At 38.5% G+C, this 144,179-nt stretch overlaps 5 protein-coding genes across 12 annotated transcripts; 4 read left to right on the forward strand and 1 right to left on the reverse strand.

The window, feature by feature from the left end:
* The first annotated feature begins 41,797 nt into the window (after positions 1-41,797).
* Positions 41,798-66,889, forward strand: mms22l (MMS22-like, DNA repair protein). Its single transcript, XM_051720146.1, has 25 exons — positions 41,798-41,864; positions 42,721-42,930; positions 43,043-43,168; positions 43,261-43,313; positions 44,402-44,489; positions 44,626-44,803; positions 45,448-45,541; positions 45,631-45,761; positions 45,857-45,970; positions 46,064-46,240; positions 46,383-46,445; positions 47,471-47,590; positions 50,286-50,521; positions 55,397-55,906; positions 58,953-59,140; positions 59,827-59,977; positions 60,066-60,196; positions 60,998-61,137; positions 61,230-61,386; positions 61,771-61,940; positions 63,689-63,900; positions 64,027-64,193; positions 64,644-64,740; positions 64,837-65,004; positions 66,691-66,889. Exons 2-25 carry the CDS (start codon positions 42,755-42,757, stop codon positions 66,764-66,766), a joined length of 3,723 nt encoding a protein of 1,240 aa, XP_051576106.1. The 5' UTR covers positions 41,798-41,864; positions 42,721-42,754; the 3' UTR covers positions 66,767-66,889.
* A 267-nt stretch (positions 66,890-67,156) lies between these two features.
* klhl32 (kelch-like family member 32) lies at positions 67,157-96,404 on the reverse strand. 8 transcript variants are annotated; one of them, XM_051720154.1, is made up of 12 exons: positions 96,080-96,404; positions 95,124-95,356; positions 94,319-94,434; positions 92,108-92,288; positions 80,001-80,108; positions 79,450-79,548; positions 77,641-77,856; positions 72,187-72,913; positions 71,962-72,020; positions 70,995-71,187; positions 70,395-70,489; positions 67,157-70,299 (listed from the first exon to the last, which is right to left on the reverse strand). In XM_051720154.1, the coding sequence occupies exons 3-12, from the start codon at positions 94,339-94,341 to the stop codon at positions 70,138-70,140; spliced, it is 1,863 nt and encodes a 620-aa protein (XP_051576114.1). In that variant the 5' UTR covers positions 94,342-94,434; positions 95,124-95,356; positions 96,080-96,404; the 3' UTR covers positions 67,157-70,137. The 8 variants fall into 8 exon arrangements, with proteins under 8 accessions (XP_051576114.1, XP_051576115.1, XP_051576113.1 ...); XM_051720155.1 differs by having other exon boundaries at positions 96,066-96,404; XM_051720153.1 differs by having other exon boundaries at positions 96,038-96,404.
* Positions 96,405-114,181: 17,777 nt separating this feature from the next.
* calhm6 (calcium homeostasis modulator family member 6) lies at positions 114,182-118,786 on the forward strand. The gene is made up of 2 exons (XM_051720162.1): positions 114,182-114,805; positions 117,933-118,786. The coding sequence occupies exons 1-2, from the start codon at positions 114,266-114,268 to the stop codon at positions 118,359-118,361; spliced, it is 969 nt and encodes a 322-aa protein (XP_051576122.1). The 5' UTR covers positions 114,182-114,265; the 3' UTR covers positions 118,362-118,786.
* Positions 118,787-119,621: 835 nt separating this feature from the next.
* LOC127453628 (calcium homeostasis modulator protein 5-like) lies at positions 119,622-124,181 on the forward strand. The gene is made up of 2 exons (XM_051720163.1): positions 119,622-120,310; positions 120,437-124,181. The coding sequence occupies exons 1-2, from the start codon at positions 119,753-119,755 to the stop codon at positions 120,824-120,826; spliced, it is 948 nt and encodes a 315-aa protein (XP_051576123.1). The 5' UTR covers positions 119,622-119,752; the 3' UTR covers positions 120,827-124,181.
* Positions 124,182-124,866: 685 nt separating this feature from the next.
* Positions 124,867-127,876, forward strand: rwdd1 (RWD domain containing 1). The gene is made up of 7 exons (XM_051720165.1): positions 124,867-125,033; positions 125,458-125,523; positions 126,501-126,631; positions 126,720-126,863; positions 127,048-127,180; positions 127,285-127,347; positions 127,582-127,876. Exons 1-7 carry the CDS (start codon positions 124,961-124,963, stop codon positions 127,692-127,694), a joined length of 723 nt encoding a protein of 240 aa, XP_051576125.1. The 5' UTR covers positions 124,867-124,960; the 3' UTR covers positions 127,695-127,876.
* Positions 127,877-144,179: the final 16,303 nt, after the last annotated feature.

Raw genomic sequence — 144,179 nt, forward strand, 5'->3', positions numbered from 1 at the left:
TCGTTCCTCATTGAAACCCTGCAGCTGTGATCCTTATTCTGATGAGAGATCCCTCTGTTGAGAGAGTGGGGTTTGTTTGTTTGTTTGTATATACAATTCATTTAATTGTGTTTTTGTATACAGTCAGTCAATATTGTAATAGGGTTAGGGAGCACTTTTTCTTGGCTGTCGCTGTGCAGGGGGGCAAACACAATTAGTCTGTTACCTGGCGATCAGCCAAAGCCCTGCACTGTGAGTGCTAGACTTTCTCAGAATGTGCCAATATTTCTGCACAGGTGATGGTGGTCAGTATGAGATGCGTTTATCTTTTAGTGATAGTATATGAAACTGAATACAGCATGCAATAAATGTTTAAAAAGTAATATGCATTGTTTGGACGTTACTCAACAAAGTAATCCATTACGATTTTTTTGTCTCTGCTAGTACGTAGCTTCAGATTGTGAGGGGGCGTGTGCCCTTTTTGCTGTAGTTGAAACGCAAACAGACACACATATGAACATGTTTAAATGCATTCCATGTTAAGAATATTTATTCTATTAGAAATATGCATAAACAAAGTAACAAAATTTGCATTTACGTTTACATTTAAGGCATTTAGCTCACAATATTATGCAGATGGACCATAGTGATCAACAGCTGGCACACATGTAACTTATCAGTTATAAATTAAGTTTTTAATTGTAATCTGTTTCAGGGATTTAAGTGATTTTTATTACTGAGATACTTTGTAAAGCGTGGCTCCCAATGATAATAGTATGCTGTATTTTGTCACATGATCATTTATCAGAAAGAAATATGTTATTTTGCATTTTCTTATTCTGCAAAAATCGCAGTTGATATTACTTTTATTCATATGGTATCCCATATATCAGGGATAATACTACACATTAGAGTAAATCTAATAGGCCGTGGGGGTATTCTATGCAAAAAATTTACAGTACTTACTGTGCACAGTATAAATACATGCATGCCACTTTCTTTCAAAAATAATAGGTAGTATACCATTCAGAATATAGACTACCTTTTAACTACAGATTACAGTTCTACTGTTAAAAATGTAACCATTTACATTCAAGTTGCCAGCTATACCAAAAAAATAAATATAGTCTTAGAGAGGTGTAAGGGTCAATGATCTTTAAAAATACTATGCAGTGCGCACATCATATCCATTATATCCAAACTAAATATATATATATATATATATATATATATATATATATATATATATATATATATATATATATATATATATATTTCCAAATTATATATGGCATATATTGCCCTATGTCTGCTAATGAGTTTTCGATAGCACATAGACATAGTTGTAAACCTGCTGTCTGTAAGGCTGTCAAATACAAATTTGAAATTCGAATATTTGTCAAATTTAAATTGAAAATTCGCATTCGAATACTAAAATGAGCATTTGAATTTTGGATGTGTGCCAAGCACTGATGATGACTTACATTCTTGGGCTAAAACTGATGCAGTGCAAGGAATAAAACAGAACGTGGGTGTCTCGAGATGCATTTTAAAGGTTACATTTCCTTTTTAAATTGAAACAGCTTCTTAAAAAAAAATGCATCATTACTGCACTAGATGCTGGGAAAAAAAGCGAGATACAGTGCAACTGTTAAAGACGACTGTCTAGTGCATGCTTGCATAGAAAAAGACAGGGGCGTTCGGAGTGAACGGCCCCCATAGGTGGAGGTCTTTTGCGGCTGTGTCTTGACTATGCCTTGGCTTGCTCTTATGAGTTTTTTACTGCATAAGCATTAGGTACGTATATACAACTGTATTTAATGAAAAACACTAGACATTTTTTGACTTGGTTATGGTTAGGGGTAGGTGTAGTTTGGCCTTCAGGCTTAGGGACCAATGACTCCCTACTATGGTTAGGTACTTTTGGAAGCATAGAGGGACTGTAGCAGGTTCTGCTGCCTGCGACAGGTCAAAAACCTATGATGCACAAAGCACTGACAAACACAAGGAATTGACAGCCACCATATGTAAACAAACTTGTAGCTGCTACCCTGCTACTCAGAGGATTGCGCTAATCCCTTAACAGAAATAACATAAAACCAACAGAGCATCCAAAGAGAATCACCCGTTACACACGTGTGTGTGTGTGTGTGTGTGTGTGTGTGTGTGTGTGTGTGTGAGTGTGTGTGTGCGGGCAGGTTTAAGTGGTTTATGAGGACTTTTTTTAGGTTACAAACTGGTAATTACAAGGGTATTATGCTATAAATGTGGTTTAAGGAGGACATTTCTAGTGTCCCCATAATTAAAATCGCTTAAAAAAAAACAAACATACTAAACAATGTTTTATTGAAAATGTAAAAATGCAGAAAGTTTTTTGAGGGTTAGGTTTAGGGTTAGGGGATAGAATCTACAGTTTGTACAGTATAACAATCATTATGTCTATGGAGAGTCCTCATAAGGATAGCTGCACCAATGTGTGTGTGTGTGTGAGTGTGTGCTGCCTTTGCAGGCTGTACAATGAGATAGGATGAAATAAGGTGCTTTTAAACTGTTCAGAGACCAGTTTCCTTAAGAGTTCCATTCATCCAAAAACACTGCCGGTTAAATCATTAACTGATTAGGCAGCTGCCTACGTTTTCAGTTCAGCAAAAGCTTGTGTAAAACAAACCTAACAAAATTGTTGCTCCGATCCTGTTGTCCTCTGTCAGTGTTGTTGATTTCTTTGTTGTTGCTTTTAAATTGCGAGTGCCAGAAAAATCTGAGAAAAAATTCTTTTATTTTATTTTGTAATTTTTGGGGGGATTTTCTCCCCTTTTTCTCCCCAATTTGGAATGCCCAATTCCCAATGCGCTTTAAGTCCTCGTGGTGACATTGTGACTCGCCTCAATCCAGGTGGCAGAGGACGAATCTCAGTTGCCTCCATGTCTGAGACCGTCAATCCGTGCATCTTATCACATGGCTTGTTGAGCGCGTTACCGCGGAGACCTAGCGTGTGTGGAGACTTCATGCTATTCTCCGCAGCATTCATGCACAACTCACCACATGCCCCACCGAAAGCGAGAACTACACATTATAGCGACCATGAAGAGGTTAACCCAACGTGACCTTACCCACCCTAGCAACCGTGCCAATTGGTTGCATAGGAAGCCTGACTGGAGTCACTCAGCACGCCCTGGATTCGAACTTGCGACTCCAGGTGTGGTAGTCAGCATCTTTACTTGCTGAGCTACCCAGGCCCCCACCAGAGAAAAAATTATTGATACCAGATGACGACACTACGGGGGTTACTTTTGTAAGGGTAAATGAAAAAGAGGAAAAATCTCCTCGGGTGTGCTGTTCCTCATAAGAGTTCTCATCAAGAAAGCTACTAAGGAAAAAGTACCGGGACTGTAGGTGGGAAAGGGGCTATAGGAACTTAAAAATACATGAAATGGCATTCACAACCTATTTTCTTCCGTAATATGATATATTTCTTAGTGAAATGGCATATTCAGCGAGAGAGAAAATTTTTTTTTGGGCAGAACTTTAATCCATTGTGAATTGATTGGATTGTGAAAAGTCGCCTGAATGTGGAGGACTACTCCTCTCCTGAAACACTGCCGGCATTCACTTTTGAGGAGGCTTTTTGCCAAGGACAAGCAGACTGAAGGTAAAATTCACCCTCAAGAGCATCTCGACATACACTAGCAGCCAAAAGTTTGGAAAAATGTACAGATTTTGCTGTTTCGGAAGGAAATTGGTCCTTTAATTCACCAAAGTAGCATTCAACTGATCACAAAGTATAGTCAGGACATTACTGATGTAAAAAAACCAGCACCATCACTATTTAATAAAAGACATTTTTGATCAAATCAAGACAGGCCCTATTTCCAGCAGCCATCACTCCAACACCTTATCCTTGAGTAATCATGCTAAATTGCTAATTTGGTATTAGAAAATCACTTGCCATTATATCAAACACAGTTGAAAGCTATTTAGTTCGTTAAATGAAGCTTAACATTGTGTTTGTTTTTGAGTTGCCACAGTATGCATTAGACTGGCATGTCTTAAGGTCAATATTAGGTCAAAAATGGCAAAAAAGAAACAGCTTTCTCTAGAAACTCATCAGTCAATCATTGTTTTGATGAATCAAGGCTATACAATGCTTGAAACTGCCAAAAAACTGAAGATTTCATACAAAGGTGTACACTACAGTCTTCAAAGACAAAGGACAACTGGCTCTAACAAGGACAGAAAGAGATGTGGAAGGCCCAAATACAACTAAACAAGAGGATAAGTACATCAGAGTCACTAGTTTGAGAAATAGACGCCTCACATGTCCTCAGCTGACAGCTTCATTTAATTCTACCAGCTCAACACCAGTTTCATGTACAACAGTAAAGAGAAGACTCAGGGTTACAGGCCTTATGGGAAGAATTTCAAAGAAAAAGCCACATCAGAAATGGAAAAACAAAAAGAAAAGGTTAGATTGGGCAAAGAAACAGACATTTGACAACAGATAATTGGAAAAGAGTGTTATGGATCTTAACCCCAATGAGCTTTTGTGGGATCAGCTAGACTGTAAGGTGCATGAGAAGTGCCCAACAAGACAGGGGAGGTGGGGTGAAATGTCACCTGAGTATCTGGACAAACTGACAGCTGGAATGCCAAGGATCTGCAAAGCTGTCATTGCTGCACATGGAGGATTTTTTTATGAAAACTCTTTGAAGTAGTTTAATTTTTTTTTTCAAATTGTAATAGTCATTTTTCATGTTATTAATGTCTTGACTATACATTGTGATCAGTTTGCCACTTTCGTGAATAAAAGTACCAATTTCTTCTGATACTTTGTACCAAGAACTTTGTTTTGAAGTTGGAGCAAGTTATTAATGATGATTACAGATTAATCGTGCAAAATATTTTCCAATATTGACAATTTTGACTTCATGTTGACTTTAAGACTTCATAGTGCATTTCATAAACATAAAAAAAGGAATGTCCATAAACACGTCTAACAAAGTAATACAAGTCAGTGTACACATTACTGTTAGTTCTTAAGGGAAGATACCAACTGAATGGATTATAGTGATTCAAAGGTACCCATTCCTTCCATTTTAGGATGTAATGGAATCCTAAAAACACACATTGAGTGCTTAGAGGATTCAGCAAATGAGTGCAATTAATCAGAGGTGATTTTTCTAAGATACAGTGGGGTTGTTGCTCTGGGGTAGTGTGTTGTACGTTTTAGAGGTCTGAATTTAGGTACGCGAACAGGAGGCATCATGCCCTCACCGGACCTCACCGTGGGTGACAGTTTCCTTGGAAACCCTTCCCAGTGCAGCAATGTGGTGGGGCAGGGAGGGGGGCTTCAGTGCCATGGAGCGTGCACGTGTGCACACAAACACACACAAAGACAGGATGAAGGAAAAACTGTCACACACACTGAACACATGTCAGTCTGTGCTTCCTCCTTTTCCATCAGCTCTACACTGGTCTGGTTTAGAATGACTCCCAAAAAAACTCTCATTTGCATAAACATGACATCTAAAATTAAAAATCACACCTCTGTGTAAATTTGTTTCAATGTGTCAAGATTTGATTTATTGGATCATTCCAAATCATTCATCCATTTGTGTGCTTTTTGTTTCTACCTTTTTAATTTGTCTTTTACCCTCCCTTCATAAATAACCAAGCACAGCTGTCCCTAGCCATTAGAAAAGAATCCTCTTCATTGTTTATTTTTTTAATCTGACATTGACGGATACGTATAAACATATAAGTAGGTTAACTTTTCATATATTCTTAGATACCAAGTAGATTCCATTTCCTATGAAACTGACCTCTCTCTCTCTCTCTCTTTCTAGATTAAACACACTTGTTCATTCTCTCTCACACACAGTAAAGATGAGAGGAGGCAGATCTCTATGCTCAGGAGAGAGACACAGGAAGAACGAGAGAGCTGGGAAAGAGGAAGCGCTATGTCAGCAGTCTGAGGTAGCTGGGCGCCGTGAGACAGCTCATCAATAGGGCCTGCTCTGCATACTAAAACAGCCTCCTGGCATAAAGAGCTCACTGTCCAACAGAGAGAATATTCAGTGCCCTTGCCAGATAATCAAGTGAACGGACTGTGGACAATTATATATACACATCTAACCCTGTAATGGCATATGTAAATAAATAAAACAAAATCTTCTTCATAACTACATGTTTGGGCCACTACAAAACTCTCTCCTATGAAAATAAAAAACATTATTTTGGTATTTGGAATTTAGAATTGAATCTATTTGGTATGTCCTCCTTTTACATGAATTACAGCAGGCACTCGAGCTGGAATGGACTCCGCAAGTTTGTGTAAAACGTGGAAAACTCCACAAGTTTGTGCAAAACTTGATGATCCATAATATCCCAGTATGATTGGAGAACATTTCAAAAAGAGCATCTTGTGTGTTTCAGTGGAGCAAGAAAATCTGCCCATTTGTACAAAAGAGTTAACATGGCCAATGTCACAAATTGGAAAATTTGAGTAGTGACCTCATAAAACCCTCTGTTTATCACCAGGTTTACATTTGATTTTAAATACCAGATTTTCAATGTGGTTTTAGACTTTTGGACCCCAATTTATACTACATACATACTAGGGCTGTGGACAATTTTTTTTTTTTAATTAATCACAATTAATCATGGTACATGGTGCATTAAAACTAACATTGAAATATAATTGTAACGGGTTCACACGTTGAGCGAGGAGGAGGCAGGAACCAGCTGAGCAGTCAACGTAAGCTTTTAATGACACAAATGAACAAAATACAACATAAAACTGATGCGCACACGCAAACATACAACTTTGTGCGTCTCTCTTTCTCGAATTGGCATCCCTGGCTCCTCTTTATTCCTCTCCTGGCTGATTGGGCTGATTCAGTGCCGGGCGTCCATCGTATGGCCTGGCCACACCCTCCTCCTCGTCACAATAATCATAAATATATTAACTTTATACTTTGTCTCAAATAAATTATTTATTTGAATTATTTAAATATGTACGTTAAAATGTTCCGTTTTTTTGCGGATAGAGTTAATCAGACACATTTTTATAGATTTTTGATACAAGTATATGTATACATGCCATAAAATCAGTGGACATGCTGTAATTAAAAGTTGGGCAAAATATTCTGCCGTTTTCCAGTGGACTTTATAAATAATAGGATTAAATGGGCAGATTCAATTTATACCAAGCTTTACTGGCAAGATAAACATAAGTGTACATTGCCAATGCATTGTTAGACACTAAACATACAGATTTAAAACAAATTTAATTTGTTGAAGTTTAAAATCTCAAAACAGTTGTTTTCTCTGGCTGCCGATCAGTCTCTATCATGCACACGCAGGGTCTCTCTCGCGCAGTTCCGCTTTGACACTGGTTCAGATGACAGTGAGTGAACGTTTTCGGACGATGCAAAGAGATACAGCAGCTTGCCTGTATCTCTCCTACACTTGGCTCACCACCTGTGGATGAAGTCTCCATTTTCCATACAGTAAATCTGCTCCCGTATTTATTATGCCCGGGGCATGCGCTGCGTGCAATGTTGGGTGTAGTCCAATTACAAAGTAATTAGTTCCTGTTCTTTAATTACTTTTTAGTAAAATAAATAAATAGAGTAATTCATTACATTTTAAATTCTTATAATCAGATTACAGTTACTGATGTGCACTGCTCCCCACAATCAATTTCTGTGCAAGGATGTGCAGTTGAGCGTCTACCTCCTGGAAATGTATATATGCCAATTTTAGCAAAAGGAAGTGGAAAAAACCATTAGTGAAGTTTCAGGAAGTTAAAAAAAACGGACACTGCAATAATTGTGTAAAAACATTTTTACACATTAATAGTCAGCTATTAATAGCAGTTAAATCTTCCAGCCCTAATTAATTTTTTTTTACTGTACATTCAAATTATACATTTAATGACACACTGATTCATATTTACATATACTGCATATTCATATCTGAATACAGTATATATCAACTACTATACAATATTTGTTAATGACTCAGTGTAGCTGAAATGTTGGGGGCGATTATGTCAGTTTGTCAGTCGAAATGTCTCAAATGTCTTCAGAGGGAAATGGTTCTCCAGGTTCCCAGTCTGGTGGAACACAGAGCATATGGAGTTATAATAAAAGGAAATATGGATGTCAATGCAACTAACACCAGCTCTCCAGGTGTAGCGTGATGAATGCAGAATAAACACATTTTACTCTCTTCTTCACTCCCTACTCCCGCAGCTTGCTGTTCTCTCTTCACATTGCTTTTGGGTCTGAACTGCAGTATGATTGAGCCATCAAGGTAAGTGCAACTGACAGATGTTAACTACTGTTGTTAACTACTTATGTTTTCGTTCTTTTGGTTTACTTCCAAAATTTCCCACGCACAAAACGGCACTTGCATTTGCCTGCCATGGATGCATTGCATGAGATGTGAAAAATACCAGCTCTCCAAAGACAGAGAGAAAAGCAGCACTTAGAAATGCATTATACTTTAGTAAGCGTGACCATGAGCATGTAAAGATGCAAATTATACGTCATCAATAGCAGCTCACTTCTGCAATTTAGAAAGGACTGTTTTGGTACCAACTGCAAAATGTACCAAAGTTCCCCAGGGTTACCTTACCAAGCAGACTTGCTGATGCTCACTCGAGTTCAGAAAACCACTTTCAAATGAACCAAACTTATGTGAAACAGACTTAGGCCTGCAATAAAAAGTCTAGTGTGAAAGCACCCTTAAATCTATGACAGCTTGCATGGTGTCAATTTTTGTCAGTCCTGGATGATTCAATTAGAGGGTAAAGGCTAGGATGTACTTAGTTTTTCAGTGTTTTTCCTGCCATTACGTTTAGTGCACTGTCGAGCACTCTAGCCTTTCAAAGTAAACTGTTTTGACCGTGAACCTGTATGGACACATTCAGTGTATCACACTATGACAGTTTTGTGATGCTCTTTCTTTAGTACAGTCAAAACCAGGCGCATGTGCAAACGCTGCACACAGATATGAACTGTCCATGCTGATGATGAAATCTGCTAATTTAATGGTATGAAGAAAACTGAAGAAAACTTTGCCCTTTAAGGTCATAGGAATATGTATGTATAGTGCCATGCAAACAGAGGGCAAATACCCACAGCAGACTAACACTCACGCATCCACACACACATACAGTCTAGCCATATCAATCTTCAGGGTGGAGCTAAATCAAATCTTGTGGCTTTCCTTTGACCCTTTCAAAGGTTTTTCATTTTCATTGCCATAGAGACAGCATCATATCGACCAACTGGGAGAGTTCAAGCTAACTAAGTGAAATCTGTGTGTATGTGGTATAAGCGTGTGTGTGCATGCCTCTTGTTTGTGTGTCAGTGTCTCACTGATTTTATCTTCCTTCAGTTTCATTCTCTCCCTATTCTCTGTCCCGAAGGTATATCAGCGAGAAGACTGCAGAGTAAATTGTCCCAAATTGAGTTCCCTCTCCTCGCCAGAGACAGGCCACATCTCGGTCGTTTATATGCGCGAAAAAAAGGGAAAAACAATCTCGGCACACTCAGGCTCTTAACAATTTTCTCTAATTTCTTTTCCCTCTCTGCCCCCCACCACAACCGTAGCGTTGCTTTCTAACTGATTCTTTGTTGCTTGCTCCTCTATATCTGTTTTCCTCCTTCCAGCTCCCTTTGTCTACCAAGCTATCTATTTTCCCCCTCCCCCTTGCGTGCGTTCTCTCTCTCTCTCTCTCTCTCTCTCTCCTTCAGCTTGTGTTTTCTCTCTTGCTCTCCTCCCTGACACACTACCCATCACAGTGGACCCCCAGGCGGTAGAGTCCCGCTCTGACAATAATCACACAGTAAGTTTATAATGCTGCTAGGGCCGAGCCTAGCACAGCGTGCACTGCTCCCTCTCCCACACCCCATTACACACAGTGGGAGCCGAGCTCAAGCTTCTGGAGACCTGCGCTGATGGATAGAGGCAGGGAGAGGTCTAGCATACTCCCCCGTGCCGAGAATGGGGTCCACGACTGGTCACATGTGGCTGCAATGCTAATACTAGTGGACCGAACCAAGGCTGTCTCCATTCAACCCGTACTAATGCTGTTTAGCTGCTGCTGTCTATCTGAAGAAAAAAAATAAATTGTTTATGTATTATTTTACTTTGTAAAACAAGATAGGAAGGCCAAACAGAGAAAGACTTCAATGTTACATTGAAGATGGCAGAAGTGTGAGCTCTCATCCAATATAAACCCCACTGTGAGAGTTAATCTAATAGCATAGGCTTCCTTTCACAGTGTTTTTGCTCAAATGTCAACTTCAATGACATGCCTGTCATCCTCAGAGTATATTATACTATTTCAGCATGACTGACTCCAGTATCTTCTAGATATGACTGACAAAAGTACCTAACAAATATCTGTAAAAATACCTCCCAGAGATGACAGTACCTCACAGTAATGACCGACTAAAATACCTCTCTGTCTACATTTTTGATTAGGGATGCGTTGATATAAAATGTGTGTGGCAATACGACATCCGATTATTTAGAACAACATCTGACGATACCAATACAATTAGTTTGGTGATTGTGCTTTTTTCAAAACACTGATAATTGCACAACATTGGCAGAAATTTTGATAATAACTTTATTGTCTGTCTGTCTGTCTTTCATGATTTAGAGTAACTGCTCACGTTATTAACTTGCATTAACTGAATTCTGAATAGCCTCTTGTTGAGATCATATTAAATTGGTAAAATTTCATCTTAACTTGTATTAATTGAATTCTTGATGATGATGCTTATCCCTTTTTGGCGGAAACAGCCTCCGTTTTAGCTTTAACAAACTAGTCATATTTCTTGCAGTGTCGAGCTATTAGGCGAGTAATAAATGTACTTGTGTTAAATTTTTTTTCTGTAGTTCCACCTCGTGAAACTCTAGCAGGGCAAAGCTTACAAACTGCAACTCGGCTGTCATTGTCACCCAATTCAAAGTAATTCCACATACAGTAAGAGACATTTTCTTTCACACACAGCATGAGTTTGGCATGTTTTTCTGCCCCCTTTTGACAGGAAATAATCTGCCCTGATTATTGGCTGTTTTTAAACAATTGGCCGATGTCCAAAAGTGATAATAATTGCTTTTATCAGCCGATAACAAAGAGCTCGTTTGCATGGTTTCCCTCGCACGTCAAACTCTGGGATCCGGAATTCCCCCAGTGTACTTATCCGTATATCCACAGTTTTCCTAACTACTGGGCAGTTCCATAATGATTCTAATTATTATTTTTTTGGTTCTGTCCCCATTAGAAACTACCAATACGAGCATTCCAGACAGAGAACAACAACCATGTTACTGCCATGAGTCCACGCTCAACTTGTGCAGTTGTTGGCTGTCATAACTCAAAGTAGTTTAAATTTAATAGACTAAACATCACATTATCCACTAAAAACTAACACAGATGCAACAGTAGTAGATATTTAAAATTAGTGTGTATAAATTGGTATAGTTTATAGTGTGTGTGATTTTTCTCTCTGTACTCCCAGAAATGTTGAATTCTTTCCGCTGTGTTGACTTGTTGATATGATGTAGGGATTGATACTATGACATTAGTTCTGTTCCATATTTAAAATCATTTTATTCATATACTACTGTATATATAACTCACAAAGAGAAATGTCCAGGCCATTAAAAATTTAAGAGCGGAGCATAACTTGAAAATTTATTTTGACTACAGAATTTTCCATGATTTTTTTTCTTCCAATGGCAGACAGGGAGAGTGTTCTGAAAAACCTGCTTGAAAACAATCATTATTTTTGCAGTTTCATTCACCTGATTTCCTTCTATTCAGTTGACTGGAATTGTCATTTCTAGAAACCTGCTGTTAGAAAACAGCAGACATGTGGCACTAACTTGTATGCAGGTTGAGATGCTGTTGTTAGGAATGTAAGAAAAGCAACAGTACCAAAAAATATTCCATTATATCACATATGAAATAAGTCATTTATCAGGAGGTGACAGTCACAAATACTGTATGAAACCAGTGTGAGATGTCTTGCCACAGATCGCTCAGCACTAATGAAAGCAGTTTGAGGAAGTAATCTGATTCATGGTCAGCAATTAAATGCAGGAGAGGACTGTCACTATCAATTCCACATGGCTTCACTCTCCACATCTCGACCAGGATCAGCCCACACACTGCCATCAAAACACTGATTATCTCCATCAGCTCCTGCACGACACACACTAATCATATCTGGGTTTAATAAGATAATCGTATTTCAGCCTGAACATTCTCATAAATGAGCATATCAATGTAACACAATGCAAATACACCCACAACATTAATTACAGATGTGTTTAGCTAGTTGTTAATGTAGCCATTAATATTACTCTATCCACATGCATACTGCCTGGTATCCTTGTCTTTCGATCAATCAAATATTAGAGAATATGCACACACTGAGCACTCTATTAGGAAGACATTTACACCTACTTATTTATGTGAATATCTAATCAGCCTAAACTCATTCAGATCCGTGTCAGGAGCTTCCTTTAATGTTCACATCAACCATCAGAATGGGGGAAAAATGTGATCTCAGTGATTTAGACCTTGGCATGGTTGTTGGTGCCAGACGGGCTGGTTTGAGTATTTCTGTAACTGCTGACCTCCTGGGATTTTCATGCACAACAGTCTCTATAGTTTACTCAGTATGGTGCCAAAAACAAAAAAACATCAATTGAGTGGCAGTTCTGCGGACAGAAATGCCTTGTAGATGAGAGAGGTCAATGGAGATTGGCCAGACTGGTTCAAGCTGGCTACGGTAACTCAGATAACCACTCTGTACAATTGTATTGAGCAGAATATCATCTCAAAATGCACAAAATGTCGAACCTTGAGGCGGATGGGCTACAACAGCAGAAGACCACGTCAGGCACTTTATTAGGACCATGTTTCTAATAAAGTGCTCAGTGAGTGTATATTATGATAGTCAGAAGAACCAAACAATAAGCAAAAAGTTGAGTATCTGAGATCTGGATCCAAAATCAATACTCACCAAGCATCAATGCCAATGAAAACTAGCATTGGCGAGTAATTGTAAGTTACTTGACAGTGGCTGATATTTGTATAAGGAACTGAATTTTAATTTCGGTAACACTTTACTATAAGGGTATATGAATAATCATGAATTACTACCTGAATTAATACTTGATGAGTGAAGGCATGGACTAATCAAGAACTAATGAAGAGCTGGAGTCATATGGATTCATGTATGAATAACGGCAACCTTAATTACATGTTAGTACATGTTTGATAGTTAATGCATTAATTAACATTTGATAGTAAACTCCCAAAATTTTGCATCAAATGTTTGTTACATAACATGTTAAATCAAACAGGCTTTATCAGAAAGAATATGCAGTACTTCAACCCTGAATTAAACATGCATTATTTCATATTTCATAATTTTACAAACTTTTGCTTTCTGCAGTTTCGCCACAAACATAAGATGACACAGGATCATTATTTAATTGATCCAATATTTACATAGATCATCCTTATCAAACATATATATATATATATATATATATATATATAAAATTGCCGATAATTTGATCTCAACCCGTTTTGCGTGATTGTCCCTTTTCCTTCATATTTACCTGATTACATATTTACCACTTAGTTCACTCGTCATCCAGACCATATATGAAAGAGTGCCTTACAGGTAAGTTTCAGGTTTCTTTTGAGTCTGTATATGTTTAAAAAGAGATTTAATAAAATATAGTTTACTTGCATTTCATATTTTAAAAAGAGATTTGATTTAATTCATGTAGTTTACACACAATATTTATTTTTTGCATTTTTTATGTTTAATGTAACATTACAATTTACTAATAAGACATTGGTGATTAAAAAGGAAATGTACTTTTATTAAATTTTTTTGCGATGAGGAAAATATGTATAGGCCTATTTATTTTCTTTAACCTATATTCTGTCTGCATAATTTAAATATTTTTTTAATCATAGAAATGCATGGCTGATGCACATAGGCTCATTCATCAAAAATGCCTTTACAGAATTGTTCCTGGGAAATATAGAGGAATAGATCTCAATTCCTGGTGTCTGTCATTCATTCATCATTAAAGTCCCATCAAAAACAACAAGAGTTTAAAACTGCAACACTTCCTGGCCCCATTCTTGCATGGAAACAATGACAAGTACATTCTTCAGTAAATTTCTCCTTTTGTGTTCCACAGAAGCAAGAAACTATGAATACATGTTTGGAATGATATGACAAATAGATCAACTTGTGTAGCATTTCAAAACACATCTAGATGAAAGATGAATTCTTGTCTTTCAGTACTGTTTTGTCTCATTAAAGGTGTTTTTCCCCCCTTTGAATTTTGTATTTTTTAACTGTTTTGTAATCATTTTTAACACTTTCTTAATGCATGTGTATTAAATTATTTGTTAATGTAAAATAATGCCATGACTTTACTTAGAGGGGAACATCATTATTAACTACTCATATACTTATAATGAACATATGACTGGTTAATGCAGCATCATGTCATGACTTTACTTGAAGGGCCACATAATTAATAACTACACATGTACAACACTTAGTATTCATGTCAGTTAAATCACATCTTTTATCATCTTTTGGTGGTTTGTCATGAAGAGAAAGAGTGAGATGTGGTCATGGCATGCATGTGTATGGTGAGTAAAATGAGTTGTAGGACCAACAGTGGTAGGGTGAGTATAAAGGGAAAGGGATGGAGAATCATGCAAAATGGGTTAAGATAAAATTATTTGTGGCAATTACTAATATATTTCTTTAATAAGTTTGATAAGGATGATCCATGTAAATAATGGCAGAATAATCCTGTCATCTAATGATGTTTGTGGTGAAACTGCAGACAGCAAAAATTAGTGTGAAATTATGAAACCTTAAATAATGCATTCTTAATTCAAGGTTGAAGTACTGCATATTCTTTCTGATAAAGCCTGTTTGATTTAACATGTAATATAACAAACATTTGATGCAACATTTTGGAAGTTTACTATCAAATGTTAATTAATGCATTAACTATCAAGCATGTACTAACATGTAATTAAGGTGGCCGTTATTCATGCATGAATCCATATGACTCCATCTCTTCATTAGTTTTTGATTAGTTCATGCCTTAACTCATCATTAATTCATGCTTAAGTATTAATTCAGGTATTAATTCATGATTATTCATGCACCCTTATTGGAAAGTGTTACCTTAATTTCATGGTTTAGATTGAATTAAAATAACCATATTTTGACCATTGCTATTTAAGTGACGTGAGTGATTCAAAAAAACATATGGGCCAAAACATGTTGCTACCTGTGCACCTTCGAACAACTTTTATATGGGATGCCTACTTTTTCTCCAAAACTCCATGTGGTGATATTTGAAATATTTCTTGCATTAAAAGGAATGTTCCGGGTTCAATACAAGTTAAGCTAAATCGGCAGCATTTGTGGCATAATGTTGATTACCACAACAAACAAAAAAAATCTTTAAAAAAAAAAAAAAAAAGCAAAAATCGAGGTTACAGTGAGGCACTTACAATGGAAGTGAATGGGGACAATTTTTGGAGATTTTAACAGAAATGTGAAGCATATGATTTTCTAAAAGCACTTGCATTAATTATTCTGTTAAAATTCATGTATTATTTGAGCTGTAAAGTTGTTAATTGTAATTTTTACAGTCGTTTTAGGGTTTGGTGACATTACATCGTCATGGTAACGAAGTTGTAAAATTGGCTATAACTTTACACAGAAAAGGTTTGCAAGTGATTTTATCACACTAAAATCATGTTAACACACATATCATTATGTCTTGTGGTTATACTTTTGAAAAAGTGAGTATTTTAACATTAAAAATTGGCCCCCATTCACTTCCATTGTAAGTGCCTCACTGGAACCTAGATTTTTGCTTTTTTTAAAGAAAAGGAGGAACGAGTTTAAATTAATTTTTTGTGGTAATCAACATTATGCCACAAATGCTTTCGATTGAGCTTAACTTGTATTGAGCCCGGAACATTCCTTTAAACTACCAAAACGAAAATCTAAGGAGCAAAATGATGATGTGTCTTCATGTTTTATGACAGGTGCAGTTTCCCAGAGAGAGAGACAGCTAAATTCAGAATCACATACTAGCATACTACTCTATTTCTGGCGTAAATAGTGGCAGGTGTGAACGCTTTACACTGTGAATTGAGACCCCAAAGTGTCAAATAGTGCTGAGGCTCAAAACATTTCTTCTTGCCATCTGCAGATCAAATTGTGTGTATGTGAAAAGTACACAAAACTGCCTGGGTTAGAGCCATGAAGCAGTGGACAATGCATGTGTTAGCAATTCTGCTCATTAGGGATGCAGGTTCGAATGCTTGTGTCATGTCCCGATCCCATTCTTACTCTCTTTCGCCTTTCTCTCTTTGCCAAGTGCAGTGGTGGCTCAGCGGTGAAGGCTCTGGGTTACTGACCAGAAGGTCGGGGGTTCAGGCCCCAGCACTGCCAAGATGCCACTATTGGGCCCTTGAGCAAGCCCTTGACCCTATCTGCTCCAGGGGCACCACATCATGACCCTGTGCTCTGACCCCAGTTTAGCTAGGATATGTGAAAATAATAAATTCACTGTATATGTTCAAAATTTATAATGTGTGACAAAAAAATAAATAAAGGCTGCTGCTTCTTTCTCTACAGAATGAAAAAAAACATTTGAAAAGGAATTGGACAAATTTTTTTATTTATTAATCAGATACAGAATCACATTTTTAGAAGCTGCTCTTCTGCTTTCTGAAATTCTGGGAAAGAAGAAATGGTTTTAAAATTTTGCATAAGATGCACTGAACACCATGTAAAGTCTACTGGGGACAAAAAATCTATATCTAGCTTACGTTTGATAATATGTTTTCCAACCAAAAATTATATTTTGATTCTACACTTAAGCCAATAACAGTTCTTAAATGCAGTATACTGAAATGGCGCCTGTTAATTGAATACTACCGTATATAAAGAAAGTCGTACCGTTAATGCTTGAAGTATCCTATGGTTCACAGACCAACAGGGATCAGGTTGTGATCAATAATTCTAGCCCGGCATAGCTGAACTGTGTGTTCGTGTGTGTGGGTGTGTGAGCTCCTCATACTGCACATATACAGCTGAAGTCAGAAGTTTACATACACTTAGGTTGAAGTCATTAAAACTCATCTTTTAACCACTCCACAGATTTCATATAAGCAATCTATAGTTTTGGAAAGTTGTTTAAGATATCAGCTTTGTGCATGACACAAGTAATTTTTCCAATTACTCGGGCCAGAAGTTTACATACACTAAGTTAACTGTGCATTTAAGCAGCTTGGAAAATTCCGGAAAATTCCAGAAAATGATGTCAAGCCCAATTTAGCTTCTGATAGGCTAATTGGAGTCAATTGGAGGTGTACCTGTGGATGTATTTTAAGGCCTACCTTCAAATTCAGTGCCTCTTTGCTTGACATCAAGGGAAAAAAGGGAAAATCAAAACAACATCAGCCAAGACCTCAGAAAAAAACTTGTGGACCTCCACAAGTCTGGTTCAACCTTGGGAGCAATTTCCAAATGCCTGAAGGTACCACGTTCATCTGTACAAACAATAGTACACAAGTATAAACACCATGGGACCACGCAGCAATCATACCACTCAGCAAGAAGACACATTCTGTCTCCTAGAGATGAATGTAGTTTGGTGCGAAAAGTGCAAATCAATCCCAGAACAACAGCAAAGGACCTTGTAAAGATGCTGGAGGAAACAGGTAGACAAATATCTATATCCACAGTAAAACAAGTCCTATATCGACATAACCCGAAAGGCTGCTCAGCAAGGAAGAAGCCACTGCTCCAAAACCGCCATAAAAAAGCCAGACTACAGTTTGCAAGTGCACATGGGGACAAAGATCTTACTTTTTGGAGAAATGTCCTCTGGTCTGATTATTTTTTATTTTTTTAACTGTTTGGCCATAATGACCATTGTTATGTTTGAAGGAAAAAGGGTGAGGCTTGCAAGCTGAAGAACACCATCCCAACTGTGAAGCATGGGGGTGGCAGCATCATGTTGTGGGTGTGCTTTGCTGTAGGAGGGACTGGTGCACTTCACAAAATATATTGCATCATGAGGAAGGAAAATGATGGGGATATATTGAAGCAACATCTCAAGACATCAGCCAGGGAGTTAAAGCTTGGTCGCAAATGGGTCTTCCAAATGGGCAATGACCACAAGCATACCTCCAAAGTTGTGGCAAAATGGCTTAAGGTCAACAAAGTCGAGGTATTGGAGTGGCCATTACAAAGTCCTGACCTCAATCCGATAGATTTGTGGGCAGAACTGAAAAAGCATGTGCGAGCAAGGAGGCCTACAAACCTGACTTAGTTACACCAGTTCTGTCTGAAGGAATGGCCCAAAATTCCAGCAACTTATTGTGAGAAGCTTGTGGAAGGCTACCCAAAACGTTAGACCCAATTTAAACAATTTAAAGGCAATTCTACCAAATACTAACAAAGTGTATGTAAACTTCTGACCCATTAGGAATGTGATGAAAGAAATAAAATCTGAAATAAATCATACTCTCTACTATTATTCTGACATTTCACATTCTTAAAATAAAGTAGTGATCCTAACTGACCTAAGACAGGGAATGTTTTCTACAATTAAATGTCAGGAATGGTGAAAAACTGAGTTTAAATGTATTTGGCTAAGGTGTATGTAAACTTCTGATTTCAACTGGCTGAACTGTGTGTTCGTGTGTGTGGGTGTGTGAGCTCCTCATACCGCACATGTATTTTACACTCCTGACATGTCTATCAAGCTGCTGCCAAGAGCTGCTCCCGCTGTCAGATCTAAAAAAATGACAGGAGGGAAGGAATGCACAAGAAAAATAAATAAATAAATAAACAAAGACATCAGACCTTGCGAAGAGGAGAGGCAGAACGGTATTGTGCAGGCCCTGCCTCTTGTGTTTTGTGCTTGTGTGTGTGTCTGTATGAGCATAGCTGTTGGTGTATCACTCCATGTTAGTTTGCCGCATCTTCTTCCCCCACAGAAACCATAATCATAAACTATGTGGAGCACATGTCCCCTCGGGGATGTACAGATACACACTGCTATGCCACGGCCTGCACATCAGACTCAAGTCCACACAGTAACAAATACACATACATCCTGTACACACAGAGCAGAACTAATGCCACTCTTGCTGCTGCTGAAGTCCTGTGGACCTGCAATCTGGAGGTGATGATGCTGTTTTTATTACAAACAGGAAAAAGGCAGGAGAGAGAGAGTGAGAAAGTATTGAAATACTACCCCACTGAATTGATGGTCAATACTCCTTAACTGATGTTTCCAAAAAATGTAAAAGCATTGACACTTTAATAAACACCTATTGACCATCAATTCAGTGGGGTAGCTACAGTAAGAGTTTATAACCCTTTCAGTGAGAAGCACAATACACGATGAAAAGGAAAACCCATCACACGATTACAATCCATATTCTTCACAAAGCATGCACACACAACGGAAATGGGAAGCACTTTATACAATCATACCGGAATACGTTACAACTATGTCAAAATAAAAGTCTTCCAAAATAATTAAATGCAGGAATAAAATACTTGAACAATCAATACAACTTTACAAATTCTATTTAACAAATTAGAGAGTCATCTACAAGTATGAGAGAGAGAGAGAGAGACACCAGAGGTTAGCAAAAAAAAGGCTGTTGCTCTTTAGAGGAGTGCAAAGGTGAAAGATTAGGAGGGCAGAGGAACAGTGTGGAGTGTAGGAGTAGGTAAGAATGTATTTAAAAGGATAGTTTACCCAAAAATGAAAATTCATTTTCATAATTTATTCATGATTTACTCATCCTCATGGTGTTCCAACTCAAATAAAGCATTTTCTCCTGTGGAACTCAAAAGGAGATATTATGCAGAATGATCCTTATCCATACTATGAAAGTGAATGGTGACTGAGGATGTCAGTCCCTGTCATTCTACATAAGTCATACAGGCTGGGACCAGTGTTGGGTAAGTTACTCTAAAATAGTAATCCACTACAAATTACTTATTACTTCTCTAAAATTTTAATTGAATTACGTTACCAATTAATTCATGGGGAAAGTAATCACATTACAAATTACTTCGCTTTTACATTACTTTCTAAAACAATTTTTACAGAATAGTTTGTTTTTCCACTCATTTTCCACTGATTACAAAATAATGTCTATATTTCCTCCTTTATTACTGTTGTTGTCCCTTCAGCTGTCCCAAGTGAAGTACTTAAAAGTAACTAACTTTGAAAGTCAGTAACTGGAATCTGATTACAATAATTTAAAATGTAATGCATTGCACTACTTTTTGACTACAAAAGTAATTAGATTACAGTAGGTTAACTAATTACTTTGTAATAAGATTACTCTCAACACTGGTTTGGACCAACATGCGGGTGTATTTGACAAAGATAATGATAAATTTATTTTGTCTGAACATTCATGTGCATCTTCAGAAGGAGGTGAACTGAAAGGAGAACTTTTCTATAGGGCTTTAAGCCAGGCCAGTCAAATTCCTGCCCGCTACATGGACCTCTCACATTAGCCAATGAAAAACCAGCACTGCAATACAGATGACTGCATAATGAAATCAACCTGAAATAAAAATGTATCTTATTTACTTTACACTTAAATGCATGGGAATTTCACAAACAGTATTACATATTTAGGTATTTAGAGTCCCGGCGCTTATATCCAGTGTTGGGTAAGTTTCTCTAAAAAAGTAATTAATTACTAACTACTAATTACATCTTCTACAGTGTAATTAGATTACTAATTACGCTGTCTGAAAAGTAATTGCATAACTTATTACTAATTACTTTCTTAAACCCTTATAAACCTCGACCAGATGAAAAATACAGGGATTGATATGAAACTGTTATTTTAATTCTTTCAAATAAATCATATCAAATTAATTATTCATGAACTGGCCAAATAATTGAAGGGGCAGCGTTAAATTAGAAAACATATTTTAACATTAGACGTTAAATTTCTATTTTAAATTCACTATTGTCTTATATAGAATTGTTCTATAGTCTATACAGTATTTAATGCAATTACAGCAGAAGTAACTGTAATTAAATGACTGAAAAATTAAGACTGATCCCTTACTATACTTTTTTAAATGAAAAAGTAATTTACAGTAATTAATTACTTAATAATGCATTACACTCAACACTGCTTATATCTATCACAAATGGATCTCCAATATGCCCAAAATATTTTCAAGACAATTAGAAAATAATAAATATATTTTGATATATTTTGATGTGGAAGTTTTGAAGTCATACTGTTCATGTCTTGCACTTGCTATAGGTTACTTCCACATTGCTTCTTCATCAAATAGAAATGTCAAGTGCAAATCAATGTATAATATGTATATGTACACGCATGTGGAAAACTGATAAATCACCATTGTTGATAATTCATTGTTGCACAGAAAATCAATGTGATATACTGTAGTATTTATTTGTATAAATCAAGTACTTATTTCTTTTGTAATAAACAAAGAAATAAAGTAGATATACTATGATAGTAAACTTATACCGATATGAAATAATCAAACAGATTAAATAAAATAGAATTTAAGTGCAAAAACAAAACAAAAAAATGACACTCTTACATACCTAGGGTCTTTTAATGACCCTACACAGTTTTGGTACTTAAACCACACTTAAACTAAAAAAAACTTTTTTGTTTTGTTTTTTGTTACACGATTTATAAGAGAGAGATTGAGGAATACTAAAGAGGAATGGGCACAACTCAAAAAAATTGATGAGGTACAGGGAAAGGAATGAGGTACCTGGTCACTTAAGACGCAAGGTATGCGTTTAAGTGTTAATGCACATTTCTAGTCTTGCTTCGCCTCTGAAATTAACTTTCTTTTTGCCTGATGTAATGCATCCTTTTTAAAATCTTGCCAATAGTTAACGCAGTGGAATTCCAGTTAATGTTAATGTAACAAAGGTAACAACAATATATTTGAAAAAGAACTGTTACCATCGTGATGTGTCAAATCTTCAAGGGTGAACTTGACCTTCAGCCTCTTTGATAAGTGGGTGCCACTGGTGTTTCAAGGGGGAGTAGTCCTCCACACCTGACTGCAAACTTGCATTCAGGTGGATGTCTGGCTCTTTTCTATGCAATGCCCACTTTTACGATCCAATCAATTCCCAATGGATAAAATCAAGTCCTGTCCAACATTTTTTTCCTCATGGAATATCCACGTCACATTACGGAAGTAAAATGCTCAGTGATTGTTATCTAATCTTGACTTTAATGACCACATATTTTTACATTTTCAAATCATACCTTATAAACACCAGTCTATTTTTCACTTCAGTTAAATTCTGTAAGGTCTTTTCTTTGGGTGCCCAGGTGTATTGAATTAAATGCAAAACAAATTACTCTAAATTTATGTAGATTAACATGCATTACCTGAATCCAGTATGTTTATCGGGGCTACACACTTTCACTTTCATTCTGCACATATGTGTGTGGAGTTTTATTAAAGACGTGACTTGGGGTGGTGAGGCGCTCTCTGTAATTTTCCTACAAAGTGCTTTAATCCATCACACGGCCAACATGTGGCCTTTCCAGTCATACATCATCTCTCCCTGCAGAGAGCATGCAGCATCATCTCTCGCTCTCTCTCTCTCTCACACACACACACACACACACACACACACATTTTTTCATTATCTCTCCCCGTTTCTCTATAAATCTCTCTATATCTCATAGGCTGTGTCCGAAACCTAAGGAAGCTTGCCTAAACTTGCTGCATCACTGTCCAGTGAGTCACTGACTTAGCAAGCAGTATTTTTGAATGAAAAAATCCTAAGTAAACTAATTTAAGACAAGCTTCCAAGGCACCATGACATCATATCTAATGATTTAAAATAAACTGAAGTGAGCTTACCTTTAGACAAAATCAGAAGCCATTTTTATTTTTAAATAAATAGCATTTATTTAAATTAATTACACAGCGAATTATAAATCGAAACTGCCTCTAATTAGGCATACTAGTAGACAGGATGTGACACAAACATTTGATTCAGACCTACCTCCATATACAGTCTGCAAAAGCAGCATTTTTCAGCTTTCGGACACAGCCGTAGTCTCTGTAACCTCAGTCAGAGCTTTGCCCTTTTTCATCTCAATCCACCTCTCGAAGAACTCAACAGGAAAAAACAGAAAGAACATCTAGGAGAGAAAGAGAACAGTGGAAATTGAGAAAATAACAGACAGAGGAAAAAGGAAGAGAGGCTACATGTCTCCATCTCCACTGTACAGTACATGGCACAGCCATATCTATCACCCAGCTCTCTGTAATAGAACACAAGCTCCCTCACTGGAGCATTGCTGTGTGTCCATATGATTACACTGACATGTATATGCGCACACATACTCTGATTTCCTCCCCATCTTTTTTTTCAATGCCACACTGGCAAATGTATACTTACAGCATCTGACCTCCACCAGAGTATTCAACAACATTTGCCCTATTTCTTTTATTTTGGGGGTGGGGGTATTTTGAAAATCTTAACAGGTTGATGGCAGAATGTTCACATATGACTGCTCTATGTACAACTGTTTGAAATGCTTTTAGAAAAACGAAATAAAGAAAAAATGCAGACATTAACACATAATAACAGAAAAAGAGGGCACATTTAAGATTAATGGGTTAATGGGTGTATTCAAATTGTGAAAACAGATGTGAAAAAAAAAAAAAAAAACACAGATTGGCAGATCATATCTTAACCAAAACAAAACTGTTCTCCATAAACTATAAAAAAAGAGCAAGGAAGCCAGCAAGCCAGTGCTTACTGTCGTTTTATTATTTATTAATCATCTAATTCAAGTACAATAAGTGTAATTTGTTTCACTGATTTAAGACAAAGCCTAAGAAGAGGGCAGACATTTAAGATCTCATAAAATGTTTTGAAGATTGAATGGAGTTTTCTTTCCTATGTTGATATTACTTCCAATCGAAACAGGAAGGTGGGATATATCGAAGGGCTTTTTTAAATAAAATTTAACAGCAAGTTAAATTAGCCTTTAAAGGGATAGTTCACCCAAAAATGCACAAAATCGAAGATTTTTAGAAGAATATCTTAGCTCTGTAGGTCCATACAATGCAAGTGAATGGAGTCTTAAATTTTTAAGCTCCAAAAAGTGCATAAAGGCAGCATAAAATTTAACCATAAGACTCCAGTGGTTTATTCCATCTCTTCAGAAGCGATACAATTGGTTTTGGGTGAGAACAGACCAAACTGCATCTCCTTTTTCACTTTATATCTTGTCATTGCAGTCTATAGGCACGATCAAGACTTCAAGCTCAATTACAATTCCTAGTGTTTGACGCATGTGCAGAGTGCTAGATTGCGCTATAGGAAGTGTAATCGAGCTTGAAATCATGATTGCCAAATAGACAGTGAAAAAGGAGTTATATTTTGGTCTGTTCTCACCCAAAACCATTTGGATTGCTTCAGAAGACATGGATTAAACCACTGGAGTCTTATGGATTACTTTTATTCTACCTTTATGTCCTTTTGGAGCTTTAAAGTTTTGGTACGCATTCACTTGCATTGTATGGACCTACAGAGCTGAAATATTATTCTAAAAATCTTTGTTTGTGATCAGCAGATGAAAGTCGTACACATCTGGGATGGCATGAGGGTGAGTAAATGATGAGAGAATTTTCATTTTTGGGAGAACTATCCCTTTAATTTATGTCAAAGCCCAGCAAAAAAACAAAACCACTACCTTTGCATTCAGATCATTATTGGGAAAAGAAATAAAGTAAATAGAAAAAAAGTATGTGCATTAGCAGAACCAAAGATCGATCCATGATTTGCTATATGCATGCAAGTTGGAGGCAGGTTGTATACATTAATTAGGGAAGAGGGAATATTCTGATTCTAGAGAGCATTTACATAACCCTCTTTTGTCAAAAATTCTGTATACCCCTGTGTGTACAATTTATTATGTCTGTATAAGTTAAGGGGTGGTTTGGAAAGGAAAGACTGTTGTGTTTGGGGAAATGTGTCTAAATATCGTCATTAGGGCCCAAGCACTGAAAGTGCAAGGGGGGTTCTGTAGCGGCCCCTTTAAAATGGGTAAGACAGCCTCTGTAGCACCCCCATTTTCACCTACAGTCACCAAAATTGGTACATATATAATTCTCATCAAACCGGAGAACATTCTTAATTATAGTCATTAGGTCAGGCCAAAAGGAATCTGCCATTTTGGATTTTTTGAATATTTTCTGAACTTTTAAATACTCCTAGGTGATTCATGAGACTCTCACATTTGGACAACATTATGCCTAGACACTGAAGATTCTAAATTGCGAACAGATTTTGATATATCGAACGGTGATGCCATGGAGAGGCATTAAATTAATGGCGAAAAATGGGAAACAGGAAGTGTCTTATATCTTCTGTGTGCAATGTGTAATTTAGATCAAAATTGAGATGTATGTTTAGTCTTGGGGGCTAATCACATGGATTTTACTATTTTGGGTCACGGTAATAGCGCCACCATCTGGCAGCAGGAAGTGTGATTCTTACAACAGACTTTAAAATAGTCCTCTTATATTTACTCAAATTGCTTCAGAATTGTTTAGAATCATTTCAAATGCCAAATGCATGTGTCCACCTTGCATTGTTAGTAATTAAAATTTTTATTGATTCATGTGCATTTGACAGTGAAAAAACCTCAACACATATATAATGAATCAACATTTTACATTAAAACCCTACTAATACAATCCCACCCTGACCCCAACGAACACCCCTGTGGTCCCACATAACATACAATCCAAAAAAATAAAATAAATATATATATATATATATATATACACACACACACACACACACACACACACACATATATACACACATATATATACATACACAGATACACATACCTACACTTACATAAAATAATATATTTTATATATATATATATATATATATATATATACACACTATAAATATATATATATATATATATATATATATATATATATATATATACTATATATATATATATATACTATATATATATATATATATACACACACACACACACACACACACACACACACACACACACACACACACACACACACACACAAATAAATAAAATAATAAGCATACATGATTAAACTACACTCTCCACATCCCCTCCCCGAGATTCCCCCAAAAAAACTAAATATTTGCCCCATTTTTAGTAAATAAGTCCCTCAACTCCAGCCTTCTACTTACCGCCTCTTCAAATGCCGCTACCCTCCCCATTTCCACACACCACTCCGAAAAAGAGGGTGCTCCATTTGACTTAACCCCTTAAAATTACTTGCCTGCCGATCATGAGACTGGTCATAACCCAGTTTTTTATATGATTGTCCCCTAAATGCATGACCGCCCCATCACCCAAAATACAGAGTCTGGGACAAACCAAAACCTGAGTGTTCAAAACATCGCACAAATACCTCTGAACTCTCAACCAAAACTCCTGGATCTTAACACACCCCCAAAAGACATGGGTAGTGTCTCCAACTTCTGATTGGCATCGCCAGCAAGTGGGTGTGTCTTTAAGACCAAGCCTATATAATCTAGAGGGGGTCCAATAAAATCTATGTAAAATCTTAAATTGCATAAGGCAAACCCTTGCATCTCTAGATACAGACTTGACATTTTTAAGAATCTTAGTCCACACTCCATCCTCCAATACCAAATTCAAATCTTTTTCCCATACTCTCGAGAGAAGTCAAGGCTCCATCCCCCAGACTCTGAATTAGTAGGGAGTAATACACTGATGCTTCATGGCCTTTTCCAAAAGCAGCAATCACCTCTCTCAAAGCACCTGCCGCTTTAAGGGGGTGCGTGCCACTCCCAAAAATAGTGCAGAGTAGGTGGCGAAGCTGTAAATACTTATAAAACTGAGATCTGGGAATGCCAAAATGTTGAACCAAATTTTCAAAAGATCTCAATACTCCACCCTCATATAGGTCACCAAGTGCATTAACCCCCCTCATAATCCAATCTGACCAACAAAAAGGGGACTTATTAATACAAAATTTAGGGTTCTGCCATATGCTCGAGGCAACATTTAAATAAATATCAGAATTAAACACTCTGGACACTTTTGTCCATATCGAGTGCAAATGCAAAATAACGGGATGCAACTTAACCTCTCCGGCTAGTTTAATCGAAAGGCTATGCAGTAGCGAGATAGGGGCAAGAACTTCCTTTTCAATACAAAACCAGGGAGGGGCTCTCTCAGGTGGAAGCGACCAATGAGCCAAATGTCTAAGACCGAACGCATAATAATAAAACAAAATCTTGGGTAGGCCTAGCCCTCCTTTGTCAATTGGCCTATGTAACTTACTGAAATTTAACCTGGGGCGCTTACCATTCCAAATAAAGGACTTCGCAATGCTATCAAATTGCTTGAAATAAGAGAGGGGGACATCTACAGGGAGAGACTGAAGCAGGTAGTTGAATTTTGGAATACAATTCATTTTAATAACATTAACCTTCCCAATCATCGATAAATGTAATGAAGCCTACCTGCCGACATCGCTCGAAAACCTTTTTATTAAAGGGTCAAAATTAACTCTAACTAAATCAGACGAATTTGCTGGGAATAAAATTCCCAAATACTTAATGCCCTGTCTGGGCCACTAGAAGGCGCCCGGCTGGAAAGCCGTTTCTGGGCAGTACGCTGTCAGCGCCAAAGCTTCGGATTTAGACCAACTGACTTTGTATCCTGAGAACTTGGAAAAGGAATTAATAATTCTGTGGAGGCAAGGCATAGATCTAGTAGGTTCAGAGACAAATAATAAAATATCATCTGCGTAAAGCAGAAGCTTATGCGCCGCACCTCCCGCTGTCACCCCTGGAAAATCATCCTCCTTTCTTATCGCAGCTGCTAATGGTTCCAGGGCAAGACAGAACAATAACGGGGAAGGTGGGCAACCCTGTCGAGTGCCCCTCTCCAGAGTAAAATAATCTGAAATTAATCCATTTGTTTGTACCGCTGCTACAGGGTGTCTATAAAGTAACTTAATCCAACCAATAAATGTACTCCCGAACCCATACATTTCCAAAATCTTAAAAATCCATCTTGCATTGTTTTCCAAAAGCCACCGGGTGGAAATGGACCAGTTGTGCTTGGGCCCGTCATCGCTGCTTGCAGCTATATTTATATTTGCTTTACCATTTGGTAAAATAGTGGCACAGAAATTACACATCTTTGAGGATCAAAAACCAAGTTAGACACAGGGAACCTCTTGATGAGGCGATACCTTGTCCATGCACACCAACACAAAGTGTGCTTAGGTAATGGTATGGTAATAATATGCTAACCCAGAAACACTGTTACATATCAGGGGTGTGACAGGATTTTCATTGATGTCCTTCACCAGTGGGATGGAAAGGAAAGACCTCTATTTCATAGTGTCCACACGCCGGTACACACACACACACACAAACCCCTCAATACTCAAAAGACATGTCTGACAGTTTTAAAATAATTTCAAAGAAAATACTACAGACTGTTAATTAGCCTGCTGTTATTTACTCCTTAACTTTCTTTCTCATAAACAAACACAAACTGATTGTGCTTTGTCAAAAAATAAACAGTAAACGTCTGACCCTTGAATAATGTGTATACATGCTGGACGAAGCCGAGCTACATGTATCTAGGTGTGTTGGTCCAACTTCGCCAAACTAGTCCGAACTTTTAAAGTGCATCTAAACATACTGACTGTGAGGGCTTGTAGAAAGCCAAGCTGATTAGCAGATACTTCGTGTTCTACATTGTGTCATGAGTGTGAATGGTGTGTATCTCAAGAACGGCCTGCTCTCACACATCAGCGACACAGTTTACACAAGCATGCATGTGTACGCCTGTGCAGCAAAGGTGTCAGATATTTCTCTGGCACTTCATATGAAACCTCAAACCCATAATAGCCGCCATTATCTGGCTGACGTGTGTCTGCGTGCTTGTGCCCACACTCCTCACACAACACACAGATCCTATTTCAACCCAACAATGCACAAACAACGTCTAGAACACTCCCTGACATGTGCCTGGACATTCATTACCTCACCATAGGACTATTACAGACTCATATTATGCACAAAGAGCAACAAACTGGCCCCCCTCCACACCAAAGAACAGATTGTATTATAGCAACAATTACTATGCGCTTTATGACACAAGTCTCAGACTACAGAGAAAACCTTCATAAAAACAAGCTCTCCTCTTTCTTTACCTCTTAATTTAAACCTTGCGTCAGCAGGTTTCAATAGGGCTTTCTTTTATTCTGCAAGCATGTAAGCTGCTATGTTTTAAGGGGACATTTTGCACAAAAATGACAATTCTGTCATCATTTCCTCATGTTGTAACAAAAGCAAAATTCTTTCTTCCATGGAACACAAAAGGAGATGTTAGGCAAAATATTAGAGACTGACAGCTTTTTTTCCATACAATAAATAAAGTTAATGGGGACTAATGCTGTCATTCTGACATCCTAACATAATTTTTGTTCCGCAAAAGAAGGTCATACGGGTTTGGAACAACAAAAGGACTTGTAAATAGCAAGCAGAATTTTCATTTTTGGAAGAACTATCCAATTAATATCACCAATCCAGACAAGGAAATTCATCAATGACCATTTATGATGGGACTGAAGAGGCTGGAAATAGTGACATATTGTCACCAGGAAGAACTTTTATAAATAATAAAGTGCTTAAAAATAAAAGCAGGTGCACTTTTTCTGCAGTTTTACCCTGTAACTGTTCTGAGTGAGAACACAATATTATAATGACCTTCAAACTGTAATGACATTGTTGAAAGGTGTGAGGGAGATGCTATGTGCAAAAAGCTAAGGCCGACTACATGGTGAATGGATGTAAGCAAAAGATGGGGTGAAGATTTGCTTCACAGAGGGGTGGCAGTTCTGAGGCAGTACAGCCTAAATATGCTATGGACGCTTTCAGCTAAATCCCTCTATTAAGACAGGAAATGATTTTTCTACCTGTGACACACTGGTCAATTCCATGACAATGTGAGAAGAAATTTATGGCAAATGTAATAGAGCATATGTCAAAGAAAGTAAAAATTCTTCCATTCTACATGGAGGTCAGTGCCACATTTAAAACCTATTCCAACTCTGAATAAGTGTGTACCCCTTCAACTTTATGTTTGAAAACTAAACTTCACCAGCCAAACATTTTGGGAATATATGGATAGGTAATTCTGGATAACAGAAAAATAAATGAGGTATGCATTTCTTTGAAAAGGAGATAAATGGTGCTTGATGAAGAGAAGTGGTCAACCAATTTAACATTTTTTAAAGACCAGTGATGATACTGATATATAGAAAGCCATTATTCCACCCTGATAATGGTGATATAAACGAGATGTACACAAAATTGCTGAAATGAAATAAACACCCACCTACTCAAAATTGTATGAAGACAATATTAAGGGAAATTGTTTATCATCAATTGACAAGACTGTTGTTAGAGTTTGGAACTGATACAAGGGGAATGTAACACTTCTGCCAATTGGCCAATCAATAATTTACCAAAAATCTCAGAATCGCTAAATATATGCCAATTAATATAGGAGTGGTGGTGGCGTAGTGGACTAAAGCACTGAAAGCACTGAACTGGTAAGTGGAAGGTTGATGGTTCAATCCCCACAGCCACCACCATTGTGTCCTTGAGCAAGGCACTTAACTCCAGGTTGCTCCAGGGGGATTGTCCCTGTAGTCAGGGCACTGTAAGTCGCTTTGGATAAAAGCATCTGCCAAATGCATAAATGTAAATGTAAATATACCTAGCCAATATACACCGATCAGCCAAAACATTAAAACCACCTGCCTAATATTGTATAGGTCCCCCTCATGCCGCCAACTATTCTAATCAATTTTACAGAGCAGTTATCTGAGTTAACATAGACTTTGTCAGTTCGAACCAGTCTGGCCATTCTCTGTTGACCTCTCTCATCAACAAGGCATTTCCATCTGCAGAACTGCCCCTCACTGGATGTTTTTTGTTTCTGGCACCATTCTGAGTAAATTCTAGAGAATGTTGTGCATGAAAATTCCAAGAGATCAGCAGTTATAGAAATACTCAAACCAGCCCATCTGGCACCAACAATCATCCATGCGATTATCAAATCAGCCAATCATGTGGCAGCAGTGCAGTGCATAAACTCAGGTGGATACGGGTCAGGAGCTTCAGTTAATGTTCAGATCAACCATCAGAATGGGGAAAACTGTGATCTCAGTGATTTGGACCGTGGCATGATTGTTGGTGCCAGATGGCCTGGTTTGAGTATTTCTGTAATTGATAATCTCCTGGGCTTTTCACGCACCACAGTCTCTAGAATTTACTCTGAATGGTGCCAAAAACAAAAAACATCCAGTGAGTGGTCGTTTCTGTGGAAGGAAGTGCCTTGTTGATGAGAGAGGTCAACAGAGAATGACAAAGTCTACGGTAACTCAGATAACTGCTCTGTACAACTGTGGTGAGAAGAATAGCAACTCAGAATACTATTCTGAGATGCAGGTTGGCGCTGTTTTGGTGGCATGATGGGAACCTAGACAATATTAGAAAGGTGGTTTTAATGTTGTGGTTGATCGGTGTATCAGTCTATCACTAACATTGAGGAAAAAGGCACTGGGCATCCTTGTGGGATAGAAGTGTTAATTGGCCAAGCAATAATCGCTCTATAACCTCAAAGTCTTTAAATATTCTCTGATTAATTGAATTGGCCGATATGTCAGTCTATCACTAATCGTGATGGGAAAAAACCTTGAGGATTCATATTCATGTGGAATAGAAGTGTTAATCGGCAAAGCAATAATCGATCGATAATTTCAAAATTGCTAAATATCGGTCAATTAATCGACCTGATTGATAGCAAAAAAGAACTTAAACATTGATCTGTTTCTCACCCACATCTATCATATAATTTCAGAAGACATGGATTAAACCAATAGTGTCTTATTGGTTACTTTTATGCTGCCTTTATGTGCTTTTGGAACTTCAAAGTTTTGGTCCCCAATCTCCATTCATTTGCATTGTATGGACCAACAGAGAAATTCTTCTAAAAATCTTTGTGTTCAGCAGAAGAAAGAAAGTCATACACATCTGGGGTGGCATGAAGCTGAGTAAATGATGAGAGAATTTTCATTTTTTGGGTGAACTATCCCTTTAAGAAGACACACTAGTACTGCAAAACTCGAAGGATGAGAGAAACATTGCATTCGTTTGGCCATTTGAGAGGAAAAACCTGAGGGAAATGGAATGAGCAGATCTTGACATATTTGGCCAGTTGAGGACAAAAATCACCTGTGACACAATTAAAATGGACTTAAAGGGAATTTAATGTCAATGACATTTAGCACCAGCCTAAGGCAACGGGTAAAACAGTCCAGTCAGCCATTTGTGTGTGAAGACGCTCATGGGACCGTCGGGAGTCTGGGTTAGAGCATTAACTGAAAACGAACGTAGTTCTACAAACGTGCAACAATTTTAGAGCAATCACTCAATGTCATTGCGCACACTGGCAGCACACATGACGTACGTTTACATACAACATGTTTCACAATGCAGCAGTGTTGCAGATATTGTGGACATACAGCAGGAGGTAGATCCCATGATACCGAACTCATGGTGTGTTTGGGTTATGTTTAATGTAGTTGGACGTAACAAACCTGACCTTCAAACCAAGTCAAAACAGAAAACCGAGACACTGTGAGGAACTTTGATGGTCAAGACAATTTTTTTCCTCACACCTCACTTGGCGACAGGGAGGAAAGGCGAGGCAATGAAAGGGGACATTACTGAGAGGGAAACAGAGCTCAAGCTGGGCCAGGCAGCAGGCAGGCCAGCAGGATGCCTTCACCCTCCAATAAACTTCAGCTAAAGGTCAAACAGATGAATTATTCAAGGTACAGCCAAGGCCAATATTGGCCTCTGTCCTAGGCTGGCCATTTTAAAGTGTTTGAGATAGGGGGTTAAAAGGGGAGAGACTGGCAGCGCTGCTCCACTCGGTTCGATAGCAAAAAGAGCACATGAATTTGATTAGTTTACATGCAAGCCACAAATTTAATATCACAACAGTCCTACACTTTTTTCTTTTCCATCAAATAATACTTCATACATCTTAGAAATAATAAAAGTAAAAACGGTGCTAAAGTTTCTTAATAAATAGCTGAATTAAAGTTGGCTTTGTGGGTCAATCTGTGCATAATGATTGGAGTTTTAAAAATTTATTGTGCCCCGTGTGTGTATGTGTGTGTGTATGCAAGTGTGTAGCTTGCAAAGGGCTTTTGATCAAATATAAAATATTCAAAACCCCAACTGTAATTTGATGAAAGTCAGATATCCTCAAAATGGGAATAGCAGTCAGCACTTTTAACATTTCTGCTTATAAAAGACCCTCAGTAAACGGATTTAAAAATGGGAAGAAAAATACGGGGGTCTGGGTTAAGGTAATAAAAGCTGTTTAAAATATGCGCTGACCCATGAGATGAACTGTAGACCGTGTTGCACGGCCAGCGATCTCCCCGCGCGGCCGCCTCCCTCCATTTCCACTGCGATTCGGTCCCGCGCTGCCCTCCTGCGGTCAAACCGCGTAACTGCAGCAGTGTGTAGCAGCACAACGGGTCTCTCCAATCCATGCCCCTGCCATTCACAATGGTAACAATCAAGAGTTGTGAACACTGTTTCTTAAATACATATATTTAGTGAAACCTTTTCAACAACTGAAAAGGACAGATGACTGGTTGAATTGCATTGATTGGTTGGAGGGGTATCACTGCGGTGTCAGAACAAAATAGTACAGTCCTACAAGTCTCAACAATTTTTCAACTGGACAGGCATGATGAAGGAATTCAGATGGAATTTCAAAATAACACTTCTAGAAACAAATACCTCTTTATGCTATTAAGTCATTAAAAAACTAAGAAAGATGGTATTGTGCCATCACAAAACAAAGGCTATATTACACGCCACAATGTGCATTGCAGCGGGGAAAACACATAATGGGTGTCTACCCATCAAACAGGTCACAGTTTATTGACAGATCCAGAATAAGCAATGTAAAACAAAGCGATTTAGACCTAGTAGCATGTGATATGTCTTCCCAGCACTACAGGTTTCAACACTCTGCTCTTGAAGTTAACAGGCAACAAAAAACAATGATCGTGTTGAAACATATATGCATAGGGTGTATACTTATAAAAATGCTTATGAACTGGAGAGTCCATTTGTGCTTCATACATATTTCACGTGAAGCATTGTATGATAAACAGAGGGAAAAAGAAGCAGCAGGATTTTGATTTGAGAGGGGATGTTTCAGCAAAGTAGAAAGTTGACAGAGTGATATTTGCTATTAGTATGCAGGAATTTAAGGGTATGATTGTGTTTTTGCAGTTAAAAGGATTATTTCGGGTTCAATACAAGTTAAGCTCAATCAACAGCATTTGTATCATAATGTTGATTAACACAAAAATTATTTTGACTTATCCCTCTTTCGTCCCTTTTCTTTAAAAAAGAAAATGGAATGGAAGGGAATGGGGACAATGAATGTGAACATGGCCAGTTTCCAAAGGAAAAAAAGAAATAAAAAAAAAAAAAGAAATACTAATTTTATACTGAGAATGTAAAGCATTTAATCAACAGTTAATGACAATCAATTAATAAATTGCAAATTTGATTAGCAATCTGATTTATTAAGGACAAGCTTCAAAATTTCTCGAGAAGTAGGCCTACTTACTAGATACCATAAGTAGATTGACTTCAATTAGATAGACACCACAGAACAAACTGTGTAATCAATCAAGTTTTTGCAACGCATAGCATTAATTCATTTCTTAACTGTTAAACACGTTAAATTCATTTTAAATTATAGTGCTCATACAACACAATTTCAGTGTAATATTTTTAAATCAGTTATATATATATATATATATATATATATATATATATATATATATATATATATATATATATATATATATATATATTTATTTTTTCAGCATATATGGTATTACCAAACTTCTATTGTGAGCTGAGATCCGATTCAAGTGAGAAGGGGTTCAACGTCATAATAAGGTTAAATCTGAGTTTTAACAAGCCATAGTTACTCAATCTGTGACAACCACTGCAGAATGGCTCCACGTGTCCGAACCAGAAACTCTTTTCCTATAGCCACTTTACATAAGCAAAAACAAATGTGATACTTGTATCCAGAAGAGATACAAACTGTTAATTTAGTTAACAACTTTATATTATGCAAATATATAGATCATCTTCCATTTCACTTGGACACCATAATGCAACAGTATTTCAAGTTTATTTCATACAAATATCACCTGTCTGCCACAGCGGAAAACCCTTAGGTTACTGTTGTCTGACAGAAATGAATAACACCACCCACACTACCTCTTCCTACACAATCTATCTACTGGCTTAAAAGCAAATGTCCTTGATATAAGACACAGTGCTTACCTTGGTACCCTTGGTATGCAAACAAAGCATTTATCTAACTTTACCTTCCCTCGCCTTCTGTAGGGTTTCACTATATTCTTGGCACAGAACATTTGAGTTCAGGAGGCATAGAAATAAAAAAATATATAGAAAGAGATCTATACTTTTCCTATCTGGATCAAACATTACATCAAAGAAATATTAAAATATTGTTGTTAAAATGTATCATTTTTGGATTGATTACTCAGGTTTGGACATTAGTAATGGACATGACATGAAAAATCTTGTTCAAAATACTGTTGTACTGTACAGCATGTCTATTTTTACCAATATATGTTATTGGGTTCCATGAAATAGATGACCTTCGATTCAATCGTTCAGTAAAGTCGGGATGTATTCCCACTAAGCTGCTAGGCCTGAGGAAGTGGGGAAGAAGGGGCTGGAGGTCTGCCATACAGATGATCCATTCCACATAACGAACATCGAGCACAAGGGCCTCGGGGCCTACAGGGACTCTGATAAAGCACCTGGACATTTTTATAGACAAACTACTTATTTCTGTCCTCATATCGCTTAGGACGACTGATAACTTTATATTTCTGTAAAGCTGTGTGCTGAAAAGGCTGAGGGAGAGGGCCTTTCAGCAATTTAATTGATCAAGACGAAGCCATGGGGGGCACATTCAGATAAAGGGGATTGTACGTTTTGCAGTACAATGGCGAAATCTTTTTGGAGTGAACCCAATAAAGAGTCAAATATGACTCATTACTTCAGTTCATTGTGGAGCATGTCACTTTCAAAGAATGTTTATTATAGAGGTTAAAGGCTTTATCATGTTGAATATCTGTTTTTGTCCTTAACTAAAATAACTAGAACATTTTATTTTATTTTTTTTACTCTTTATAAAAACTAAATACAGGCAAAATAACATGTTTTAAATAAATTAATTGTTTTAAACAGCCAGAGGAGGCCCCTCAGTCATGCTGGAATGTTTTTTTTATTTGCATTAATACTGTATTTGCCCTTAAAAGGAATGTTCCAGGTTCAATGGACAGCATTTGTGGCATGATGTTGATTATCACAAAAATTAATTTTGAACCTCCTTTTAAAAAAAACAACAAAAAAAAACATCAAGGTTACAGTGAGGCACTTACAATGAAAGTGATTGGAGACAATGAAGGTGAACGTGGCCAATTTTTGGAGGGTCAAAACACAGAAATGTGAAGCTAACAATTTTCTAAAAGCACTTGCATTAATTCTTCTGTTAAAACTTGTGTATTTTTTGAGCTGTAATGTTGTTTAAATTGTAATTTTTACAGTTGTTTTAGGGTTTGTTGACACTACATCGTCATGGAAACAAAGTTGTAAAATTGAATATAACTTTACACAGAAATTCAGAATTCATTCATTTCAATTCATTTCACTAAAATCATGTTTACACGCATATCCTTTATGTCTTGTGGTTATACTTTTTAAAAAGTGAGTATTTTAATGTTAAAAAAATTGGCCCCCCTTCAGTTCCTTTGTAAGTGCCTCACTGTAACCTTGATTTCTGCTTTATTTAAAGAAAAGGAGGAATGAGTCGAAATTAATTTTTGTGGTAATCAACATTATGACACAAATGTTGTTCAAATGTTGTATCAAAATATGTTCACGGACATGACGTAATGACGCAAGGATGTACATCATAAGCCAGTGATTTCACGGCAAATCAGACCCAACAGCTCAAAATATTTTTTTTTTTATTATAGGCTTACCGTAGTGAGTTACTGTCACTTTCACTTCCACATTCTTCTTTTGTTTTTGCAGATTCGCATTCTTTTTGCATATCGCCACCTACTGGGCAGGGAGGAGAATTTTTGGAAAAATGGACTTAAATATTGATCTGTTTCTCACCCACACCTATCATACTGAATATATAGATTTAACCACTGGAGTCTTATGGATTTCATTTTATGTGCTTTTTGGAGCTTTAAAGTTCTGGCCACCACTCACTTGCATTGAATGGACCTACAGAGCTGAAATATTCTTCTAAAAATCTTTGTTTGAGTTCAGCAGAATAAAGAAAGTCATACACATCTAGGATGGCATGAGGGTGAGTAAATGATGATAGAATTTTCATTTTTGGGTGAACAATCCCTTTAAGGAATACCTGGAGTGGCAGATCAAAAGACCATTTAATGTAATAAATTATAGTCAAAAAGTAGACGCCCGTGCAATTTTTGACCCACATATGCATTCTAGGGTTAAACTATTCTTTGTTTTCACAAGTGTCATTCCTGTTGATCATTAAGACTAAATAAGTCTGCCCCAAACATTTTGCAACATTTAAACTATCAGGTAGCTTATGCTTCTCATCTCATCTGTACCGTGAGTTCATGCATGGCAATCAGCATATTGCCCGATACATCCTCGTGCTCTGATTACACAGGAACATAATTCCATTCACAAATTAAAGTCATAGATTATTCAGCACTAATAGATTGAGACAGATGACAACAGCCTCTAAAATCACCTAATCACTTTACCAAAAGAAAATGCTACAAAAAAAAAAAAATGTCACCACCACTTCTACATTTTGGCTGTGTTTGTTTGTTTGTTTTTTTGGGGGGGGGGTGTTCCTTGGTTCCTATGTGCCAGGAACGGCATCCAGTGGAGTTTCTGGTGCCCCCGTAGGGAATAGGTGCACTATGCAGACTAGATATGCATATAGGGAGCGGCAGTACCGGTCAGTAATACTACACTGAAGATGAATAATACCAAGAAATGTATTCAGATGGTCCCTTACCACATCCTTCACAGTTTTAGCAATAATTGCTTTTTGATTTATTAATAATAGTGTTCATCCTTCCTTATATGCTAGAACCATCCTGACCCATGACTTATAAAAAACAGAACTATTTTTATTTCTTTAATTATCTTATATATATATATATACACACACATATACACACACATACTGTATACACATCTATGTTGGTTTATATGTATTTTAAAAAAAAACATATTTACCTTTTTAATTATTTTTTCATTCACCTGTACTTCTTGTCTTTATGACTTAGTGATAATATTCATACATTGTTAATCTATGTAATTTTTACATCTTATTGAACATTTATATATGACCTTCTGTTTTTTAATAAAAAATAAAAAAATCCATAGTTTTAGTTTTATGTGTGGACTTTTCAGATGGTCCCTTAACACACCCTCCACAGTATTAGCACGTTTCAGCACAATGTGCTGACTTTTCAGATGACCCCTTACAAACCATATGAAAAATGTCTAAATTACTGTATATCAGTGTTAAATTAAAGACTGTTGCCAACGGTCGCCATCGTTCGTGTCACCAGAAGTCGCCAGCTATCATTGAAAATGAATGAGATGAGGTCGTTTTGTCACTGCGTGTCGCTGGCAGTGTGAACGCAGCTTTAGGCTGCGTTTCCACTGGCGCAGAAGAAATCTGCTCAAAGCCGCTCACAACGCTAAGAAACAGCTTGTTCCGCACAGCTGTCAATCCCACAATCCACCTCGGCTTCCATAGAAATGAATTGAAAATGCTCGCTCAGCTTCGCTCAAATCGCACCAGCGGAAACGTACCATTAAGGCCCAAACATACTCTATGCAAGTATGTGAATGAAGACACACCTTGCTACGCCAGCTCAATTTCACACGTCGTTGCATTGTGAAATGTGTCAGCGCTCAATTCATAACACAACGCAAGTTCGTGCTGCATTCTCTGCGTTGCCACAAGGGGCGCTACAGCAGATTTTTTTCTTTCAATCAACAACTGTCATGGCGGACTCTTTTTGATTGAATCTTTTCTAAATATATATATGACTTTTTGTCCCCAGTCCATTCAAATGAACTTGTTTTTCTCCGTGTCTCTGCCCATTCCTCAACTATCGACTCATCTACCACATCCGAGCTACATCCGAACACGTAGGCTGCTGACTTGCTGCCTAATCAGTTAATGGCTTAACTGACAGCTGTTTTGAATGAATGGAACTCTTAAGGAAACTGGTCTCCGAACAGTTTGAAAAGCACCTTATTTTCATCCTGCCTGCATATACAGCCTACGAAGGCAGCATTTTCCTTGTTTCGGATGCAGCACTGGTTTCGTGGTCATGCCTAAAAAATCTATTGCCCTCTTGTGGTCTGAAGTTTGTAACCGCCAGAGCAACGCAAGAGCGCACAAGCCAAGTGCTCGCATCTGCGTACTTGCGTGAAGCATGTTTCGGCTTTTAGGCTGCATTTCCACTGGCGTGTAAATATTCGGCTCAAAGCTGCTCTCAATGCCAGAGAGCTGCCTCTTTGGGGCGTTACAGCGAATGTGGGCTGTCTTTGCAATCGCACACTTCCCATACTACTTTTACTGCTTCAGCCACGTCTATGGCAGAAATAGCAAGAGTAGCATGTAGTATGCCATTTAGAACTCATCCTGTGATTGTTTTCAGTTCACGGTCAATCAAATCATCATATATATGCGTGATTACAGCCAGAAAAATGCAAACTTTATTTCCAAATGCCCAATGTATAAAAACTGCTTTATGTATTGTGCTTTTTCATCCAGCCACAGTATTGTAACAATGTATGCGTGCAATCATCATTTGATGTCCGTTTCTGATTAAAGCACAGAATCCAGCAGAAACTTCAGCATTATCCTCATTTGTTGAAGCGCATATGAGAGATGTCATTGCTTTCAGCTCACAGTCATTGGCCGACCCTCAACGTTTGCTCTTCGCGCTGTCAATCCCACAATCCACCTCTAGAGCGTGGCGCTCGACTTCCATAGGAATGAAGTGAAAACGCTCTCTCACCTCCGCCAGTGAACACGTACCAGCTACAATGTCGCTGGCGGCCTGAACGGGGCTTAGGGGCAATTCACACCGAACATGGTTTTGTGTCCGTCCGCACTGTTTTTCAATTGATGTTTAAAGCAGGAGCGCAGCTTTTTTAGACGCAGTATCAGGTAAAAAAAAAAAAAAAGAAGAAAGAACTTAAGCTTTTAAACACGCGTCTCGAGTAACCTGCATTCTCTGTTCTTTTTTAGCTCAAAAACGCGTTCGGTCTGAACAACCCCTGAGCATCTTCAACTCGGCTCTGATGCACAAAAAATGCCGCCTAGGTAGGCAGTCACCTCCCTAGATTTTGAGAGACAGTCTCCCTGTACTATAGATAGTTTTCAAACATTTGTACTCTGACCGTGCATGCCATGTTCTCCGGTAAATGTACAAAAAATAAAAAATAAAAATAAGAATAATAAATGTCATTCATTTCCATGTCCGATACTTTTTAAGACGTTATCACAAAATAACATCCAGAGGGCTGAATGAATTTTAGTGCTCATGAAATCTCTCCTCCCTCTCGGTCAATGAAAACAATGGTTAGAATCAGCACGACTTTAACTGTCTTTCTTACCTTCTGTCTGTGGGCGCTCTCAGCTGTACACATCCAAGATGCAACAATATTGAGGTAAATAGAGGCTAGAAAACGACAGAAGTTTCTTTAAAAGCCTTAAGCGTCTGTTTTTTATATATTACTCAATAGACTTTAGACAGCAGGCGAAATACGGTCCCCGACATACCTTTACATCCCCATTTAAAACTAGAAAATAACATCAGGCGTCGAATAAAAAGATAATAATACCGACATGTCTGCATTCGCATCGAGGGCATTTTGCTTGGACTGGAAAAGATGTTTTTAAATGTATGCATGGTTGCCAAAGCTGCAGTCGGCGGAGATAGATCTGCATATGGAAATCAGGATAACCCTGGGTCCAAATTTTTTTAAACAGTGATGTACTGTTTTTTAATTAGACGGAAGAAATATCCGGCAGTCCAATGACTTAACAAACGCGGTATTTATACAGTTCATAATGCGACGTTCTGATTTAAAATCGCATCTCCTATCCTTTTTCTTACGGTTAGCATGGAACAGTGATTTGTAAGGAGCGATTCTTACAGTTAATTTCAACATGCTGTCATATTACCTGTTTCAGTTTCTTTATTTTCAACACTGACTGATCGCACTCATCTAAGCACCTTTTCAGTCGCGTTTGTGTTGGGGGCAAATGGATCACGGTACTATTTCTGTCCCTACCACACCCCCTGGAACTTCTGACCAATCAAAGAGCACTGTTTGATGACTGACAATTCCGTGCGCACGCGCAGTGTTAATGTGACCGTAGCGCGGGAGTTCATTGATAACATAGGAAGAGGGAATTCATAGAAGCAGGAGTTGTAAACACTGGAGAAGTAAGTGTCATTATAGGGGTAGTCTTAGGCTAAATGACTGAAATTGTTCCAATCATCGGTTTCTCTTTTTTATTCGATTTTCCGGTCGATAGCTTACAATTTAGCGCTTTAAAGCTGAAAAATAACTATACTGCCGTGCAGGTTTCTAGTTGGCATGAGTGATTTTATTGTTTTAGTTTTTTAAGAAAATATTAAACAGTTTTTAGATTAGATATATGGGAGACATAAAAATTTCAAATACACAAATGTGGGATTTGTCTGCTGTTAAATGTTTTTGTTGTTGTTGTTGTTGTTGTTGTTGTTTTTGTAATAGCTCCTGGGTAGTGAACACAATGAAACCAGACTAGTTTAGCATAAAATAATGAAAAAGTATAATGAAGGTAGATATTAACCTTTGTTCTTAGGACTAGTGTCAGATCGGGGCAAGTTGTCACGTGTTTTAAATGTTATAAAAGTATAAATTAAAATATTTTTTGGCGAAAAATATTCGTTACATTAATTGTGTTGTTTCATAATTGTGATTTTTTTTTTTTTTTTTTTTTTTACATGTTTATATTTAGTTGAAAAGCCAATAATAGGCTTTAACGGCCTATATTATTAAGCCTATACCAGTTTCCAGGTTCCATTGTGACAGCTTAGCTCATATAGTGTCACAACATGCCCCGCTATTTTGTCTACATATGTTGAGCTATATATTTTGTTCTGGATAATAAAGTTGGAAATGTAGCCAAGACCTTAAGGTACAACGTAAACCACAGGAGTAAAAGAGTTGACAGCCGTTTCTTTTATTACTCAATCAAATTTGTGGTTAAACCAGTTTTATCGGAGTTCCATTAATTGCATTGTCTCTATCCAGCACTGTTCCTGGTGGTCTGTCCCATGCTGTTGACATGGAGGGCGAGTTCTCGCAGTCCCTCACCCCACCTTTGTCTCCCTCTGCACTTGATCATTACTGTGAATCTGCTCCCAGTCGGCCCCCCTGCTTCAGCTGTGCATACGAACCAGGCAGAGAAGAGGCAGGAAGACTCTCATCAAATGGCTATATAAGCAGAGGAGCTCTCAAGAGGTACTTATTCCAGCTGTCTTGGAACTGTATGTTGTTGTTGATATTATAGTGCTATAATGGCTCTGTGTGAACCTGTATATTAAACCTATATCCTCTTACCTCCATATTTTAGGCTGCTGTTAAAGCTTGATCCAGCTCCTGCAGATTTTGAAGGGGACACGGTTGATATTTTAGACTTTTCATGGGTGACAGAAACAGCGCTGGTTGAATCTACCAAACTTCTGTTTGGCTTGTTCAGGTAGGAATGCAGGCGTGTTGTCTCTGAAGAACTGCCATATTGTCTGCTGAAACAGGAAGTCTGCTAATTTGACAATCTGTCTTTCCTCCCAGACAAAAGGTATTAAAACTGGAGTCGCTTGTGCAGTCCAGCTCGCATGATTTTGGTAAGCATTAGGAAACAGGCAGGAAAACTGGTTAAATTCCAATTATACCCAAGCATCTGAAAACATCAGCATCATGCATCATATTCTCACTATTTCCTGCATTTCAGTGTGGAGGGTCTTGCACAAATATTATTCAAGCTTTTCCTTTAAAGGTGAAGTGTCTAATTTTTGCGCCACTTGTCACCCAAGAGAACAGAAATGGACAAATAGATAGTGTGGAACTAATGTTACTGTGTTGGGCTGGTTGCAATGCTCTGTTTGTTTCAACAATGTTTCCATTCTGCCAAAGAGCCACAGTGTTACACTTTTCAGGGGAAATCAACCTAAAAATGGCTTATTTATAGCAGTCTGAGTATATTAATCTGAGAAAATAAAAAGTATTTTAAAGGCATATTCCGGGTTCAATACAAGTTAAGCTCAATCGACTGCATTTGTGGCATAATGTTGATCACCACAAAACAAATTTTTTTTTTGACTCGTCCTTCCTTGTCTTAAAAAAAAAAAGCAAAAATTGAGGTTACAGTGAGGCACTTATAATGGAAGTGAATGGGGCCAATTTTTTGACAGTTTAAAGGCAGAAATATGAAGCTTATAATTTTATAAAAGCCCTTACAATAATTCTGCTGTTAAAACTCATGTATTATTTGAGCTGTAAAGTTATTTATCTCATTTTTAGAGTCGTTTTAAGGGTTGTTGACATTACATTGTCATGGCAACAAAGTTGTACAATTGGCTCTAACTTTACACAGAAAAGGTAAGAGATTTTATCATACTAAATCATGTTAACATGCATTATGTTTATGTATTGTGGCTATAATTTTTAACCTGTGAGTATTTTAACATTTACGGATTGGCCTCATTCACTTCCATTGCCTCAAGTGCCTCACTGGAACACATATTTTTGCTTTATATCATTTTTTTTTTTTTTTTTTTTTTTTGTGGTAATCAATATTATGCTGTTGAATGAGCTTACCTTGTATTGAATCCAGAATATTCCTTTAACAAAGAAATAATTACAAACTTCAGCTTTAACTGACTTCTATTTATAAGGTGTAAATGAATGAATTACTGTATTTTGACACTTTTAGGCCAAGCGAGCAGTCTTCATTACGAGGCAGAAGAACTGAGACAGCAGTGTGCACTTTTCCTTAGCTATGTGAAAGTCTTCATTTACAGGTACACATTTTACAGTGCTCCAGGGTTTTTGTGATCTCTCTCAAACTGTGCTGTGGATCGGTATTTCACATTAGTGTAAGAATATCCGAGACAGCCTTCAATAGAAAAAGGTTTCACAGTATGTATTGATCTTCAGGTTTTTGGAGCCTTCACAATCCCTAGATGAAGGTCCTGTTCACCCCTATAAAGATCTGGAGGCTCAGCTGCCCTCCGTCCTGCTGGAAGAGCTCTTTAGTATCACATTGCTAATTGGAAGACTCAAAGATCTGCCAGCCAGTGTCCAGAGTGCTTTTACAATTCAGCATCAGGGCAAGGTATAACAACAGTAATGTTTACACCTGGTATTAACATGTGTATTCTGTAACCACTTGTGATAATGTTGATAAAGCAAGAAAAAAGTCAGCACAGTGTTGCTCCTAAAAAGCAAATTGCATAAGTGTAAGAGCATCAAAAGTCGAGAAATCTATATTAACTAAATCTCGGATGCCCATTCTTCACATGAGTTTTGTCACTGCACGGTGATGCCAGGCATACAGAAAATGCGAAGATATTCTGTGAAGTCTTGTGCATGTATACATGGGCTTTTTCAAATATTTTGATTGAATTGTTGTTTTCTACTACAGCTGCAACTTGCTGGTAAAGTTTAAAATCTTTATTTTGGCACAATGATTGCATGTTAGGTGAGCAGGTGGTCTTTCACAGTTGTCTGAGATGCATCAGGACGCATTAACATTACACTACAAATGCAATGTGGTCACGTACATTTTTGACTACCTCTGAATAAGGTTTGAGTAACTGGATCATAAGACATTTTGGCCCCTGTTTACCTATAATCAGTGTTGTCCACTTTTTATCATATCACCCAAGATGGATGTTACTACCAAATGTAAACAGGGCCGTAGAGAGGGGATGTAAGTGACTATGGGAACTAAGAGTTATAATGTTGTCCCCCCTACAGCTCTTTCCTCCAACTTGGCAATTATTGCATCTGCACCTGGACATCCACTGGTCTGTGCTGGAGATCTTGCACCTGTTGGAGCAAAGGATGATGGGTATACGGCATTAGATACAATCTGGGTGAGATTCGTGAGGCCTGTAATCTGGAAGGGTAACGATAAGGTTGTTCTTGTGATCCTGATAGGTCAGATAGTTTACGCACACCAGTTCATGAATTTGACAGGAGAAACACTCACCAACATCAGTCTGTTTGAGGACCAAGTCAACAACTTACTCAGTGATCTCATTGGCCTGGCTATGAACAAATACAATAAGGTGTGTTTTAGAAAACATGTCATAAAATATGTTCTGAGAGCATTGGAGCATAAAGGTATGGTGGTAAAATCATTCTTCATTCTTTCTCTTTCTAGGTGAGACCAACAGAGGCTCTGAACACCCATCACTATCACTGCCTCTGCACTAAGGAACTCTGGATTCTTTTCATCCATTTACTGGAACACAGGAGCAAAAACATACACACTCAGGTCAGCACACACACACTCTGTAAGACACTAATCTTTCAGATTCTATTTGTGTTTCTGTTAGACTGATGTAAATTTTGCAATCATTTCCTTCAGTCTTTTTGGAATTATGTGAATGCCCTACTCCAGACTGTTCTTAAGGGGGTTCCTTCTGGATACCGTGACCCTGGGCTCCCCATGCACTGTAAAGACCCTGAGGGGTTCACCTGGTGGCTGCTCACACACCTGGCCCAGCTTGGAATACACAATCGGAACGGAATTGTTCAACAGGAGGTAGATTGACACTGGCTAGTAGGCTATCAGATGAGTTTTAGCATGTTGCATGCAATTTTAGCTTTAGAAATGTCATTAATTCTAAAGATAAACATTACTGATAAGATAAAAGGCTGAAGTTGTCAGTTTGTTGTTCTTTCAGAAACAAGTTGAGGATAATTGGGGGTTTGTAATTGAGCTACTGAAGTCTAGCTGTGATCCAAAGGTAATGGCTGGGTTTAAAATAATATTGAGTGGTAGTTATTTGGTTAATGTGCTTGTTTGTCTTGTTGAGTGTTGTATTTGTACACCAATCAGCCACAACATTATAATTACCTGCCAAATATTGTGTAGGTCCCCCTTGAGCCAACAAAACATCGCCAACCCGCATCTCAGAATAGCATTCTGAGATGATATTCTTCTCGCCACAATTGTACAGAGCGGTTATCTGAGTTACTGTAGACTTTGTTGGTTCGATCCAGTCTGGCCATTCTCTGTTGACCTCTCTCATCAACAAGGCATTTCCATAAGCAAAACTGCCCCTCACTGGATGTTTTTTTGTTTTTGGCATCATTCAGAGAAAATTCTAGAGACTGTTGTGTGTGAAAATACCAGGAGATCAGCAGTTACAGAAATACTCAAACCAGCCCATCTGGCGCCAACAATCATCCATGCGATTATCTAATCAGCCAATCGTGTGGCAGCAGTGTAACGTATAAAATCATGCAGATATGGGTCAGGAGCTTCAGTTAATGTTCACATCACCATCAGAATGGAGAAAAAATGTGAACTCAGTGATTTGGACTGTGCCATGATTGTTGGTGCCACGTGGGCTGGTTTGAGTATTTCTGTAACTGCTGATCTCCTGGGATTTTCACACTCAGTCTCTAGAATTTACCCAGAATGGTGCCAAAAGCAAAAAACATCCAGTGAGCAGCAGTTCTGTGGACAGAAATGCCTTGATGAGAGAGGTCAACAGAGAATGGCCAGACTGGTTCGAACTGGCAAAGTCTATGGTAACTCAGATAACCACTCTGTACAATTGTGGTGAGAAGAATAGCATCTCAGAATGCTATTCTGAGATGCGGGTTGGCACTGTTTTGGAGCACGAGGGGGACCTACACAATATTAGGCAGGTGGTTTTAATGTTGTGGCTGATCGGTGTATCATAATGGCTTTGGTAGATACCTTTTTGCAGTGTGTGAACTGTGTGTCTTTTAAAATGCAAATATCAATGTGATTATGTTTCAGAAAGCCGCACAGGAAGAGAAGATTCGAATGGTAGTTCATTGCTGTCTCAGTCTCAGCTTGATATGGGGCCCGAATGTCTGTGCTGTCACAACACTCTGGGAATATTACAGTAAAAATCTAGTATGCCATAATTTAAAGTTCATATTTATATTTTATTCCTTCTTCATTTGTTGGAGTCATTACATTGTTTTATTAGTACTAAATCAGATTTTTTTTCTAGGGTTTCTATTTGAATTTGAATAGTATTTGATGAAGACTTGGCATCAGTGCTTAGTGTAGACCACACTTAACCCTCCTATGCTCTTCGGTCATTTTTGACCGAAATCACTTTTGCTGATGGTTTCCTTTATCTGAGTGGTACAAGACTTGGTGACTTTTCCTCCATTTGCCATCTGAACAGACCAAAAAAATGTGGGCATGATTCGAAAAGTCTAAGTGGTCGTTAAAAAATGACAACGTGAAAGAAGTTTGTTTGAAATCTTTGCAAATGTATTAAAAATAAAAAACGAAAAAAAAAAAAATCACATGTACATAAGTATTCACAGCCTTTGCTCAATACTTTGTTGAAGCACCTTTGGCACCAGTTACAGCCTCAAGTCTTTTTGAGTATGATGCTACAAGCTTGGCACACTTATTTTTGGGCAGTTTCTCCCATTCTTCTTTGCAGGACCTCTCAAGCTCCATCAGGTTGGATGGGGAGCATTGGTGCACAGCCATTTTCAGATCTCTCCAGAGATGTTCAATCAGGTTCAAGTCTGGGCTCTGGCTGGGCCACTCAAGGACATTCACAGAGTTGTCCCGTAGCCACTTCTTTGTTACCTTGGCTGTGTGCTTGGGTCGTTGTCCTGTTGAAAGATGAACCTTCGCCCCAGTCTGAGGTCCAGAGTACTCTGGAGCAGGTTTTCATCAAGGATGTCTCTGTACATTGCTGCATTCATCTTTCCCTCGATCCTGACTAGTCTCCCAGTTCCTGCTGCTGAAAAACATCCCCACAGCATGATGCTGCCACCACCATGCTTCACTGTAGGGATGGTATTGGCCAGGTGATGAGCAGTGCCTGGTTTCCTCCAGACATGATGCTTGCCATTCAGGCCAAAGAGTTCAATCTTTGTTTCTCATGGTCTGAGAGTCCTTCAGGTGCCTTTTGGCAAACTCCAGGCAGGCTGTCATGTGCCTTTTACTGAGGAGTGGCTTCCGTCTGGCCTCTCTACCATACAGGCCTGATTGGTGGAGTGCTGCAGAGATGGTTGTTCTTCTGGAAGGTTCTCCTCTCTCCACACAGAAATGCTGGAGCTCTGTCAGAGTGACCATCGGGTTCTTGGTCATCTCCCTGACTAAGGCCCTTCTCCCCCGATCGCTCAGTTTGGCTGGGCAGCCAGCACTAGGAAGAGTCCTGGTGGTTCCAAACTTTAGTTGTAGAAACATCTCAAGGATGATCAGTGGAAACAGGATGCACCTGAGCTCAATTTTGAGTGTCATGGCAAAGGCTGTGAATACTTATGTATGTGATTTTATTTATTTTTTTCGTTTTAAATTTTTAATAAATTTGCAAAGATTTCAAACAAACTTCTTTCACGTTGTCATTATGGGGTATTGTTTGTAGAATTTTGAGGAAAATAATGAATTTAATCCATATTGGAATAAGGCTGTAACATAACAAAATGTGGAAAAAGTGAAGCGCTGTGAATACTTTCCGGATGCACTGTACACACACAGAGAACGAAGATCAAAGGACAAATTCTGAGTGACCCCAGTGTACGAAAGTACTGTGGGAAAGTTTACACTTAGATGCAGGTGCCTCACCTTCCAGACAAGGTTATGAAAACAAAGACATTTTCCCACAGCTCTAAACAGAGATCGCCGTGGGGAGTGACAAAACAAGTTGAGAAAATGTATGCAAATGATGAGTGGCATTTGCGAGTGACTACCAATGATAGTGAAGACAGAGTAGCTTACGTCAGTTTGATTCATATATTGATGTAACGCTCGTCTTGTATAATGATATGATGCATTAAGCACTGCTGCAGGTTATATAAAATGCTCTCCCCTGCAGAATGTGCATTTTTAGAGGCAAAAGAACTGATTCCTTGTCAAATTATTATGATATCTTAGTTTTATCTACAGTATCATCTGTAAACAGCATTTCAAACGCTACTATGGCCAGTTGTGCAGTACACCAATAACGTTAGAGCGGCGGCAGCAGTAGGAATGCCCACCAGCGACACAGATCACAAAGTTTAGCGACATGCCGCCCGCGGTGTGAACGGTGCTTAAGTTGTAAATGTGGCCTCGTCGAACCTTGCTCACAGTTTATTCTGTAGCAGCACCATGGCGAATCGCATCTAACAGCCATCTAATGGCTATTATTGTCACTACATGATTTGAAGTCATTGTTTCTATATTTTGTTCACCAGATGGCAGCAACTTCCCTCCAATATTTCACATTCTCATATTTTCTTAATGTTTCAGCTTCTAGAAGTGTAGGTTTTTACTGTACTAATGTTTCATAAATGTGCTTATTTGTATATGCAAATTAATGGTAAAATGTAGAAATGTACATGTAAATAAGATACAAATTGCATAAAATCTCAGAAGTAGTGCATACTTGTATTGTTATTACTTCAGGAAAGAATAAATGTCATCATTATTATCATCAAAATCATCTTTGTTCTTTCTGTTCAAAAATGACCAGGAGGACCAATGGTAGGGCTCATTTCTGGATCCCATTGGAGGGTTAAGCTTGATCAGTGTGTAAGACACCCTTCCATACTATTCCTAATACAGCACTCTCTCTTCTCCTTTGATTTGCATGCAGAATGGCTCTTTCACCGTGCCCTGGTTAGGTGTTTCGGGGCTGGGCAGTATCAGCAGGACTCCCCTCACTCTGTTGCAACAGGCTAAAAGCTGCTGTAGCCCAGCCTCAATCAGCTCCAGCATTCACGTGCAGCTTTACCGCTCATCCAACTCCTTCCATATCTTCCTGCATATCTTGGCCCTTCACCTGAGCCAGGAAAATGCTGGCGGTGCCCCCTGGAGACAGATCAAGGGCAGGTGAGAAGGGTGCAAGAGTCATGAAGATTAATTTTGCAAATGTTTATAGTTTCTCTCTATTGCAACTTTGTTTAAAGTTGGAAAGGTACACATTTTCTCTAGTTACCACTGCATACTGTTCTCAGATCTGTTGTCAGTCTGGTTTGTCTGTGGTGGGGTGCCAGTGAGAGGCTAAAAACTGGAAAAAATCTGGATAATTAATTTTTCTGTCTGGACCATGCTCAGCTGTGTGTCATGCACAAAGGCTAATAACCTAACGAGCATAGTGGTTAATTCACCTTAACACAAGCATTCGGGCTTCCAGCAGTGACGTGGTGGGGGCTGACTTGGCTGGCTCTGGGACCACCCCTTCCCCCCATGACAACACACACAAACACATGCCACACAGGGAGGTGTGGGCTGTGCTGATGGCACTCTGGCTTGGAGCGTCCTCGGTGGGAGGCATGGTGCATTAATGAGATCGGCAGGGTGTGCGCTCAAGCTCGTACTCTGGGAATGAGCAGCATCTGCTCGTGGCAGGGGAAAAAAAGCTGTCCGGTATAAACAAACAACCAAACCGACAGATGAAAAAAAAATGCAAACAATATCTTTGGGAACCTTCCATTCGTCTTTGGCTTCTTCTTTACCTAGGGTGTAGTCTCGTGTAGCCAGACCTTTTGTGGCAATAGATCTGTTCCATAAGATGGCTTATTTTGTTCAAGAACCAACAACTTTGACAGGAAGAGCTGTCTGACTGACATGCCAATCAACCTCTTTAAAAATAATAGTATTGATTCTAATAATAATGTAATAGACCTACGAAGAATTTTTTTTTTTTTTTTTTTTCAAATAATGTTGTAGCGTTACTCCGCAAATGACTATTTAAAACACAAGGAAAAATCTTAAAGCTGCACTACGTAACTTTGTGCTCTCTAGCAGCGTCTGTGTTTGAAACTTAAAATTGCAAGCTATTTGCAGGAGAACACTAAACGTGATTCGTGTTTCGCCACTGCTCTTCTGGTGGATGAATCATGATTTGAGCTTACCTGGACATCGCCTGTGTGTGATCATAACTGGAAATATATAATGTTATACAATGAAACATTTAAAACTGAAATATTACTTGCTTTGATGAAGATAAACAACACTCGTATTCACATATTTTGAATGAATGAATTTTACACATAGCTCTTTTCTGACACTACACTCAAAGCGCTTTTACATAGAGAACAGGGGACTCAATCACCTCAATCACTACCAGTATATTTTAATATAATGTTTCAAGTGTTTTATCTGCTATTAATGTTTGTATTGTACTACACTTGTCAATTTAAGAGGTGATACTCGTGATATGGCTGATTCCAGTTCAATGGAAGACTTTTATTATTTTTGTTATATTGTACAGCCTCAGTTGATAATGCAAGTGAACTGTAATACTAAAATAGTCTGTCTATGAATGCACACAATAACTCAGTAAACTTAAAACATAAAACAAGGATTCAATAATGATGGGGAAAAAATATACTTTATTAAACATGAAAATATGCTTAAAAAGGCAATATACCAGTTAACAGTCAATTTCAGAAGTCATAAATATTAGTAAACATGTCACAGTAACTCCCCCCGAAAATGTAGATACACGAGTTAACACACGAGTAATGTTTGATTCATACAAGCATGACAAGCAATATTAGCTTCAAAAATCCTACCAGACAGCATATCCAAGCATTAAAGCAGGTAAACAATGTCGCCAAACAGATAACAGATAAACATCCATCCAGATTGTTGCAATGCTGTCTGGAACAGTGTGAGTGTGACTGAACTGAACTGTAGTTTGTTTCTTCTTTTTAATGGCTACTCGCAAACTAAAACAGTGCATTACCACCATCTACTTTTTACGTGGAAACGAGACAGCTGGCTCTTCTTTCCTATGTTCACGGACGTGACGTAATGACGCAAGGATGTACGTCATAAGCTAGCGATTTCGCACCAAATCGAAACAGACAGCTCAAAATACAAATAATTTTTATAGGCTTACCTTAGTGAATCGGGGTAAGGAAAGAACATTGTTTTGAACACTGATTGTGTATGTATGTACTCAATCAATAATGGCAATTTGTTCATTTTTAACAAAAAAACCTTACATAGTGCAGCTTTGAGTACAGAACAGTACAGAATGCAGAGTGCAGACTATTTCACAGACATAATTTAAAAAACAAAGCCAAATATACAGTTCTGCTTGTGGATATCTAGATTACTTGCTAGTGTCTCAAACAAAACTCTGAATATCTTAAAGATTTGATGGTACTAACCTAACAAACTGGCAAACGCAGTGATTATTGCATCCTGAAAAGCCCTCATTGTATCAACCCAGTACCTTGTAAACAGGACTTTTTCTCCAGGCAAATGGAAGCTGTGTCAAGCCAGCCAGTTAGATTAGTTTTGCATGCAATATGCATCGGACGGTAGTGAATGGACTGTGGGCAGTCCATCTGAAGCCAAGACTTCATTAGGTCAGTCTATGAAAGCTTGTACCACATTGTCGTCGCGGCTTCTATCTATAACGGCAATGCGCCCCGTCTCCCTGTAGCCTTCCATGATGTGTTTTTACCCAAACATTAGATGAATGCTCGAAGGCCTGCTTGTAGTGCAGTATGTTTGTTAAGGAACCTGCAGGGTTCTGTTTGGGGCCAAACACTCAACACTAGAAAGAGGGGGAGCGGAGGGGGTCAATATTGATTTCTCCTCCTGTGCTGCAGCAAATTGAGCCGCACATGACAGTGCAGCTACCACTGTGTGCCTGAGTGTTTCTGACATTTAACATGGTCTTTTAAAGGCATTTCACTGTGGTGCCTGGAGGATCAAACAACACTCACACACATACAAACTTGCACACACTGCCCACAGGCATGGAGATTTCCAGGAAGACTTGGTTTCTGGAGCTTTGCTGTGCGAGGAGGTTAGCACTGAGTCGAGTACTCTGGTTCGAGTGAGAGTGTCATTGAAATGTGTTCATGGGTCCCAACATGTTTTACTGCTTTTTAAAGGTATTGGAGCATTTGTGTGGTGGTTCATGAAAATACGCTGAAATGAATTAAATATTGATCAGTCTTGAGGCCACAAGGAAAAATTGTTTGTAGATGTTGATTGCCGAGGTGGGTTAGGTATTGCCCACTACCTCATGATATGCTACATCATAATTGGATAGTGACTGAAACTGTGGCAAGAGACCCACCCTGTGTCTCAGCTCCCCAGCTCCCTGTGTCGTGAATCAGTATATCATGAACACGAATTCGGGCACTGGCAAGGGTACTGATCCACTGAACTCTGACTTATGAAGATAACGAGCTCCCGCGTTTAAATGCAGCTGGTGTTATTCAGCAACATAGCTGTATAAATGACACTACTGTGCATTTTTGTTGTATATATTAAAACTTACTGTGTTATTATGAATTATATAATTTTTGTATTGTAGTTGTGAAGTGTATTTTTAACATAAAAAAAAGCATCTAAAAACTATTTAAAAGATTGTTTCCCTTGCATGGTCATTATTATGTATGAAAGACATAACAAACGACATCTATTTTAAAGACAAAATAAGGCTTTGACTTCATAGTTTTACACTTGTACTTGTCCTCTAATGACTTAAAAGACTTTAGAAGACATGACAAGGTTTCCGGTACGGAAACATAGTGAGCAACGATGCTCCCTGGTTTTTACGGTGCATTTTTGGAATTTTTTAGGGAGCAAACGTTTCGGTGCACTGGAACAATTTTGCGATTGAGACAGACCTAGAAATGGCTGACTGACCGATCAGTGGCCTGACTACTGAAATAGGGAGCTGATTGAGATGCACCACCAGAGTGTCCACGAGAATAACTGAATCTTTGGGATACGTTTCCGCCTCATAGAAGTGTATCTGGCCGAACTGAGAAATGCAGATTTTCCGCTTATTAACCGACCGACGACTTCATTAATTTAACTTTAGGAACTTGTATGAAATTACACATAAAGTAAATAAAAAAACATAAATCTAAAGATTTGTTTGCAATGTTGTGAGAAAACAGGTGCAATATATTGTAGCGTTAAAGTCCACTTGTGTAAATGCTATTTTGCATTTTTGTAAAAAAAAATTTAAATGACAAATTACATTATCAGCATAACAATTTGAGTAAAATTGTAAAAATGTACATACATTTTTTATTTTCTTTGTATTTGGTGTGTCCCCCTTTTGCTTTAATGACACCATGAACTTGAGCTGACATGGAACCAAATGATCCATGTTGATGATCCATGTTATCCCAGCATGATTTGGGAATCTTCCAAATAGCATCTAGTGTGCTTTAATGGAAGCAAGGATGTCTGATCTTTCCTACAAAGAAGTTGACATGGTCAAGGTCACAATTTTGCTTCTTTGATTAGTGACTTAGGAATAGTTTTTTAATTTTTTATTTTTTTATCTTAAATATTTCTTGTTCATTTTCAGGGATGTAAACTACTCACCTTTCAGCTAAAGTCACCTTTTCTGAAGCTAATTAGCCCAAATTGTTTGTTAAATTTTCTACATTTTCCTTATTAAAATCACTTGAAAGGGTTAATTTTTTAAAAGCTTGAACACTTTAAATACAACAAAAAGCTTTAAATACAACAAACAAATCAACTGAAAATATACACCTGGAACACCTGCTATGACTTTCTAATCTTTTTCATCTCTCAAGAGTTCGCACCACATAATAACAATTATTTTGTTTTCATTTGTTTGTTTCAATCGTAAAACTTTCCAGGTTCAAATGGATTTTGGATCACAGATTTTCAATTTGGACTTTTGAACCCCCACTGTATATTAAAATGTGATGTTCACAGTGACCAAATATCTCTCACCTGTCCTCTCCGCAGACTCTATTCAAAGTTCCACCAGAGGCGTATGACGGAGCTCTCTGATTCAGGCCTGTTGCACTTTTTGCTGCTGTTCCTGGTCCTGGCGCAGTGTGCCGAGCTGGAGGACGTGGCCAGCCGAGCATGTGACTTGCTTGCAATGCTGCCTGCTGACTCTACGCCCCCAGCCCTGCGTGCGCTGCAGTGGAAGGGCCAGCTGGCTCTCGTACTGCTGTATTTAGAGAAGGGACTAGATGCTGGCCCGTTGGCTGAGCAGTTGGCCGCCTACTTCAGCCAAGCAGCCCACGAGTTTTACCTGAAGACCACCGAGCCTTCTCGCAAGCTCGCTCTCTGGGTTCCACTTAGCACATACCTGGAAGGGGTGAGTGAGGTGTTTGAAACGAGTCCTACTCTTACGCTGTCAGAAGAGAGGCTTCTGAATGAGGGCTTTGGACTGCTGCTGCCCGCCTGCCGCCAGTTTGAACTCAGCACTGCTTTGGGCTTCCTGCAGACCGCATTGGCACAATTACGGTAAGAGTACACACACAAATACACACTTTACTCTTAGACATTAAGATATGTTACTTCCAAAAACAAACACACACGGCCCCTCCAAGTGATCCCAGAAGCTTATAGATATGGCTCCCTGGCCCCTACACAGCTCAGATCTATCCCCTGCATCCCCTGTATGTTGACAATGACTTGATTATGCAGTAGTTACTGCACAGCGTGGAGATAAGCTTTTCCATTGTGATCAGAGCCCCCTTCAGGTCACCTGTGGATCTCTTGGGTCCCGCAGCACCTGGGTCAGCCCGTACAGTTGCTGGAAGAGAGCTGTTTTGAGTTTCGGCCCAGGGGTACCGGGACTGGCTGGAAACCGCTAAGTGTGGAGTGAGCTGAGGGAAGGACAGTGTGTGAGAAGAGTTCATGGCAGGGACATTGGTGTGCCTTACATGGCTAAAACAGTCAGAGTCGGCTAGTGTGCAATTGAGTAAGTTGTCTGTGCATCTCAAAGCATGGCAGCTGAGAGAAACTTTCAATAGTATAAGTCACACCCTTGTATCATACAAAATGTGAACAGACACACACACACTCCTCCAAGGTAAAGAGCCCACTCCTTAAGAGCACATTCTTCTCATTTTACCTATCTAACTCACTTTAACGCTGCTAATTCCCACAATTCCCAGTCAGCTTCTTGGGTTTTGAGGCCACTTATTTGCACATTAATGGGCGATAAAACCAAGACAAGCAAGTTTCCAGAATGAGCTTGCATATCCACCAAGATCCTGCTGACCCAGTTTAAAGGGACGTGTTGCTCTTAGACATGTCCCCACAAATTACTCTTAATTTCACAGCAGTTCTGTTGTATCGCTTTTATAAATGCATTTTCACTCACAAAATTAATGCATTATTATGTGGTCTGCTAAATTGAACCTTGGCTTCATTATGGCTGTTAGGCTGGAGATGGCATGTGCAAGCCTTATGTGAATTAGCCAGCTCGCTGCTACAAGCCAACGTAAGGCAGACTGTAACTGACAGATGATTTATACAGATAACACGGGCCAAGCTCTAGTCACACTCTAATACTCCTCATCGCATTTCCTGCCACGATCCTGTGTGTGTGGGCAGTGGGATCGCAACGGTGACCCCTGCAGTACAGTGGCGCCTTTGCCAAGTGACTAATCGAGTTTTCGCAAACGATTAATCGGGTTCCTTCCTCCCGTGCTTTCAATGCATGCTCTGTTTCCCCACAGAAGAATGGAGGTCGTGTGGACACGGAGGACAGGGAGGGAGGTGATGAGCATTATCTCTGTGTTTCTCTGTTTTTAAGAAATGAAAATGCATCAACACAGCAGGGGATGTTTGACCAGACATGACAGTAACAATTAAAGTCAAACTCACCCAAAAACACAAAACAGATTTTAAAGAATGCATGAATTCTTGTGAATTAAGACTAAAGGCTTATAAATTAGTTTGTTTGTGGCTTGTCTTTGTAGAACTTCTTCACCAATGCTGCATTGGAAACTACATTTAATAAGATTCATTTAGCAGTTCAATATTTCATATTTTGCACACTCACACTACATTAATTGCACAGACATATCCCCTGAATGCATTACTAATGGGAACTCTTCAGTTCAGAGTTTACCGAGGTTTACTTTTTTTATGCATTTGGCAGACGCTTCTATCCAAAGCGACTTACAGTGCATTACAGGTATACATTGTATCAGTTTGTGTGTTCCCTGGGAATCGAACCCATGATCTTAGCGTTGCTAGCACCATGCTCTCAGCTCTTCCAGTTGATCTACAGGAACAATACAAGGTTACTTCAAGACCTTCAAAACTTTAAAGACCCCATGAAATGGTTTGATGAATACCTGTTGACATATTTAGAATTGAAACAAATTAGAAGATGTTTTTTTTATTTTTTTAGGTTAATAGCCAATGGCTTTTAGTCACATCCAGGCAAAACCATGATTTGCTATAGGGGGGAGGGAACATTCTCATTCTAGAGAGCATTTTATTGGACAAAAATTTCTATATGCCCCCATGCACAAATTGGATCAATATTTTTGGTCTGTTTTGCGGGGCGATACTGAGATATCAGAGCTTATGTATTGTGTCAGATAGTGTGCTTATTTGAGTGTGTGATTCTGTGTGTCAGTTTACATGAGGTTGCCTGGTGTGTGATCCTGTAAATCAGTGTGTATGTTGCAGGGGTGTGTGTTCAAAATCTGTGCTGCAGTCCGGAGAGAGATTAAATAAGTCTTCAGATGGTATGGTGTGTACATACGGCGTATGTGTAAGACGCTGCAGTGAGAGGATTAAGTGGGGTCTCTGACGATGTCTTGTACAATGAGTGTTGATGGGTGTGAAAGGCCCATTCCGCCGTGGTAACGAGGCTAATGAATTCACTCTCTAATCGATTGTCTCAGCTCTCCGTGGATTAGATGCAACCTTGCTGGAAGGCGCAAAGGTGTGTGTGTGTGCACGCGTGACGCTCACACCAGCTCTTCCCCGGCACTCTCACTTTCATCGCTGAGAATGACGGGACAGGAGGATCATCTCCAGTCTAAATGAGATTACAGCCCCTTCAGCTGCTTATCTGAGCTAATGCCAGCCACTGCGGAGCCAGACTCGCTCTCTCAGCCGTCCATTCAGACCCAACCTCACAGCTACTGCCAGGCCACTGAGGAACTGCTTGCCCCACACCACCACACACCGTCTAATCCCTCTGTCCAGAGAGATGAGGAAAATTCACAGAGGAGAGGGCAGAGGGGGCTGGAGATAATACAGACAGAGGGAGAAAGGCAGCAATAATATTTTAAAATAATAGTTCACCCAAAAATGAAAATGTTGTCATTTATTCAACCTCGTACCGTTCCAAACTCATATGACTTTCTTTCTTCCATGGAACACAAAAGAATAAATTTTGAAGGATGTCAGAGTCACTCTTTTCCATGCAATTACAATGATTGGGCACAATATTTCAAGTATTCTGAAGTAGGAAGAGGGGGTTGATATTTTTAACAACCTAACCTGGAACTTAATCCGTTTTTCTCTTTCATTCTTTAAGGAGAGTTCACCAGCGCAGTGGCCAGCTGTCTCACTCCGTAGACTCTCCTGGTTGGGCTCCTCTCCCCAGCGTAGCTAAAGAGCGCCACCAAGCGGTGGCAGCAGCACTCTGGTCTCATTTCTTCCCATTCCTGTGCAGCATGAGGCTTTCCCAGACCCCTCCACCACAGCTGGCAGACGCTGCAGCAGGTCAGGGAAACTGGGAAAATGAACACTTGTTCTCTCAGGGGCTTTCTTTGCTTTGCTGCCTTTTCTCTGTAGACTCTGCTCTAAAAGAGCTGAATAGAATGGAACTGCATGCGTGTAAAGCCATTCTGCTGCACAGATGTGGGACAATTCACAAAAACTCATCTGTGTGTCTTTTTTTTGGGGGGGGATTGACGTTTTTTCCATTTTCTCCCTCTGTCCCACTCCCCTAAAAGTACCATCCTTTTGAGAGAATATTTTTAATGGATATTAGCACTTCCACTTAATCAGTTATCGGTTCTTTAATATCTTTACAGATAAAGCTACACACATACAAAAAGACAAAAAGTGGCAAGTCTAAGATTTCAAAAGTCTTAAGTTACATTAATTCAATGAAGAGCCTTGGACAAGTGTATATTGCCTGTATAACAGCTTAAATAAATTAATTGTTGTATTTGCACAATATACACTCTTTACCTTCAGAAGATAGTGATGAATAATTTAGTTATTATTGTGTCTTAATGAAGAAATAAGTAAATAATAAATAATCAATTATACATATTGGTTATTGAACCCTCAGACACACAATCAGTCAGTAGTGGTCATGAAACAACAATATTGGTCAATCTCTACCATTTTTTGAAGTTTAAAAAAAAATAAAAAAATCTTATAGTATTTTATGTTATTAGGCTTCACACTGTTGGCATTAGACATGCCTGGCTCTGCCCCTCAAAACCTACAGCCCCACCCCATCCAGTCCATAATGCAACTCTTTGGCTGGGACGAGATGCTCCACCCCCTGCTAGTAACCCACTATCTAAATCACCTGCTGCAAAATGGGTAAGTATTTCTTCCCCATGTTCTCTTTCTTCTCATGTGTAGCTTTGTTCCAGACTGGTTTGAGTTTCATTCTTCTGTTTCCCCACAGAGAGCTGGTCAGTTGGGTCAGCTCTGGACCAGGATCAGGTTCGGCCCAGGCTTTGTGTGTGCGTACCTGGATCCGCTGTGTTCTACAACAATATCTCCATAAAAGCCAAGATACCCCAGATACAAGAGCAGGTAAAAAAATCTCATTCGTAGTCCTAATGGGCATGGTGTGGCAAAGTGGTTAAAGTTCGGGGCCAGTAACCAGAAGTTTGCTGGTTCTGTCCCTGCAATGTGTGAGCCATAAGCCACCACCATTGTGTTCTCAAGCAAGGCGGTTAAAGAGATAATTTACCCAAATATGGAAATTTTGTCATTTACTCACTGTCATGCCTTTCCAAACCCTGTGGTAAACCACAAATTGAAACTTTTTAAGAATTTTCACGCTGCTCTTCACACAACATAAGATTTTAGTGACTGTTGTTGTTTACTGAAAGTTGTTATACACTGAAAATCTTCTCCAGTGTAGCTCTCAAATCTAATTCTCACTTCCACACATTCAAATGTGGGACATCTGGGTCATGACATATGCAAGAGCCAATATTGCTTGGCATCACTGACGTCAAACCTGGTGCAACGCATCCTTATGCGCCAAGTGTGAATATTTGCATGTGCAAAGGAGAGTCCGGTACCTCATACAAAGCTTTAACTATAATTTTGTAAATATAAAACAAAACGGCTCCATAAAAGTATAGATTACATGGCCCTGTATCACTGTATGATTTTGTTGTATGGAAAAGAGCAGCCAGAAGATTCTGAAGATCTCTTTTTGTGTCACAGAAAATTTATTTCATGGAGGGTGAGAAAATAACTGGATTTTCATGAATGAGTGAAGTATTTCATTAACCCCAAGTTGTTCACAACTGATACAGAATTAGCATTCTTAAAATTATTTGGGTAGATCAGAGTGAACATCTGTGGAATGCATGTGTATAGGCAGAAATCTGGATGAACAGCTGGCTGAGTTAACCAGACAGGTCCTCCGGCTTCCAGAAATGGAGTCCATACTACAGAGAGTAGGCCTACATATAGCTGCTGTCAAAGAACCCAAACATGCAATGGCAATATTCATTAAGGTACACACATTGAAATGCATTATTATTTCTAGAAGCTCAAATATATACGCTAGACTGAATTTCTAATACTGTGTATATTCATGGTTTACTAGGCTGTGGGTCGTTCATACTCTGAACTCCAGCTCCTCTCTGAGCGCTCTTCAATGGTGTCTCGGGCCCTGGAGTATGTAGGGGACATCCTCAAATACATAAAGTCCTACCTGCTGAACAAGAACCGGGAGGGTCTACAGCTGTCCTATTGGACCATAGGTTAGTGTGCTTTGATAATGTATACTCTGACTGTAGGCATCAGAATGCATCTAACCTGAACTGAATATTTTTGATGAAGTGCCACCAATGAACTTTTACCCTGCAGTTGAAGTCAACATGAAATCAAAATATTTACTTTCTTAACAGACGTTCCTGTTGTTAATGTGAGTGATTCATCAGCACACATTATTTGAAAAAGTTTCTAAATGTATAATATTATAGCCTGTGCCGCCTCTAAAACAACTTTCCCTTTCAATTGAAGAAATCAAAGCCCTCTTATTTTTCAACCCTTCCCATACACTTTTCACAATCCAATTTATTCTTGATGGATAAAATTAAGTTCCACCCAAAATTTTTGTTCTTTTTTTTTTTTTTTTTTTTTAGGCTGCTTGGTAAAGCACTGGAGCCACCTGTTGGCCACCACCAAAGCTCAGCAGCTGCTTTTCCGCATTGTAGATGTGCTTCTACTGCCCCACGCTCTCTTCCAGGAGGACAGTGGCGCACACACTCAAATGCTATCGGCCCTCAAAGACAGCCTGCCTCTCTTCCTCCAGGTGAAACAACCACCACAGGAATGTCCACGTACTGTGCAAATCCAATATAAACTCTGTATTTAAACCGTTAATACTCTGTCTCTCTTTTCTTGCAATATATCCTTGGGCTGTGTATCGATACAGATTTCCCGATTTTATGAAATTCCGATTTGAAGACAGTTTAATTGAATTCTGATTTATTTGGGTATATTTCAGGTAAGATGTCCATTTTGCTTACATATGAAAGCTAATGCTAGTAATTATACAGGGAACATGGTACATTACAAAAAAAAAATTAACAACAGGGCCCAAACTATGCAGTTCAAATGCTATTTATTTAACAGATATAATAATCAACACAACCAAAACTGAAGTAAACTTTAAAGTAAAAAATTATCTTGAGATTTTAAGAATCAGTATCAGGATCTTTCAAATGAAGATCACGATTTAATCGGAAAATCTGTATTTTTACCCAGCCCTAATATGTATATCCTGAGCACGTAGAAAAAAGGGGATACAGAACATACAGTTATTTTTCTATGTGAGACTTGTACACTGCCTGTTTGGATTTAAATATGCAGAGCCTATGATTGGATCATTATTGCAGTGATTAATATGTTTCGGCTGGCAACAATTCTTTTAACCCTAATTAATGCAGTGTGTAGCTTCTCATTTCTTAAACAACCATGTCAGAAGATGTATCCTGTGGTCATGGAAAGGCAAATTATTGGCCTGCATCAAGCAAAGAAAACAACTAAGTAGATTGCTGAAACCACTAAAATTGTGTTAAGAACTGTCCAACGCATTATTAAAACCTGGAGGGATAGTGGTAAACCTTTAGCTTCCCGGAAGAAATGTGGTCGGAAAAAAATCTTGAATGATCGTGATCGGAAATCACTAAAACACTTGGTCACATCGTAAAAAAAAAATCAGAACTATTGAACACTATGTTTAATAGTGAAAGAGCATTTCCAAACAAAATGCGACAAGAATTTACAGGATTGGGACTAAACAGCTGTGTGGCCACAAGAAAGCTACTTGTTAGTGAGGCTAATCGGAAAAATACTTCAATGTGCCAGGGAGCAAAAAGATTGGACTGTGGAACAATGGAAAAAAAGTCATATCGTCTGATGAGTCCAGATTTACCATATTCCAAAGCGATGGGCATGTAAGGGTTAGAAGGGAAGTGAATGAAATGACGCACCTGTCATGCATAGTGCCCAGTGTACAAGCCTCTGGAGGCAGTGTTATGATCTGGGGTTGCTTCAGTTGGTCAGGTCTAGGCTCAGCAACATTATGCAGCAATAAAATGAAGTCAGCTGACTACCTGAATGTACTAAATGAACAGGTTATCCCATCAGTGAATTTTTTTTCTTCCCTGACGGCACGGGCATATTCTAGGACGACAATGCCAAGATTCATCGGGCTCAAATTGTGAAAGAGTGGTTCAGGGAGCATGAGGAATCATTTTCACACATGAATTGACCACCACAGAGTCCTGACCTTAACCCAATTGATAGTCTTTGGGATGTGCTGGAGAAGACATTACGGAGTGGTTCGACTCTCCTGTCATCAATACAAGATCTCGGCCAAAAATTAATGCAACTCTTGACAGAAATAAATGTTGTGACGTTACATAAGGTTGTCGAAACATGCCGAATATGCACCATAATCAAAGCTAAAGGCGGACCAACTAAATATTAATGTATGCAACGTTTTGTTTGGCCAGGCAGTGTATCATCTTAACCAAGGTTGCCTTGCATCTTTAGGGTTTGTCAGTTGCAGTGGGTGTGTCCCAATCTCAGGGTGCGTACCTGAAGCAGCAACTGCACAGTGTCATCTCTCAATACCTGAGCCGCTTCCTCCCAGCCACCCCCTCTATTGGAGCAGTGGTCAATCATCCTGTCATGCTGGCAGCCTGCGAACCAACACACACCCTTCAGGGTGAAAGACTTAGGAGAAGCATTCTGCAAGTGTTGAGGTATTAGTCTCTCCTTTGTTTACATGATTTTACAGATTCTTGACTGTAGAAAGAAATGTGCAACAGAGATCCTTTTTGAAAATAGCAATGGCATCACAATTGTGTTGTTTGGTTCCACTTCTGCAGAGATAACTTTCTTCAGTTTAAAGGCCATGCACCTCCCCCACGACTGGCTGCAGTTCTGTCTTTCCTGTTGGAGCTCCTAAAAAGGAACAATGACACAGACCCCACCCTTCTTGCGATACCCCTCCCTTTGGTGCTGCGCTGTCTGATGCTGGTCAACGAACTACAGGGTAGGCAGGGAAATGCCATGTAACCCACTTTGATTTGATCAACAACAACAAAAAAAACGTAGGAATTTTGGAATACCTGATGATGCACGTTATCCCACCATCATTTGAGAATGTTCCAAAGAGCATCTTATGTGATTCAATGAAAGCAAGTCAGACCTTTTTTTTTTTTTTAAACAAATTATTTAACATGGTTAATGTCAAAGATTTGCTCATTTGATTATTTTCGCTGTGTTCTCAAATGTTGGGCTCCACTGTATATTAACTGGCTTTTAAATTTAAAAGCTTGTGCCTCATTTTACCAAAATACTAATAAAAATGAGTTAATACTAACACATTGTTACCTATCATTTGCAAAGATCAGCTTTGATAAAGACCTCCATACTGCTGCTCAGATTTAAAATGGAGGATACTTAATTGTTTTTAACCAAATCCCTGTGGTGTTTCTCTCAGTAAAGAAACTAAGCACAGAGGTTACACAGCTTATTGTGGAGAGGTGCACCACCGTGGTAGGAGAGCAGCCATGCGAACACACCACAACAATTCTACGGTAAATTACCCTCAAACTGCTCCGAAACCGTGCTCTCTCTCACTCACTCGGAGCTACCTACTAGTTATTTGTGTGTGGTTTTTGTCTTTTACCCAGGGCCTTTGTGGAAGAGAATGAAGGTGTATACGACCAGCAGGTGTATAATGTTCTAGAGGTTGTAGCCGTCATTCACCCCTCCACAGTGACTGCTCTTATTCCCTTTATGTCACTGAGTCTTAGAAAGACAGAGAGCAAGAGAGGTCTGGGAAAGAACTCCTCACTCAGGTACAGCAGCTGTAGCCTACACGTCTGCTTAGAACTGAAAAGAAACTTGACGCTAAAACGCAATGCCAGCCTTTTTTTTTTTTCTTTTTTACAACTATGTTACTACATAGACCCCATTTACACCTGGTATTAAGATGCCTCTCGGTGATCCGGTCACATGTGGTCAAGCGAGACACATTGCTGTTTACATCTAGTCGCTTAAATGCGTCTCCTGTGACCACTTGTGTTTGGATTTCAAGCTAAGGGTCTCTGATTTCATGAGGACATAAATCAATCACTATGTCATTGTTACAGCATGATAATAAACTGCGTAAAAGTCATAAATGACAAAGAAAGCACAAACAAAACCAGTGTGGAGGCAGTCACAAAGAAAATTTAGAGTAAAATTTTCCGTTATTTAGGTGGAGTACCTGTGTTAGCCGAGTTAGCTGTGTGTGCTTTTCATCTGTGCCACTGCATGTTGATATCAGACACACTGAAAAACATCTGTGAAGTTCTCGTGCTTGTGTATGTAACTGCTTTTTCAAATTTTCCGATCAGACGTTTAAAACTCTTTTGTAGCGCAGCATTTGATTGATAGGTGAGGGTTGGTGCCTTGTTGCTGTCCGGGACGCATTCAGGATGGATAAACGGTTAAACCTCAAATGCTATGTTGTCACATGAGCTTATGACTACTGTGTTTTTGTGATCCGCTTACAAAACATTTTAACCATCCTATATGCCATTTTTTTAATTTGAGCGATTTCTTGTGAAACGCCACGATGCTAAACATAACGTACACTAATGTGTACTTTAGGGCATTTTTTACTTAGAATTCCTATATTTGCTGTGCATTATCACATTGAGAATCAATGGGTTCATCCAAAAGTTGAAAAATGTTGCTTTCAGAGGCTTTATATGAAGTAAGGTGCAATTTAAACTGTTCTGAGACCAGTCCAGACAGACTGGAGGTTGAGGCATTCACTAAATAGGGAGCAAGGGAGCATCCTATAGCTCTCTATGCAACTAAGTGCTTTCACACCTAAAATCCAACCAAAAGTTCAGTTTCAGGCTGCAGATAGTGTTTGGTCCACTCAACATGTTTGGCAGACATGGGACAATGGTAATCAGTACATAAAATTCAGAATTTATAATGTATAATTGTATTTTAACGTGGTTGGATGATGCTGGCCATTGCTTTGAATCAGAATTAATTATGCTAATTTCTGATATAATGTCTGTAATGCCTCAAAAACATGAATAACCAACACTCCTGGAAACATATTAAACAATTTGATTAAAAACAAATCTAGCTTGGTATTATATCACAACTTAGTCCCGCAGCCCATGTATATTGCCATCTATTTTTAAGAATAACACTGCTCTAGATTATTATTTATTTATTTTATTTTTGTGCATATTTATAAGGTGCTACTAGTTACGAATCAAAAAGGGAAATGGAAAATGCACAGCGGTCACGCTCGGGTCTCAGGTGGTTAAACCTCGTTTAGACCTGTATTTAGCACTGACTACTTGTGATCAGATCACCCGAAACGCATCTTAATAACAGGTGTAAACGGAGTCATAGAATATTTACGTCAGGGGTTCCTGACCTTTAATTTACGTTTTTAAAGATTTGGTGTTTTTATTGATTCACTTTTTCACATGCATTCTTTTTTGCACTCTTAAAATCTCTTTCTGTTTCAGGAATGGCTATAGGAGGCTGTTGGCCCTGCTTGGAGATAGTGGCCAAGCTGAGATTATTAGTTTAGAAGAAGACTGACCTCAGCCTCAAGTCTGACTCTAGTGCCTGCATCAAATCTCAAACCTCTAATGTACACTATGTATATAATGTGTAGACTTGATAGTGTATCCGTGTCTGGATTTTGTGAAATAAACTTGTTTTTGTTTGATGACCCATCTGTTCTGTGAGCTATATTTCTGAAGATGTGCTAGTGGGTTAGTGGTTCAAAACTAGTTTTGCTTCATTGTGTAGTTTTGTTCTTGGTTTTTTTAGGATTAGGGCATGTCAAACAACCTCTTTGTATACATCTGCCTAATTTGATTAGCATCTGCCCTTGTATAATATGAAATTGTGGCAAAACACTGTAGAGTTTGACATGGTCTTTAACATCAACAACAAAAGATATGGGAAGCATTTTCTCCATTTTAAAATTTGATAAGCCTGTTTATTCTGCTGTCCTAACTATGCATGTTTATATGGCTACATTTTATTATTTGTATTTAGCATTGTTTTTCCCAGCTGTCTACAACAGACCTGTGACTCACTTTTTGGGTTGTTGCCCACCAGTTGAGAACCGCTGCTCTATTTGCACAGCAACATAATTTTAAGGTGCTGGTCAGTGATTAACCTCTAGCAGTCACATCTAGCCAAAGGCTAAAATGAGCTGTCACATGGTCTGCTGTTTCCATGCTTGTTTCCTATGGTCCCTTATTAATCGTCAGTTCTGGACCTGCACTTTTGCGACAACCTCAACAGACTAGTAATCAAACTCAGTCATGAAACCACAAATATGACACCAATGACACCCTCAGTCACACCCACCACCTAACCTTTCCTTTAACTATTCATACTGTTCCCAATCTCCATGCAATTCTTGGCACAAATTGCCTAAAGCCTCTCATCACTCTCTACCTCCTACCCTTTTTTTCCCACCCTCTCCTCCATCCCAATTTCTTCAGCTCCCAGTTTACTCTTGTAGGCAGCAAGCTTGCACCTTGACCCGCAGTGTGGTACAGGCATCACACTTCATTAGAGCAGAGCCATCAAATGAGCCACGCTGTCTCTTTTACCTCAGCTGCCACATATCTCTGTCTCGTCACACTTTCATTCTCCGAGCTAATCAGAAAACCATTTTAGAGTAACTGTTTCATACGGTAATGCAGCTATGATGTGCGTTGCCAGCCCTTAAGATGCTTTGCGTTCAAAAAGACCAATTGTTATAGCAGGGGGACACACATTAGCACTGCTCCAAAACCTACCGAGCTGCCTTGCTATCTACAGCCTACATATGCAGCACCTTTATCGATACATCTTGCATGAGATTTTTTATTTTTTTTTCTTCCACCAAGCTTGTCGCAATTGATTCTGAGATTACCTTCTCTGCAAGAGATGCATGCGATTCTGCCTTATTTTTGCCAACAAATTTACTATATATTCTGGACAGTGTTTCCCAATCCTGGTTCTAGAGTTTTAACAACACTCCACATTTTGGAAATCTTCCTTATTTGACACCCAATTCAGGTCATAAAGCCAGAGATTCTCTTATAAATGACAAGATAACCTCTGCAGCTTTTCCAATGGAGAAAATGTAACAGTCAACAAGGACTTCTGAGTCTTCTAAGCCAATCATGTAATGGCCTTGATATCAATGACCCGCTCAGAGTTTTAAGACAGAAAATCACCACTGATGAAACACTCAACTTTTTAAGTCAGTAAATCACCGGGGGCTTGGGTATCTCAGCGAGTAAAGACGCTGACTACCACCCCTGGAGTCGCGAGTTCGAATCCAGGGCGTGCTGAGTGACTCCAGCCAGGTCTCCTAAGCAACCAAATTGGCCCGGTTGCTAGGGAGGTTAGAGTCACATGGGGTAAACTCCTCGTGGTCGCTATAATGTGGTTCTCGCTCTCGGTGTGGCACGTGGTGAGTTGTGTGTGGATGCCGCAGAGAATAGCGTGAGGCCTCCACACGTGCTATGTCTCCGCGGTAACGCGCTCAACAAGCCATATGATAAAATGCGTGGACTGACGGTCTCAGACGCGGAGGCAACTGAGATTCGTCCTCCGCCACCCGGATTGAGGCAAGTCACTACGCCACCACGAGGACTTACGAGCGCATTGGGTATTCCAAATTGTGGAGAAAAGGGGAGAAAAAAATAAATAAAAATACAGTAAATCACCACTGATTGAACACCCAACTAACAAGCTGAGGAGTGCATCTATGACATCTTTAGATGCTATCTAGGTAGGCAGCTCAATAGGTTTTGGTGCAAAGCTACTGTATGTCTGTTGTGATAATTGCTTTTATCCAATATACAGTATCAATGATTCAAGGACTCATCGTGTCAATCTATTGCACTACTACAGTACATAAAGGTTGTGTTTATTGAGACAATGTAATAAAAGTAAAATAAAAGTGTGCCCTTATTTTTGTTATGGTATGGGCAGTATTCGATAGTTAAAGGATGGTGAACAGTCAAGGTGCTGGTTTTGATGCAGGTTGTGATTGTGAATGTATTTATGCATTTTTGTCATCAACTGAGGTCATACACATTCAGTAAACAATTGTAGTCTTCATCCTGAGTTTCCATTGAAATTACAGTTTTTCACTGCATCACCAACTGGGAAATGACATGAAATGGAAAGGAACCAACGTTTTGCTGGGTCCAATGCACAATTTGACCAAGTCGCCGAACATTATGGTTGGAATGGAGAGTCGAGAGAGTCCAAATAAGTATGTGGTTGCACCTTAATGTAAATACTGAAGTAAGTTCAGCAATTGGACCATAAGAATCTGTGAAAATGGTCCCATCTATCCAAAAGCCCGGTACACTTTGGTCCATTTTTTGCCCTCAGTTCTTGTGGTGCTCCATTGGTGATGTAATCCTGGATGGATTGTTGGGTAGTAGTCTGAAATGTGTATCACAGGTAAGCTTATGAGCACCCCTTTGAACTATAAAATGACAAATGGGACACCCTATAGTCTTGTGCACTTGACATAAAAGCACAAGCGAAGGCCACAAGACCACATGTCGACATCAAGTGTACCATTTGGGACTTGGCCTTAGAGTGGCTCTCAATCATCCTGAAAAAAGATTCTTAAATTGGGCTCATGGTTTAGCACCATTGCACATCCAGTTCAGAAATGCATGAGGGAAACAAGCCTGGCAATAAATTGTTCTCCATTCTTTACCTTCATTGAAAAGGTTTCCACAAAGAACTCTACATCCATAAGAACACTTCATACTGGCTATACAAGAACAACGTTGGACTCCATTCACTAGTCACAATTCAAAGAGCTTCTAAGTTTATGGGGGGGTAGAATAGGCTTTCACATGATGCCATTGGTTCATAGTGTGTTTGTCCCAATATGAATGTCCAGGATGAGTTACTTTATGGATGGACGGTGCAGGTTAGAGCGCTCCTATCCGGTGATGTGGCACTTGTAGGGTTTGCAGGTTGGGGCAGGTGAAGTATGGGGCAGGCAAGAAACATGTTGCTACTCCATTCGATGCAAACGGGAGCGTTGGCCCATAAAAAACCTCTTCTTTGCCTTTGGTGCTCACGTCTAGCACCTGCCAAACAGACAAATTATATAACCTCAACACATGCAGGACTGATTATGAAACATGTAATTCCCCTAATATGTGTACCTTTCAAGTCAACTCACCTGAATGCAGGCAAGAGGTTCATTTGTCCAGATAGAATATCCACCAACCACATAGATTCTGTCATCATGCACAGACACTCCTGCCTCATTTTGGCCTACAAGGAAAATCGAGAGTAAAGAAAATTAAACTTAAAAACTAGATTTGCTTGCTGTGCAAAACTCAATAACACAATGCCAGGGTGTTGCTGACTGGTCAATTTGGAAAGTTTTCACAAACCCCTAACCATAGGTATAAGCAATAGTAATAGTGATGTTTGTCTTAGCAAGTACCATGGTAAAACCATGTTTATGGACATGCACCAAGGTAATACTATGGTATTATTTAAAGTAACTTGGAGTATGGTTTACGAATATGGATTTGAATATGATAATCATTCAGTACCATGGTATTACTATCTGATACCATCATTGCCACAGTACTACTTTGTAATGATAGCAGCAATACCATATGATGATTCTCTTGTAAACAAGATGACTTAAGAAAAATATACAGTATATGGAAAAACTTGACATATTGGTATTCTGCAAGAATAGGTGTCTTTATAAGCACATGTTCATGTTACCTCTCATCACATGGCTAGATTTTGTGTGTGTAGTGACCTGTAAGGAGACTGAAGGTGCAGCGTGTCCACTGGTCCATGTCTATGTCATATGAGTCGATGTTTCTAACCAGGATGCGGTCATTGTTGTAGTCCAGATCATTACCCCCCAGCACATACAGCTGCCTTTTTACTGCCGCCATCACATGGTATACCCTCCGCTGCAACATGGGACTGCGTGCCAACCACTGATTCTTTGAGAGAGAGATTTTAAATTAATTAATTTTACCAGAAATAAAATGATAAATGACACACCCACAGTAATACTCTGTTTGTATGAAGGTATATTTTCAAAAGCAACTGTTTAACATTTGTATCCATTGAATATTACAGTGCATTTGTTTGTGCATTTATTTGTGAAAGGTTTGTGTAGAGACTGCACGAATAGAGTGAGTGAGAGTGTGAATATACACGTGTGTGTTTGGCAACCATCTGTTGAGGGTACTGTGGGTGGGGGGCTTGTTGTTCCTGGCAGGTGAAAGCAAAGCCACTTTGAATACCAATGAGTCTCTGCCTCCTGTTCTTTCCTGCCTTCAGTCTCTCCCATTTTCTTTCTTTATATCTCTCATTGAAATGCACAGTTTTCTGCACTGACTACAGGAGTTCTGCAATACTTCAATTCTTGGGTCTTTTTAAATGCAACACTATTACATTAGACTCGCACAAAAACATAAATACAATTTGTTATCTAAAAATCTAGAGTTCTGGCAAACTTGCCGCAAATTTGCCACTTATTATTTACACATGCAAATGAGCTTTGAGGCAAACTCTTCATTGTCACCAAAGATTTGCTTCAGGTTCACCACTACAGGTGAAGAGCTGCAAACTTCTGGCAAACATTTGTGGTGAATCACAAGCTCATTGGCATGTGAAAATAATGAGTTGCAAGTTTGTCAAAACTCTAGATTTTTTGTAAGGGTCCCCATTAATTTCTGACCCTACAACAGATAATAAATATTGGTAGTTACCTGTCCTGGGTCATATACCATCAGTCGATTCTGGTACTGAGCCGTGTTAGTGACACCACCTATAGAAGAAGGAGCCATCATCATATATTTTAAACTGGACACCAGTTATGGCTTTGAGTCTTTGTGAGAATGCATGTGTGTGAATGCATTGGGAAGTGCCTTAACATGTTGAGTGTCAAGTCATATGCATGATATTGTGGTAAATTTGTAGGAATGCATTAGTACCTGAAACCCAGAGCAGCCCATCTGCCACACAACCTGCGTGGCAGGATAGCGAGCGGTCAAATGATTGTACATAGGTCCATTTGTTCCTCTTGGGGCAGTATCGCTCAACACTGGGCAGAACTTGCCTCAGTTCATTCCTTCCCCCTACGGCATAGAGATACTGTCCTAAAGCTCCCAGCACAAAGTGTTCCCTGCACGCCTTCATTGGTGCAATATCAGTCCAGCGGTTCACCCTTGGATCGTACCGACACGCCGTCCTCACCGCACACATCCTTCCGGTGGCGTGTTCCACCTCTCCACCAGCCACAAACATAAAGTTCCCCATGACGGCCACACAGTGGTGACTTCGCCCAGCAGGCATTGGCGCCAATTCACTCCAGTTTGAACCTCCGGCCACGCGCATGTGCTCCTGTGCGGCAGGGTTGAAGAAACGCAGCTCTCGTACGCGGCTGACTTCCCTTTTACGCCCACCAACGATATACAGCGTTAGCGACTGAAAACGGGGTGTAGTGCGGGGTGTCTGTCGTAAAGGCTGTGCAAATAAGGACCGGTGGTAATCCAATGCTTCCTCCACCAGGGCGGCAACAGTGGTGCTGGAGTTGAGGAAGGTGTGACTATTGGCCACACAGTGCAGGGCGGACACCTCCATAAGGCCGTAGCGCACGTGTTGTAGCAGTTCCTCCATGTACTGGTATCTGCAGTCATGCTCCAGCCAACGCACCAGCAACTACAGCGGGGCAGAGTGGCTCATCAGTATTCAGCACCGATTCAGGATCAGAAGATCACACTGCTCATATCACAAGCTGCAGCTCACACTATCCACACACTACTGTCTGTCTATGCAGGAGCAACACTTTGTATCATTGCATGCTAATGCTTAAGATATTGTGTCTCTATATAGTGACAAGAAGACAGCTGCAAATGAGAGGGGGGTATCTGTGAGCATACACACATGTAGTTGTGAGGTGTGCTTTTGAAGCACACACACACATACGCACCCTCTCTGCCAGCACAGCCAGGGGAGTTAGACAAAGGGGAGTTAATTGGACTTGAGAGCAATCTAGACTGTTTAGCTGCAGCGGCATTCGAATATGGCGGAGATGGTTGGAGATAAGCGATGCCACTCTCGTGGAAACAAAGTGGCTTTTAACACAATCAGCCCTGAGACAGAACTTATTACAGCATGCTGAGATCACGGGCCACAACCTCTAGATGTTACACAGCTGTCTCCTACACAAAAATGGCAAATATAAATGCTGGTAAAACATTTTCATTGGAGTATTTCCTCATTTGACGGTTTTCATGCCAAGATGTATATGGTTTGATTTAATTATATGCACTCCAAGTACAGTTACAAAACCATTTACAGTATACTAACTACAGGGAACGGACCCCTAGGAGCAATGCGGAGTTAAAGGTGCAGTGTGTCATTTCTACGCCATTAGCAGCACAACGGAATTGCAAAAATAACGATTGTTTCAAAACAGTTTTCCCCAAAGTGCCCTCTGTCTGTCATGCAGTCCCATCCCTACATTTTCAACAAAAAAATTAACACTATAAAATTACACAGAAGCTTTAAAGGGATAGTTCCCTTTGTAAATTATCTCATAATTTACTCATCCTTATGTTGTTTCAAGGCCATGACTTACTTTCTTCCGTGGAACACAAAAGGACATGTTAGGCAGAATGTTAGGGACTAACATCTTCAGCCACCATTCACTTTAATTGTATGGAAAAAAGATGCAATGAAAGTGAATGTTGACTGAGACTAACATTCTGACTAATGGTGTTCCACAAAAGAAAGAGTTATATGGGTCTGGAACAGCATGAGGGTGAGTAAATGATTACAGAATTTTCCTTTTTGGGTGAACTATTCCTTTAAGTGCACACAGAAGGTTTCAGTAAAACCCTCTCTTCCATTCCTGTTTGCCATGAACACTTGTGTAACACTCTACTGAGGTTCTGCCTCGCTTTCTTCTATTCTATAAATTTCTTTTGTTTTTTTCAACCCTCCTCCTCCTTTTCAAGAGAAGAGAGGAAGTGGTAAAAGAAAGAACAAGGAACAGAAAGAGGGAGAGAGAGTGAGGTGTGAGCGAGGCAGCATCTGTTGACTGTGAAGGTCACACTGGATCAGAGAACTTCCTCAGGGCAGACAATAAATGAACTCCCCCACCCATACCCACATGGAGAAAGACAGACAGAGAGTGAGCACGAGAGGAGAAAAAAGAACAAGAAAAAAAAAAAACAAAGAGGAAGAAAATGTGAATTTCAGAGTGTGAGACTCTGAGAACTAGGGTTGCAACAGTATGTGATTTTCACGGTACGATAACCGTCACAGAAAATATCACGGATTCACGGTATACGGTATTACACAATTATTATTATCAGTTACAATGACACTTAAAGGAGTGAAAACACTCCTTTGGTTGAACAAACACTTTATTATAATTGAAACTTGAAATCATTTATTTTTTTAAATGGAAGTATGTGTAAAAAAAAGTCTCCCTTTTGAAAATAAATAAAATAAATAGTAAGCTAAATAAGAAAAGCTAACAGAATTATAATAAACCGAATTATAAACATGATAAAAAAATAGCATGTAACTATAACATGTTATATAACTAAAGCATGTTAGTTTACTTGTTAGCATAGCATGTTAAATTAACTACTAAATGAAAAATAACATCAGCTGTGTGAGCTTTTAAAAGTAATGTCCTATGAATATTAACAATTAACATATACTGTAGGTGCATGACAGCGCAGCCAGACTGCTCCTGTCTGTACCTTTAACTCAGTGGTTCTCAACTGGTTTTGCTTCAGGACTCAGATTTTACATTAGAAATCAAGTGGCGACCCACTATAGTAAAAACGTAACCTGTATTTAATGTATCCTGGGTTGCATTTCCTTTTATGTTGCATTGTTTTGTTCATGGTTTTCAAGTACAAGGACATGCATCAAGTGACATTATTTTTGTTGTTGACGTCAACAACAAAAGCGACAGCAAGTTTTCTACCACCCCCCCCCCCCCCTTTTAAAATTGAAGAGCATATTTACTCATATGAGCCCATTATTATCCCATTTGTTTCCTCATTTCAAACATAATTCAAACAGAACATACATATTACACAGGAGGAAAGGCTCCTCATTACCATGGTTAGGTCAGTGTAGCTAGTCTTATATAATAGTAATAACAAATTTTAGTATTTATGAAAAAATAAGTACTAACTGAAGCATCTTGAAACTTTAACTACAACTGCCACTGTTGATATAAAATTAGGTCTAATCGATTCTACCTTTAGATTATTTCATATGAAATTATAACATTTTGTCAAAATATAACAGTTACTTTTACTCAAGTAAAATCATGAAAAAATTTTGTAAAGGTGATGATGTATAATAAAAATTAAAAAATATTAGCGCATAGCACAGTGTTGCTCTTTTCCTCCTCAGTGCTGTTTGGCATGTCAGGGCTGCCTGCTGTTTGAGAGGTTCCACTTGACTTCCTCCGTAATGCTTTAAACTAGAAAAGTTTCACTAGAATTGAAATTGGTCACATCAGTTTTGAGGTCTGCGCTCCACAATATCGGGGGGAAGCCCGGTTGTTGCACGTGCACGCCAGAGAGAAGAGCAGATCATGATCACGAGCTGGTTCCGTTACACTCGTGCGAAAGTGCAGATGAGAAGCCTTTAGCTGATTGCAAGATTATCATTAAACCTGCCTCAGCAGTCCTAAATAGGCTATCACTTGGGCGGCCGCTGAAATATCTTCAATGGGAGAACCATGGCATTGTTCTTTCCCTGCTGTCTGCGACCCGCAGTCCGAATAGACCTGCGACCCACTTTTGGGTCATGACCCACCAGTTGAGAAACACTGTGTGTGTATGTGTGTGTGTGTGTGGCTCAAGTTGACGAGTCTGACAGTTAGTCGGGGAAGAAAGGAGATGCGCATGCACAGGTGAGATTCTCCGTCTGGTTGCATTTTTTTTCTCAATACCGTAGATAAGCAAATGTACGTGGTATGAAAACAGTCAATTTCATACCGTGAAACCGGTATACTGCTGCAACCCTACTGAGAACTCTGCATGACGATGATTGACAGGCAAACTATATCGAGGGTAGTATTGGGGGGCGCACGTTCGGACTGGCGGACAGCAGTACCAGCCCCTGTGCCCATCACGCTTCCGTCTGATGCCCAAATTAACCTTCTCTGCGAAGTGAAGGAGGCCCAAAGCAGCCTAATCAGGGCCTGATTATAGCAGCAGCGACTGGTTAAAGGGTCAGGGTAATTGTGCCATCAGAGGCCTGATTGTTTTCAATCAGTAGGGCGGCCGGAGTGACAGCTGGGGGATTGAGGCACTGATGGAGCCGCAGTGGGCCTAATCAGAGAGGCTGGGTGGGGGAGGGGTGTTGGGGGATGCCTGATTGGTGCAAATGAATAGTCACACCAACTACTAGTAAAAATGCTTCTATTTTACATTCCTTTCTGAATTTATACATTTTTTCTTCATATTTTCTTAATATATTGTCTTCATAACATTTTGAGTGGAAAGTTTAATTAAAACATTTACATGAATTTGGAATGTCCTCATTTTGCTTTAAAGGAATATTCCAGGTTCAAAACAAGTTAAGCTCAATCGACAGCATTTGTGGCATAATGTTGATTGCCACAAAAAAATTATTTTGACCTGCCCCTTTAAAAAAAAAAAAACAATCTGACAATGTAATGTCAACAAACCCTAAAATGACTGTAAAATTGACTATTTAAACAACTTTGCCGGTCAAATAAAAGAGTTTTAACTGAAGAATTACTGCAAGTGCTTTTATAAAATTATTTATAATTTTTTTCTGCCTTTAAACCCTCCAAAAATGTGCCACATTCACTTCCATTGTAAGTGCCTCACCGTAACCTTGATTTTTGCTTCTTTTTTTTTTTTTTTTTTTTTAAGAAAAGGAGGAACAATTCTAAATTCATTCTTGTGGTCATTAACATTATGCCACAAATGCTGTTGATTGAGCTAAACTTATATTAAACCCGGAATATTCCTTTAATGACAGCATGCATGCAAGCTGGCATGAGCTTTACATGTTTGTGCAAAACCTGATGATACCTGTTATGGCAGCATGAATGTTCTAAAGAGCATCTTGTGTGCTTCAGTGGAAGAAAGGAAATCTGACCTTTTTATACAAAGGAGTTAACATAGTTACTGTCACAAATTTGCTGGCATTTGATTAATGTCTTCATGAAATAGCACAATCCTAAATATTTCTTCTTCATTTTACATAACTTTTCTTTGTTTTAAACATTTCAAAATCTGAAACCTTTGTTTATTTCGAGGTTTAAAAGAAATAAATTGCAATGTGGTCTCAGAATTTTGGGTACCACTGTAAATGCTATATTTATGCATTAGAGATGTTCTGAGTAGTGAACGTCTGTGAATTTGTGGTCCACACACCTGCCATATCTTCTCCTCACTGAGGGAGGTGAGGCGGTCACTTTTTAGCACTTCCCTGAGGAGGCGATAAGGTAGAAGCAGCACTTCCTCTTGTCTGCTCTGCTGCAGCTCAGAGAGGTGGTCCACCAGAAAGCCCACCACTGCCTCCTCCAGGGCCGGCAAGTGGAAAAGGTCTGCCAGTCTGTAAAGGTCCAGGTAGTTCAAACTGTTCAGCTCCTACAGGCACAGATTTAAATAAAACATAGATTTAAAGTCAGAAATGATGTTTTATTCATACTAAAGCATATCAAAACAAACTTGTTCAGCAAACACTTTTAAACCTGGCATTAAAGGGATAGTTTACCCAAATGAAAAGTCTGTCATCATTTACTCATCCTTACGTTGTTCGAAACCCCTTTGATTTTCTTCTTTGGAACACAAAGGAGGTGTTAATTTTTTTTTTTATACATACAATGGCAGTGAAAAGTGATTCTGCCTAACATTTCCTTTTGTGTTCTGCAGAAGAAAGTCATATAAGTTTGGAACATGAGGATGAGTAAATGATAGCATTTGGTGTAAAAAGGACTTAAATATTGATCTGTTTCTCACCCACACCTATCATATCACTTGTGAAGATATGGATTTAACCACTGGAGTCTTATGGATTACTTTTATGCTGCCTTTATGTCCTTTTTGGACCTTCTGACTTCTGGTCACCATTCACTTGTATTGTGAAGACCAACAGAGCTTCGTTTGTGTTCAGCAGAAGAAAGTCATACACATTTGGGATGGCATGAGGGTGATTATATGATGAGAGAATTTTTGTATTGTATTTGTATTTTTGAATTTCATTTTTGGGTGAACTATCCCTTTAATGCCAGGTGTAAATAGGGCGTCAGTAACATCCTTGCATGCATTCAAGCATACAAACACACAAATGTGTGTTTCAAACAATCATTGGGGCCACAACTCTACAGAGCTGTATACCATCAAAATACACAATATTCACAAATGTACAATTACGAAGTCAGGAAAAACCAGAAGAGAGTGAAATAATGAAAAACAGGGGGAGAGAAATCCAGACAAGATGTTCCAGAGAGGAAGAAAGACAGCTTCACACAGAGAAAGACTGCCATCTACTGGTAAAATTAATAACTAGTAACAAGCACATCACATATGCAGTGATGAGCTATGAGAAAAACACTGCCGTTACAACAGCAAAATCTGACACAATTACGATGTAAAACAAAGATCTGATTACAAAATGTTTTGCACTACATGGCCAAAGGTATCTAGACATCCCCTTCTAATTAACAGATTTGGCTATTTCAGCTACACCCATTACTAACAGGTGCATAAAATCAAGCATGCAGCCCAGCAATCTCCATAGACAAACATTTTTGACAGAAAGATGTATACCAAAGAGGTCCGTGCTTTTCAATGTGGTCAGAAGGTGCCACCAATAAAATGGTTTACTAAGTCTGGTGTAGAAGAACTTGACTGACCTGCACAAAGCCCAGACCTGAATCCCACTGAACACCTGAAAGGGAGCCAGGGTATCACCCAACATCAATGCTAGACCTCACTGTTACTCGTGTCTGAACTGTAGCAAATCCCTGCTGCCATGTTACATCATTTAGAGGAATATCTAGTTGTTACAGCAGCAAAGGGAGGTACAACATTTGAAATGAATTGTCCAACAAGTACATATGGGTGTGGTGTTCAGGTGTCCACATACTTTTGGCCATTTAGTACATTTTACTTGCTGAAAACATTAATGATTAATGAACCATTAATGTTGTCAAGGTAGAAATAACTGGTAAGACATACTTGAATGAGATAGTGGGAACAGAGGCTGAGCAGGTCCAGCAGCTGAAGGTGGCTTCCAGCAGACAGGACATCTTGTATTATTCCTGGCTCCAGCAGGATCTAAAGGCAGAATGCATGAGTAAGACTATACTGACAAAGTGACCAGTTGCTTTGGTCACAACTGATTGGCTTATATATATATATATATATATATATATATAAGCCAATATATATATATTATATATATATAACACAATATATACTTTATATATACACCATATATATGGATTATATATACAGTATATATAAGAAATAGAATAAAGTGAATGGAAAGAAAGCCCTTATATGAAGATGGGTCAGCATGTATTATGCTAATAGCTAACTGTGGGCAGATCAGTGCTGGCCTAGATAAATCATAAGCATTTCACTTGTCTACGCTTGTTTAGAGTGTGGATTCATGGTGGTTTCCTTCCAGAACTTTGAGACCTGTCCTTGCTTGAGGCAGAGCTGATTTTGCTTGTTTTTTGTTTGTCGTGGGTTTAGCCAAGCTGTGTGGGCTTTGTTGAATTTACCTGGCCCGTGTAGGCGAAGTCCAGTGCGTGCTTCAGTCCCACGCTAGTCACACCCTGGAGAGTTACCTCATCTGCCTCACTCTCCACCATGCAAAGACTGAACATGGCCTAAAGATACATAAACATATATTCAGCAGAATGCACAAAAGAACTAGATTACTATAGCTGTCGGTAAATAGCTGTTAAAGAAAAAAATTCTCTCTTTAACCTAGTGCAACCCCGCGTAAACATGCGTGGACTTTGTATTTTGCCTAAGCTATATGCAACGCATAATTTAAATTCATTTAAACCAACTGCTCTCAGTTCAGAAGACTCTGAGCTGACAGTAAAGGATTAAATTGTCGACACACAGTCATGTGACAAAACAACATGGTGCTGATCACAGCGGAGTTAGTCTTTGAAAAAAAAAAAAAAAAAGCCAACAAAACTACATCTGGTAAGATACCCAATTAAGTTTTTACATTGAAATCTGTTTGAGTCAAAAGATTAGAGTCTCTAGTTTCATCCAGTATGCCATTTTTTAAAGGGGCATTCAGTAGTTCTCTAGCTAGTGTTAGCATTTCTCTTTTTCGTGTACTTTAAATACCGATACGACAGTGGTGTTAGACACTGTACTGCCATCAATCGATGTGGATAAGCATGATCTTCTCTGCTGCCCCCGCCAGCTTTGGAATATCATTTGCATCTGGAAAATTTCTGAATTTGAGGTAATTTCTAAATGTATTTATTACTACTATAATATAATTGCTTTGCCTAAAAACAAACGCCAGAATTCAAGTGAACAGACTTCTACAGTAAAGGACAGATTATTATTGTCCCTCATATCAATAATCTTTGGAGACTGTCCATGTTATTTCTAAAGACAGTTATTACCTTTATTAGAGAGCTGCTTAGCGTAAAATAAACCTCAATTATCTAGCAATACAGGATATTATGGTAAAAGAAAGATTAGAATTGTTTTCAATGATCAAATTTAGCATGGCCATGAATACTGTATTTGAAGAACTCGTTTTGTTTCCAACCAAACCAACGTCACGGTTTAATCAAAATCCACAACAATCGCTGTGCCAAGCTACCAAACAAATAAAGACGTATGCCATTTAATACAGGTGGAGGTAGATGGGCCCCCTTACTATAGCTGAGATAACAAAGAAAGGAAAATTACATGTTGCTTTCTGGTTGCATTTGTAAACACCAATGAAAACTGTCCATTACTAACATACGTTGACTACACATGCAGTTTTCTGTAAATTCCATTGAAACTATTTTAGAGAGTGGTCTAAACAATTAATAATGTCTTACCTATCCAACCAAAAAGAAGCAACATCACTACTCATGTTTTTCTCCATCATCAAATCTTTTCACCTTGTGTATGCCCTACCGATGTTAACTCAAGTTTTTTTGCCTTTGTCAGTCTTTCTGTCTTCTTGCTTCTGACCTTTTTCACTTCGGCAGTGCAGCTACTGAATCTCTTGTTGTCTCTGCTTATAAAGCACGATAATAAGTATGTTCCATTGTATTCTTTTTTGCTCTTCGCGTCAACAAACATTGCGCTAAGCACAGCCAAGTGTATCTACATAGGCGTCAGTCAATGAGTGCAAGGATTTTCTTCTTCGCCGTTTAGTGAAACACAGCAGACCATGTCATTTCAACATGGCGAAACACATTGAAGGGGTGACCCGCACCATGTATAATAAAAACACTTTTTATAGAAAACTATTGTGAGTACACTCTTCATCTCATGTGAGTGCACACCATTCAGATCACTCTTCAAAAGCTGAAAAATTTTATATGGCGTTAGGATGACAATAAGGTCCATTTCTAACTGTTCTGAGACCAGTGAAGAGAGACAGCACACTGGAGGTTAAGTTATTCACTAAATAGGGAGTAAGGGAGCATCCTATAGTTCTCTATGCAACTAAGTGCATTAACTCCTAAAATCTGACCAAAAGTTCAGTTTCAGGCTGCAGATGATGTTTTGACCACTCAACATGTTTGGCAGACATGGGATAATGGTAATCAGTACACAGATTCTGAATTTGTAATGTAGAATTTTATTATAACATGTTAGCAGTGATTGGATGATGCTGGCCATTACTTTGAATCAGAATTTATCATGCTAATTTCTGATGTAATGTCTGTTACATCTCAAAAACATGAATAACCAACACTCCTGGAAATATAATAAATACTTTGAAAAACAAATCTGACTTTCTGTAGCTTGGTATTATTTAAAATTTCACAACTTTGTCCCACTGTTCACATTTATTTATTTTTTTATGTTTATTAAGTGCTATTAATTACAAATCAAAAAGGGAAATGGAAAATGCACACAGCAGTCACACTTGGGTCTCAGGACGATAAGTTACTCGAGCAAAAACCTCAGTCTGAATCCCATATAGTCTCAGCCTCAGACGGCAGCCCTCGGATCGCCCACACTCCATTCGCTGGCCTCCTGATGCACTGCACACAAAACTGGAAAGCAATTACTCAACAAGCTCTAGTCCAATTGGCTGACTTTACACAACTTGCTGGAGTAAGGACACACAGGGTTTTTAATCAGTCCGTTTGGAAATAAAGTTGTGTTTACAAGGTACTAGACTGATACAACGAGCACTGGATTTGCCAAAGTTTGCCACGTTAGAGGCATTTAAAGCACTTAGAAGCAAGTTAACAAGATATTCATCTACAAGCCTAACTAGATTGTATTTTTTAGGGTGAAAGCTATGAAATTCAATCCATGTTACTTTTGGATGGACAGAAAATCTGTTCACAGAATCTATGCACATTTTCTGCGATTATTTCAGTGTTTCCTGTACAGCTGTTCGTTGGGATTACGGTGCATTATTTACAATATTGTTATTTATTATTATTATTAATCTATTCCAGACAAAACAGCCCTTTAATGGCTCATAAAACAAAACAAACTGTGGTTGGTTGCTTTACATGTCTGTAAGAGCATCTTCCTAGATAAGTGAACAGTTCTTAGCCAGAAGAAGCTGAAATGTGGACCAGACCTCACGCCCTTTAGTCCAAGGTCTGGCTATGTGAGACTCCCATGTAGACAGCTATACTGAGTACGAAAGTGAGTCCATGACCATTAATCAGCACATACTGTACTTTTACACACACTAAATAAAGACACCAAGAGACCAACCCCATCCTGCTATGTTCTCTGGCAGGAGTACACTAATCAAAAGCATTGACTGCTGTCACAGAATGGGTAGGTGAGATTGCCATTGATCAGAGCCTGCAGAGAAAAGGAAGTAAGAGGACATTGGATCATCATTATACCTACTGACACTGAGGTAAAAACCTAACTGCTCCTAATGATAAACTGCCAGCATGAAATCAAAGGACCTACGGTGTGTCTGTCTGTCTGCTTGTCTGTCTGTCTATATACAGCTCTGGAAAAAATTAAGAAACCACTGCAAAATTATCAATTCCTCTGGATTTACTATTTATAGGTATGTGTTGAGTAAAATGAACATTTTTGTTTTATTCTATAAAGTACTGACAACATTTCTCCCAAATTCCAAATAAAATATTGTCATTTAGAGCATTTATTTGCATAAAATGACAACTGGTCAAAATAACAAAAAAGATGCAGTGTTTTCAGACCTTGAATAATGCAAAGAAAACACGTCCATATTCATTCTTAAACAACACAATACTAATGTTTTAACAGCAAGGCTGGAATTGGGCAGATTTGTCGTTGTGAAGGATGCATGAATCAAGCCACATCCAAGGTTATCCAGGAAGAAAACTTGCTTTCTTCTGCTCTGACAATGTTCCCCAACTCTGAGGATTGGTTTTTTCAGCAGGACAATGCTCAATTCCACACAGCCAGGTCAATCAAGGTGTGGATGGAGGACCACCGGATCAAGACCCTGTCATGGCCAGCCCAATCTCCAGACCTGAACCCCATTGAAAACCTCTGGAATGTGATCAAGAGGAAGATGGAAGGCCAGAAGCCATCAAACTAAGCCGAGCTGCTTGAATTTTTGTGCCAGGAGTGGCATGAAGTCACCCAACAGCAATGTGAAAGACTGGTAGAAAGCATGCCAAGACACATGAAAGCTGTGAATGAAAATCAAGGTTGTTTCACCAAATATTGATTTCTGAACTCTTCCTAAGTAAAAACATTAGTAATGTGTCAAAAATGAATATGAACTTGTTACATCTTTTTTGTTATTCTGACCAGTTGTCATTTTCTGCAAATAAATGCTCTAAATGACAATATTTTTATTTGGAATTTGGGATAAATGTTGTCAGTACTTTATAGAACAAAACAAAAATGTTCATTTTACTCAAACACATACCTACACTACCGGTCAAAAGTTTTGAAACACTTATTTTTTATTATAATTATTTTTCTTCACATTTTAGAATAATAGTAAAGTCATCAAAACTATGGAATAACATAAATGGAACTATGAGAATTATGTTGTGACTAAACAAAATCAAATCAAAACTGTGTTATATTTTAGCATCTTCAAAGTAGTCACCCTTTGCCTAGAATTTGCAGACATCTTGACATTTTCTCAACCAACTTCTTGAGGTATCACCCTGGGATGCTTTTTAAACAGTATTGAAGGAGTTCCCATCTATGTTGGGCACTTATTGGCTGCTTTTCTTTATTATTTGGTCCAAGTCATCCATTTCAAAAACTTTTTTTTTTTTTTTTTTATTATTAAATTTGAGTTTTGTAATGAAATAAATTAATATGGTGGCACAATTATATTTTTGTCTACAAAACTAATTTCAAACATTCAAGCATACGCCTTCAGATCAAAAGATTTTTTAAGATCATGGGAAACATTTCAGTCAAGTGTTTCAAAACATTTGACCGGTAGTGTTTAAAAGTAAATCCAGAGAAACTGAATTTTTTCCAGAGCGGTGTATATAAACTCAGCAAAAAAAAGAAACATCCCCTCACTTTCAACTGCTTTTATTTTCAGCAAACTTAACATGTGTAAATATTTGTATGAACATAAAAAGCTTCAACAACTAAGACATAAACTGAACAAGTTTCACAGACATACGACTAACAGAAATGGAATGTGTCCCTGAACAAAGGGGGGGTCAAAATCACAAGTAACAGTCAGTATCTGGTGTGGCCACCAGCTGCATTAAGTACTGCAGTGCATCTCCTCCTCATGGACTGCACCAGATTAGCCAGTTCTTGCTGCGAGATGTTACCCCACTCTTCCACCAAGGCACTTGCAAGTTCCCAGACATTTCTGGGGGGAATGGTCCTAGCCCTCATCCTCTGATCCAACATGTCCCAGACATGCTCAATGGGATTGAGATCCGGGCTCTTTGCTGGCCACGCCAGAACACTGACATTCCTGTCTTGCAGGAAATCACGCACAGAACGAGCAGAATAGCTGGTGGCACTGTCATGCTGGAGGGTCATGTCAGGATGAGCCTGCAGGAAGGGTACCACATGAGAGAGGAGCATGTCTTCCCTGTAACGTACAGCATTGAGTTTGCCTGCAATGACAACAAGCTCAGTCCGATGATGCTGTGACACACCGCCACAGACCATGACAGACCCTCCACCTCCAAATCGATCCCGCTCCAAAGTACAGGCCTTGGTGTAACGCTCATTCCTTCAATGATTAACGCGAGTCCGACCATCACCCCTGGTGAGACAAAACTTTTTGCCAGTCCTGTCTGGTCCAGCGAAGGTGGGTTTGTGCCCATAGGTGACATTGTTGCCAGTGATGTCTGGTAAGGACCTGCCTTACAACAGGCCTACAAGCCCTCAGTCCAGCCTCTCTCAGCCTATTGTGGACAGTCTGAGCACTGATGGAGGGATTGAGCGTTCCTGGTGTAACTCGGGCAGTTTTTGTTGCCATCCTGTACCTGTCCCGCAGGTGTGATATTCGGATGTACCGATCCTGTGCAGGTATTGTTATACATGGTTTGCCACTGCGAGGACAATCAGCTGTCCTTCCTGTCTCCCTGTAGCGCTGTCTTAGGCGTCTCACAGTACGGACATTGCAATTTATTGCCCTGGCCACATCTGCAGTCCTCATGCCTCCAGAGACCCTGGGCATCTTTCTTTTGGTGATTTTCAGAGTCAGTAGAAAGGTCTCTTTAGTGTCCTAAGTTTTTATAACTGTGACCATAATGGCCTACCGTCTGTAATCTGTTAGTGTCTTAATGACCGTTCCACTGGTGCATGTTCATTAATTGTTTATGGTTCACTGAACAAGCATGGAAAACATTGTTTAAACCCTTTACAATAAATATCTGTAAAGTTATTTGGATTTTAAAAAAATTATCTTTAAAAAACAGTGTCCTGAAAAAGGGACATTTGTTTTTTTGCTGAGTTTATATACATAGAGTGGCATATATGCATATATATATATATATATATATATATATATATATATATATATATATATATATATATATTTTATATCTAAACCTCAAGTCAGGTTCAGGATTAAAATTAGTAGCTAGTGGCTATTTTCCATTGACAACATAGTGATTTATAAAAGAATCATTAGAAATGTAATCCAGGTCTTGGCTCAGTATGAAGTCTTTGACTGCTAAAAATAGACGGCAAATGTCTATAATATTTTGCCTCTGCCATTGCATATCACCTCACCTTGAAAAACATTTAAAGTGGATGGTACAAGTCTACTGTCTGTGTCTATTTTAAGAGTGGCACATTTTTAATGGCTGACCTCAGTTCACATTCAGACTTTGAAAAAGGGCTAAGAGCCTCATTAGAGCTATGAGTTGTTGGTTTGTTGATGGCTACTTCGAGAAGTCCTCATTGGGTCACCACTGGCCTTAAGCAAAACAAGGAATTTTTTTAGAAGGGCATTGTGGGTAATAAGGATGACCAGTCCTGAGTCACATCTCTCGCTGGATGGCTTCTGACCTTGGAAAAGCAAGGCTTTATGTAATTGGAAAAATTATTTTGTGGTTAAGTAAATATAGCAGAAAAAAATTAAGTACTTTCTACACTGAATAAGTTAAAATGTGAACTTGAAAATATTAAGTAAATTCTACATTTGTACTCAATTTAATCATGTAAAATTACATGTTCTAGCTTACAGGTAAATACTACTTACGATTGTTTATTATCTTTACAATGCGTCATCATATATCAGTCATGAAGTAGAAGCCCATGTCATTATTATTTGCGAATCTGAGTAAATTTCACAGGTAAATAAAATAAGTAAAACTTAACTTTTTGAAGCTGGTGTTCCCACTCGGACTCAGACTCATCTCGGCCTGTTATGGACTCAGTCTTGAGTCCGACTCGGCCCCTTTTGGACTCGATTTTTTTAAAGACTCGGACTTGACTCAGACTCGACTAAGGTGGACTCGAACCCAACACTAAAGCTTTGCTGTACAAGCTCCCCTGGACTAAAGTTGTTATTACTATGTTTATGTTTACTGCCAGTGTTACTGGCAGGTGAGATTACATCATTCACATTAATTCATTCGTGGCAACAATGTGTTAAACTCAGATGTGGACAATGTGGTCATTTCCTATCAGGGTGGTCAGGGCTGAAAATAGACAGGTGCCACCGGATAAACTGGTGCATCTGAACAACATTTGCTCACATCTCACAACTAAATTTTTACAAAAAACTTGAGTGGTGCTTGCTTGTACAAAACTCACCACCACCACAATAAGGTGTTCTCGGGGGTTGCCAGGGCATTATTATGCAGTAGCTAGAGTGTCCTGGGTGGTTGCTAGGGTATTGCTAGGTGGTTACTTACTGGTCCAAGTCATAAAATCACACCCCAGGTCTTTATGGCCCCATTTACACCTTGCATTAACATGCATTTCATATCCGGATAGTATCTAGATATTCTTTAGATGGATTGTACTTACACCTATTAGTCAAATGCATCTCCACTGTGATCTGATAGAGATCCAATCAAATTTACCCACGGAAAAAGGAAAACACTAATTAGATATTAAATTAGAGCCTGTGGTAACTGAATATTCTTTGTCTTTTAGCTAATTTTAAAAACACTGATGGATAATTCAAATGCTTTCTATCACTTTAACAGTCAGGGTTTTTCTTTCATTTAATAATTTTTGACGGATGACAAAGCTAAAATTCGGGCCGCTTTGTTCGGCACTTTGTATATATTTAATCTGAAACGTGTGAGTGAAGCCTTGTTTCACGTGAGTGTCACTGGTTATTAAAAAAGAAGAGAGAGACTCGAGCAAGAGGGATTTGAGGAGAGCGACGAGATATTCAAAGTGTATTCTAATGTAATAATTCATGGGATTTTTTTTTTTTTTTTTTTGAGTAAACTAATCACATAATTAATTATTCATGTAGTTGTATCCGGATAACGAAAACACATTTGCATTTACACCTTCTTTGAATGTGGTCAGAATCCCTCCCTTACCACCTCCGAATTCTTTCAGTGATCCGATCATGATCCAATCACAATGTCTTGGGTGCATTTACACCTGGCATTTAATGTGGTCAAGTGCAATCCGACAGCAATCTGATCACTGAAAACGTATGTTAATGCGAGGTATAAATAGGGGCCTATGATATTCTGGTCCATATGGCTTAGGTCTCACTTTTAATGAAAATCGATGTGATTTGTTTCACCATTTTATTGTACACCAGGCAAATATTGTATGTCCGATCACAAGTAATAGCACACATCTCCTCAACAATTCATCAAGCAATTTGAGGTATTACTATGCATGTCTATAGCATGAATAAGTCGCACGCTTAGGGTTTTTAAAAATAAATATCAGCAATAATAACAGTGATGCTTGCCTTAGCAAACACCATTTATAACCTAAATCCCAACTTCTTAGTCCAAGCAATGCTCACACAGCATTTCTATATCCATTCTCACATTAAATGAATGAGTCATTTTGGTATTCAGCATATAGACACTTATGCCCATGCACACAAAATGTCTGTTTACATTTACCCATTTCACCATGATGGAAATCAGGGAATAATACAAACCTTGCAGGCATACAAAGTCAGAGAGTATCTGTCAAACAGAGCGAACAGCTTGCTTTGATTTGTTTACACAGAGACTATATTGACAGAAGCTTTTGATAAGTCCATGTTTTACATAAGTTACGACTAGCCTTAGTCAGCCATTTCATAACAGAAAGAAAGCAAAGGGATACAATCTTATCATTCCAGCACACCACAGGTGAGGAGCTTCCCAGGAGACAAAAATAAATACATGTTCCCTATTTAATTATCTTCTTTGGAATGTGCACATATTCTTTCCCTCTGTTGCAGGGCTAGACATATTTCTTATTCGTAATCTTCTGAACAAACCTAAATTATCTCTTACTGAAATGTTTTTGACTTTTCATTTCCCGTCTGCTGCTCTCATATCTCCTGTGAGAACTGTACGTCTTTATATCAGAAATAGTTCACATAAAAATGAAAATTCTGTCATCATTTACTCATCCTCATGTTATTCCAAACCTGTACAAATGTCTTTTGTGGAGCACAAAATGTTTACTGTGCTATTTTACAAACAATGAAAGTGAATGGGGACAGACATATTAAAATATTCACACTTGGTGTATTATGATCAGACTTGGCATCATTGACATTAAGCCTGTTGTGGCACATTTAGATGCACAACATTTGAACTAAAGGATAAGGCATTGGGGGGGGTATTTTTTAGTGTATAATGAATTCAATTCCATCTGTTTCTCGTGCAAAGTTATCATATAGTTTTATAAAGCTTGGAATACAGCGCACATGTCATATTGACTCATTGTTATGAAAAATTTTTGGTGCTTTTTTGTCATTTTTGGAGCTTGACAGCTTTAGTCCCTTTTAATCAGGGGCGGAGAGTCCGGGATCCCCCCCGGGATCCCCCCCAATAATCAAAACAAGCTAGTACAATCGCCCCATTATTTATACCATGATCAATGGAAACACGGTTAAATGCTTCATGCTGCAACCCCACAATGTTCAAGCCAAATCTACACATAACATCTCCATTTATATTCCGAACAAGAAAGAGAGTCACACAGGTTTGGATTAGGGCTGTCGATTTAACACATTATTTCAGTGTGCATTTAAAAAATTAATGCAATTAATCATGTCCCCGAACAGTAATAAGGAAGATTCCTGACCAATTCAAGCTTGAAGTACAACCTGTTTTCTCCAGGGGGTAGTAAGCGAAACTTCAGCTGTATAGGCAACGTTCAGCTTATACAGAAAACAAACCAACCCTTCAGCAGAAAGCACAACACGAGAATGCGTTCTTGCATTCAAAAAACAGCTTAATGGAGCGCAAATCCAAACTTAGAAAAACATGGCTTGAGAGCTCTACGTTTAACTTGACACAGCGACCTAAAAACGGTATGTTTATGATGTGACGCAACCAAAGTGAGACGCTCCAAAAGCATCCATCTGACGCAGGTATACATTGTCCTTAGACAAGCCCTCATAAAATAATCTCAGACTGATTGACAAATTCAATTGCAAAATGGATTGCTGTGAACTGTAGTCCAATGATTGGCTTATGTTCAGTAATATAAAAATACACAAACATTTTTATTCTAAGGCCACTTTTTGTATTGTCTCATCAATGCTTAACTCCTCTGCCATAATAAGGTATTGCATTTTCATGATCTGAATATTTTTGTTTTTTTTTATAATATACACTGGTGGCCAAATGTTTGGAATAATGTACAGATTTTGCTCTTATGGAAAGAAATTGGTACTTCTATTCACCAAAGTGGTATTCAACTGATCACAATGTATAGTCAGGACATTAATAATGTGAAAAATTACTATTACAATTTGAAAAAAAATAAACTACTTCAAAGTGTTCTCATCAAAAAATCCTCCACGTGCAGCAATGACAGCTTTGCAGATCCTTGGCATTCTAGCTGTCAGTTTGTCAAGATACTCAGGTGACATTTCACCCCACGCTTCCTGTAGCACTTGCCATAGATGTGGCTGTCTTGTCAGGCACTTCTCACGCACCTTACAGTCTAGCTGATCCCACAAAAGCTCAATGGGTTTAAGATCCATAACACTCTTTTCCCAATTATCTGTTGTCCAATATCTGTGTTTCTTTGCCCTCCTTTTCTATTTGATTTTATGCCTTTTTCTTTGCAATTCTTCCCATAAGGCCTGCACCCCTGAGTCTTCTCTTTACTGTTGTACATGAAACTGGTGTTGAGCAGGTAGAATTCAATGAAGCTGTCAGCTGAGGACTTGTGAGGCATATATTTCTCAAACTAGAGGCTCTGATGTACATATCCTCTTGTTTAGTTGTACATCTGGGCCTTCCACATCTCTTTCTGTCCTTGTTAGAGCCAGTTGTCCTTTGTCTTTGAAGACTGTAGTGTACACCTTTGTATGAAATCTTCAGTTTTTTGGCAATTTCTAGCATTGTATAGCCTTGGTGCCAGACGGGCTGGTTTGAGTATTTTTGTAACTACTGATCTCCTGGGATTTTCACGCACAACAGTCTCTAGAATTTACTCCGAATGGTGCCAAAAACAAAAAACATCCAGTGAGTGTCAGTTCTGTGGACGGACATGCCTTGTTGATGAGAGAGGTCAACAGAGTGTGCAGACTGGTTCGAACTGATAAAGTCTACGCTAACTCAGATAACCGCTCTATACAATTGTGATGAGAAGAATATCATCTCAGAATGCTATTCTGAGATGAGGGTTGCCGCTGTTTTGGCAGCACAAGGGGGACCTACACAATATTAGGCAGGTGGTTTTAATGTTGTGGCTGATCGGTTTATTTGTAATTATTTAAATATAACTATTTATAATTATATATTGAATTATTGTTATTTAAGGGGCTCAGTAAATATTTATATATGCGATTAATTCAATTAATTAATCGGCACACCATGTAATAAATACGATTACAAAAAATTACAGATTGACAGCCCTAGTTTGGATAGAGCATCATAAAGTTGAGTAAATGATGACAGAATTTTCATTTTTGGGCAAACTATTCCTTTAACAAACCCAAGGAAAATTTTACCAAGTTGTTTTTTTCAGTGCATAGAAAAGCTAAACTTATGTGGCAAACACTCTCATCTAGCATGTTGCTGAGAGATTGAACCTCCACACTGTAAAGACTCACCCGGAAATAATCACTGCAGGCCGCCAAAACCGCCTTATGAGCATGGAACTTCTGTTCCCCTGCGACCAGGGTGACATCGCAGAGCAGTCCATCTTTGCGCTGCTGATTAAGGGCAGAGAGGACAAAATCCTGGTGGGATTTGGATTGACATAGCCTCTGTCCTGTCAGCATGTCCTGAGAGCTGAGACAATAGAATAACACTGCAAGATAAGCTTATGCTTGGACATTGTGATCATTTTATCATGGAAGTCTGTGTCCAGAAAGAATGGAAAGTATGTGTGTGTATGTGTCTATTTCCCTGTTGGCCACTACACTAGGTCTATCAGTACATCTATGCAGTAAGTGAGATGTCATTGATTCTCTGCTCCCATGGTCCTGAAACAGCTTTTTACAGCACGATGCTTTCAGGTGAATCTCATGAAAACATATCCATATCACATTTCACCCCAACATTAAAATAACATTTAAAAAACTATATTGTACATAAAGAAAATTAAGCCTTTTCTGGACCATTTGGGATTTTTTGCATTATTTTCATCACAATTAAACTAGTATTGTCGACTTGATTTAGTGTGATTTTTTTTTGTTTTGTTTTAATAACACATTAAAAAAATACACACAATTAATCATGACCCCTGACCTGTATGTAAACACAGTAATAAAAGTATGTATTTTCCTACCATCAGATTCCGAGCGATTCAAGCATGTAACTTCATGTTTTAACAAGCCAACGTCAGCAGGGGGCGGTCAGCGCACCTCAACAAACCTCACAAGCAGCACAGCCACAGAATTAGATTTGGTCAGGTCATGTTCTTCACAGCTGGACAAAGCCCAAAAGAATGCAGGAATCTCAGGATGCAATTTTCAAAGTTACAATTACTTTTAACTTGACGCAGCGTCCAGTTTATGCAATTTAAATATTTGAATTAATATGTATTTAAATTGAATTGTCTTTTTTGGGGGGCATTTTTCAGCAAATACTTGCTATGTGCAATTAATTTTGATTTATTCTATGAATTAAAATGGCATGTTGTGTAATTAATTAAGATTACAAATGTAATTGATTGGCAGCCCTAACTTAAACACATTTTCCCCAAAAGTCTTATTACCTTAATTTGTCTAAATGTTTTCAGAGTTTAATACACTATCCTAAAAACTCATCAACATAACTTTGTTCATTCTTGAAGTGGAACAAAAATCTTCATAATTTTTGTCTGTACGGTGACTAGATTCACAGCTTTGGACAGCCACCTGCACCGCATCAACGTGTCCTGTGTGAGAGACCTTTGCATTGTCCTACTCGCGACGCAGCGCGGTGCTTCAATTCTGATGTGCGACCGGCTTAACGCTTTTAAACACAGTGTAATGATAGATATCCTACCTTTTCATAAGAGCTGCAATCTCCTTGGTTTGGTATTGAATCTCCTGAGAAACTTGTTTTTCCATTCTTCTTGAATTTTGCAGTTAGATCAAAACCACGCCCTCATAAAGCTAATTCAAATTTTACAGACTGTGTGTTGTGTGCATGCCTTGTTTTACCCACCCAACGAAATAAGGAAGCCCACTGGTGACAAAAGACGAGCGTCTTTATTACATGTATATGGTAAATAAACTTTACATAGGCTATGTAGACCATGAATGCAAAACTGAAACTGAAGTGGCACAAATCAGATCCAAGGGGGCAATGTCTCCTTTTGCCCCGGGCCTGTACTTCCTTGATGTATAAGTACTTCACAACTGGATGTTAATATATCATTATTATCATTATTATTATTATTATTATTATCATTATTATTTCATTACAGTAATGAAAATGAGATTTTGGTGCAATGCAGTAAAGAGTATTTGGGGGGGAAATGTGCTTAATTATCATGAAAAATATATTTTATTTATTCTTTCTTTTGATTTGGGGGTGAAATATGACCCAAATATTACAGGTTTCATGAGATTTTCCCTTTCAGATTTATCACTCATTATCCCTGTCTATAGTTAACACTCAGATTGTAGCAGCATAACTTCTTGGGAGAGTGAGCTGTAAGAGAGTCTGGATTAAAAAGTCTTTCAGGGATAAAAGTATCTGACCTCAGATATCCTCCAGAGCAAAATCACTTTGACTTACACTGACCATGTCACATCATCTCCAATTTAAACTCACCAAAGAGCTGAGGACATGGTCACATCTCAAAGTAGACTGAGGTGTGCAGACTGTACCTGGGAGCAGGCTCAGAGGGCATGCTCCTGGAGAAGAGAGGAGGAGGAGGAGGAAGTAATGCTTCCTGCTGAAACTGCAAAACACCGGAGTGGCTCGACTGACCATGTGCAGCACTCTACAATGAGAGAACAGGAACAGCAAAGAGTAAGAGTGAATAAGAACACAGCCTACATATCTGAGGAGCCTCTGAAATACCCCATATCTGAATATCTCCATGAAGCCACTGAGATGAGTAGCTTCTAAAGAGCTAAATGATTCGCCTGCACAGAACAGAGTAAAAAATCCCTCTAGATTTGTATTTGACAAATCCGATATACTGTAAGCTTTCTAGTCTAAAAGTCAAGTCTCAAATTATTTTTATGAGAACTATGCACATTTCCTCCCCCAGTTCTCATTAGTGGATAAATTAATTAAATTACTTATAATTTAAATGGTAAAGTATGTGTTTGTTGCACTCCCTTTAATTTATGATCATTTTAATATGAAGAAGAAATAAAATCACTTTGTCCGGACAGGAAGATTTTCATTACTGTATTACACCATTACTGAGAATCACTATTGGGAATAATAAAATTGCAAACAAACTCAAAAGTAAAACATCTTGATGTGTTACGGTAATGAAGATTTAGGGGAAAGTGAACTGTGCTTAATTGTCATATATATGTCACAAAGCAAAAGCAATGTAATAGGCTTAATTCTTATGCAAAATATAATATCAAATTTCTATTTTTATTTTGAGGTTAAATATGACTCAGACATGTTATCGAGAGATTCAGCCCTGTAGTAATCAAGCAGAACACTCACCCTATTGATGTACAGTATGTTGGGATATAAAGCAGCTGCAGGCAAAGTTCATTCAGATCCAATATCCATCTGCACTGCTCCTCTCCATGAGATCCTGTGATGGTCAAATATTTTCAAGCCAGAGTGCAGGTGATCTGCTGCAGGACTCATTGGAACCTAATGGCCCATCGTGTCTGAGCCATCCCAGGAGATATTGATCTGATTATAAAATGACCTTCAGCAACCAGACTAGCCTGGTGACGATGATGGAGAAAAGAGGTAGAAAGAAAAGCGATAAGAGCAATAAACTAATGGCCATGTTACTGTATTCTACGGATATTTGCTCAATAGCTTTGATGGATGCCCCTCAAATGGTCCCATCCATCATCTTTAGCCTGTCACTGACCTACTTTAACAGACTGTACCCTTAATCCATCAAACCAAAGGTGACACAATTGAGCTTGTATAACCAGTCCTTCACATTATTAAATTGTGTAACATTAGGGTACTCTAAGAATTAAGTATAATTGAAAATTCTGTTGCTTGTAATTGATTATTACATTGTCTCTTGATGTTATTTTTGCAGTTTCTCTCTCTCCATCCGTGTGCAAAATTGCACACGCATAAAGCACATACGCATTAAGACAAGTTGTCACTAAATGCAGATGTAAATATTTTTATTGAGTGCTTGGCCGCGGCCCGCAGGAATCAATGGGCCGAGTCCCTCCACAATCACTTTTAAATCTCAGCTGTCAAAGGTCTCCTAGCAACAGGGCAGAACCAAGAATATTTGGACAACGATAAACCTAATCCTCAATAAAAACACGCCCAGCTCCAACCTCGTGACATTCAGCAGTTGCAAATGTATCACTTGAGCATCCAGTTGTTTAAATGTTCGTGTATGCGACACATATTCTACATATCAAAACACTCACCAGCTAAAAAGCGCAAACACTCACGCACAGTGTATAGTCTACCTTTGCGTCCACCGTCCTCCACTCTCAGTCGTTCTGATTTCACCCGACGTCGGGTCATTTATCAGCTTTGACCCAAACAGAATATCTGCAACAATCCCAGAAACGTTGTCCAGAGACTAGCGTAACACGTAGTGATGCCCATCTGAGCTACTGTAGACGCTACCCCGCTAACAGTTAGGCTAAGTTGTGAAGAGGTTCCCAGACCGGACCATATTCGTCGCAGCGACGTACCGTACGAAAGTAGACGAGAGTAGACGGCTGCAGTCAGTGGATGAATGAAATAAGTGCTGTCAAGTCGACAGTTCTCACTTCTCGTAGTTTATCAGCCGCCACGAGATCAAAGGCGGATATCGCGAGATTCACGTTCATGGTCTTTGTTGTTAATAAAGTGGATGCAATTTGAATTCTGTTGCTTTTAAATGACAATAAATTGGATGAACAAGACACTCGATGTACTTGTTTAATTCACCCCGTAAAACGTGTCTTTATTGTTTAATAAAGACACGTATCTTAGATATTTCAGAAATATGATAACATTCACATATCCCAAACAGAGTTCGCACTGAGTGTTGGGAATATTCACATATAGTTTTGACATATAAAAACATTATAGAGATTTTAAAAACATTTAAGAAGTGAACGAAACATCACGGTTGCTTAAGCCAATGAACAGGCTCGTTTGAGATGTGCAAGTTCTGCGCAGAACCGATTACCGGTGATCACCGGCAGGTGCATGCCGGTTAGAAATCTGTCCGACTTGCTGTGATATATCATGACGACGCGTGTATGTCAAAAAATGTCCCGCGAGATGAGCAGGATGGAAAATGACATGCTGACTACTCATTAGATTAAACAACAATGATGTTTCGTTCTCTTCTAAAAATGTTTGATTTTTTATATCTCTAATATCATGTTTTTATGTATATATCTTATATGTGAATATTCCCAACACTCTGACAGTTCGATCTCTGTATGGGATATGTGAATGATATCATATTTCTGAAATATCTCAAATACGTGCCTTTATTCAACTAAAAATGGATGGAAAGTCACGTCTTATTGGCGAAATTAAGTAACAGGTACATTGAATATATTTGTCATCATATTTATTTTCATTTTAAAACAACATCATTTAAATTATATCCACTTAATCAGCAACAGCGCATGAATGTGAATCACGCGATATTTGCCTTTGATCTCCTAGGCTAATCCACTAGTGATGGGAAGATCGGATCATTTTACTGACTTGAATCTTTGAATCTCGTTCAGCAAAATGAACGAATCTTTATTCAAGCCATTTTGTTCATTTGAGCAGAATTAAATCAAAATTTGACATTTTCAATAGCCAAATCCCCCCCATGCAGCCAAGGACAAATTATGAAAAACAGAAATGTTTAGTTCACCTCTGGAATCTTCTTGTCCGAGTCGTTCATTCTTTTGTCACCTGGGCTGTCACATGACAAAAGGAAGGAAGGACTTGGACCAGAAGACTGGAGGTGAACTAATCATTTCTGTTTCCTGTGAGAGCAATGCATAGCGTATACGGCTGTCACGTGACAAAAGAATGAACGACTCGGACCAGAAGACTCAAGAGGTGAACTAATAATTTATTTTTCCTGTGTGAGCAATGCATAGCCTATACGGCTGTCACGTGACAAAAGAATGAACGACTCAGACCAAAAGAGTTGAAAGGTTAACTAATAATTTCTGTTTCCTGTACAGCGCCTATGCGGTTTTCACATAACAAACGAACGGAGGTTGCACAATGCACATGTGCGGCCAACACAAAATGAACGAATCACTCTCTGAGATTACTCGTTCTTCTGAGTCACATAAAAGATTTGTTAAAAATGAACGAATCATTCATGAACGACCCATCACTATAATCCACTAGGAGAAGTGAGAAATGTCCGACTTGACAGCACGTATTTCACTCCACCCCTGACTGCAGCTGTCTACTCTCGTTTACTTTCAAAGCGAGGCATTTGGCATCTCAAACGAGCCTAACATTAAGCTGTGTCGTCAGCAAGTCATCATGCTTGCAGTTTGCGCAGCTCGGAAAAAGCAACTGCACCGCCTGCTTGCAACAACTGTGGCCACCTCACTCTCGTGGGACATTTTTTTGACATATGAGATCATGAAGTCACAGCAGGACAGATTTCAAACCCGCATGCACCTGCCAGTGATCACCGGTGATCGGTTCTATGCAGAACTTGCTCATCTCAAATGACCCTAATAACGTTGCACTGAGGTAACTTTGTGATTCCCCTATTGAGCTGTTCAGGTTGTAGTCCAAAAACCCAGAAGAGAATTCGCCATGGGTTCCCTCAGGATTTTCCTATGGGTTTTTATAAAGGGGTTTTTGAACTTATGTGTAAAATAAGGTCTGTGGTAAACATTACTTGACAATACGTTAAATAACTCAAGCGTGAATTTTGAAGCCGTATTTAATTACATACTTCACATTTGAGGTATGAAAATGTGTAATTTATGTTGTAGAAAAAATTATCACATATCGTCAAGTAATGTTTACCACAAACCTTATTTTACTCATAAATTAAAAAACCCCATTATAAAAACCATAGGAAAATCCAGAGGGAACCCATGGCGAATTAATGCTAATTTATACTTAGAATCAGAATCTGATCAGAGCTTTATTGCCAAGTATGTTTACACATACAGTTGAAGTCAGAAGTTTACATACACTTAGGTTGAAGTCATTAAAACTCATTTTCTAACCACTCCACAGATTTCATATTAGCAAATTATAGTTTTGGCAAGTCATTTAGGACATCTACTTTGTGCATTGTTTACAGACAGATTGTTTCACATTTAATTGACTCTATGACAATTCCAGTGGGTCAGAAGTTTACAATTCACTAAGTAAACTGTTCGTTTAAGCAGCTTGGAAAATTATGTCAAGCCTTTAGGCAATCAGCCAATTAGCTTCTGATAGGCTAATTGGAGTCAATTGGAGGTGAACCTGTGGATGTATTTTAGGCCTACCTTCAAACTCAGTGCCCCTTTGCTTGACATTATGGGGAAAATCAAAAGAAATAAGCCAAGACCTCAGAAAAAAAAAATTGTGGACCTCCACAAGTCTGGTTCATCCTTGGGAGCAATTTCCAAACACCTGAAGGTACCACGTTCATCTGTGCAAACAATGGTATGCAAGTATAAACACCATGGGACCATGCAGCCATCATACCGCTCAGGAAGGAGATGCATTCTGTTTCCTAGAGATGAACGTAGTTTGGTGTGAAAAGTGAAAATCAATCCCAGAACAACAGCAAAGGACTTTGTGAAGATGCTGGAGGAAACAGGTAGACAAGTATCTATATCCACAGTAAAACGTGTCCTATATCAACATAACCTGATAGGCTGCTCAGCAAGGAAGAAGCCACTGCTCCAAAACTGCCATAAAAAAGCCAGACTTAAGTTTGCAAGTGCACATGGGGACAAAGATCTTACTTTTTGGAGAATGTCCTCTGGTCTAATGAAATAAAAATGTAACTGTTTGGCCATAATGACCATCGCTATGTTTGGAGGAAAAAGGGTGAGGCGTGCAAGCCAAAGAACACCATCCCAACCATGAAGCATGGGGGTGGCAGCATCATGTTGTGGGGGTGCTTTGCTGCAGGAGGGACTGCTGCACTTCACAAAATATATGGCATCATGAGGAAGGAAAATTATGTGCATATATTGAAGCAACATCTCTAGACATCAGCCAGGAAGTTAAAGCTCGTCGCAAATGGGTCTTCCAAATGGACAATGGTCCCAAGCATACCTCCAAAGTTGTGGCAAAATGGCTTAAGGACAACAAAGTCAAGGTATTGGAGTGACCATCACAAAGCCCTGACCTCAATCCGATACAAAATTTGTGGGCAGAACTGAAAAAGTGAATGCGAGCAAGGAGGCCTACAAACCTGACATAGTTACACCTGTTCTGTCTGGACGAATGGGCCAAAATTCCAGAAACTTATTGTGAGTAGCTTGTGGAAGGCTACCCAAAATGTTTGACCCAAGTTAAACAATTTAAAGGCAATGCTACCAAATACTAACAAAGTGTATGTAAACTTCTGACCCACTGGGAATGTGATGAAAGAAATAAAAGCTGAAATGAATCATTCTCTCTACTATTATTCTGACATTTCACATTCTTAAAATAAAGCAGTGATCCTAACTGACCTAAGACAAGAAATGTTTTCTATGATTAAATGTCAGGAATTGTGAAAAACTGAGTTTAAAGATGTATGTAATCTTCTGAATTCAACTGTACAAGGAATTTGTCTTGATGACAGAAGCTTCCAGTGCACAAATAATACAAGACAGAGATAAAAAAAAAATAGAATAAAAATAAAATGCGAATAGAAAATGTAAGTATATCTAGAAATACACAGTAAGACAAAAAAATATATACGAATGTACAAGTACAAATCTGTTATATACAGACAGTGCAAGGGAATGCAATGGTAAAAGAGGTAGGATATGTTGGATAAATATAAATAGACTAAGCTGTGTATTGCACATAATTATTGCTCAGAGGGGCAGTTTTAACTTTTCATGAGATGGATAGCCTGAGGGAAAAAACTGTTCTTGTGCCTGATGTTTCTGGTGCTCAGTGCTCTGTAGCGCCGGTCAGAAGGCAACAGTTCAAAAAGGTAGTGGGCTGGGTGAATGGGAGATTTTTCCAGCCCTTTTCCTCACTCTGGAAGTGCACAGTTCTTGAAGGGAGGGCAGAAGGCAACCAATAAGCCGCTCAGCAGTCGTAACTGTCTTTTGTAGCCTTCTGATGTCCAATCTTAACTGGGCGAACAAGCTTTACTTTGTTCGCCTACAAATGTTGATGAAATGCAGTGACGTGTTTGTTCTGCCAAGGTGTTAGTTTGGTGAAATTTCTCCTGTTTGCATACATCTCTGGAATTCTTGACCCAAGAGAACTTGGCTGATCGAAGAGCGTTGACGATTGGTTAAAATTATTCGTGGGTGTGGTTTGGAAATGACGCTTTTTATTAACAATCATGCGTGCCAAGTCACATGACGCCATGTGAGGAGTGGACGTGTAAACAGTAAGCTCCTCGCACTTTACTAGTTTTTAAATTATTTTTATGTCATAAACCGGTGAGATTTGACACATCCTGCTACATATCTGTTCTTTGAAGTCAGCATGGCAAAGAAGACAAAATCCTCGGGCTCTGGAGATATTAAAAGACATTTACGTGCTCAAGCTGAAACCTCTGACGGGCCTGCGGACCAGGGACTCGGTTTGGACGGTGTGGTGGGAGAAATCCAGCGTCAACTGTCCAACATGTCTGTAATGGTGACGAAAGTTGTTGCTGAATTAGAGGGTCTTGCTTTAATATGTCGATCAATTACTGCGATGGAAACAAAATTCTCTGAGTTGGTTACAAGAATGTCGGACGTCGAGAGATGGATCAATTATCTGGAGTCATCGGAGAGGGAATTAGCTGCTAATCTGCTAGCGACCAAGATAGATTTGGAGCGTGTCTGGGAGAAGTTTTTGAAAAACTGGAGGATTTGGAGAACTGTAGTAGGCAAAATAATGTCAGAATTGTTGGAATTCCTGAGCATGAGGAAGGCAGAGGTATGGTAAAATTCCTAGATGAGCTTTTCCCGAGTCTGCTCGACATAACAGGCCATAAGCTGGAAATCGAGCGAGCTCACAGAGTCCCGGCTCGCAGATCCGCTGAGGGAGACAGGCCTCGATCAATTCTGGCCAAATTTCTGAGATCATCCGATAAAGATCTTGTGTTACGCGAGGCGAGTAGCAAAGCAAAGCTTTCTTGGAAACATGATTGATTCAAGGAATGCAAGAAACTCTTACATCAACGGAAGATCGCATTTGCTCTGATTTTCCTGGCCAAGTTGAGAATAGATACTAAGGATGGCCGCAAAGTATTTACCCACAACAAGCAATGTCCTTCACAGAGGCAATGGGGTGAGTAAGCCATTTGATGTTTCTCATGTGGCCCCCGAGTGAGCTCATCCCGCCGTACATACACTTGGTTGTCCGAGGAAACTGGGCACCTTCTTTGTTTCTTTTTGTGCTGGTTCTGCCTAGCAGCTGGAGTTTGTTTTGTGGAATAACACTCCTTCAGCACACTCGACAGTGGATGAATCTGCTTATTCTTTGTACTTGTGCCTCCTATTGGCTGGAGTTTGTTTTGTGGAGTATTTTTTTATAGGACATTGGAAGGTTTACGTCATCTCCTGCACTCATGAACAGCCGGCTCACTGAACATTCATTTGACTGTCCGAGGAAACGAAACAGATTTTTTTGTGTGTGTGTGTGTGTGTGTGTGCTGGTTCCACTAGAGGCTGGAGTTTGTTTTGTGGAGGAACACACCTTCGAGAAGCTCTGTGAATGAATCTACACGTTCTTTGTGTTTATTCTGCATATTGGCTGGAGTGTGTTTTACAGAGTATTTTCTGTTATGTAATTTTGTCTCAAAATTTTTATAGAAGCACCGGACTTGAGCAATCCGACGGCAAAGTTGTCACGGGGGCTCTCGTAGGCGTACATGGACTTTTTGAGTTTAGAGGGATGGATGCCAGTTGGCACTGCCATGTGCGGGTTAATGCGCATGTTTTTCTTTTTTCTGTTTGTTTGGTTCTGGAGGAAGTTCGGTTTGATTGTTGCACTAATGGGGAATGTGGTCTTTATAATCTTGTTTTTGACACATAATCTATTTTTTCTAATATGTCAAAATGTCAGATGTTAATATGAGTGGATTATCTCTCTCCACATGGTATGTGAATGGGCTGGTGCACCCCATAAAAAGAAGGAAGGTTACTTCTTTTCTTAAGCGTAATTAATATGATATAGTGTTTCTTCAAGAAACACATCTTTCCCCGCAGGAAGCTGAAAAATTTGGGAAGATATGGGGTGGACATGTTTTTAGTGCTGGCTCAAGTAAGAGCAGGGGAGTCATTACACTGATAAGTAAACATATACAATTCAAATGTCTCAAACAGATTAAAGATAAATTAGGAAGAGTCATTAATGTTTTAGCAGAAATTCAGGGGCAAAGGTTGATTTTGGCTAATATTTACCTAACACTGATAGTCAGGGCTTTTTATAGATCTTGAAGGGACGTTGCAAGCCGCTGGCACCCCTCACAATATAATATTGGAAGGAGACTTTAATCTATTGATGGACTCAGTCCTTGATCATAGTGAAGCAAAAGTGTGTAAGCCCCCTAGAGCAACATTGACGCTTCACAGGATGTGTAAAGATCTTGGTCTTACAGATATTTGGAGACTTTGGAACACATCTGGTAGGGACTATACATTTTTTTTCATCAGTCCATAAGATTTATTCTAGAATAGATTTTTTTTATATTTAAGTCCCTCATTTCATCTGTTGCTGATTGCTCAGTTGGAAACATCTTGGTCTCAGATCACACCCTGGTGAATTTAGAGTTGCCACATATGGAGAAAAAGAAATCATATAGTTTGCCCTTTAATGTATCCCTTTTGCAAAATCTTGATTTCCAACAAATGTTAAAGGGTGAAATCAGTGTTTATATGGAGACCAACTGGTCCTCAGTATACTCTGTGGGCATGGCTTGGGAGGCACTTAAGGCGGTTCTTAGGGGTCGGATCATATAGTATGCCTCATTCATCAAAAAATCCAAAGACCACTCGTGGAGTTGGAAGAGAATATTAAAAGTACCAAGACAGAACTGAAGCACCGAATGTCATCTGATGGCCTCAGAGAATTGAACTGACTGAAATACAGATATAATACTATTTTGTTGCAGAAGGTGGAGTTTTGTCTATTCAGGGCAAGACAGTCATACTTTGAGTCGGGGGACAAAGCAGGGAGGCTTTTGGAAAGATATATAAAGCAGAGAGAGTCTTTTTCTACCATTCCCTCAGTGAAATTTGCTGGTGGTGAAATTTTTACCTCAGCCATTGATATCAATAATGCTTTTAAAGAATTCTATCTTGATCTTTATAGTTCCACATCTTCGTCTACTGATGAAGATACTAGAAACTTTGTGGAACCATTAGATCTTCCTAAACTGACGACTGAGCAAAAAAATTCTCTTGATTCTGATATAAACTTGGAGGAGCTTGAAGAGGTAATTAAGGCCCTGCCTACAGGCAAGGCTCCGGGGCCAGATGGCTTTGCCACTGAATTTTTTAGATCTTATGCTACAGAACTGGCTCTACTTTTGTTAGTTTATACAGAATCATTAAAGAATGGAAAGCTTCTGCCAACCATGACACAAGCCCGGATCAGTCTGATTCTTAAAAAGGACAAAGACCCAAGTGAGTGTAAGAGTTACCGTCCAATTTTCCTGATCCAGCTAGCCATTAAAATTTTGTCCAAAATTCTGTCTAACCGATTAATGTAAAGTTATGACATCTCTTATACATATAGATCAGGTGGGGTTTATTCGGGGCTGTAGCACTATATCATGTGGTCAGTGGCGAATGATCAGGCTCCGGTCGCTGCCATCTCAGATTATTTTACTCTGGATAGGGGCACCCGTTAGGGTTCCCCTCTTTCCCCATTATTGCTCTGTCTTGCCCTGGAACCATTAGCAGCCGCGATAAGAAAGGAGGATGATTTTCCAGGAGTGATGGCGGGAGGTCTGGCGCATAAGCTTCTGCTTTATGCAGATGATATTGTATTATTCATCTCTGATCCCCACTAGATCTATTCCTTGCCTCCATAGAATTATGAATTCCTTTTCTAAGTTCTCAGAATACAGAGTCAATTGGTCTAAATCCGAAGCTTTGTCTTTGACAGTGTACTGCCCAGTAACAGATTTTCAGCCGGGTGCCTTCCAGTGGCCCAAACAGGGCATTAAGTATTTGGGCATTTTATTCCCAGCTAATTTGTGTGATTTAGTTAGAGTTGATTTCGACCCTATAATAAAAAGGTTTTCTAGTGATGTGAGTAGGTGGGCTTCATTACATTTATCTATGATTGGGAAGGTTACTGTTATTAAAATGATTTGTATTCCAAAATTCAACTACCTGCTACAGTCTCTCCTTGTAAATGTCCCCCTCTCTTATTTCAAGCAATTTGATAGCATAGCGAAGTCCTTTATTTGCAATGGTAAACATCCCAGATTACATTTCAACAAGTTAAATAGGCCGACTGACAAAGGTGGGCTAGGCCTACCCAAGATTTTGTTTTATTATTATGCATTCGGTCTCAGACATTTGGCTCATTGGTCACTTCCACCTGAGAGAGCCCCTCCCTGGTTTCGTATTGAACAGGAAGTCCTTCCCCTATTTCACCACTGCAAAGCCTTTCTATCAAACTAACCAGAGAAGTTAAGTCACACCCCGTTATCTCACATTTGCACGTGGTTTGGACAAAAGTGTCCAGAGTGTTCAATTCGAACATTTATTTAAATGTGCCTCAAGCATATGGCTGAACCCTAAATTACATATTAATAAGTCCCCTCTCTGTTGGTCAGAGTGGATTGTGAGGGGGGTTACTACACTCGGTGACCTGTATGAGAGTGGAGTGTTGAGATCTTTTGAGAATTTGGTTCATCATTTTGGGATTCCCAGATCTCAGTTTTATAGGTATTTACAGCTGCGCCACCTGCTCTGTATTGTTTTTGGGAGCACACACCCCCCTAAAGCGGCAGGTACTTTGGGAGAGGTGATTACTGCTTTTGGAAAAGGTCATGAGGCATCAGTGTATTACTCCCTGCTAATTTAGTGTTTGGGGGACAGAGCTTTAACTTCTATCAAGAGATTATGGGAGAAAGATTTGAACTTGGTATTGGAGGAAGGAGTGTGGACTAGGATTCTAAAAAATGTCAAGTCTGCATCTAGAGATGCAAGGGTTCGCCTTATGCAATTTAAGATTTTACATAGATTTAATTGGACCCCCTCTTGATTATATAGGCTTGGTCTTAAAGACACACCCACCTGCTGGCGATGCCAGTCAGAAGTTGGAAACACATCCCATGTCTTTTGGGGGTGTGTTAAGATCCAAGATTTTTGGTTGGAGTTATTTGTGTGATGTTTTGGGCACTCAAATTTGACTTTGCCCCAGACTTTGTATTTTGGGTGATGGGGCAGTCATAAATTTGGGGGACAAATATATAAAAAATAGGGTTCTGACTAGCATTATGATTGGCAGACAAATTATTTTAAGGGGTTGGAAGTCGGATGGAGCACCACCATTTCCGGAGTGGTGTGTGGAGATGGGGAGGGTGGCAGCTTTTGAGGAGATGGCAGGTAGAAGGCTGGGGTTTGGGGACTGTTTTTTTAGAAAGTGGTGTATGTTGTTTGCGGTTTTGGGGGACTCTCAGGGAAGGGATGAGAGAGAAGTTTAGTTTAATTATGTATGTTTATTATATATTTTATTTGTTTGTTTATTTATTTATTTTTGTTTGTTTGTTTGTGTGTATTATTTTATGTGACCATGGGGGTGTTCGTTGGGGTTAGGGTGGGGCTGGTGTTTGGGGAGGGATATTAGTGGGTTAAAATTTAAATGTTGATTCGGTGTGTATGTGTTGTGTTTTTCTCTGCTGTTTTTTCCTTTAATCAATAAAACATTTTAATTACAAAAAAACAATCATGCGTGCCAGCTGAGGAGTTGTTACCTAGGTTACTGTCGTTAAAATGGATAACTCTGAGATTGTGTGGAAGTATAATTTTTTACATGATTTGCAACACAAACTCTACAAAGACAGCACGGCCACGACAAATGAGTGGATGAGAGATTTGAGTTTTTAAAAGTAAAAGGGGCCGTGACAAGTTTAATAAAGCAAAGAAGCGGCACGGCGCTAAAAGTGGTGGCCCACGGAGAGAAAAACCTGCATTATTGACTTACTTGTGGCTGGAACAGTACGTTAAACACTGTGACATCACCCTAAACAAATGTTAAAATGACGTTGCATGTAGTATAAACGGTGGCTTCGTTCGCCTAGGCCCTAAGGTGCTTTAGTTCATCCAGGAGAAAAAAGTTCAGCTTCTTCCATAGTATAAACCAGTCTTTAGACTTCCAGGTTCGCCTACAAATTGACGTCATGACTGAACAGCTTTTGGAACAGCTCTATTCATCGTGGCAGTGTTATTGTTCTATGTTGCTGGTACGTGGTTTGTATGTTCCAACGACTTAACACAGATATGTTGTGAAAAAGTAACCAGACCGGACCAGATTCGTCTCAGCGACATACCAAATAACGTTGTGCTAGAAGTAACTTTGTGATTCCCCTATTCGTCGTGGAGATGTTAATTATTGCAGGTTGCTGTGACGTGGCAGTATGTTCCAACAACCTAAATATATTTTCGTACCAACAACATTGCCAGTATGTTTGTCAATGTATTCTACTCATGTAGTCATGTTTAAAATACCACCTTACCTGCAGATAACCAGGGCTCACCTTCATTTCATTTCCTGTTTAATAATTTTCCTCCTAAAATCACAATTACTTGACAAAATTAATAAATCAGCATTTGTAAGCATAGAAAATATTTTTAACCATAAAACACTAAGTTATTCACAGTATTTATTCACAAAATATAAAGAATCTTAAAAGTAAACCACCAAATGTGGAAAAATGTCACACTATTACACCTGATGTAAATTAGCAAAGAAATTCAGATTTAACTATTCTAATCAAAGTTATAAACATAATACATTAAAAGAAATGTTACACTTACATTGTGCTGCATTTCAAAAAAATATTTGTAGACTAATAGTTGGATTTTAAATATGAATTATGAATTCCACTGTTAAAAGCAGATAAATCAAATGTATTAAAACTGTAACAATTGAAACCGTGTAAGATCATTTAAAACTTTTATAGCATACAATAATACATTTTGCTAGCTCTGATTATAGGACTATATACATAACAATAGCACAATTTGATCACTTTTGTCAGGCATGCTAATAGGTAACATCGTTTAATTGGCTAGATTTTGGTCAAGAATGGACAAAATGTGTAGATTAAGGAAATGGCATCCATCAGTTTTGCAGTAGTATACTCTTTTCCTTACATTGCTACCAACTGTCCATCACAATAGACATCAAATTAAGAAAAGAAAAAAGTGTAATAAGAGTTAAATATCTCTTTAATTATATATTATGACTTGTCTTACCAATGTCACATCTCATCTTTACTTATTATTTATATAGTTTTTGAGATAAACATAGTTTGAATAATGACACTATTTTGCCTTGTGTCACATAGCATCATGCTTTATTTTAAAGGAAGTTTTTCTGTTCAAAAGGTACAATGTGTGATATGAAAATCATAGTCTGACTTAGCATAATCTAATCAAATACATATTTGTGGTTTGGTTGGCACCAAATATAAAAATTGAGAGAAACCTTTAAAAATGCTAGAGAAAACTGATGTCCATCGGAATAGACGCAGGGTCTGAATGGGTTAAATAAGCTTTTTACAACAGTGAGTAATATTTGCATTCACCTAATTCAAGTGAATATATGCTAATAGACGCCAATCTGTTTAAACGCTGAGAGAAGTCTGATGTTGTGTAGTCAGTACTGGAACATTCTTCGGTCCAGGTGAAGACCAAAATCTCATGTTTTCATGTATTCACAAACTGGAGCTCCTGCAAAACCAAAACAGTACAAGCATCAGCAACGACTATTATAATGTAATGTGAGGCTTTAACAGTACTCATGTTCTCTGTGGTGAATTGTGCAGAAAATGCTGCAGAGTTCAAATTAAAACAGTCTCTGAGAGGGTAATGACAGTTTTAAAATCTCTTATGACACAGCATCCAGGCTCGTGTGACTGTCATGGATCATGCAGTTGGAGGAGTCTAAAATGAAAAAACACTTCACTACAGTTAAAGATGATAAAATATGAAAGTAAATACTGTGAAAAAATTTGTGTTAAGTGTCCAAATTAAAATAGCTAAAAGGGAACTATAGCAATGTAAATTTACCAAACACAACATTTAGCCTACATTTACAAAATTAGGTTAAACGTAAAAATCCAAATTGACATTTAACATTACATGGGTAAACATCTACATAAAATGATGAATAAAAGTAGATTTATGGAGCTTTTCTTTTCCTCAGCATCCGTGGAATGGAAGTCAGCCATTACAGATCCGAGTGAGGCGCATGCGCAGTATTCCGATTCTCTGCGCAAGCTGCTGTAGTCGGATAACGGTTTTCAATTCAAAGAGAAATTTGTCTCATGTGCTGATTAAAAACTCAAACAATATTATGAATAATCAACATTTATTTAGGTAAAATGTTTGGCAGGTGTGCTAAATTGTTCTTTTGCTGGCAGAATGTCGATTAATTTAAGTAAAATTGCAGATGTGGTACATTTCCCTTTGGCAGAGATTTGCCATATAGTGTCCAAATGTCATAGCCTATGCCTCAGAATAAGTGATTGTATAAGTTATCTGGAGACCATAGTATCACGTCACTACAACGTTCTCCATGGGATTAATTAGCTAAGTGTTTTGAGGATGTGGCCACATTGTTTCTGGAATGTTTGCCAATATTCTAAAAAATGGAACTTGCCAAGATGTCGCCACAATGTTGTCATAAAGTAATGTCATGCTGACGATAAGACAACTAACAGGGGATGATGTCAGAACGTTCTGTGTTTGCTGGGTAGAGTCTTGGGATTTTCTTATTAAATTAAAGTGAGGCAAGTGTAAGTAATATTTTTTTGTATGTGTTTGTTTTAATAGGCATTATTGTTGTTGTTTTTGTTTTAGACAGTCCTAAATTAATACACGTTACATATAATTTTAAAGTTGCACTCAGTCATTTTTTCCTCATTAAAAAAGTTTAACACCTAAAGACATGAATTGTAATTTTGCAATATATGTACCACTTATATTAAAATGAAGACTCCAGTCATATCAGTAACCTTATAAAACCTGTTTTATTCCACATGGAGAGGGTCCGCACATGGGGGCTGCCATGTTAGAATCACATGACCAGCCAAATATTACTCACTTATTTTCACTCATTGATTAAAATAATCATGGCTGACTTATTTTTTTATTTATTTGCTTATTATTATTATTGGCATTTTTTAACAATGTCCACAACAAAAGAAACAATGCTTACAAACCATGAAATAATAATAATAAAATACAGCTGCAAGCAGCAATTACAGGTCCAAGCACCAACACACAACACTAAGATCTCACAGAGCAAGCATAGATCACATTGCCCCTGTACAGATTTGAACCCACGACTTTCTGTTCTACTGTTCAGTGTGTTATCCACTGCACCACAGTCAACAAAGAGAAATGCCAAGCTTAGATGAATCACAGCCAAGCACAGCTGTTACCATGCTCAACTTTTAATTCATGCAACTTTTCAACAAAGATGCAAATCAACATTTGATTTGGGAAAAGCCCCGCCTCTATTCAGTAAGCACAACACAAAAATCTCCAAAACTGCACACATTTATAATGCATGACTTGCTGAGGTGGGGCTGAAACCAGGAACCCTCCACTGAACATTTCATAGCTCTAACCACTGCTCCACTCAGCCACTGGGCTAATAGCTACCAAGAGGAACATACTATGCTAAGATTTTCTTTTTAAAGCCAAGCAAAACAGTCAATGTGATCGACTATGTATTCATGTAACTTTTCAACAGAGATCAAATTCAGAATTTGATTGTGGAACAGCCCATAAACCATTCATTAAGCCGATACAAAAATCACCAGAACAATTTGTAGAGGTGGGGATTTGAACTCACAACATTTCAAACTAAAAACCAGGGCTTTAACACACTGAGTCACTCAGTTGATATGCCTACATCCTAGAAAAGAGTCTTCCTATGGTTAAAGTCAGCTCACAAGTGTAGGTATCTTTTGAACTATAGGTGGTGTTGTCTCTAAACTTCTCAGTTATCCTTAGGACATGATGTTGATGATACATATCAATTTTTGTAAAGATTTATCTCTTTTTTATCAAATTTAATATAGCAGAGAGAATACATGGCTGATATGGAAAATGCTAACTGATTAGCATGCTAACCTAATGTTTCTGATGGACAGCATTGTCTGTATGAATACAAAGACCTCCAGTACAATATAACATCGACTCTAACACTGGTCCAAGTGGGATTCGAAGACAGGACCATTGAAACTATAAACCAGTGCTTTAACACACTGAGCCAATCAGTTGACATTGAATTGTCACTGTTGACAATTTATTTAAAAAATATATCACTTTATATAAAATTCAATATGTAGAGATACAATATAGCTGATATGGGGAATATTGGTATCGTTGAAATCCTCATGATCCACAGAATCCACAGACATCAGACACCCATGATTTTAGGACATTCGGTTAAAAAGTTACGGGCAAAAATAGCCATTATCACATCTTTTGCCCCATAGGTGGCGCTGTCGCGAAACTCTGCATGTGCCCTCAGATCATTGTGCTGATGAAGCTTACCAAGTTTCATTTTGATTCATTTTGGACAAAGTGATCTCGAGATGCAGCCTCAAATCCGTTTTCAAGGCCACCTTCTTACCTATGATTTTAGGTAACTTTTCAACAAAGGCAAAAATAATAATTTGTATTTATTCAATCTGTGTGGCTCAATCTGGAGATTATTTTGAGAACTTGATTAGCAGAATAGGGTAATGTTTGAAGGAATAGTATCGAAAAAACGATGAATGACATAATCCAAGATGGTGGCCACTGTCATGGGCAGCGTTATAATGTAAGGGGTCCATTTGAATCAACAAGAGGAGAGTAATCAGACAGAAAAGAATTGTGGCTCTAGGCCAAACGATTCAAAAGATACATGCAAAAGAAAAGTTTATTTTTGACATGGTGGTTGCGCTATAGAGTATGTCCTAGAGACCCCAAATTTGGTATGGGGGCTATTCATGACGACTCCTATACATGTGCCAAATTTCATCATTTTCAAATGTACAGTTCTATGGGCTGCCATAGACTCCCATTGGGGAGGAATAATAATAATAATAATTACGAAAACAATAGGTGCCACAGCACCTTCGGTACTTGGCCCCTTATAATACTAACGAAAACAATAGGTGCCACAGCACCTTCCATGCTTGGCGCCTAATAATAATACTAATGAAAACAATAGGTGCCTAAAAAACACAACAATAAAGTGCGTGGAGGAGAAGGTAAAGTACAGACACACACAAACATATATATATATATATATTAATTATTAATTAATTTCTTTATTCATCACACATTATACATTTGCACATATACAGTGAAATTCTTCTTTTTTTTTCACATATCCCAGCTAGGCTGGGGTCAGAGTGCAGGGTCAGCCATGATACGGTGCCCCTGGAGCAGATAGGGTCAAGGGCCTTGCTCAAGGGCCCAACAGTGGCATCTTCTGATCAGTAACCCAGAGCCTTAACCGCTGAGCTACCACTGCCCCCTAAATATATATATATATACACACACACACACACACACACACACACACACACACACACACACACACACACACACACACACACACACACACACACACACACACACACACACACACACACACACACACACACACACACACACACACACACACACCGACATCCATATAATTGACTAGAAAATAAATAGGGGTGTGTACATTCATCCAGCAGTCAACACATTAAGGATACACACTGGAAATTGTGCTAATACCAAGAGACTTCAAAGGTTCTTCCCACATTTTGTTTAATAATTTGGATTTGCCATTTAGATAGAATCTAATTTTTCTTAAGATATCACATCACTTATCGGCTACCCAATCCCCATATAATGGGGGGTTATCCCCAATCCATTTAATCATGATGGTTTTCCTTGCCAGCATAAACAAGTGATGGAGGTAGGGTAAGGTAGGGTTCCAAGTAAGCATAAGGCCGGAGAGACTTTAATTGTTATTTTGCAAATTTTAGGAAGGGCTTCGCAAACTGAGAGCCAAAAATGTTCTATCGTTTTGCACTCCCATAAGCAATGAAACAAAAGTACCAAGGGAGTCTTTACACTTTGCACAATTAGGTGACACCTGTTTGTTTACTGCATCTATATGGTGATATATATAGACCTTATGTATATGTTAAACTGCATTCCTCTAAACTTATTACAAACAGAAATAATATCTGGAAGTTTAATGATGTTATTCCAAGATGCTTCATCAATTCCAAATCCAATGTCTTTGCTCCAAGATTTTCAAAGACCTGCTAGTGTATTCTCCTTATGCTCATATAACATTGAACAGAATTTTGATATGAATTTCTTGGACACTGCAGTACGAAGGAAGAATTTCTCCAGAAAATGGTTATCCCTTCCAATAATAAGCCCAACAACAACTCTCTCTCTCTCTCTCTCTCTCTCTCTCTCTCTCTCTCTCTCTCTCTCTATATATATATATATATATATATATATAAACCTCTCTGTTTACCATAATATTATAAACACAATATATTTATGAATATTTGGAAACTTTTTTGTATTTGGGGGCATTTCTGGCAGCCCAATATTGTACTAGAGTTTAAGGGCTTTATAAAATAGTTTTATAAAAGCACTTACATTAATTATTCTGTTTTAGGGTTAAATAAATACATTTTTAGGGTTTACAGTGTTACGTCGCCATGGTAACAGAACTGTAAAATTAGATATAACTTTTCACATTAAAATTATGTTCACACGCATAACTGTTGTGGCTATACTTTTGAAACAGCCTAGTGAGTATTTTACCGATTGGCCCCATTCAGTTCTATTGTAAGTGCCTCACTGTAACAGATTTTTGCCTTTATTTATTTATTTATTTATTTATTTATTTATTTAAGAAAAGCAGGGACACGTCAATATTAATTTTGTGGTAATCAACATTAGGCTATGCCACAAATGCACAAAATTGCTGTCACAAATCGACTGAGCCTAACTAGTACTGAACCCGGAATATTCCTTTTTGCTTTGGTTTGATCAAGTTTCTCGATACGTTGTTTTCGACCGAAAATCATTCCCATTGAAACTTCAAACTTCAAACCGAAAATCAAACTTTGAACGATTGTTCTGCCCAGATTAAATATAGAGCCGTTTGCAGACTCTACAGTATGTGCACTGCGTGTTGCACAACCGCTTGAAGGTGACACTCACTCAAACAGTCAGATAACGGAACAGATAGTGTCATTTCATGGGCTGTTGTAAAAGAACAGTGTTTACGACTTTGAGATTTCAGACATGCAGCACTTAAAACCTCTTCTTAAATTCACCCAGACACAGCAAACCAATTTGGGATTTGGACTGATTGCTCTTTTAACAGTGGGTAGCGAGCACGTCTTCTCGGTCTTTGCTTTTAGTTGTCCTTGCAATGATTGGAATTTTATTTACGGGAACGTCTGCCTTCTCGTACCCGCACTTGCTCTGCTCATCCTAAGTTACATGTTGAGCAATAAAACATGGAAGTTATTCACTGGTCTGTGCCTTAGGAAAAGGAAACTATGTCGCTTTAATTACACATTTGGCTTTTTGTGCGTTTTTCTTCAAATCAGCGTGACCGCAATGGTCGCACCTCTCAGCTGGATTGCAGTTGCTCTTCTCAAAGGGGTTTACTTCGAGTGTGCAATGACTGGTGCCAATGTTACACTCTTCAGTAGTCACCTTTGTAACGACAAGTATCCTCACTGTCGGACAGAGCTGGAACAGTTCCCGTGTGATGGAACCAGTGTCCCGAAAAGCGAGAGAGTGGCTGTTCTTTCCATCATACGCGCGGAATCGCAGGTGAGCACAAAAAAAAAAAAAAGAAACTTTCACAGCAGAAAGAATCTTACCTCAGCACATAGCCCAACTTTACAACAGAGTTATCTCTAGCCTTCCCAAATGGCTCCTCGATCAAATTATTTATTTAAAGAGTTTACATATACGCATATTAAATACGATCCTTAACAAGTAATCATTTGACAGGATGGCAAACTATAATAGCATAGGCTATAGACTACAAATTTCGATGGATTCTACAGATTGTCCCACATATTTTTCTTGTTATTTGTGTTCATAATTATGTCTTCTTAGATAATCATTTCTATCGTGATATTCTTCAACAAATCAGATGTTTTATTTGAACAAATAGCTACCTCGTTTACAGTGCACTGTAAAGGAAGTAACTATTTGTTCAAATGAAACATGTGCTAGTATCACATTGAATAATTGGTTCCCTTGGTTGGGGGTTTATAAAGGGGGTGATTAATGACTAATAAGTCATTTGCAAATGCATTATAAATAATTGATATGTGGTTATAACAACATGCATAAAAAGGGTGACTTTATGCCATACCTGCCAAATAGTGAGATGCTTAATAACACATATTCAACATTAGTAACCTATGAAAATGTACCTTAATTTAAAGTGGAGATATATGAAGAAGTTGCAAGCATTAGAAACCTATGTGCATGCATTTCTGTAGGTTTAATGGTTATCAGGCTTTATTATATACAGGTGCATCTCAATAAATTAGAATGTCGTGGAAAAGTTCATTTATTTCAGTAATTCAACTCAAATTGTGAAACTCATGTATTAAATAAATTCAATGCACACAGACTGAAGTAGTTTAAGTCTTTGGTTCTTTTAATTGTGATGATTTTGGCTCACATTTAACAAAAGCCCACCAATTCACTATCTCAAAAAATTAGAATACATCATAAGACCAATAAAAAAAACATTTTTAGTGAATTGTTGGCCTTCTGGAAAGTATGTTCATTTACTGTATATGTACTCAATACTTGGTAGGGGCTCCTTTTGCTTTAATTACTGCCTCAATTCGGCGTGGCATGGAGGTGATCAATTTGTGGCACTGCTGAGGTGGTATGGAAGCCCAGGTTTCTTTGACAGTGGCCTTCAGCTCATCTGCATTTTTTGGTCTCTTGTTTCTCATTTTCCTCTTGACAATACCCCATAGATTCTCTATGGGGTTCAGGTCTGGTGAGTTTGCTGGCCAGTCAAGCACACCAACACCATGGTCATTTAACCAACTTTTGGTGCTTTTGGCAGTGTGGGCAGGTGCCAAATCCTGCTGGAAAATGAAATCAGCATCTTTAAAAAGCTGGTCAGCAGAAGGAAGCATGAAGTGCTCCAAAATTTCTTGGTAAACGGGTGCAGTGACTTTGGTTTTCAAAAAACACAATGGAAAAACAGCAGCAGATGACATTGCACCCCAAATCATCACAGACTGTGGAAATTAACACTGGACTTCAAGCAACTTGGGCTATGAGCTTCTCCACCCTTCCTCCAGACTCTAGGACCTTGGTTTCCAAATGAAATACAAAACTTGCTCTCATCTGAAAAGAGGACTTTGGACCACTGGGCAACAGTCCAGTTCTTCTTCTCCTTAGCCCAGGTAAGACCCCTCTGACGTTGTCTGTGGTTCAGGAGTGGCTTAACAAGAGGAATACGACAACTGTAGCCAAATTCCTTGACACGTCTGTGTGTGGTGGCTCTTGATGCCTTGACCCCAGCCTCAGTCCATTCCTTGTGAAGTTCACCCAAATTCTTGAATCGATTTTGCTTGACAATCCTCATAAGGCTGCGGTTCTCTCGGTTGGTTGTGCATCTTTTTCTTCCACACTTTTTCCTTCCACTCAACTTTCTGTTAACATGCTTGGATACAGCATTCTGTTAACAGCCAGCTTCTTTGGCAATGAATGTTTGTGGCTTACCCTCCTTGTGAAGGGTGTCAATGATTGTCTTCTGGACAACTGTCAGATCAGCAGTCTTCCCCATGATTGTGTAGCCTAGTGAACCAAACTGAGAGACCATTTTGAAGGCTCAGGAAACCTTTGCAGGTGTTTTGAGTTGATTAGCTGATTGGCATGTCACCATATTCTTATTTTTTGAGATAGTGAATTGGTGGGTTTTTGTTAAATGTGAGCCAAAATCATCACAATTAAAAGAACCAAAGACTTAAACTACTTCAGTCTGTGTGGATTGAATTTATTTAATACACGAGTTTCACAATTTGAGTTGAATTACTGAAATAAATGAACTTTTCCACGACATTCTAATTTATTGAGATGCACCTGTATATTATGAATAAGTATGAAGACCTGAAAGGACTAGTTGGGACACAACTCACAAGTAATATAATAATTCAAAAATGTAGCAAAATGACATAATCCTGATTTTAATTGTATTTATTTTTTGCTGCATTGTGACATAAATCATGAATTAGGGGCATGTTTTGGGCATTAATACAAGTATAATTAAGTGTATTTATTAAAGGTGCACTCAATAATTTTTTTCCTCATTAAAAAAGTTTAACTCCTAAAGACATGAATTGAAATGTTCCTATAAATGTTGGAAATCATGACCACTCACATTAAAATGAAGACTCCAGTCATATAAGTGACCTTATAAAAGTTGTTTTATTCTAAATGGAGAGTGTCCACACATGGGGGCTGCCATGTTAGAATCACATGACCAGCCGAATACTACTCGCTTAATCTCAGTAACTGTCCTGTTATTTACACTTTCACTCATTGATTAATGTAATCATGGCGGACTGTGAATACTAAATTTCTACAATGGTACTGAAATTGAAAACGATTAATTTTAAAAGATGCTGCATCCTAGCTGCTAGGTGTCAGTGTAAGTCCAAGATGACGCAAAGACAAAAGTTACTGAGTGCACCTTTAAGCATTTACAGCCAATTAAAATGCTCACTATTAGGCAAGTATTGCATAAAAGTCACCCTTTTTAATTTAGGTTGTTACAACTGCATATCAATGATTTAAAATGGATTTGTAAATGACTTCGTCATTAAGGAACCCCTTTATAATGTATAAACCCTTAACAAAAGGAACATTAATGTAAAGTGTTATGAATCATTTGCATAATTCTGGAAAATACTTTTAGGTTCTTGGTTGGATCCTGATAGCTTCTGTAATGATGTTCACCTTTCTGCTTACATGCGTGGCAAGATGCCATTCTCCAATCAGTTACATGCAGCTGAAGTTTTGGAGGATGTACACTCAGAAGGAGAGTGAGTTTTTGGACAGCTACACAGCTCAGCATGCTGAAAAGCTCGCGAAGAGAAACTTAACAAGTTTCTTTGAGTTAACCAAACCCACTCCTATGAAGAGTCCTCCCAAAAAAGCCTGGGAGAAGATTTCCTCCTTCTACAAGTTCCAAACCATGGATGACTACTACAGCATCCTGCACAAGTACGTGTGCACTTGTGAGGACCTTGAAAATCCAACAGCGCGGGCTTCAGTGAGGTCTGAAAATGATTTTTCAAACCCAGCAGCGCTGGCTTTTCTGGACGAGGGCAAACTTGTCATGTAGATGTGTACATATGCTGTCTGAAAAGCATGTACAGTATGGTTTAGCAGTGCTCCTCTAATTGACAGCTTTCTTCGTTTATTATGACATTATGGGCACATGCATAAACAGAACTGGAGAGATCACTTATTTCTCTCTCTTTCCTGTGCCTTCTAGAGTCAGTCTATTGTTCTTTTGTTTTTTAATTGTAGCTTTTCTTTTGATTAATACCATTTGTATTATTTTAATTTCCATGAGGATTTTGTTATTTGATTTTTTTTTCTTCAATATGATTTTTCATGTGAATAGTACAAACTATTCTGAATTGCACTTTGTGTTTGTGGCAAGTAGACTGTTTACATTAATCAGCTATGCATATTTTTCTTAAAACGCAACTGATCATCATGTAGAAAGAAAGGTATTTTCCTCAATAAAAAAAAAGAAATATTTTTTGCCCTCTCCACTTCTTAAGAGGACTGAAAACAATCAGTTACAGTACAATGTAACATTTTAATTTTGGTGTCATTTCATCAACCTATGCCATAAATATAATAGATCATAATACTTTATGCTATATTTTTTTAGTTTGGAAGATGATGGTATGATGTATGTCATCTCATATTTCAAACAGCAGTTTGGGGAATTTTTTGATGTAATCATGTAAATTTGTGAAAAACACATTGCAAAAAGCTCATTTAAAAAAAATCAATCTACCATTAGTTGTTAGCGTGAAAGCTTAGTCCTTAAAGGAGTCATGGGAGGAATGCTGATCACAACAGTGGGGCAAGAACACAGAACAGAAAATCTTCTCATACCAGCGCAAATCACTTCCTTCTGTCCGAATTTTACATATTATGTTGCAATAAACCTCTTTGTTTTGCATTACAAGCACAAATTCTCTGTCTTGTGAAGACACTGGGTAAATGCTACCAGCCTCTACATTCCAACATTCCAATGCTACAACCCTCCAAATTCCACCATAATAAAAGCGCATTGTGACTTCCAAATTTAAGTTTGTATGGCTCAGTTTTCAACCAATTAATAATACCAATTAATAATACAATCCAGTGGTGGTATCTCGTTTGTTTGACTGCTTTTGCGTAATGGGTAAATGCACAGATGTGCTCTTTTTTTATTTATTTAGTTTTGTATTCCAACAGAACCCAATGTTTTGGTGGCAGCCCTTGAGTGAGTGGGAGGGGAAAAGGGTGAAAAGGGGAGGGGTTTGATGAGTTGCAGTCAAAACCAGGGAAAGAAAAGGCGGAGATCAGGGAGGGTGTGGAAAAGAAAAGTGAAAATCACAGAGAGAGAAAAGGGAGTGCCATTGTGTGTACAGATTTGCAGCCACAGCAGTTATCATCTCTGTCAAATTCCACCATCATCTGTGCATTGACTATCAACTACTTATTTTGGATATGTCTGTACCAACTATGGATTCTTTTAAGACCGTCTTACGGTTCCTCACCAATCAGAAGAGTACTATTGGCTATAGCTTCATGGCCATTTTTACAATAGGCAGTGAACGAATTTTCTCCATGGTTTCTTTCCAGTGTCCGTGCAACCGTGAACAGAATTTTGTCTATGGAGTAACATTTCTGCTCGGCCCAGCTATTGTCTTCATGATCATCAGTCTCTTTGTTAGTACACGTTTTTGGCGATTATATACTGGGTGTTGTCTCAACCCTTTCAAACTCTGCCCCAAGGGTAACTGTTTGAGTTGCTTGACAGTGTTTATTAAAGTACTTGCTGGAGCTTGCATTGCGCCCATTATGTGGCTTTGTGTAGCACTGCTCAATGGAACCTTTTACGAGTGTGCTGTCAGTGGCTTGGATAAAAACATGGTGGTAGACCTTTTCTGCAAAAACAAGACACCTGAGTGCCGGGAAGAGCTAGCCCAAGTGCCCTGCAGCAAGTCTCAGCTGTCTCCAGATGATAATAAGGAACTGCTACTAATGCTTCGAGCTCAGTCACAAGTAAGCACAACTATGTTATTGCGACAGACACTTACAGCAACAGCAAAGAACTCAAATACTGTGAATTTCATAAATACTGTCAAGAAGCATTAGCTTACAATTTAATCTTTGATTTTGTGCGTGCAGATCCTTGGCTGGTCCATCGTTATCTTTTCGGCAATAGCAGCACTGATTGGCACATGCTTTAAGAACTGTCGCTCTCAGGTAAGCTACCTTCAGTTAACTTTCTGGAAAATCTACATGCAGAAGGAGAAGGAAAAGTTTGAGACATTTGCTGAAGACTACGCCACCAAACTGGCAGAAAGGAACCTCAAGAGCTTCTTTGACAACAAAAGTCCCGAACCGTTTTCCTTTCCAAACCACAAGGCCTGGGAGGAGATCTCCTCAATATACACATTTACGCAAAGTGAACAGTACTACAGCAACCTGCAGAGATATGTGGAGTGCGGCGATCGGGATTACAGCCCTGAGAAGCATCCTGTTTTACAGATGGAAGATGGCATAGAGATGGTATAGAGTCACAAAGCTGCATGAACTTGGTAAATGAATTGAAACAATATGACCAATGATGTAAACAAGTCATTGTACATTTGAGTAACTAGTGTAAAAAACTATATATATATAGCCCAGAACATGACTGACAGCCGCTGTGAATTTTTGCAGAATTTTTGTTGAAAACACACCCACTGAAAGTTTTGTTTTGTCCATTGAGGAAGTGGACACTGCGCAATTCAAAATGCTTACCATTTACACTAGTCACATCCACTTTCATTTAGCTACCACTGAAGCAACAGGTCTCAGGCCACAAAGAGATGCTGACAGAAATTTGAGCTTGCTTTAATAGGTGTTTCTCTGATGGAAGATGTTTTCATTAGCAGCGGGGCAATATAGATGTTATTATTGAAAGCAACTTTCAGATAATCTGAGGGTTGTTTGGTTTGAATGCTGCAGGTTTAAAATGTCAAAAAAGGGGGGAAAAGAAATTATTCTCAGGGAATTTGTCAGACGGCTCAAAATCTTTTCCACCCTCTCCATGTAGACCAGGCAGTGTGTTTTGTACATTAATGCATAATAACTTCAAAAGACCATTGCATAATAAGTTTTAACATTTGCACAATATTATTGATAAGTGTCTTGTAGTAATTAAATTATCTTCTTAAAATAACTCTAAACAAAATAACTGAGTAAATTCAAAACATTGATTAAAATCTATAATACAGCCACATTGTGCTTATGCCCTTCAACAAAACATATAATGAGCAAACCTATATGCTTGTTTCCTTTGCTGGTTTCAAGTAGATGATGTGACAAACAGGAAACCCACATTATGACCAGGCATCTGTAAAAACACTTCATTTTCTTCAACCTTTCTTTAGTAACTTTACCCAACAGATCAGCTTTGCATAGAAATTCCTGCATTCAGAACACAATGCTCTTAGAATAGCCTTTCAACACATAAGAACAGAAACTATTTTATTTACATTACTACAAAAGGGTGAGGTGCTGGTTACCAGCATGTTTGTGGTGTCTATTTCCTGCATTGTTTGTAAAGGAGAATGTTCAGACACTTCATTATACTCAGGTTAAAACTCAGCAATGGACTACAACCCCAATTACAAAAAAGTTGGGACAGTATGACAAATGCTAAAAACAAAACGTAGTGATTTGTAAATTATATTCACCCTTTGCTATATTGAAAGCACTACAACTACACATTATATGAAGTTTCACCTTGTGAATTTCATAGTTTTTTTTTTTTTTTAAATATACAGTAATTTCAAATTAGATGATTGCAACACACTCCAAAAAAGTTGAGACAGGGGCAATTTAAGACTAATAACAATTTGACGAGTTAAAATAACAAGGTGATGTGAAACAGGAGATGTTAAACACGTGAAGCAATCGTGTCATAGTATATAAGGAGCCTCCAAAAACAGCCTTGTCCTTCAAGAGCAAGGATCATTCGAGACTTGTCATTTTGCCAACAGATGCTTCAGCAAATAATCCAGCACTTTGAGAACAATGTTCCCCAAAGACAAATTGGAAGGATTTTGGGTATTTCACCCTCTACAGTGCACAATATAGTTAAACAATTCAAGAAATATGGTCAAATCTCGTTGCGTAAAGGGCAAGACGAAAACAACTTCTTAATGTGCATGATCTCTGATCCCTCAGACGTGACTCTCTTAAAAAACATAATTCATCTGTAATGGATATCATGAACATGGGCTTAGGATTACATTAGTAAACCTTAGTAGTCAACACAACTTGCAGCTGCATCCACAGATGCAAGTTAAGACTTTACTATGCAAAGCAGAAGCCCTACATCAACACAGTTCAGAAGGGCTTCCAACTTCCATGGGCTCAGTCTCATCTTAGATGGAAATTAGAACAGTGGAATCATGTTTTTTGGTCCACATTTCAAATAGTGTTTGAAAAACACAGCCATCGTGTTCTCCGGGCCAAAGAGGAAAAGGACCATCCAAATTTTTATCAGTGTCAGGTCCAAAAGCAAGTGTCTGTATGGGCCAGCGGTGTGTCAGTGCCCATGGCATGGGTAACTCGAACCTCTGTGAGGGCACCATTAATGCAGACAGATATGTACAAATTTTGGAGCAACATATACTGCCATCCAGCACCGTCTTTTCCAGGGACATCCCTGCATTTTCCAGTAGGACAACACCAAACCACATCCAGCCCGGATTACCAGTGCATGGCTGTGAAAGCAGAGAGTACGGGTGCTAGATTGGCCTGCCTGCAGTCCTGACCTGTCTCCAATTGAAAATGTGTGGTGCATTATGAAGCGCACAATGCGGCAATGAAGACCCTGTAAAATTGTAATGCCGAAGAACTGCATAATGGATGAATGAGGGAAATTCCACTTTCTAAAATTAACAAACTTGTGTCTTCAGTGCCCAAATGCTTAATAAGTGTTTGAAGAAATTATGATGTTTCAAAATTGTAAACACTCGACTGTCCCAACTTTTTTGGAGCATGTTGCAATCATCTGACTGTACATTTATTAAAAAAAACAATTAAATTCACAAGGAAAAACATAATATGATGTTTAGTTGTAGTGCTTTCAATATAGCAAAGTGTGAATATAATTTACAAATCACTCCTTTTTGTTTTCATTAGCATTTTTCATACTGTCCCAACTTTTTCTGAATTGAGGTTGTATAATTTCCAAAAACAACATGGCAAAAACAACAAAATTAGCTTGCTCGTTTTTTTTTTTTTTTTTATGTCAGGCTGGTTGAATACTATATGTGCTAAAAAGGTTAAAAATACAGTTTAGAATAAATTTAAAAATAAGTAGCCATAATAACCAGATATTTAAATAAATACACAGAAAATGGGAACACTAAAGCAATACTTCCACAATTGTGAGGTGTTCCCCATGAAATATGGGAACTACAATTACAAAAGCACACAGTCCGCCTGCCTCTCTCATTGGTTGTAATAATGTAACTGAGGGAAATGATCATATGTTTTGCATGTATGTAGGAAGTGAATAATGCATTTTCAGTTATTTATTTATTTGTATTATTTATTTTGTTTATTTGTTTTAAGTTTGTTTTGTTTTTTGCAATTTTGTACTGATATAATCATTTTTGTATTTATTTCCTGCTTCGCCCTATTATATTTATGTTATAATCTATTTTAATGTGGATTTTTGTATTGCTTGTATATAAGTACAGTATGTATGTATTAACCTATACTGTATTTCTATGCTTTAATTAAAAGAAAATGGAAAATTGTAATGTTGTCTTCCCTACTGAAATAGACAGCCTGGTGGTGACCAGCTTGAATGACCTATTTATTGATGGTCAGACTCAGCAGTGTATAAATCCAGATTTATGCCATGAATAGGTTTGTGCAACAGGCAACATACCAATCAAAATATGGTCAAATTGCAAAATATCTCAAACAAAGAGCCTACTAAAAAACAGGGAAATGTATGCCGAATAAGTTATTTCATACTCGGTTTTAATTTAAATAAATATGAATTGTGGCTACAAGTACCAGAACTATGGCAAATGGCTACTAACACTAATATATACTGTATATATATATATATATATATATATATATATATATATATATATATATATATATATATATATATATATATAAAACACTGTTTTTGACACTTACACTGTTTGAAGGAGTGCCTATATAAATTTTTATGATTTCAAAAAAGAAACAATAAATGTGCCTTAGTATTTTGGCGGTATGTTTACAAATGTGTAAAATGTATTATTTAAACCTGATTACATATTTATAATTACATATATAAATGCACATTTAAATATATGCTTTAGTAAAAAATAAATACTTGCTTTGATGGTAGAGCGTAAGTTTTGGACATGTAAAGGGACCGCCAGGCAATATAATCCATGCCAGAATCGAACTTGTCATGCATGGTTGTTTTTCATTCATTGTTTATTTTGGAAAAACACATTCGCGATAAATGCACAATTAATAACGAGAAAAATTGTTTCAATGGCATCGTGTCGGTGGAATAATTTGTACTAACATGTTTCATTTAAGACATTAGAAATGATCACAGATACCATCGATACCAGCTGGGCCTTAGCGCACGTTTCTTCCATGCAAGCTCTAATCTATGGACATTTTTGACATAAAATGACAGACTACGGCGAGGAGCAGCGGAATGAACTAGAAGCAATAGAGTCCATTTATCCAGACTCGTTTACAGGTGAGATTGACTGCTAATTATGTAGTTTGATGCCTATATGTTTGCGTCGCTTTCCGTTAGCTCCTAGCTTTTCATGAAACAAAGTTACGAGCGACTCAGTCTCCTCTGTGATAACATACTCTATAGCAGCACATTTGGTTGTTACAGATTTAAATAGAATGTAAACTATGACCAGCAATAAGATGTCAAGCAAATGTTAACAGCTAACAGTAAATTAAACATAAGATTTAGACATTTGTGCTACATTCAGTGCAGCTATTACTGAAATGTTGGTTCAAACATTAGATATTTGTTAAGTTTTAGTGTCTGTTGCTCAGACTCTGGTGACACAAACCTGTATACTACCAGTGAGTAGGAAATAGTAACTATGAACTCTGTAGTTCATGTGTATAGTTCCTGAGATATTCTTTCTCCACTCACGCAGTGCTTTCAGAAGGGCCTACAAGCTTCACCATTACAGTTACGTCTGATGCTGGAGAAAATGATGAGAGTAAGTGACTGGTTATTTTAAATATTTTTATTTCATTATTAATTAACATGCCCACCTGTTTTGTTCTTTCATCATCATAAAAGTGGAGTTCAAACAGGGTTCTCACGGTGACAGAAATAAAAAATGACTAAAAAGTATTAGAATTTTGTATAGTGAATAGTTGTTTTTGTTTTCTAGTTATACCTAATTGAATAATCAAACGACTGGAAAAGTCATGGAAATTCATTGGTTAAAGGGATAGTTCACCCAAAAATGAAAATTCTCTCATCATTTACTCACCCTCATGCCATCTTAGATGAGTATGACTTACTTTCTTCTTTAGAACACAAAGATTTGTAAAAAAAAATATCTGAGCTCTGTTAGTCCATTCAATGCAATTAAATGTGGGCGAGAACTTTGAACCTCCAAAAATCACATAAATGTCACATAAAAAACAAAAAACAGTGATTAAATCCATGTTTTCAGAAGCGATATGATAGGTGTGGGTGAGAAACTGATCAGTATTTAAGTCCTATTTACCATACTGTAAATGTCCACTTTTATTTTTATTTTCACTGTTTTTCGCATTCTTCGTGCATTTTGCCACCTACTTGGCAGGGAGGAGAATTTATAGTAAAAAAGGACTTGATTTGATCTGTTTCTCACCCACATCTATCATATCGCTTCTGAAGATATAGATTTAACCACTGGAGTCTTATTGATTACTTTAATGCTGCCTGTAGGTTCCTTTTAGAGCTTCAGATTTCTGGCCACCATTCACTTGCATTAAATGGGCCAACAGCTGTGATATTTTTCTACAAATCGTTGTTTGTGTTCAACAGAAGTAAGTCATGTACATCTGGGATGACATGAGGGTGAGTAAATGATGAGAGAAATTTCATTTTTGGGCTATTCCTTTAAAAGGTGTTATAACCCTCTCATATCACCACTTCCAAAATCCAAACATTCAGTGCCAATGTGCTTTCTGTCTGTTTTAGTGGTGGAGGTGACCCTAAAATTTACATATGTGGAGAAATATCCAGACGAGCCCCCTCTCTGGGAGATCAATTCACAGGAGAACCTGGAAGATTCAGATGCAGAAGATATTCTGGCACTTTTAAAGCAACAGGTTTGCATTCCCAACATTTTACCCATCAGTGACAAATTAACAATTGACAAAGTGCACAAGATGGGTAACACTTGTCTCTCTTTTGTAGGCCGAAGAAAACCTGGGAATGGTTATGATATTCACGTTAGTGACAGCTGTGCAAGAGAAACTTAATGAAATAGTTGACCAGATTAAGAGCAGAAGAGAAGAGGAGAAACAAAGAAAAGATAGAGAGGCTGAAGAAGCTGAAAAGGTTTGTTCTGAGGATGTACCCTCTGAATGTAGCTAAACATTGTGCATATGAAGACCATAACCAAATTGCTAAGCAATATTGCTTTAAATAATGATATGTTCTTGAATGTTAGCTTTGTTGGTAGTTGCATAATTTGTATTAAAATGGAAAGTGCTCTTCTTTTGGTCTGATCTTTTCTATACAGGTTGCATTCCAAGGTACTGTGGTCACAATTGAGAACTTTTTATCATGGAAAGCAAAGTTTGAACAAGAAATAACAGAACTAAAGAGGAAAAAGCAGAAAGAAGAGGAGCAGGCGGCAAAGGGAAAACTCACAGGTGGGTCTCTAATATACAGTAATTTGAGATGGAAAATAAAGTGTAGACACTAAAATCTGATACACCTGTTGGTCATTTTCTCATTTACTTGCTCTCTGCTACAGGAAAACAGCTCTTTGAGACAGACCATAATCTTGACACATCAGATATTCAGTTTTTGGAGGATGGTAAGTAATGTACAAAATATTCTATTCTATGTAGGCTAAATATGACATGTGCATAGATGGGTTGCAAATCAAGGAGTACATAACTAGTGATGGGCAAGGAAGAGATGGGATTATTGCACTTAGATGGAATACTTCTGCAACGATCTCCACAACAAAACTAGCCGCACTCTTTGAGCCTTTAGAAACAAACTCTGTTGTCCTTAAACTTTTGTCCTCTTTGCTTTGCCCCTGTAGGTGGGAACAGTGTGGAAGTGGACGAGTCCCTATTCCAAGACATGGATGATTTGGACCTGGATGAAGATGACCCTGATTTCAACCCACTGGATCTGGGTAGTGATGAAGACTGAAGTGTGTTAACACCCAACCAAACATGATTGCTATACATGCCAACATCTTCTGCCTTGTGGAGCATGACTTCAGCTCAACCATTCTAAACACAAACTTTTTAGTCACTACCATCTATGATGCTGTATATTACAATAACGTACCATAATTTGTACAATTATTGCAATTAAAATCCATCAACATGTTCTACTCTGCTGACTGGCTTCATTGACATAAGAAAACAGAAAGGCTGATGTTCAACAGAGAAGTGGCTTGGCAGGTAGCCAACATGCAATAATAAGGTGTGTATTGGCACCACTTTTCTCCCTATTATTTCCATCCTCCTCTCTGACTGTATTCTGTGTGTATAAAATGTATACAAAGGTTGATTTTCAAGTACATTTAATAACAGTTAACAAAAAACTGGGTGAAATGGAATCTCTTTGAAATTTGGTTAAAGACGGGTTATAACCTCCATATGTATAAGAGCATTTCAGTATTTAAATATGTTTGTGTATGCAGTGATCTTTTATTTTGCATTTACATTACTGCTCTTAATTACTTTGTGTTTCACTAACAAAATTCATAAGCGAAAGTTTACAAATATAGTCTTATATATTTTTGTGCACTTACTATCAAAAGTAATTGCAAAAACCACAGTATTCCAGAAGAGGGCAGTAGTAAGTCATCTCACGATTACTTTTGAACACCCTTGAACTTGCCATTGGAAATATACAAAACCCTTCAGCAAACCCTTCTTCATTTGCACCAAATACTCCACCATTTTCATTTATACTGAATATTAAAATTTTTATTTATCCATATTCAGTATGCACTTTCTGAATCTAAACCAAAGGCCAAAGATTTGTTTTACATCTCAGGTGTTTAGAGGTGACTTGTCCTCTGTTGGGTAAACAAGATGAAAATGAATTTTTAAAAAATCATGACGTGATGACCACTCATATCCCAGATGAAAGAGGAATGACTTTCATCTTCTGTCAGTAAACTCTGTCAAATCTCTCATTCTGTGCCACAGTGAAGTAATTCATCCAGTCACCAATGGTTCCTGTGTAGAGTTAAACAGTGAGATTAAACTCTTATCTAAACTTGACATGTATATATATATATATATATATATATATATATATATATATATATATATATATATTCAAACTAATTAAGGAAATAATTAGGGACTTGGTTCTTGTACAATAATATTGTACAGAATTTTTTTTCTGCAAACAATTATTCACTAGATAATTTTTTTTTAAATCAAGCTTTAGTTTACAGTAGAAATGACAAGATGGATGGAAGCACATTCAAGATATTGAGGTTTGTAAAGATGTTTTTGATTTGATTAAGTGATCATTTTTACTGGTAGTGAACATTATCCTAGAAATAGAGCCCATGTGAAGTTACAAAAAGAGGTTTAATACCTTTCCTCAGGGATGGCCCCTGTTGGTGGTTCAGCAGTCTGCTGGAAACCCGTTTGTAATTGGCTTGAGGATTGTTCTACATATTTTTTTAGTTGTAGTGTTCTACAACACCATTCACTTGCTGTGGTGTCAAGCACTTCCCCAAGAACAAACTGATCCTTTCAACGACTGACCACAAGTCCTACAAGAATACATGCCTGATAAGTAAACAGCAAGTTATATTTTGAGTAAAGAAATCAGACTCTTACAATGATCTTCCTCTGCTGTTTTATTTACATCTCATTTATCTCATGAAAATCAACCACACCTTGGTCATTTCCTCATATGTAATGTACAAGATAGAGTTGGGGTACTTGAGTTCGGACTTGAATCGGAGTCACGACGAGTCCAATTTTTATGGATTCTGATGCATTTTTACTCTGACTTGACTTGGACTCGAGCCTTTGGGACTCGAGATTTTTTTAGCCAATGTACTAGAAACTAAAGGCACGGCACGGGAACTTTCAACTAGTAAAATTATACGCGCAATTTGTGCTGCCAAAACGGTGCTCACATTGTGGTTTCATCGTGGTTAAGAACATTAAATCTACAGAACTACAGTGAGTCAAGTCACCCACATCATGTCTTCCACAGTTTACTAAAAAAATAACACATCGAAATAAAAAAAAAAAAAAAATCAGAAAAATTATATTGGGCTATTAAGTCTTTTTTTAGGCGCAATGCATCCACATATAGGCTTCTGTAGTCTCTTGTGGTCCACTTGAATTAGCCCAAAATAGATTTAACTGTGTAACTTTTAAGTAGTCTTAAAAAATCTTTATTGCTAAAGCAGACAGCAACTCTAAACAGATAAACAGCACCTATTTATTATTGATTTACTATGTTCAAAGCATTGACGAGCTGCTTAAAATGTTCTTTTACACCATTTGTCCACCATTCACGCTAACTATGCACAATAAAATATTAGGATATTAAGACATTTTTTGTTTATAATTTAAATATGGAATATAAAATCTATTATTCGATGGCAGAGTTTGTGTATGAAGCTAAATTGACAACACTGAGTGGACCACAAGAGACTACAGAAGCCTACATGTGTAGATACATTACGCCTAAAAAATACTTAATAGACAAATATTAATACTATTTTTCTGATTTTTTTTTATTTTTTATTTCGATATGTTGTTTTTAGTAAACTGTGAAAGACGTGATGTGGGTGACTTGACTCACTGTAGTTCTTGATTTAATGTTCTTAACTAGGACGAAATCGCGATGAAAGCACCGTCTTGGCTGCACAAATGGCGCGTGCAGTTTTACTAGTTGTGGGTTCCCGTACCGTGCGAAACTGCCTTTAGTTTCTAGTACACTGGCTACATATTCTGTCTTTGATTTCGTAGTGTCAGCCACCTCGGTAATCGATGTTATACAGTAGTCTCCGTAGGAACATTCAAGCGTATTAGTTAACTTATGAGTATGACTGTGCGCGTGCTTATGTGTGTGCGCCCCGCTACACAGATTACGTGGCCATTACGAAACTTTCGTAGTGGCAACGTAACTGATTACGTTGTGACCAGTGGCGATTTTAGGGGGTGGCCTGTGGTGGTCTGGGCCACCCCTGAAAGCTCATTGGCCACCCTGTGGCCACCCCAGAACTGATTGTTCATCAACACAAAAACGAAGAACCAATAGAAACGCCTGTCAATCAAAGATGACATCTCAGGTCATTTGTTGATTTAGAACCACACTGACCAAGGGTCAGTTTTATATTTCTGACTATTATAGTAGTGGTGGAACTGAAGCTGTGTGAGCTGATCTTTGATCAGTGGCGGGTGGGGCAGGCCGCGGGTGGTCAGGCAGGTGCCGCAGCGGGCGCCAAGACTGGAGTATAACGGTCGTTCAGAAGCACGAAGCTGATACGAGCTAGCGTCTACCTCCAACTTCCAATGAGTTGACGACGTCGATTTGTGGTCAAAAAGAAAGCTGTTATTTGAGAGGTATGTTCATCTAATCTATCGTTTAATTTATCCCGAATTTCCATGTGAATGTGAAAACATTTTTTCATTGTTACAGTAGGTAAAGAGTATGCTAGACCCTACACCACATTCAGCATGTTATCTTTATATTGACATGAAATATGAAATGCCATGTTTTCTGATTTAATGACGGAGGTGTGTAAAGTGTTTTACAGATGTATATGTTCAATAGCTAAATTTATATATATGGCTAACCTGTGTGTGAAATGGAAGGGTTTGTGCTGTGACTGTACTTTAAATCTTTACATGAGTTATTTATGAGCTCTTCATGTGTATTATTGGTCAGTCAGACCAATAAAATCTTCAAAGTTTTTATTATTTGATATTTTAAATATGCAGAGGCAGGGCAAATTGCACTTAAATGCCGCAAATGGTTTGACTAACTATTTTATTTGGTAATATTCAAAGTAATTGAAGCTATCAGAACATGTGGAAAATAAACCTGAGAAGACACTGTAAGTTTAGTTTTTTACTGTATTCAGAGCTCAATCTGCAATTTTGGGGTTTCCAGACAGATATAGCCAATTTCACACACTGATTTGTACCCAATTTAACAATATTTCTGCTGGACAGTGCAGTTATAGCTAATAAATGAATGAATAATTGATTGAATGATTGATTGAATTGCGCCTCAATCAGTTATCACCTGTACTTGTATCTTTTTATGATTATACACTATATCTGATGTTATATGCAGATTAATTCTCTACAATGAGAATAGCTCTTAAAAATGTGTAACTGACTTTTCCTAAACAATTACTGATTTAAAAATGGATGTTATGTTAAAATAACCAGAGATTCCCAGAAACTGTAATAGGTTGAAATAGAACAGGAATAGAAAACTGTCAAATGACAAAACAACAGTCTGATATTGAATACAAACACTTCAGTGAATGCTAACATGAGTTTAAGAATTAATTTATTCTACATGTGTAGATGTTGAAGCAAAGCAATGCGATATTTACACATTTTGATCATGTGCCATTCATAAAGGTTCTCCCAGTATCGCCACCCCACACTAGGTCTGTGCCCCATCTTGGCCACCCCAGTAACAATGTCCTGGATACGCCACTGGTTGTGACAACCGGAAAAGTGAAATTCCTAGGTTCGTTGCCACAACGTAACTTTGGAACGTACATTTGTAATAAAAGTCGTTTGTTTGTTGAGAAGTAATATGTGTTTTACCTCAGAAAAACGAACTCTCCTGTCAGACGCAGCAGAAGTAAAAAATAGTGCCTCAGAAATACGCGTTGCCTGTTTATCTGCTGTCAGACGGGATTATGGCAGGCTTTATGTAAATATAGAAATATTCTAGTGTTAGTTTCATAACTTAAGACATTTTTATATTGTGTTGTGAAACCACAGAAAAACAAACGGTCCGGTCAGACGCAGTTCCGTGCGCGCGCTCAGTTCAGATGATGCGCGTGCTCGTGCTGTTATATTACAGTATGTATTGTGTATTTCCCATCCATCACTATATTAAAATATCATTGTTTATGCGTATCATGTTAAATATGTTTTAACTTTGCGAAAAGCAACATTCTATTAGAGAGATTTTCTTTTTCTATGCTGCGACTGGAGGCGTTTTATACATTTTAAATAGCTAATTCTGGTCATCAAAACACATTGCAAAGTTACTGTGGTTTCAATTTGTTATTGTGTAAATATGCAGGCATTTGATTTATGCACATTTTGTGGATCTCTCCCAACAGATCTAATTCAAATCACTGGGTATATATATATATATATATATATATATATATATATATATATATATATATATATATATATATATATATTTATATATATATACTTGAATTTGACATGCAGGCTCTTATATTGTGCAGAGGATTACGATTATTAAATGTAAAAATGATTAATCATCAGATACAAAAGCAAACAATGCATGAAATACTAATTAGTATGAAAACATTTTGTTTTATAATGACACATTTTTTAAGATTTCATGTCCATTCAATCATCCAAATAAATTGTACAAAACTTGAATGACAGCAATTATTAAACTGCTACAACACAAATCTGTCATAGTTTTCCTGTGTTGCGGCTTGACTTTTTTTTTTTTTAGATCACATAGTAGAACGTAAAAAAAGTGGAATTGGAATCGGATGGTGAAGTGGTAATTATATTACGGACCTACAACGTTGCAGTTACGTTGCCAATAAGTCACAGAATTACCCAAATATTACGTAGGATACATTACGTAACTGGACCATTCTGGGTAAGCTTTGGACATTAGGAGGACTTAAAGACGACGTTGTGAATCAGTAATTTAATGGTAATGAAATTATGGGCCCGTAACGTTGCAGTTATGTTGTCTGTTAGTAAGTCATGAAATTACCAAAAAGGAAGAGTAAATTATGCAAAGGCGGACGTACACTCACGATTTTCGGCTGTTGTGCGGGAGTGATCGCGTGGAAATCGTTGGTGCATGTGTGGTCGCGGCTGGCATCCTGTGAGAGGAATTGGGAGCAGAGCCAAGTAAGCTTACAAGCAGCTCACAACCTCCCGGTAATTTTTAAAACTGTCTAAAAAATATGTGACCTGTCGGCTTGAATTCGTGAGGTTGAACTAGAGGATTTGGCGATCTGCCTGAAGTTGACCAATCAGGAGAAGGGATCAATGAAAAGTGTTCATGAAGCTGTGTTTTCTCATTTTATTCATGACCACATCACTGGGAAGGATTCTACAGAAATGCATGCTGTTCTCTGCTCTTCAAACAAATCATTTGCCATAGGGGTTGTGCTAGAAATCAATCTTTATCACTCTGACGGGAAAAGTTGTAAAATTGCTGTCATGGTTCTATTTTCCATTGCCGTCATACTTCCATTCGTTTCAGTTCTGGAGCAACATTTATGAAATCACACAGCCTCCCTTCAAAACCTGAATCTGTCAAATGTCAGACAGCATTTGTAATAATTACCCATATATATATATATATATATATATATATATATATATATATATATATATATATATATATTTAAATCAGTAGATGAGTTTTCAGCTAATGCAGCCCCTGGCCATGCCAGTCTTTTTTATTTCTAAATCCCAAGCTAAAAGGAATGAAAGCAATGTCCTCCTCTCTGATTAGCATGGCTCATACTCTCTAGCACTTCATTACCCATCATGCGCACACTACAACGGCCATCATGCACACACATAATACAACTTCACTGAACATCTCTAGTAAGCCTCCCACTCTCTAGAACTACAATCCCCATCATGCCCCTCCTCGAAGTTTGCACACTTTTACTCCTGATTTATCACAGTACAGGGAAAGGAGAGGTGTACAAAAGCAATGCGTTACTTATTTAAAAAATAACTCAGATATTATGGTCTTAAATAAAAAATATTGCGTTACTTTACTCGTTACTTGAAAAAAGTAACTAATTACATAACGCACGTTACTTTTATCGCGTTATCCCCAACACTGATTAGTGGCACATCGTTGTCTCTAAGGGTGCTTTCACAATTGGTTCGATTGTTTAGACCACACTCCAGTTCGTTTCCTCTCCCCTCCCCCCAGACAAATTAGCTTTTGTCTACCGCAAGCTCACGGATGTGTTGCAAGAGAAGTGAAGAATGTGAGCTACTCCCTCGTTTAAATGGATTTCAAGCGTGAGTAATTTTGCTCATCTACCCACAGGCGGGCGGGTGACCTGTAAGACATCTCGGAGTGACACATGACAAGAAATGCTGTTAGACACAAAGACGCGTGCTTGAAGAAACACACTTATTATATTTTTAAGAATAGTCTAAGAAAAGCTGTCAATGCTCATGTCTGATTCCCTGTTTGTTCAGAGGTATGCAGCACGAGTCTGTCTCGTGGAACAAGCGCATGTAGAGTTATTACACTTTTTTCTCTGTTTCACTCATCTGAAAACTGTTTGCAAGAATAATGTTGTCTATAAGAATGTTGCAAATGATCCCCGATCATCTCAGAAGGTGCTATGAGTTTAGTTAGCTTTATTTCCATGGACCAGTTTGCGCTTAACATGCATTCTGAATGCAACTCTGCAGGTTCAGTAATATATTTCTTTGTATTAAAGAAACAAAGACGAAAGTGATTAAATCATAAAATAATACAAGACACGTTCACCTTAAATTGAGTTTTGTTTTCATTTCTTTAGGCAGCATTAACTGTATTAACCAAATGCAATACAAACACAAATTTGATAAGAACACATTTAGCAGCATCATTTTGGGAACACAAGGGAATTTATTAGGCTTTATTATTATGATTAATATTATCTTTACATTTTATAATTGTATTTAGTTCTTAATCTTTAGGCTATTAGTAATTTTCCACCTATTGTCGTTGAGCATAATAAATAAAAATAAATTAACTATTAAAAAAAAAAATCCATGATTTTTCCATTACTTTTCCAGACCTGGAAATCACAATTTTAAAATTCCCTGATATTTCCAGATTTCTATGACTGTGGGAACCCTGTAAACAAAAATTTATGTAACTGCGTCCTTATCCTAAGGCTTCAGGCAATTCTGGAAAAAGACTTTGGATGACACTTTGTTATTGTGCAGCCAGAGCAACTGAGTGGTACAGTGTGTAAAGCCTGCTAGATCAAATTATCTGTGTTTGAATCCAGCACAGTGCTTTAAAAAATGATCCCTGTATTAGCTTACTACATTATCTATTGCTACAATATATATGCAATTTATACTTCACGGTGTAATTCCTAACATTTTCTCAGCAAAAATATTGTCAGCTGACTCTAAAGATTTGCATGACTCTTTGGCATACTTCAGGCATGTCAAATGAGTGGCAGTGTATAAAGCAATGGCCCCCTACACCAAAGGATCTGTGTTTGAATACTGCATGCTTCAGGCATCCCAGAGCACACACGCACATCTCTAAGATGTATGTTTTAGATCTTTTTATCTGGAATTGTTTTACAAACAATCTAAATCATAAACATCTCAAAGACATCTGCTGAATCTCTTACTGACATCCGAGACATTGACATATGTCTTATAGACCTATTGTAGATGAGCAAACAATGGAAAAAAATTATGTCTTCCAGATGTAAACACACACATTAAATAGATGTCTGGGTGATGTATGTGTGCTATCAGGGATGTCAACTGATGGCATTGTGTGTAAAGTGGTGACTGAAGAGGTGGGCAATGGGCATACTGTGAATTTATCAATTTTAAATTAGTAAACTAATAGCTAATAAACTGTTAAGCACTTTAGCTAATATGAGTGTTGTAATGTTATCTTATATTACTACAGTATCTACTGTACAAATTAATACAATTTTTTTTTACTATAATGTGCTTATATGTGTTTAATGTAGTTAAATTGTTTTCTTACCAAGAAATTGAAATTGAAATAGATCTCAAGAGCAAAAAGGCTCCACCGACATAAGTAAAAGGCAGAAAAAAATGGCATATGATAATTACTGAGAACGTGTCCAGCATCTGCGAAGTTTATCAAAAGCTAGCATGTGTGATGTCAGTACTTTCACAAGGTTTAGTAGCATACATTGTATTTAAATGCATAAATGTTTAAGTTTAGCAGCAAAGTAAATGTACAGTGCAAATTATGAAGTACAGTATTCAGTATTTCACTGTAGACACTTGAAATTTCCCACCCCTTCCTGAAACGGAAAGTATGATTGGTTAGCAAATATCTCATCTCGGCTGAAACAAACGTTCTGATTGGTTGCTCAGCTGAGTCAGACTGTCTATCTTGCCCATGCCTTCAAGGAATAGTTAACACAAACATTTAAATTCTCTCACCATTTACTCTCCCTCATGCTATCCCAGATGTGTATGACTTTCTTTCTTCAAATTTAGATTTTTAGATGAATATCTCTGCTCTGTAGGTCCATACAATTCAAGTGAATGGTGCCAAAACGTTGAAGCTCCAAAAAGCACAAAGGCTTACATACGAGTCATATGTATGTCATATGTGCCTTTTTTATGCTGCTTTTATGTGTTTTAATCAATGACTTCTGAATCTATCTAATCTTTTTTGGGTGAGAACAGACAAACATGAAACTTTTTTTTCCACTGTAAATCTTGCCATTGCAGTCTCTAGACACGATCATGATTTCAAGTGTGATTACACTTCAAGTGCTTGATGCATGAGCAGATCGCTGTGGCGCTTATAGACCTTATTCACAACAGCGGCATCTTTTTTGACGGGAATGACAATGAGGCTTTGAGGAACACATGTACTGTCTCTTCAGTGGTCTGTACTGCAGTTTAAAGTGTTTTTGGATTGTTCCGCAGACAAAACATTGAAAAAACATCTTTCCAGGAAGTCATATGTGATCTAGCAGCTTTTTACTGTTTTATACTGTGGGTGCCATTGAAGAGATGGTAAGTCTATCCCTCACAGCCTCATTGTCATTCCCATTAAAAATCAAAGATGGCGCTAGCGTGATTAAGGGCTTTCCTGTCTCCCTCAAAGGGCACCTCTCGAAAGGAGAGATAGTTTGATTGGACCTGTGGTACCGTCCTTCAAAGGCAGCTGCAAAGTTTAGGCAGAATGCACAAATTCACAACCTCCACTGTTAATCAGCTTACAGCTGCTTAACTTCAACATTCACAGAGTAGGCAGGATGATGGATGTCATACAACATGACTACTCCAATTAAATAACCTTTTATTTGATGCAAAATTAGTATAGCAAGGGAGCTCCACTTTTGATAAGGTGGCAGTAGATAAAATCACTTAATACTTGGTACCAAAAAACTAGTTGAGGATTCTTTTCATCTGGAATCATTTCATCAATTCAGAGAATGATGTAACCAAAGCAAGTGTACTTATCCTACAGCTTTGACAGTGCCAGACCTAATCATGTCAATTCTGACACTTAAGGAATTGGTTTCCTTCTAAATCTGCTAAAACTATTTTCAAATGTTTATCCTCTAAACAATCCTTACATAGAATTTAGACTAATGCGGGCTATCTTTAGGAACATTCTCTTTACCTTTTCCATGTAGGTTCCAACCAGTGGTGTCCTACCAAAAAAAGTGGTTTTCTATTGCCCAGTCCCTGTTCATCTGACCTTATTGAAAAATAAAATGCACTTTATGTTTCTTCATGTTTCATCATTACAGGGTCATATTGGTCAAGCTAAATCACTAAAAAATTAAGATGTCCATCCAGTTAAATGGGCAGCATCAGGGTGGACAATAACAGGCTGGACATTCAGTGGATAAATGAGCCACTACATGGTCTGTGATTGATATCTAGGAAACATATTTGTAAACTAATATTTATGATTTTACTTCTGTTACTCTAAATGTTACAATTATATTTATTTCCCATATATTTTCCCATAATAGGGTGGACATGTTATGCTTGACTACAAAATAAACAAAATAAAGGAAAACATAAATAAAACAACAGAGTTATAAACTTCAAATAACTCAAAATAATTTTGAAGAATGGCTGATGTCCACCTCCAGTGTGTGTGATGTCATTTCCTAATATATATCTTCAGTGAAAGGTCATGGTATCATGACATAACAGGGTGCGCAATAAATCAAGGGACACACAAAAAACCTCCACTATCAGTGTTAAAATTACACATTTACCACTAATGAATACATGTTAGTGAGAGAATGTAACACTAAACTCTTAACTCTATGTGGGGGATAAAAAATAGAAATCCAATGATTTAGCATTTATTTTATTTTTTAAAAATGCGTTCAGTGTGAACGTCCTCTACTAAAATTAAAATTAAAAATGCTTTAATACAATGACCAGGAAGAAGAGAGAAAGGGAGAGAAAAGGCTTAATATGAAAATAGAGTATTTGTCATTGTTTTGGCAATAAACAGTGTTTATCATAAGGGAAATGTAAGAAAATCACGTTAAGTGTTTTAACTAAATGTGTACTACTGTACTTTTATTTTGAATTAATGCAGTAATGCAGTTTTTCTTACCTCTCTCTCTCTCTCTTTTCCAGACCAAGCTCTGACATATGCAATAAAATGTAATGGCATGTCATGAATAGGTACGTTTACTGGTGTTTTAAAATCCCAATGGTGAGAAACAATTAACATGCACTCGAATGCTGTATGATTTTGACAAAATTATCTTGCCTCTGACAGAAAACACGACAGAAGACGTCCACTGATTGTCACTGATCTTTCCCTCAGCCGTTTCTGTCAAGTGTAGTGGCCGTGTAAAGCAACATCTGATATCTCACACAGCTCACGCCAAAGGTGTTAACCTCCAGTGGTTTCAGGTTCATTTCTCTCAATTTGTGAAACATTCTCAGCAGCTTGGGTGTGTGACGCTAAAATATGGGACAAACGGCATTGCGTATGGATTTCATACGGATGCCATTTTTTTCCCTTAATTACGGGATGATTCCTTATTTTACAGGACGTTTGGCATATTTCATTAATTAATTTTACCTGATACTGCTTCATCGAGAGGATGACTATCTCTCTCTCCACTCACTTGCTATGTCTGGAACCGTGTACTGTCACAGTATGTACTGTATTTGATGAAGGACGCATTTATCTGCTAGCAAAACAGTACGTTTTTTAGGGATGCATGCAAGTAGTATGAATAGATTTCGGACATACTTCATCCGGGTATGTGGGCATTGTCATGTGACTCAAATATGTAAGAACAACAACTGCAAAAACTATCCACTCAGGTTTTGTTAAACAGGCACCATTTAAGCACAGGGAACAATTATTTTGGTATATACAGGTGCATCTCAATAAATTAGAATGTCGTGGAAAAGTTCATTTATTTCAGTAATTCAACTCAAATTGTGAAACTCGTGTATTAAATAAATTCAGTGCACACAGACTGAAGTAGTTTAAGTCTTTGGTTCTTTTAATTGTGATGATTTTGGCTCACATTGAACAAAAACCCACCAATTCACTATCTCAAAAAATTAGAATACATCATAAGACCAATAAAAAAAACATTTTTAGTGAATTGTTGGCCTTCTGGAAAGTATGTTCATTTACTGTGTATGTACTCAATACTTGGTAGGGGCTCCTTTTGCTTTAATTACTGCCTCAATTTGGCGTGGCATGGAGGTGATCAGTTTGTGGCACTGCTGAGGTGGTATGGAAGCCCAGGTTTCTTTGACAGTGGCCTTCAGCTCATCTGCATTTTTTGGTCTCTTGTTTCTCATTTTCCTCTTGACAATACCCCATAGATTCTCTATGGGGTTCAGGTCTGGTGAGTTTGCTGGCCAGTCAAGCACACCAACACCATGGTCATTTAACCAACTTTTGGTGCTTTTGGCAGTGTGGGCAGGTGCCAAATCCTGCTGGAAAATGAAATCAGCATCTTTAAAAAGCTGGTCAGCAGAAGGAAGCATGAAGTGCTCCAAAATGTCTTGGTAAATGGGTGCAGTGACTTTGGTTTTCAAAAAATACAATGGACCAACACCAGCAGATGACATTGCACCCCAAATTATCACTGACTGTGGAAACTTAACACTGGACTTCAAGCAACTTGGGCTATGAGCTTCTCCACCCTTCCTCCAGACTCTAGGACCTTGGTTTCCAAATGAAATACAAAACTTGCTCTCATCTGAAAAGAGGACTTTGGACCACTGGGCAACAATCCAGTTCTTCTCCTTAGCCCAGGTAAGACGCCTCTGACGTTGTCTGTGGTTCAGGAGTGGCTTAACAAGAGGAATACGACAACTGTAGCCAAATTCCTTGACACGTCTGTGTGTGGTGGCTCTTGATGCCTTGACCCCAGCCTCAGTCCATTCCTTGTGAAGTTCACCCAAATTCTTGAATCGATTTTGCTTGACAATTCTCATAAGGCTGTGGTTCTCTCGGTTGGTTGTGCATCTTTTTCTTCCACACTTTTTCCTTCCACTCAACTTTCTGTTAACATGCTTGGATACAGCACTCTGTGAACAGCCAGCTTCTTTGGCAATGAATGTTTGTGGCTTACCCTCCTTGTGAAGGGTGTCAATGATTGTCTTCTGGACAACTGTCAGATCAGCAGTCTTCCCCATGATTGTGTAGCCTAGTGAACCAAACTGAGAGGCCATTTTGAAGGCTCAGGAAACCTTTGCAGGTGAATATTCTAATTTTTTGAGATAGTGAATTGGTGGGTTTTTGTTAAATGTGAGCCAAAATCATCACAATTAAAAGAACCAAAGACTTAAACTACTTCAGTCTGTGTGCATTGAATTTATTTAATACACGAGTTTCACAATTTGAGTTGAATTACTGAAATAAATGAACTTTTCCACGACATTCTAATTTATTGAGATGCACCTGTATAGGACTTACAGTTGAGAAGAGCCGTCCGACTCATAATTCACCGCCGTTCTTTTAAATCCAGTGTTTTGAATGTGACATCGCCTCAGCTCCCGAGGGATTATGGGATAGTAAAGTGTACAGTTGATCCACACTTCAGAATCTCACCGGAAATAGTAGATCCGTGTACTCGCTTACTGCTTCATGAATACTGTGGATTCGGACATACTACTCCATTGGCATACTGTTTTTGCCATACTGTATAGTAGGGAAGTATGGATATTCGGACCCAGCAACTGTCATAAATACTCTCAGTCAATGATGGCGGTGGTAGCTCAGCGGTTAAGGCTCTGGGTTACTGATCAGAAGGTTGGGGGTTCAAGCCCCAGCACCACCAAGATGCCACTGTTGGGCCCTTGAGCAAGGCCCTTGACCCTATCTGCTCCAGGGGTGCTGTATCATGGCTGACCCTGCACTCTGACCCCAGCCTAGCTGGGATATGTGAAAAAAGAAGAATTTCACTGTATATGTGCAAATGTATAATGTGATAAATAAAGAAAATTATTATTATTATTATGTCAATGGTTGTCAGGGGTGGGTAATGGTATGTAACACAGTTCAATGGAAAGGAGGAGGCGAGAACCTGCTTAACAATATAAATAATATTTTAATAATAAACTGTACCAAAAAGACAAACACACACAGGTGTTGGACAGCTGTTCGTAACTCTCTCTCTGTCGCACTGCCGTCTCCAGTCGGCCTTATCCCTCTCCGGCTTAATCAGCCTTATTAGGGGCCAGGTGTGTGGAATCACGACCCGGCTCCACACTGCCACATTCCTCCCTCGTTCTTTCAGGCCGGGGAGCCCCCAGCATGATGTACATCCCACCCCCCCCCACCCCCCGTCCCTGTCTGCCGGCAGGTCATCCCCGTCTACCTGGATCAGGGAGGGGACAAGGGGAGGGAAACAATAATAACAAAAAATGCGGTACCTACACCCTGTAACAGGGATCGTACCAAAAAAAACAATAATAACATTTAAAAGAGAGGGAAAGGCCAACGCGGCGCGGCAGCGGGAGAGAGAGAGGAGAAAAAACAACAACTTACTCGCCAGTTCTCCGATAGGGCGTAGCCTGGTCCTCGGCCACTCCTCCACCCTCTAGTGGATGACAGCCGCGCCTCCCCGGGCGAATCGGAGGCAGTCCTCCGGCCCCTGGCGGACGGAATGCCCCGCCTCATTATCGGTGGATGGCAGGGGTCTCCCCCGCCCCTGGCAGCGGTCCTCCCGCTACAGGCGGTCGGCCAGGAGCCCCTCCCCACTCGCGGTCGGCGGTCTCAGACCCCGCCACGTTTCAGCGGCTGGTAGGTGTCTCCTCCGCCCCTGGCAGCAGCCCTGACCGCTCCAGGTGGTCGGTTAGGAGCCCCTCCTCCCCTCGCGGTCGGCGGCCATTCCTCCACTCTCAGGAGGCCGGGCTCCTCCGTCCCCCAGCGGATGTCTGCGGCTGCTCCATTGGGGTGGATGGTAGTGGCGAGGACTCTACTACGGTGCATCCCTCCTCCTTCCCGGGTTTCGTCACCAGTGTAACAGTTCAATGGAAAGGAGGAGGCGAGAATCAGCTTAACAATATAAATAATATTTTTTATAATAAACTGAACCAAAAAGACAAACACACACAGGTGTCGGACAGCTGTCCGTAACTTTCTCTCTGTCGCACTGCCATCTCTGGTCGGCCTTATCCCTTTCGGGTTTAATCAGCCTTATTAGGGGCCGGGTGTGTGGAATCACGACCCGGCCCCGCCCTCCGCCCTGCCACATGGTAGAATTCAAGTGATCATGCACCAATTACAACAAAGAATTTCCAGTTTCACAAAACAGCATCAAATACAGTTAAAGGGAAACTAACAACAGTAGATTATTGAATTCTGAAGCAGCAAAACAAGTGGGTATAATGAGGGTATACACAAATATTGATCCTTAGAAGTCGTTATATGCAAACAGCCCTGGGAAAGAAGTAGGCATACGGCGTATACGTGCGGATGGCCCTGACTACACCACTGGTTCCAACATAACCTGTTTAGACATCATTTTGGTTTTTTTTGCCATTATTTTCATTTCTTTATACAAGATATTGAGCCATTATTTAGCATAAATGCCAATGGCGGAAGGAGGAGGTGAGGTGTGTGTGTGCTTTGTTCCTGCTGTTCATTTTCAGATCATTGTCCAAATCAACTACTTCAGTCCTCGATTCACCCAGTGAGGGGGGATATGTTGTGAACAATGGACAAGTTGGCATTCCAGGGGCCCCAGTTTATGGTAGGGCTCCTCTCTAAATGTCACAGTGAAGAAAAGTTGCTACATTGTGGTGGACCAACACAAACAAATGCCAAGCAGCCATCAGATAAACTGCCAGGTACCTCTTACAGGGTAGGAAGGAAAGCCCCAGATCCACCTCCACGTTGGAAGGGTCTTCTCATTGGTCCACATGTTTCTTAGCGCCAAAATGCTTTGGCTTATCTTGACTCCCATCCGAAGCTAATATGGCCGTAAAAATTCCTTAGGACCTGCATATGCAGCATGTTAATTAACTGTCCATGTGGCAGCAGTGGCTAAAACAAAGAGAGACCACAAATAAAGACAAATTCATCCATAAATATGTCCATTCACAGAACTGTTTATGTTAATTACAGTTGTTTGATTAACACAGCAATTCACAGTAGTTGACTGTGGAGGTGAGGGCGTGGTGGAACGCCCGTCTGGGGAGAGAAAGAGCGGTAAGGACATCCACCTGA

Source organism: Myxocyprinus asiaticus, chromosome 16 (genome assembly GCF_019703515.2).
Source record: "Myxocyprinus asiaticus isolate MX2 ecotype Aquarium Trade chromosome 16, UBuf_Myxa_2, whole genome shotgun sequence".
NCBI lineage: Eukaryota > Metazoa > Chordata > Actinopteri > Cypriniformes > Catostomidae > Myxocyprinus > Myxocyprinus asiaticus.

Coding starts and splice junctions, on each gene's coding strand:
- mms22l (XM_051720146.1), top strand. CDS start 42,755: ATGGAGGGCGAGTTCTCGCAGTCCCTCACCCCACCTTTGTCTCCCTCT. Junction 59,978..60,065: donor AATCACCTGCTGCAAAATGG/GTAAGTATTTCT, acceptor GTTTCCCCACAG/AGAGCTGGTCAGTTGGGTCA. Junction 65,005..66,690: donor GGAAAGAACTCCTCACTCAG/GTACAGCAGCTG, acceptor TTTCTGTTTCAG/GAATGGCTATAGGAGGCTGT.
- klhl32 (XM_051720154.1), bottom strand. CDS start 94,341: ATGCCCTCTGAGCCTGCTCCCAG. Junction 71,188..71,961: donor TGGTATATGACCCAGGACAG/GTAACTACCAAT, acceptor TCTCTCTCAAAG/AATCAGTGGTTGGCACGCAG. Junction 70,300..70,394: donor AACCTCTTGCCTGCATTCAG/GTGAGTTGACTT, acceptor TCTGTTTGGCAG/GTGCTAGACGTGAGCACCAA.
- calhm6 (XM_051720162.1), top strand. CDS start 114,266: ATGCAGCACTTAAAACCTCTTCTTAAATTCACCCAGACACAGCAAACC. Junction 114,806..117,932: donor TCATACGCGCGGAATCGCAG/GTGAGCACAAAA, acceptor AAATACTTTTAG/GTTCTTGGTTGGATCCTGAT.
- LOC127453628 (XM_051720163.1), top strand. CDS start 119,753: ATGTCTGTACCAACTATGGATTCTTTTAAGACCGTCTTACGGTTCCTC. Junction 120,311..120,436: donor TGCTTCGAGCTCAGTCACAA/GTAAGCACAACT, acceptor TTGTGCGTGCAG/ATCCTTGGCTGGTCCATCGT.
- rwdd1 (XM_051720165.1), top strand. CDS start 124,961: ATGACAGACTACGGCGAGGAGCAGCGGAATGAACTAGAAGCAATAGAG. Junction 126,632..126,719: donor TGGCACTTTTAAAGCAACAG/GTTTGCATTCCC, acceptor TCTCTTTTGTAG/GCCGAAGAAAACCTGGGAAT. Junction 127,348..127,581: donor TATTCAGTTTTTGGAGGATG/GTAAGTAATGTA, acceptor TTGCCCCTGTAG/GTGGGAACAGTGTGGAAGTG.